Source organism: Meleagris gallopavo, chromosome 7, assembly GCF_905368555.1.
Source record: "Meleagris gallopavo chromosome 7, MGAL_WU_HG_1.1, whole genome shotgun sequence".
NCBI lineage: Eukaryota > Metazoa > Chordata > Aves > Galliformes > Phasianidae > Meleagris > Meleagris gallopavo.
In genome coordinates, this window is record NC_139410.1 from 32,268,407 (window position 1) to 32,412,585 (window position 144,179).

The window sequence follows — 144,179 nt, forward strand, 5'->3', positions numbered from 1 at the left end:
GAGGAGCTGCGAGGCATAGTTTGGTAGCTTGTGGTAGCAGTGGTAATGAGAAGACGGTTGGACTAGATGATCTTATAAGTCGTTTCCAACCTTGTGATTCCATGATTCTATGATTCTACGTCCAACAGATGTGTTAAAGTGCATACAAAGCTCTGACTACATTATGAGTTTCTTCAGTCCCATTCTAAAGAAAAATCACTATCAACTTCATTTATTGGGAAGAGATGCCTCAAAAATGATATCTGGATCTCTTGGAAGAGTTGAATCTAAGCGTGCATCACGCAGTCCAGAAAAGTTAGTGCAGGGTCTGGGTTGGATTTTGATGACAATGCACTCATTTCACCATAAGAGGTGAGAGAAAAAGACTAAATTTACAAACTGAGTTTGTTGGGAGAACTGGCAGTCTCCAGACTGATGGTACTGTTGTTTCAGCAGGAATTTTGTTAACAAGGGCTGGAGCCAAATAAGAGCAAATCTGAGAAACAGACTCCTTTAGCTACTGTGATTGATCTTCAGCATTGCCAGAGGAAGTTGCTTGAGTTCCTTCCATCGGAAGTAAAGACCACATTTCTGTCACACCATCACACCTGTGCTACAGCATTTACTTTGCTTTTTAAGTCCAGAGAAAGAGAGGGCAACAGGAAAGAGGAGGTGTGAGACAGATTCTTAGTTGAATCCTTTTCATCTCTATTGAGAGAAAGGTAAAGCAATTTGTCAGAAGGATTCAAAGACACTGAGAGGAGTGTGGCTATCAGATGTGTTCAATAGCTGCTTTAAAACTCTTGGAAAAGTTTCCAGTAAGGAGAGGAGTCTGACAGGTTCACCACTCAAATGGACAAGGAACGGAACTGGGAGGAGAGGGGCATGAATACCGTGTGGATTTTAGCCCTTCCTTTTCCAGTTTTCTGTGGCTGCATCATAATATGTGCATCTCTTTGGGTACAAAGTAAAGCACTTTAAGGGAGTGATCCAACAGCGTCTTTTGAGTATTACTTTGCTGATGGCGTTCCAACGTTCAGAGGAAAAGCAAGTTTCCACTGTTTTCAATCTCAGGAGAATCCAATTAGCAAATTCTTTTAAAGTCAAATTAAAATCTACTTCTGTGGGATGATCATAGTATGTCTGCATGAAGATACAAGATGTAAAATGTACACATATGCTTCAGAACCTTGAAGCAAAATATACATCATGTCAGCAAAAGGGGATTGTTTGAATAAAGGATAGTGATTATTTACAGCCTTGGAGCTTTACTTAATGATTATTTAAGAATGACACATAAAATGCTTGAATACATTTAGAGCCTATTCGAACATTTTTTGTTGTGTAGATGAAGAAGTCTCTTTTTTCCTGAGATGGCATGGTAGCTGTTACTAGTGGTTCCTTTGCTTAATGCCAATCCAGTGTGCTCTCTTGTGCCAGTAAGTTAGAGGGTAGGGAAATGTGGCTGGTGACAACATCCAACAAGCTGTGTCATCCTCTGCCCAGCTGTCTGGCACTTTTGAGCCCTTTCTGCCTGTTTTGAGTGATTAAATGCAGATTTTTCAGCGCCAGTCCACATGCACTTATTTCACAGGCAGATAGCAATGCAAAACACAGAAAACAATGGATGAAACAGCAGTGGGCTTACAGACACAAATAGAATTAAATATTTTGAATATTTAAACTTTGGTGCCTGCCAGTTTGGCAGGCTAGACTTCTTGATGTGGCTTGGGAGAAACTCACCCATGAGCCTGTTAATTTAGACAGCTTAGGGGTTTGTTAGAGGGACTGTGAGCCAATGTGAATCCTAGCAGGGAGCTGCTGCCATGGGTTTGTGCACTGTGGTTTTGCATCTTTTTCTCTTCCTTCTGCCCACAGCTGGTGATATTTCTTGGAGGCTGGACTCAACCTGGGCTTTGCTTCTCCTTTTTCTCTTTTAATGTCAGGATTCCTGAGCCTCCTTACTGGGGGCCATTTACTATCAAATAGCTCCTTCGTGTTTCTCTGATGTTGTACTCTCAGAGCCTTCTCCTCTCAAAGCCTTTGGTAACTTTGCTTTGTGTCTTTGCGAAGCCAGCAGCACACAGGTGAACCATGGATAACCATGGTGAATGTGTATTGAGGTGGCAGGACTGATCTGGCCCTGGAATTTTGTAGAAAAATGCATGAATAGAGTAGTGGCGACACATAAGGCAGAAATAGAAGTGATTGGTGTCATCATTTCAAAGGGAAAGGATGTGGTTGCTGTGGTCTTTTATTTCATTATCATTTGCAAGGCTCATTTTTGGATACACATCTTTTTATTTGGCTGAAAGAGCGCATCAGATGGTAGCAAATGCAGTGATACATTTTGTAAATCATTTACTGTTTACTTTTTTTTCCCCTGTATTACTTTCTGTCCATACACACTACAATTTTGTTGATGGTTTTGGGGTCAGGGAAAGCATAACAGCACTTCTGCAGATTCTAAAACTTTGGCACAGGTAGGGATTATGTTATAAAGCAAAATGTGACATGAGTGGCCCATACACACTCAGTGAAACTCCCAGAGAGCACTATATGTCACTTTTCTCTTACCTATTTTGATCTTTCCTGTTGTGCACTGGTAATGTCAGAATAGTTTGTGCAGCCACCACTTCATACCTTTGTAATCAAGGTCTTTTATCGAATAAGAGCACTTCGGTAGAACATGTTACTTCTGAGAAAAATTAAATAATAGTTTTGATGCACCTCTAAGAAATCTCAGTGTGTGTCCTGGTTAGGTGTATTTCATACATCTCTTCCATAGGAAAAGAACCATGCGAGTAAGCCGTGTCGCAGATATATTGCCATTGTTCCTGCAGGGTAGGGGATTGTAATCTTTTATAGTAAATTTTAAAAAAATGAACTGCACCGATAAATTTCGTGTTTTACAATGAACACACTCAACATGTTAATCTTTTATATCGTCATTGTCCAGAAGAAATATACATGGTGGACAGTTAAGACATCCCTGTAAGGCACCAGGGCAATATGCCTTCTATTTTAAATTAAGGTAGCCAAGCAGTTTTATTCTTTAAGGCTGCTGTAAAAGCTTATCTAAATGAAAGATATTAAAAGGTGAAGTTACATACAAGAGTGTTTCATTAAAGTCTTCCTGGAAGGTGATTCTGTTTTTTTAATTCTTGGTGTATCTTTAAGGGTATAGAATAAAGCTAAGGAATTTGTACTGGCCGAACAAGCTTTGCACATTTATTGCTTAATTGAAGGTAATTGGCCTGGCCATAGAAGTGTAGACCTTGCCATTCCAAGATCATGACATATAAAGGTTAAGTATCACTTCCAGTAAAACCTTCTCAGGGAATTTAAAAGTTGCAATACAAAGTTTGGTAAGACATCTAATTTTCTTGCTGACTGTGATTTTGCTATTTTTAATTTAAAGTTACTCTGGCATCTGGTTATAACAAGTATAACCTGATCAAAAATTATTATTAAAGCATCTAATGTTACTTTAATAATAGCCTAGATTTTTTTGTTGTTTTCTTTTTCTTCTCTAAATGGCTGCTAACTTGTTAAAACTTATCTCCGTGTAGCATTATTGTGGTGAAATTGAATAGGAGAAAAAAGATAATCTTCTATGAGGAAAAAAAACAATGAGAGAAATTTAATATTTTCATCTGCAAATAGGACAAACCTTCTTCTTGGACAAAACAAATTGTGAAATAGCCACTCATCAACATCACTACACTGAAAAGTTCATAGATATTTTACATTGCTACCTCAGAACAATCTACCATAATTTGGTGGCAATACTTGTGTAACACAATTTATTTGTGTTTGCCTCAATAAACTGAGTTAGTGACTGACTTAATTCTCAGCAAAGGCTCATTTGAACTTGGATGCTGCAGGAAAACTCTACTGAAGTGCTGCACATGCCAGCCAGAAGTGCTATACATTAACTTATATGGCATTTCTATTAGAAAACAAGACTTTTAGGTATTTATGACTAAGCTGTAAGACTTGTTTCAAATGAAATGCAAAGACTTTCATCTTATCTAACAAGTTTGCCTCTCCTATTTTCAGATAGAACTAATTTATTATATTGTGTGTTGTTTGTGCTGCAGTTAATGGTTACAAACATAACATGAAAGATGATGATTTTTTGCAAGTTATAATTGCACTGCCCATATGTCCCTGTAATATGGACATCAGATGCAGATGGATCAGGCTGCGATTTTGTAGCTAGTTTGAACAGGTCTAAGTCTATATTAGCATAGAATATATCTTCCCTTCATCCCCAGTTCTGTCTGTGTCTAACCTCTATCCTTCTTGTACATTAAAAAAAAGAGAGAGAAAAGGGGAAAAAAACATCACCCCAGTGAATATCAGTGCTGGCATAGGAGAGGGTCTAGGTGCATGCAGCCAAGATGAGAGAGGAAACCTGTTATAAAACTGTGTGCTCTATTTAATTTCTCTATAATAACAAAGTGAAAAAATTCATATCACGGAAAATGGAGAAGGATTTGCATTATTTTCCCAGTGGCATATACTGATCACCTTCAGTTTTCACCATGTTATGAGCTGCCAGAGGTCATTTATGGCCATGTGAATAATTAGAAAATGTTCTTATGCAGGTGGATGTGTTCTCTGCTAATCACATTTGTCCTTCTAAAGACAGAGGAAAAAGTGTACGTAATTTTTCACAATACATTGTTAATTAATCTAACATCCGAACATCTTACCTTCTTACTGAGGTTTGGCGTTAAAGCACTGATTTGGAAATTAAACTTTAGTTTTCTGAACACACATGGCTGTTCTCATCATGGTCATTCTCCTTAATTATCAATCGCTCCTTAATTAGCACTAGCATTTTTATTCAAGTCTAATATATGGACCCTATGTTGCAATTACCTTGTGCATGGAACCACTGCAGGTTCCTGATGGAGGACCCTCTAGAGGCCGATGTGTGCATGAGAATTATAGAAGCATAAAATGGCCTGGGTTGGAAAGGACCACGGTGATCACCCAGTTCCAACCCCCTGCTAAGTACAGGATCACCAACCACCAGACCAGATTGCCCAGAGCCACATCCAGCCTGGCCTTGAATGCTCCAGGGATGGGGCATCCACAGCCTCCTTGGGCAACCTGTTCCAGTGCATCACTACCCCCTGGGTGAAAAACTTCCTCCTAATATCCAAGCTAAACCTCCCCTGTCTCAGTTTAAAACCATTTCCCCTGATCCTATCACTATCCCCTCTCATAAAGACAAAGGAGAGGACAACATGGCTTCCTATCTCTGTGATGCTCCGTGTTCAGCAGCTGCTTCACCCCAACTCAGCCACCAATGGTGTTGCTGTAGCTCTCAGCAGTTTCAACTCTTTCATGAGCAGTACTTGCCATGGCACTGAAGACATTTATTTATGCATCTTTTTTAAAAATTATTTTTATTGTCCACAAGGATAACATTCTGAGGCAGGAAGGTCATAAGTACAGTAGTAGGTCATAACTAAGACTTTTTGCCCTGTAGTGGGAAGACTTTTGAGAGGTTTTATTGGTGACATTTATTACTCTTTTGTACTGCAGGAGCTGTAGAAGAAGCTTGCAGTGAAGCTGAGAGCTAGGCTGCCCCTAAGCTGCAGACACTGCATCTCAGCACTGCTCTGAGAGTCTTGAAAAGAGTAATAATATTTTAAGTGCGATAAAGAGCGAAGTTAGATATTGACTAACAAAAATTTGCAATGACCTGTGGTGATGTGCGTTTCCAGTCTACCTCAGAAACATCAAAATTATGGTGTTGTCTTTTGTAAAGCTATGATCAAGCATTTCTTTGATAAGCCCTGGTTTCAGGCTTTTGAAACAAAGCGCAGAGGAAGAGTGGGAGACATGTTCACTTATTTCTAACGCAGTGAAGAAATACCTCACCATGTGTGCAACAAGTTTTCAAATAACTAAACTAGGATTTATTTATATATATTTTTTTCAAAATGGGAAGAGTTGAGAATTTCCTTCAGGTGAATATTTTCATTTTAAAGGTGGGTTGATATTATCTAACAGATTGGACCTACTGGAAATGCTGACCAGAGCTCCAGCACCTGTGTTGATGCAATTATTTATCATTATTATATTTGTAAAAGCTCATAGTAGTCTCAGGAAAGTATTGGGATCCTTTCCTATCAGACTCTGCACATCCATAATGAAAAAATGGACCTAACTCAAAAGATTTATCTCTAATTTAACTGATCGAATTCGTGGCCTCATTTTTTTCCACTTTATGGGAGAAGGAAGGCGAAGAACTATCTGGCATGTAAAGCACATGGAGATGTATATGGTGATGAGCCCTTAGATTAAAAGTTGTTGGGAATGTTTTTCTCCAAAGTCAAGTGAAACTTGCTTTCTGTCAGAAAAGTGCTGCTGGTGCCACTGTCAGGTAACGTAATTTTTATGGGCTCTGTCATTCAGTTCTCAAATTCTCTGCCTGGTGCAAGTTTATTCAGCTTATGGTGGTAGAAAGCACATTATGCTTTTTGCTTCATTAAAATAAGATTAGGAAATCATATTTCTGAGATAAAAAACAAGATAGGAGGAGGGATTTTTATAGTTCCTCTTTTGTGTGTTTGTGCAGGGGACTCTCCAAGCCCAGTTCATCTCCCTTGTGCAAAAGAGGATTTAACTGCATGCAGAGCTGTGTCTTTGTCTTAAACTGAGTAGAAACATGGCAACTAAGACAATAATTCTGTTTGACAGTGTTTATTCTCTAGATTCCCTTTTACAGAAAAGGTCAATCCCAGGTAATCCTACCCATTAGATGTGCAGGGTGAGAAACCACAAGCACCTGAGCCAGCGGGGAGACACAAGCTGGCCTCTGGAGCCCAAACATCTCCAGATTCCTATCTCTGCTCTGTGTCGGACGTACTTTTGGTAATGATGGATCATGTGTGATAAACCAGGATTAACAAAGAGGCAAGAAGCTCCCTTGGAGGCCTTATGGCAGCCTACAGATCCTCTTAAGAATCAGCCAGGCAGTGCTGAGAGCTGCTCTCTGGTGACAGCGATAGGGCCTGAGGGAACTGCATGGAGCTGTGTGAGGCAGGGTCAGGTGAGGCTAGGGAACATTTCTGCATCAGGGAGAGGTGGGCATGGAACAGATGCCCAGGGCAGTGAGCACTGCTCCAAGCTGCCGGTGCTCAGAGAGCATTTGGACAGTGCTCTCAGTATCATGGTCTGATTTTTAGGTGGTGCTGTGTGGGGTTAGGGTTTGGACTCAATGATCCTTATCGGGTCCCTTCCAACTTGGGTTATTCGATGGTTCTACAATTGAAGTGATTGAACAGGCTTGGAGCTACCTCTGATACACAGCAGCACAGACACAGTTCTCCCATTTATACTTGAATTGTTTCTTAGAGTAATTTTGTTTGACACATTGCATTCCTACAAATGATTTTGCTTTCTGCAAAAAAAAAATCTGCATTTTTATACAGATAACATGAATTTAAAACAAATTAAAATGAACTAGAAGAAACAATATATATACATTTGTATTTCTTAAGAAGGAATAAATTTATTTAAAAAATAAACTTCTGCATTTAATTTTTTGTGAAATGTTTTAAAAGCCTATTTTATCCTTTTGTATCATAAAACTCATTTCCTTCCTTTAATGACTCCTCACAAAAGTCTTCAGCGCTCTAAACTCTAGTTTTATCACAGTAGATTTATGTAAAATATTGCTAGTATTTTCTTCAAATCAATAAGCAATTTTCATGCCAATAGACGGTAGAATTGGTGTACTTTTTTGTAATTCAAAAGTAAATCGTATACTTTCTTAAAACCTGAGACAAATCATTTTTCCACACAGATAAATAGCAGAAAGTTCCTGCTCATCCTTTGGCTGAAGTCAATGGGCAGCTCTAAGAGGTGGCTCTTCTGCCACAAAAGATAAGTCTGTATCAGGGAGCTGAGTGGTACCTACTGTCAAGCTGTCTTTCAGATTTCAGAGTGACCATCACGTAATTCATCTCTACGTTTGTTTGTTTTCATCTGTAAGCATTTAGTCTATACGATATTATTGAGATCCCACTATGTTATATGTGAAATTTTATTTGCCACTAGAAAATACCTAGAATGGTGTGTGCCTTAAATTTGTCTCATCGCTTGTGGCTCCTTTCACTGAGCTGTGACCCATGAAACATTCTGGGCTTTTGCTTTTCTAGTTTAGAAATATATGAATTTATTACTTGAAAAAATGACCTTGCTTGTTTAACTGCTTTCAAATATGTGGACATCTTACCATGATTAACTTGCTCTTTGCTGGTCCAGATATTTATGTATGCCTTAGTGGCACGTTGTTAAACTGCACCTTCAGGAAATGGAGATACATAACACAGTTAACCACTTCCCTCGTTGGTGCAGTGGTTGATTTAGGCTACAATGCCACTGAGAACCGAAGTCTGGACGACCCTACTTTGGACCAGCTATTTATTCTTACTATTTTGCCCACATGAGTTCTAGCACCTGTGCAGATATATGGCGGAAAATTAATCCAGCTATTCAGTATATATGGCTCCAGCTCATGATTTGGTTATAGAAGTGCTAGTGTTAGCAAAAAAAGTAGGGAACATTAATGCACACTTTATATAGTGATCAGACCTGTCAGCAGCAGCCAAGCCTTGCACCAACTTAAAATGAGTGGGGAACGGCAACCTTTTAGCTCCTTTCTTCAACCTGAGAGATGTATCTCACCTATAAAGCAGTATGGAATGGCGAGTGAAGTGCAGGGCATCATGGTGTGTGTGACTTGTGCTGTGAGGAGGCATAAATAATTAACAAACAGAGCAGAGTTTGGCATGGTTGGTTGAGCGACACTGACCTTGAGCGTCCAGATATCTGCTCTCACCAAAGCAATTAGTGACTGATTCAAAGGGCAGCCAAGGCAGCCAGGAATCGATAAGGTGTGAGATATTCCATGGACACTGTCCTCCTTCCTCAGACCTGGTAATGACTTTGAATGTTCATGTATGTTTGCATGACATTGCCCTAGACATGTCTTCTGATTATGGTCTCTGGTAATGTCTGTTTAATTATTATGTCAGATACTTTTATTAGTGGAATATTCAAATAAATGTAAACAGCACCTCATATTGCTACAGACTCATGCTCCCAGAATATAGGAAAAAATAGACCAAGGTTTTTTTTTTGTTTTTTTTTTTTTCCAGAACTGAAGTTAATTGCAGCAAACAGTGCACAGCATAAGTAGCCATCCATCATCATACCTTACATTTGGTAGAACGTCAGAATTCAAAGCATAGAAAAAACGTGACACAATTAAATAAAAGGGTGAAGGTACACATGGCATCCTTCTCACATCACGATTTGGTGCAGAAAGGGTAAAATCCTCTGCTTTGTGCTGCTAACATTGCCAGCAGAGTTTTGGAACTCTAAACTCCTGTCTCTATTATCAGTGGAAATCACCCCAGCATCCCCTATAGAAAATATAGAAAAGCCATTTCCAACTCCAAAGCCACTGCCACCTCCCTTTCTGTGCTTGTTCCTGATGCCTTCTCCTGGTTCTGGGATATTTTCTCAGATGCTACAAGTTTGACCTAAACCTTGCATTATATCCTAGCATTCTGCCACAAATCATGACATTGTGTAGGATATTTACACATTTTCCTTCCTTGCCACTGATACTAAAACATTTTTTTCAGTGTAACCACACACCCAAATAGTTAACAATCCCCACCAGGCTTGGTATAATAAAACCCAGCAGCTGCAACATCTTCAATGTCATTTTCTGAGTTCTGCTACTTTGGCTGTGCTACACATTCTTTAAAATATTTTGTATTTTATCTTTAAAACTACATTCAGATGAAATGATCCAGAAGTAAGCAATTTGCCAAAAGTCTCTGTCTTTTTTTATTTTATTTTTCTTTTTGTGCACAAAAGAATGTACAAAGCACCTTGGCAAATAATTAAACATTCTAATTTGAGGTAATCTTTGATTAATGAAGAAGTTGCTTTCGAATGCTCTTCTCTAGCTCTAATAATTGATCTCTAATTGTCCCCTCTAAAGGTTATATATCGCCTTTCCTCATGATTGTGTCCTACTAATGCCTTATAACTCAGATCCAGCTATTAGCCACGTTCATTAATTCCTCTTGAAAATGCTGTGAACTTTCCAAATTGAAATAATGCTTTATAAAACCAAGTTTAGTTTTGTACAAGTTGTGGGTCTCCTGAGAAAGCTACACTGAGAGATGTCACAACCATGGTGCATAATTGATTCAATTCTAAATTATTTTAGAATTATATAAAAACTATTGGATGATGTTGGGCAGAGGAAGTGTAGGAGGATAACTTAATTAAAAATAATAGCACAGGTGCTTTTTGTTCTCTTCCTGTAAGTAAACAAGTGATAGATTTAGAATGAAGTATGTTATGTCTAAGTGGTAAAGGCATTTATGCAAAAATTGGAAAACTATAGAATTTAGGACCTGGTGAAATAGCTGGGATAATAGAAAATAACTGTGTTGTTTCACACAGATTTTACTTGGATCTTTAGCAAGCGGAGAGAGCTGAGCACATTTACTTAATTGTTTTACTAATTGAGAGATGAGGCTCCTTCTAAGAATAAGTTGTTACCTCATTTCTGCAAGCAGTTTTTTAAACTCTTTCCACTTTAGCAAGAAAAAAACCTTTTTAACCTGTTTTTGACAGGTTGCATGTTACATAGTTTAAGAAAATGGGCTAAATTTCCTCTTTTTTCTTCTAGATATTAAGCTGTGTACCCAAACGTCAGTGTGTGCCTGGTGTCTGACCACATCATTACAATGGTAGTCTTGCAATTACCCTGCCTGTTTTCTGCGTAGCCTGATATGGAAAAATGGATAAGGTACTTGCATAAGCACAGATTTTTACAAATATGTCTAATTAATACAATTTGAAAATGCTTTTACTTCCTTTGCTCCTGAATTTTTCAGTCCAATTTCATTAAAGCAAAATACTTTATTCATGTGCTGCTTTCCCCAATTTTGGTTTAATTGTTTCCAGTCTGTACAGTCCGGCTGTCTGGAGATGTTTATTACTGAGTAAATGTATTCTGGAAGGAGAAAGTCTGGCTAAATTGCTGGAAAGAAAAATTCTACAATCTGACCTTATCAAGACACGATCCAGAAGGTTCTTATTTTTCATTTTGACTGGGGACTGTTGGCAAGGAAAAAACAATCCAAAGAAGTTAACTAAAGTCTATCACAACGGTCGTCGGAGGTGGGGTAGGAAAAAAGACAACACAACACAGCACTGTCAAGTTTATAATCCATTCTGCAGAATTGCAGAAGAAGCATTACACATCCTGTAACGATCAAAGTTATTTTCTTCTGGATTTGGAAAGAATAAATTCTATTCCACACAAATGCAGTTGGTATTTAGGGAACCTTTTAATATACTTAAAGTATATGATAACGCAGAATGAATGCGAGACATCAAAGTGTTCAATAATATAGTTTGAGTGATCTTTAGCAATTCTCCTGAGCATTTATGACTTGCTAGAGGGAAATGCACTTTTCAAAGATCATGAGCGGTCCCTATGGAGACCTGTAACATTCCTCAGAGCAATTCACCACAGACTGATAGGTCTGATCACTGCACAGGGGAGGCAGCCGGTTTAAAATGCTCTGGATATGCCCTGAGAATACTAATATGAGCCCTGTGTCTGCTGAGTCATTGCCTGCACCCCGAGGTTCAAGCAAGGGGTGAGCTGGGGATTATAAATATCGGTAGGAAGTCAGCTATTGACACAGCTTCGTCCAGACCTTGGCCAGTTTGTGGTCTGATTTGCTATATAAGCATTTTATTAGGGAATCAAAGGAGGATTAAATCTGCAGCAGTCAGGGAGGGCTGAGAGGCTCAATAATGGGGACAGGGAGAGAAAGAGGGAGCATGAGATGCAGAAAGGACACTGAGACATGAAAAAGGAGGTTCTGAAAGGAGGTTGTAGAAAGGTGGGGGCAAGCCTCTGCTCCCAGGTAACAGTGATAGGACAAGAGGTAACAACCTTAAGTTGCATCAGGGGAGGTTCGGGTTGAGTATTAGGGAAAAATTAGTCTCAGAAAGAGCAATGATGCATTGGAACAGGCTGCCCAGGGGAGTGTTCCAGAGCTGTTGAGATGTGACACTGAGGGACATGGTCAGTGAGAATGGCGGGGGAGGGTTGGGGTTGGACATGAGGATCTTCATGGTCTTTGCCCAAGTGTAATTACTCTGTATTTCTATTCTATGATTCTATAAGCACGTATCTTTGCTCTTTTAGCCTGAGTTTGGTTCTTACCTGTGATACCCATTGTACCTGCTGGGCTCGCTAATACATTTGATCAGAAGTCGAAGAAAGAGATTCTGACTGAAGAATATGCAGGCGTGCATACCCTTCCCAAGCCACTACCTGCTGTTGTGGTATCCCCAGGTGTAACACCTCACCTTGCTGTCTGCTACTACTCTTTACATACATACTATTTGCTTTCCCTGCTGCTCTGAGGCTGTTCTGAAAAGCAGCCCATTGATACAATCAGGCACAGCCAGCTTTGCAGCTCCAGCTGTTGAAATGCTCAGGTCTGCTGGGTGTTTCTGGCTCACCAGCAACACACCACGTGGCACTCAGGTTTTTTTGCACATTTCAGCTTGTTATTTTCCAACTTGTCTTCTCTTCCCCACCCCAAATCTTACTCCAGGTAATTGCTGCAAGAGCTTAAAAATAAAATCGAAAGTGTGAAGTACATTCACTTTTATGGAGCTCCAGACGGGGCAGAGGAGAAGGGAACTGCAGGAGTGTCGTTTGTCTAGCTGAGTTAAATTAATGTCCTCGGTGATTAGTCAACCTGTAGTGTTACAAAGAGCATCATAAAGACATGGTACACAAACATTTAAAAAAATAAAAGCTCTGGTATTATGGAATGCCTCACGGTCGAGTCTCGTTGTTGTTATCCTGTTGTATCTGGCCTGTAGCTGAACTCTGGTTTCCTTCTTCTCAGAAGCTCTTTGACTGCAGGCAGGAAATGTGCTGTGAGTTGATGAAGAAGTTGGCAGTTGTCCTGTTGTGTCCAGACACACAGCTGGTCATTTGGTGGACAGAGAGCTGCAGATCTACCCATGCCTGGAGGCTCTGTCTGATACAGACACCTCTATCTGCCTTGGAGAGGATCCTGGAGAAAGGGTGGCTGGGAACACTGTAAATCCCCCTCCCCAAAGCAGCAACATTTATTTTTGAGAGTGTTATGCGAAACATACCAAGCAGCTGCCATAAGAAAAATGGGTGCCAGGTGCCTGTTCTCCTTTCAGTCTCTCAAATGCCTCTTTTTTTGTCATAGTGATGTCCCTTAGGAAAGACCAATTGCAGTCCCGTCCTGCCCCTGCCTTTGGTAGAAATGACTTTGAAAATCCATGCTGCCCAAAGCAAACATTATCAACAAATATTTGACCTGGGAGGGGAGGGGGGAAGGGGAAACAGAGTGCCTATCTCTTGCAAAACTTCTTTAAGATAGACAGTGATAAACACTTCCTTATAGCAAAAGGGTTTTAAAACATCTGTGTATGTGCATCCTGCCTGGAAATTTGATGAAGACATCAGCAGTACAGAAGTCTTTTATTAGTAGCAGCTGACTTGGAGAGATCCATGGAAGATTCATCTATTCAAAATATATTTTCTTGCTGTTGCAGCTACCATGGAATTATCTAAGCCAGGGGGAGTTACTGCTTTTGTTTTTCTTTGTGTGGAAATCACTTGACCCCAATTCCCTTATTGTCCTCCTCTAACTATTACCATTATTAGTGTAGTGATGGTATATTGTTCTCTAAATGTTACTGCAGGAAAGTAAATAATTTTTTGTTTATATTCATCTATTTTTCACTGAGACTCCACTTTAAAAATAGACATTAAAAGATAAATTCTTAGAAAGAATAAAGACTCAGAAAGAAATGAAAATGATAATTGATATTCAGTGCAGAGAAAAACAATGTTGGGAGAAAGTAAGGAAAAAATCTGCATGCATTTTTGGAGATGTGCCTAACAGTCCAATTGAAAAGGAAATATATGAAATAAAGATTTCAGAAGCTCACTTTAGCTACCCAAAACGCAGCCAATAATTAAGAATTTCATCACTAACTCTTCTATGAGAAAAAAGAAAATAAAAATCCACTGTTTTGGGTCAATTCTCTGTAAGGAAAACTAACTTAGACAGGGAGAGCCCCACATCAACATCACTCAAGCAGGCCAAATACACGTGCTTGCTTAAAGAAACAAAACACAGCTGTTATGGCCTGGGAGAGGATAGGGTGAGTGACGGCAGCTGTAGGATATTTTAATCAAGCAGGGTATAAATGTGACCTCAGCTGCAGTAGGAGCTTTTTGGACAGAGCAGGTGTGTAGGTGGAAGGATAGCAACAGGGGTAAGAATGCTGGTACATCAAGCTGGACAGATAGAAAACCAAAGGTATTTTTTGTTTTCTTTTTGTTGTTTTTTTTTTGGCTGTTTGTGCAGTTGTTGCTGTTAAGTCTGAAATGAATTGTATCATGCAGTTATAAAGGTATGATGGGTACATGTTATGCTTTTAAAAATAGCTGTAGGACTTGTCTTACGCTGATAATCTTAGTTTTCCTCAATAACTTTGTGCTGAGCAATGTGGTGTGGGCTGCTGTCCTTGCCTTACTGCTACTTTTTTGACTGTAGAAACTGAGGTGTGTTTCTGCTCAAGGGCCTTCCAGGTTATTTTATCCTGGGTAAGACAAGAGTTTTTCTGTTAAAGAGAGCCCTTTTCTAGTTTATTTTATCCTACTGATAGCAAGAGTGCTGTGGGCTTGCTGACCTTATGTGCCAGGTGTCCTAGTAGGCCATCCATCACAAAGTGGGTGAGCTTGAGAACACCTTCACTTATTTGCTGCTGTGTGCCTTAAGAATAACACATAAGATTCCTCAGGGTAACAAATGAATTTTATGTAAATATTTACATAGAAAAAAAAAAAAAAAAGATTGTTTCTTCAATCCAGGACCAAGGCTTCCGTTGTAAGACCTGGGGTGTATTCGAGTGATGCTGTGGGTGAATAACAGGTGGATGCAGCAAAAGAATAGTGTAAAAGATGAGATGAAGCTGTATCAGCATATTCATGGACTTGTCTGGCATTGTGCATCTTGAGCACAGTGCAGTTGAGCACATCAGAACGAGCCTTCTTGTTTATCCCCTAATAGCTCCTTTGAGAGATGAGTTGAGGCTGCCCCCCTCCTGTCATGATATTCCTTCCTTCTCTCCTAGCACACTGAAATTCTATCTCATGCAATCTCACTCTGCAGATAAGGCTGTTCTCCTCTCCTGTTTGAACTCACCTGTTAGAGAATTGACTCTCTGTAACAATGACAGGCATCTGCACATTGCTCTTACTACAGTTCACAGTGGTTTCATCTCTTGTCCACTAGTTACTTAACAGCATCATGGGAGTGGGGGGGGAGAAGACAGGTCGTTGGGTTAGTTCTCAAACATTTTTTATATTTTTTTTAAGTTGACAGATTTACTGATTTCTTTAGCCTTGAATTTTATGGCAAAGGTTTTTGTCATTGTTTTTCTTTCATCTCATCTAAAGAGTAGAGAAGAATAGCCAGGAAAAGGGGGTCAATATTCCTACTATCATGAAAATCTACAAAACCATAGTTGGTCTCTGCCAGCATAGCTGTTTTTGTGCTGTCACTGACAATCATGGATAAAACTCAAAATACCATTTTCAAAGGAAAATGCAGTAAGAAAGCTTGCAGTCTGTTGTTGTTGTCTCTTTATTTCCAAGGACATGCTGAAAAATTGCATTGTACTTTAGCTTGTTGTGATTTAAATGGCCAACCAAAAGAAACATAAATGCTACTCTGGGCAGAATGATGTTTATTCTATTACTTCAGCACCTGGAGTGTCCCTGCATCCTGCTTTTCTTTTGGCCCAAATTCCTGGTGGTACAAATTGTCTTGCTTAGTCCCTTATCAAGACACTTGGACTCTTGCTCAAGACAAGTAGTGGCAGGTCTAAAAATTCATTTGACAATATGAAGCGAGTACAAGAACTGATGGCTTGAAGTTAGCTTTATTTTGTGTCTCTACTGAGTGCCTCAATTTTTTTTCTGAGATGAGAGGAAGTGTTTCAGTTCAGCAGTGTCAAAAACAGTAACGTTTACTGAAAATGGAAATATAGATAACAAATCAGCATTAGCACAGGCTTATGTGCACATAAGTCCATGCTGGAGTTGCAGACTAAATGTAAATTTGAGATAAAACTCTGACTCCTTTATCTCTCCTCAATGTTGATTTTTAAAAAAAAACTTTTTGGTGCTGAATGAGGCAAAAGTAAAAATTCTTGGCTGAGGTGACTATGCTCTAGCTGTGTGTAGAAATGAATGTAACTCTAGTGCAGACAGTGGAGAATGAGCTGAAATAGGAATACATAGGTAGCTTGAGGTGATCTTTACAGGAGAGCAAGTAGGGGTATAAACTCTATTTGTCTCTAATTTCACCTCTGATTCTTCTGTTTCCCACATTGCCAAATCCATGCTCCATGTAAATTTCCCTTGCTCGCCCTGCCACGTTCTTGTACACTTTACTGACTCCTGGCTGCTACTTATCGATCTGCTCCTTCCTTAAAGTGAAACAGCTTAGTTTAAAACCTCCTTCACTATGGTTGGTTGTGATCCCGTTCTTGCACCTCTATGGGAGAAAGATCTTAATCAGAGATTTTAATTTTGCAACGGTGATAAAGAAGAGCTATATATAAACTTATATATCCACATATACATGCAAGCCCTTGCTTTCGGTTAACTCTGGAGGGGGGGGGGGGTGGGTCACGTGCTCAGCTTCTGCTCAGGTCAGAGTCTGACAGAGCAGATACATGACTACAGCTCTTTCCTCATGCATTTGCACAAGGGTTTCCTCATCCTCTCCCAGGAACGGCTGCCAATCTCAGGGTAATGTCACTTCTCTGTGGAGGGGGAAAGATGAGCTTTACACGTGAAATTACTTGTAACACTGAGTCACTGCTCGATGTTAAGGTCAATGTATGTCTAAATTGCTCTAAGTAACTGAGTTTATTCTAATCCCTTTGTCGCATTCCCTTGTTACAGCTGTGACACTGTTCTGTAACTTATTTAATTACACGTTGTGTTTGCTGCTGACTGTTGCTGGGTACGCTGCGAACATTTAGATTTCTTTTCCCCCCTCTGCATTCCTGTAACGTAAACAGATTAATTGAAGTGTATTTAACCTGAAATAATCTAGAACGCGTTGCTTTGGGCTGTGTATTTTAGGATTGCCTTCTGCATTTCTGTATTCGCGAAGGCATCTTTCTTTGTGTAAAGATGGGAGGAAGGATCGACCCTTACGCACTGCACATAGCTGCAGGTTTTCTTTGTTTCAAACAGCTGCAATCCATGATGCCATTGGTGCTCTCACTGGGTGTGTTTTGAAAGCACGGATCGGTTTTGTTAACTTGTATGCTTACGTGGGTGCATAATCCCAATACTCAGAGTTCACTCGCAGGGTCACCTGAAAAACTCAAAGGTCTGTGGGCTGAGCCATGTTTAGCAACCTGTTGGACAGCCATTGGAGGGCAGAAAGTGCAGGATCTGCTGTTTTTTCTTGGTAAACTCTCCCCTGAGGCTACTGACACAGCTTTTAATTAGGGATTCGTTGTATGCCCGTGTCAGCACTGTCTTGGGTAGAAAGACTGTGAGTAAAAACTTGGAATGCTTGAAGAGAATGTTTAAAGGGGCTGAGGGACTGCACAGTTCTTTTATTGAAGGCATCAAAATACAAACATAGGCAGAGTAGAACTGTAAAAATACAGTAAGCAATCTAAAAATAGGAGATTTTTCTTATAATTAAGCCTAATGGACCTTTGTGTGTGAGTTTGATAGGATAGCTTGTTAATATTCATACTTATTTCTGTTTAGTCAGTAAGTTATGCATAAAGGACTAAAGAGAAATAATCACGTCCATGTCATTTGCCTGACTTCCTCATCCATTGTCTTTTATGGTCTTTCCACTGTTTTCTATGGGTTGAAAATTGTGAACAAAATGAGTTGGTACTTGTGCTGATCAAACACGTAATGACTTTTCTTAATTTTGATTGCATGTGCTCTTTTTGAAAGCTGCCACTGCCAGCACTTGCTGGTGAGTTCTTTACAGTGAATTCCTGCATATACCAAGAGGGTGGGAGAAGTAAGGGCAGAAGTGGAGAGTACCTCGGGGAGGAGAAACTAGTGAACATCAGGAAGAGATGGAGAACAAAAAGAAAAGCTGCAGAAGAATTAAATCTTACGGTAGGGGAAGTAGTGAAGACGTCAAAAAAAAAAAAAAAGCTGACTTCATGTCCTCTTTCTATTAAGCCAAGAGCGCCAGGAAATTTGAAGGAAATGAGGAAAATGCTTGACGTTTTTATTATACTTCAGAGAGAGTCGTAGAGGTTTTTCATAGTATTGTTTGTTTATACTTCAAGTCATATTAAAAAAAAAAACAACCTGATAAGGAGATGTGGGGAAGTGGGAAGAATACTTTGCATTGATTTTGATTTGAAGAGGATGCAGAGTATAGTTCTCAGTTAAGTGAAGATGATTGGGTGGAATAAAGCTGTACTGTTTTTGATTTAAAAAAAAAAAAATCTGCATGTAGAAAATAATTCATAATTTACTGTGAAATAACTAGATGGCACTCTGTTCTACTGCAATTAGGAAATGCTATAAAGTATATATTTTTTTTAAAAAGGACTTTTCTCTGAAGTCTAATTTTCAACTGGAAGAACAAAAGTGCTTTTTTATTCTGGTCTCAGAGTTCGATTCTGGGATTTCATTCCTCAGTGGGATTTTGATTGATTGATTTTTATTTTAGTAGTTTTGTCTTATTTCATAATGCTTGTATTAAATCAGATACCTCAGAGCACTTAATCATTTTTAGCTTCTAGACCTTTGCATTGGATATTATATTTGCTGTCAAAATTTAATATAAGAATTATAATAAACAAAACTCATTGATCAGATGCAGTAAACTAACTACAGCAATGACAGGGAGCCAGAATCCTCATCCAGAAATTTGTCTCTAATAAAGAGATGCCTACTGACTTCATTGGGTTTTGGGTCAGGCCACAATTGGATACAAAACCCATTTAGGCTTTCCGCACAGGTCAGTGGATGACCTGGATTATGATAGCTATTAATCTACTGTAATAACTCTATGTGCTTACAATGAAATAAGAAAGAGACAGATGGAAGGATGCTGTCATGTCTTTGTGTTGGGAAAACAAAGAATCAGAGCCTAGATGAGAGGGCTCTGGTGTGTAAAACAGAAACAAACAAACAACCCCACCAAACTATCCTTCGAACATCCTTACACGCCTGCTGGTCATGAATTGCAATGGAATTAGCTGGCATTACCTGTATGAGCTAACTAGTGGAAGCTACATTTGTTGTAGTTTCTTATCCAGGAGAGAAGGTGGGGATGGCAATACTAATGGTCTACATTACCCCTCCTGTGGACCTGTTCTGTGATACTCAACTCCCTGTCAAGTACACTTGCTCTGCTACGTAAAGAGCCTCAGCTCTTTACAGACATTGAGGTCTTAATTCAGGAACTATGCTCATGAGCAGCAAACAAATCTAGGCATTAATGAGAGGAAAGGGAAGCCTGGATGTAGGAAAGGCTGCTGGGTGGCTCTTTTATCTGGAATGAGGCAGTAAGGAAGGAGATATTTCCATCTTCAAGGATTTTCCTTCCTCAGTGTGCACTAAATCTCAATTTAAAAAACAAAACAAAACAAAAAAACAACCAATTATATCTTGCTTTTGTGTGTACTGGACATTCTTTCCATGATAGCGTTGCAAATAAAAAAATCTTTGGAACTTTCCAAGTGCTGACTCCTATATTGCTTGAAAATAGTGCTGGTTAAGCCCATGCCTTCTTAAAATTTATAAGTGGGAGAAGTGTAAACTTTTGCCTCAGTATCTTTATACAATAACAAGGTGCTTGTGCAGGTGGTATCTGTACCATGCCTGTGATCCTAGCTTGCTTTCCTAGATATTTTGCATCTACTGGAGGAAATAAAGATCTCTGAACAATATTCTCTGATGAATGCCAAGAGGGTCCAGAGTACACTTCTGACCTATAGAAGATGGCAGATGTTACCAATACCGCAGCAGAGGAACTGGGAAATGCAAGGTCCAGAAGCTGCTGCACAGCTGTGGAGGTGCTGGGAAACGGATCCTACTGTATCTTCCGGGGGTGATCGGTTGGTGTGAACTGTTTTCACCCATGTCAGCTGCTCTTTTAGCGCTGCACCCATCAACTCGTCACATTGTAGCTGCTCACCTCCTAGAAGCCATAGAAAACACTGACAAAAGGGATGCTTGAATATCTTTCTATCACTTTTCCAGCATTCCTTTCCTTTTTAGTAGCTAAGAAGCAATTAGGATGACTGGGTAAGGATGATAAGTTTGGTGATGATGAGGAAGCGTGAACGACCCATGTTCAACAATTGGTTATCTCCAAAGGTCCCTAAGAGAAAGTGATTATCAGTTAAATGACAGCTTTTTGTTTTCCCCCTCTGCGTTGCTGAGATGGGGGAAAAAATAATAGTATGAAATGTATCTACTCTGGAGAGGAACATTCTGATCATAAATCAAATGATTAAACCAGATAACTGGCATCATGCTGGCCATTTACCTAGAGTATAAAGAGCTTTGAATTAATTGGCACTAATGGAGTTGCTCTATTCAGAGGGTTATATTGAGATACCCACAATTGTCTTTCCTGTATGTGGTGATGAAGCTCTTTTGGATGATGTTCAGGGGCTGGCATTAAAACTTGATTTAAAGAAAAAAGCAACAACAAAAACTCACTAATTTACACTCTTGTGCTTATTGCTTGGCTTGGGCTTTGTCCATTTTTTGGAACAAGGGAGGTAAGACCACAGGATATCTGATGTAGCTGGACTTAAAATATTTTAAGGTCTTGCTTTTGAAAGCATCTTATAATGTCTTTTTTACCTGTATGGTTTCTGTCTACCCCTGTACATTAGCACAATGGGCCCCTCCTATTTGGCAAGGAAAAAAAGCTAAGAGAGTCTGAGCATTGTACCTGGAAACAACTTTCAGTGTAGCTATGCACCTGCTATCTTTAGGAGCACAGACTGTAATAACAACAATGCTGCCTCTGGTTTTCAGATCCAGCAACTGTGAATGATGCTTCAGTGTTTGTAACTGCTGTTGGTCTGGTGGGAGAACTGGGAGGCTGCTGATATAGCTTAAAAAGGCAACAGCAGTGTATCTGTGGAGCTGGGGGGAAAAAAAGCCTTAAAAACAGAAATACGCTGCTATGTATTTAGTTGAATTGATCAATTTTGCCATTATTCATTCACATTTCGCTGCTTAAAAGCTTTAAATCAAGAAAATGTGGGGCCTTGAATACTGCAGCTTTAGTGGCTGCTTATCAACGACTCGTGAATATACATTCTGTAGAAGTTAAACTGTGGCACTTCTCATTTTAAGGTGAAATTGAATGATCTGAAAATGGATCCATCTCCTACTGCGCTACCAGCAACCATTATAGAGCAAGCTGCCTCGCGGCTAGGATGCAGCCCAGCAGACAAGAAACTTGCTTTTTGCTTAGATGAAGAAGATGAGTTAAAGCATCTTCGTGAATGTTTCTATATCCCGAAAGTCAAGGATCTGCCTCCAAGTGAGAATTATAATTACAGTGGAAGAGTCGGGGGAGGATGGGGGATTCTTATCTTCTGCATATGTTTACCACAAATCACTGGAAATCATTGTCACTTATGAGATAATTGAGCAATTGCAGTTATATCTGAGCACAGTGTGTCCCTGGTGTTGCTAAATCAATCCATCAACTTACTCTAGCACCAAAAGCTTTATGCTCTCGTTCCCTTCCTGAATAAAAAGTGAGGATACAGTGCTTGCATGGTGCTTATGCTGTCAGTCAGCTGCTTTGAACAATATAGTGACTGATTGAAAATTATAGGCAGAAGCCTTTCTAGCTAATGGTTTGAAACAGCAATGTCGCTTACAACTTCTAGTTCAGCACAGTTACTTCCTCAGTATAATACAGCTTGGTGTTATCTGTCTAGTTGCAATTATTTTAGTTAATGAATGGGACAGTATGTATGTTATCTTCACATTTCTCCCTTATTGCTAGTAGTGGAGATGATTTTCTTCCTGAGACTAGATGAAGACTGTGCCTTAAAGCAAATAATTGATCTCAGCGAATAATTCATGACAAAGCCTTTATTTGAGGATTGCTTTCCTCATGAATTGCCTACAAACAGATCACTGCATGTTTCAGTGTAGCCATGCAAAAGAGTCTCTACCTTTTTCTGACTTGCTCCTGATATGTAGGTTGTTCTGAGGAGACTGGATGTGCGCACAGAGGAAATTCTGGTCAGGTTGTTAAGAGAGGACCTGGTGTGTAAGCAGCCAGCCAAGAGGGCTAATCCAGGAGGGATGCTTTTGCTTCTTTTGTTATCAGCACTCCTGACAGAAAGTGCAAAGCATTTCCATGTTTGGATACTCTGGTGCTGTGCTTGGCACTGCAGCCAGTGTGTTCTGTAGCTGCTACTGCTGTTGTGTGTTGTGTTGTGCCACAAGCGAGCAGGGAAACTTGGTGTGAGCATCTACTTTCAAAGGCAATGTGCTCTTAGGCTCTGCTCTACTTCCCAAGTCCCATCTGGGTTTATTTTCATCTAGTGTCAAATGCATGGGGGACAAAACTTGAAGTCTTTTCAACTGGTATTACCTTGGATGGCGAGAATGGCTATGACTATGCATGGTCCTCCTCTCCAACACGCTCCTTTATGGCAGAAAGCTTTTATTAAAAATTAAAGAAAAAAAATCACAGGTTTCTTGCAAAATATTTTTGCTAATAAAAGCAGGTACAATTTCTGCAGATTTTTCTGAAAAGGATAGTACTGATGGAACCTGAAAAATTATAGTTCCACTCATGAGATTACTCTTGGAAAAGGTCCATAATGGAAAACTGTCAATTTCTTGAATTTCTGAACATTTTTTGAATGTGTGTTACTTCAATATCTCCTTACCTAGTAATCTGGAATGCTGGGAATGCAGTGTAGTGGTTTCACTCTCAGGTGCAGTTGAACTCCAGTGCAATGCCTTAGCAGCTTCAAATTAACAGAAGTATCAAAATCTACGTACAACTCACGAGATACTTCTGTGACAATATTTGTTTCTTCCTTTCTAACATCCTCTATAATATGTTTGTCAATTAGCATATTTGGACTAAATTTGAATTTTTTTCTTTTTTACCCAAGTTACTATAATTCGTATACCTGAGATTGTGAATGTTTTTGTGAAGTTAAGCAGCCTACTGATAGTATCAGTTGAACAGCCTAGAGAACCCATCATTTTTATATTCGCAAATTGAAGGTTCTCTCCCCCCCCCCCTTTTTCCCTGTCTCTGTTAGAAGCAGCTTCCCTGCTGAACAGTAGAGGTAGGGAAAAATATATATATTTACACTGCCAGCATAGAGATCTCTCATGACATTTATCTTGGCACAGGAGCAGATCCTAGATAGCATGCTTAAGATAAATGTCATTACAAGAATTAGCCATCAAATACATTTTTATATATTTACATAAAGCGTACGATGAGGTTTTAAAATGAAGCCTTAGAAGAAGCAGATGAGAACATCCGTAAGAGACAACTGTAAGGTCCCATACGTGAAAATATTTAGAAAGTCAGTATAGTAGCTTAATTTTGTTTTCAGCTTACAAAGTGTCTCAGCTGTCTATAATGTTTATTTGTTATATTGATCAGGTAGAAACAACTAGCAGTCTTAACTCCCTGGCAAATCTGAGGTTTTATGGGCAAACCTGAGGGACATTGCACAGGTGAGCAAATAAGAAGAGATAATAGGAGAAGATTTAGGGAAATATTCACATATCATATCTCTCTGAGATGACAGCATAGTCTCTTTAATGTTTTTTCTTGCATGTTGAGAGAGGTAGGAATGACTGTATTGTGTTCAGGTACCAAATCGTCAGTATGATTAAGGCTGTGGCATGTTTTGTCATCTCAAAAAGGAATTGAGCATCATTTGCTTTTCTTGTGAATAAGAAGTTGTCCTGGAGTGAAAGTGGTAAGCTGTATTTCCCTGAAGAGATGGTTAAAGGTACTGTTAGTCTTATAAATGTGGCTCTTTGTTTGGAGGGCTTGTTGGGGATGTGTGCGTGGGGAAATAGGAAGATATGGAAGAGCTGATCTTTCATCCTTCAACAAGGGGTAGAATTCAAGTAACTTGTAAGCAGATTTAATCCATTTCTGGCTTATGAAAATATTATTTCTCTTTGTTTGGGTTGAATATTTCTGAAAACATACTTGCTTTTGAAGTTTAGAAGGTATAGAAATACATCTCTAATGCAGAAAAATTATGTAGGTCTGACCAATCCACGTGAGTTTGAATAGATGTAGGAGTCATTGGTAATGTATCCAATAAATCTTTAGGTAAATCATTGTCCATGTACCTTATCCTGCTCTAAGGACACGGTTCTGTAATTATCTATCTTTTTGTACCAGTCTTTATCTCATCAGTAGATCTTGCTGCTTATCAGAATATTTCATAGATCTATTTATGTCAACCACAGCTCCACTAGGAATAAAATGGGCTAGTACTGCAAGAAATAAGGGTAATTTGGTGAAAGATAACTTGTCTTAAACTTGATTGTAGATGATATCACAATGACAGTGGAAATCTTGGAATATAGCGATATGCTGATCGAAACCAGACAAACTAAACAATGAAGCAAACAAAACCCTAGAATAGTTTGAGAAGCAGCAGTGGTCCAAAATGAGTACTTTAATGATGCCAGGGAGGAGGAAATAAACAGCCTTTTGTGAAAAGGAAGAGTGTAGCCTCATATAAAGGCAATAGCATGCCAGAAAATAAATATCAAAAGTGACAGATGTAAAAGTAGAAAAATACATTTTGTCAAAGAAGTAATGCTACTGCTTTCCAACAGCAACCCAAGAGGTGTTTTATCTAGAGAGATCTGTGGTGCAAGAAAAGCTGCCTTGTTTATAATTCCTTACCTGTTTTAATGCTTGATTGAAAAATAAAGACTAACAGTGAGATTTAGAGCTTGAATTCTTGAGCGAAGACCCTTCTTGCTGTTCCCAATGAGACCATATTGTTGTGCTTCTTGATAGGAAGAGAACTGTTAATAGAACCAATTTAGGACCATGGATAATATTTATACCTCTCTGCTTTCATTCCTATTAAAATATGGATGAAAAACAGACATAGTATCTGTAAAACAGATTAGGCTGAAATTGCTCTCTGACTTATGCTTTTTAAAAGCTTCTAAAGCTTTAAGGAATAAATTACTTAAGTTGCCTATACTTCTGAAATATGTGTTTCTGGTGAAGTTCAATGAAGTTGGTAATTGTTAGTGTGAAAGGTAGTAAGAGACCTCTTCCAGACGTCTAATCTATTTTTCTGCAGCTCTAAAATAATATTTTCAGACTGAAATGCAGACTTATTTAATTCTAGCATGCATCTTAACATATTCCCTCATTTACTAAAAATACAGGTAATGTTAACTTAGGGTTTTGTAAGTACCTGTATACATGCATGCAGATTGCTTACAAGAAAATCATCTGTCCCTCCAAGGATGTCTAGTGTGAGAAATAACAGAAAAAGACCATGTTTGGATTGATAGATGATGGCATGGGGTAATTAGATTGTTCAGAACATCGCTAGAGCTATTATTTATAAATTTCCAGGCCTTGCTTTCTCCTAATCATTGAAAGAATTTGTCAACATACATTTCCTCCTCCTCACCAGAGGATGACGTGAAGTGCAGCCCACTATATATGCTGACAAGACAAGAACTTTTGTGATTGCCTTACAATATTCCTAAAATGAATATTTCTCTAGATAGCAATTTATTTCATGCAGAGAGATCTTAATGAAAGACACAAACTTACCTAGTCTTAACTTCTATTAAGCGTACAATTGAAGTAGTTTCACAGCTCAAAATAGTGATATATTGATGATGGAATAAGTGAATGGTCTGGCCAGGGAAATGCTCCATTTTGACTCACTGTTGATTACGAACCTGACAAAATCTGTACTGGTGGCTGCTTTCCATACAGCTGAGAGACCTGGGGATTTAATTCTGCCTGAACTCACATTGGTTCCAAAGTGGATGTGCGTGCACTTGGCCCCAAATTGCAGGAGTGTGAGGGAATAACCACTTGCATGTTGCTCCGCTGTCCTCCACCTTGGAAGAGGACACTTTTATGATGAGGTCACTTGTACGGCAGGAGGAAGGCTGGGATGTTGCATGCGGAGAGCTCTGATGGAGGCAGTTCTGGGTGGTGGCACGTGGATATATTCCTTCCTTGTGCCCACTTGTGTTATTTGTGGTTTCCCACTGCAGCTGACCTGACCCTGGTGAATGGAGAGGAGAGCTGCATATACTTTGTTGGGAATTCTCTTGGACTCCAGCCAAAGAAAGTTAAAACTTACTTGGACGAAGAACTGGACAAGTGGGCTCGAACGTAAGTAGACCCTGTGAAACACCACCCTGTGCTTTAGATGAGCACACTGCTTTATTCTAGGATTTGCCTTAGAAATGCTTGAGTAAAAGAACAGTGTGCTAAACCCTCCCCAGCACAGGAATAAAATGTTCAGTGTTTTCCTAGAACTGTTTAAATCTCCTTTAAAAGGTGTGAGCAGCAAAGGAGGCAGAGAGAAATTTTCAGCTATGATGACCTGTGCTGCTCATGATGGCTCTGCTTTGACCCCTCTGAAGGGCTGTGCAGTTTAACCATCCCCATCCAATTGCTGCGTAAGTTTATACACAAGGTGCACGAACTTTACTGCACCTTGTGGTTACTGCAGTTTGCTAAGGAACATGATTCAGTTTCAGGACTTGTGATGTTTTTAATTCATATTTTAACTGCTTGTGATTCACTTGAAGGAATCTACAGTTGGGTCAGTTCCCCTTGAAATGGCACAGAGTACAAATGCTGATATCTCCCCAGTAGCACTTCTTCTTGACCCAAGTTGATGTTGCAGATGGAGGCTGCATGATGTAAATGTGAAAAGTTTGTGGCTGCTGTTTGCCTTGTTAATAGATGGATGCTGTGAACTAATAAAAATGGTTTACTGTTTCTTATTTATTACTTCTTTTCTTAGAAGTGAAAAGAAGGTTGAGAATGAATGGGAATGGGATTGAACTTTGGGAAGCCCTCTTTCCTGCTGGTTATTCATTCAGTGCAGCACTGCAGTTTCTACAGTCATTTGAAAAAAATTGCAACCTTGTCCATTTCTGTATGATTATCGTACTTTATCAGAGAAACAGCTGAGTTCTTTCGAAAGCTAAAAAGCAGATTTTATCTGTTAGTGATGCACCGCGAGTGCAAATGTATTTCAGCTCCCTCAGTGCACCTTTTTATTGGTTCACTTCCATCCCTAGGTTTGTCTTTGCTACAGTGAAGCATATATTTTTTTCTTCCCCCTCAACGATTATAAAATTTTGAAAGAAAAGTGTAGGCAGCATGTTTCTCCAGAAGATCAAAAGCCCCTTAAGTAGCTGTATCCAAGGGGGAAATATGGCTGGATGTGATTTCTAGCCACCAGAAGAGAGGCAGCAAACCTAAAAAGGCTATTTGGATCTGAGTTGTATTTTTGGCAAACAGATTACCCGGAATACATCAAAGATTTCAAGAAAATAAATTTACAAAAAAAATTTCCAAAATGGTGCTGGCTGCAGATGTACTTAAGGCAACTGAGACAGTCAAGGTGAGATCGAGCAAAATTTGAACTAAGGAATTTGTGTGAAGGAAATGATGGTGGCAGGGAGGGAGGATCAATTGATGGGGGCTGCAAAGGGATAGGGAGCTGGAACACAAATTGTTCTTCTGGTCACCAAGGTCAGCTTAGCAAAATCCGGTGTAAGAGAGCAGCTGAAGCTTGCTCAATGCCTTCTCTGTTGGCAGTGTTGAATTTAGTGGCTGTGGCTGGGATAAAAATAAGTAGCAAGACTCTAAGAAATGGTGTATGAATTAGAAACATCCTTCAAGTCAATAGTGATACAGATTCTGTCTCTCTTAGAAAACGTGATAAACCAATTTGGTTGCTATGTCATGGGACTCATCTTAAATAGCTGCTGCACTGTCTATTTAAAATGTTTTCACTGCTTCTAGCTGGTGGCAAGAGTGAAAGGGACAATTACCTGGGAGCCACCACTGGGGATGAGAAGCTTGTGACTCTGAGTGCTGATGGCCATAACTCATTAGCACAAGGCCTGGAAAGGAAAAGGCTTTCACGTGTTTTCTTCTTTCTTGTGTTCCCTCTCACACTGGCACTGCGTTCCCCCCACACACAGTTCAAGTGGGGGATTATTGCTTGCTTTCCTTGCTGGCTTTTCTGACTCCAACATAATTTCTGGTTTGGGATTTTCTTCTTTCCATGTTCCTCCTTCTTCTCTTTTGTATTAATATATAGAGACTTCAGAGATAGATAGATAATAGAGATTTAAGCCACTGATGCTCTTAGTGTAGATTAAAATAAGAGCATTGGAGACTTCATCTTTTTTGTTTGCTTGTTTTGATTTCTACTGAATCTTAGGTTTCCTGAATGGAGGCAAAGAGATGAAGGGTTGTCTCCTCCATGCTTAGCCTAGAATCTCCAAGAATCTCCAAGATTCTACTTGTCCACTGTTTGAAATCTAAAAGATCAAGGTTCCAGTGACTTGCCTGGTTGGATGAAGGCCAGAAGATACTTTACAGTATCTTTTTTTCCTCTTCATCTGCCAAAGCTGTTTATGCAATTAATGCATTTTATAGAATAATTGCATGCAAACATACTCAAAGGTTAAAAACAAATAAATAATAATTTAAAAAAATTGCCTTTTGCAATAACTCATTGAAGTGGAGTTGTTAAATCAGGATGAAGTCTGCTGTAGGTCAGTTGTGCTTTGCAAGGAGATGGCAAGGGAGGGGAGAGCCTGTGATATGGAAGTCTGAGGACTGAGCTTGTTTAGTTGGGCAAAATGAAGACTGAAAGGAAAAGGATTACTGAATGTGTCATGATATAATCATTAGGGGGGAAGGAACAGCATGTGAAATAACATACTGGTATGGAAAATATAAACTGAGAATTAATACACTCATGGTAGAAACTAATTAACTATATATACTAGGAAGCATTTAAGCAATCTAGTAACAACCTTCTGGTATAATAGAAAAAAATATCCAAGTCTGATGAGGGCTTTACCATATGGCACCTGCAGTACCAAAAGGCTGGTTTTAGTGCATCAAAAGGTGTCTTTCATGCTGAACTCACCCTGCAGTACATAACAGCCCTGTAAACAGGAGGGCAGCTTGGGCAAAGCCACTTCTCTGCCATACTGTAAGAGTCATCTCTGTATTGTACGCTTTAGCACACTGTATGTTAGGACTGTAAATGTCTCCCTTATTGCACTGTTTTTGTTTGTGTGTGTGTGTGTGTGTGTGTGTGTGTGTGTGTGTGCGTGTTTCAGTTTTATCTTTAATCTATTACTCCGTACAGTTAATTTTTCCTTGGGTATGTCCTTTCCTTTGACTACTTCTTTGCTTGAAGCCAACAAGAAAGTTAAGAGTCTGAATTGGCTCCTTAAGCAGCTTGCATCATTTTTGGCAAAGAAGCAAGAAGGAAATGTCCATTTGAACAAGATTTGGATGAGTGCAGAAGATTCCTGAAGCTGACAGTTAATGTAAATCCCTATTGTTACCTCCTTTGGAGCCGTGGGATCATATCAGAAAAAGTGTTTTTAGTTTTCATAGTGACTTTTAAATCAGCCAGGCCTCAGCAAACAAAATGTGGCATTGAGATTTCTTCCCAAATTGACAACAAAATGGTAACTGACAAAAAATTAATTTGCAGAATGAGAAGTTCTGTCAGTAGCTTAAGGAATGGATCTATTTATATGACGCCTTACTATTTGATGAGATGTGTTTTGTATCCATTAATTTGGGTACTCCAATTTAAATCTCTCTTGCTATCCAGAGTGCAGTGGAAGAAAAATAAGTTAGGTTACCTGTGTCTGAGGGGAACACCAGAAGCACTGCCGTTGTCCTTAAAGATTATTACCCCCAGTGTCTACCAGAGCTCAGAGAGGGTGGCATAATATACAGAGAGATAAATTCTCTGAGGCAGAGCATAGAATTTTACAACCTAAGTGGAATAGGATGTATTGTGCCATCAGCAAAGGCTACAGACTTTCATGTGATTAAAATTAAAAAAAAAAAGTCCAAGAATATGCCTTTAACTACCATTTTAGCTGCAATAATTTTTGTCTCTTGGCATTTATATTGGCCATCAAGAGGAAGGCAAGCTGTAAGATGTGCCATAATAATATGAATAATAATTAATGCTGGTTCTCCCCTTTTTCACTGTACTCAATTTTTTTTGTGTGTTTTCTTTTCAAAATAAAATAATCTCATGGCTAATATCTTGTATCTGTCTTCATGATAACTTGGAAATTTATTCTGATTTTTTTGTTACTCTTGTATGTTGGGAGAGTGAGCTTTTGTCAGTAAATTCTCATTAGAAGGACACTAATGGCTATAAAATCAGAGAAAGCTAATGAACGAGAATCCCATAGCTAGTTAGGGCTTCTTTTTCCTATCTGATTATGTTCAGTATTCTCTTTCAGAAATGCAGATTCCTTCAGGCCAGGAGCCACTGAAAATCCGTTTGTGTTTTTCTTTTTCTTTTAAAAAATAAAAAAGTAAAAATCTGTATTATGCCAAATTTTCTTGATCACTGTATTACACTTAAGGATAGGAAGGAAAACTGGCTATAAGTGTCTTGCTGTTTGTGGAACACATACCTCTGTCTTTAGGGAAAGCAACTGCATTATGTCCTGATTGGAGAAGCTAGGAACTGTGTTTCTCCATTTACCCAGCTACTGCTCTTATTCTTCATCTATGAAATATTCTTGTAAATGAACACTATTTCACCTGCCCGCTTCCTCATCTCAAGATCTCATCAGAGAGTAATTCCAAAACTGAGAAAAGCAGTCAGCTGGTGAACTGTGACCTTATCCAAATTAAGGAGCGAGGTCCTCCTCTTAATCTCTGTGGAGTAAGACTGGTTGAATGTAGGGAGACTGTATTTTGTCTGTAAGAGATGTTCAGTATTGCCTGTGTTAAGCGGTAACTAGCCCAAAATCAATTGGTATTTCACAAAGAATAGGCAAAAAATGTTGGAAACAAATTGTATACTTTGTGCCAGTTTGTATTTTCTTTGCTTGGGGTTGTGGTTCTTCTGGAAATACCCCTAAGAGGTGTGAGTTAGAGACAAGGCAATCAGAAAATCTGACTGTAAAAGCATTCAGGTTATCTATGTAGATGGAACAAAATTCTGCCTGAGGCAGGAAATTTGGAGGTGGATGGGTTAAAAACAATCCACACAAATAGTGTGAAGGCATGGGGGGCTGGCTGGGATTCTCTCATACGCACTCCTTTGTCACATCTTAATCTGCCAGAAGTCTTCTCTTGATTTTAAGTGAATATTGTAGGCTCATTCCTCTTTAAAAGGTTTCTTACGTGCTGTTTTTCCTTTTTCTCATTGCAACTTTTCAGGCTTATTTTTTCTACTCTGTTTCCTACTGTCTCAGTTTCTTTTTGAAGCTGCTTTATACTTGGTTCCCATGCAGCCTGGCATTTCTGACTCCACAGGTACCCTGTGGTGCTCTGCAAATGTGAAAATCATCCAGTGTGAGATAGAATGAGATGGAAGCCCAGAGCAATGTTCCCCTGGATTAGCACCATTATTGCTTTTCTCAATCTGCTTTCATTTGCATTTAAATCTGAACGCCACCTCCTGTATGTTTAAGGAACTTTACAATTTTTTATTTTTGTATGCATTGGTGACTTCTTTAAAAATTAAATTCTGTCATGTTCAAAGCAAAAATAAATAAATAAATAAAGGCACTTAATCCAGAACTGAACAGATAAGTCTCTTTGGAATAGTGATGCATTCAGATCTATAGTGCTTGCGTTATCCACTGTAGGCAGGAACAGTTTTCAAAATAAAGTTTAAAAATACCCTCTGTTAAAGCAAAGACATCTAATTGCATATCTAGAATAATCTGACAGGGAGAAAAGAAGCAATTTACACATAGCTGTTTGGGCAGCTTTATGCAGATGGGTGAGTTCAGAGAGTAGACTTGTGTAACAGAAATTGATTGACAAGAAAAGTTGAATAGACTGCCCATGGAGATGCTGGATTCACCATCCCTGGAACTGTTTAAGAGAAGGGGTAGATATGGCACTGAGGAACATGGTTAGTGAGCGTGGTGGCGATAGGTTGATGGTTGGACTAGATGATCCCAATTGTCCTAACCAGGTATATTTCTTAGGACCCACCCAAACGGAGCAGTATGTTTTCATGCCTTACCTCTCTTTCCTTGCAGAGGGGTTCATGGCCACTTCAATGGGCAGCGCCCGTGGGCACTGGCGGATGAATGCCTCGTGGACCTGATGGCTGAGCTGGTTGGTAGGTGTGAACTGCAGGGAAAACTTTCTCTAGAAATGGAAACAAACTTCTTTTAAGATGGAAAGCCCTTAAGCTCTTAATTCCTTGTATTTTTTTCATGTAGAAGTAGTTTTTTTCTTATTGCCTAGTACATGGAGTAACACTTTGTTTTAAGACTGCAAGTGATTTAAGAGATGAATGTAGGCAATAATATACGAGCATACGCATATCACAGATCTAATTGCAGCAAAGGGTTTCTTGGAGCCTCATAAACCAATTGGTCTAACATGTGAAGTCCTTTTAAAGAGCACTTGGCATTACAGACTCTGATCCTCCCTCCTAAAAATGTAATAGTGAACTTTCCCTTTTGAGAAATGATTTCTACCTAGACATTTTCTGCTTTTCCTTTTTTCCTCATCACTAAATCCAGCCTCATATTTGAGAACTGCTTATGTCAATGAAGCAAGTAATTGGGGCAGGACCTGCTATTTGTAAGTTCCCATTACCCTACTGTACTCCTTGAGGAGTCCAAGTGCTGCAGGATGTGGGCAGTAAATGCAGCTGGTTATTTTGGAGATTGAAAAGTAGCCCTGGAGACTTCTCCTGGTGATTTTGCCAGCCACAAAAGCAGTCATCTGAGTCTGAATGCAAATTTCCTCTATTGCCTCTTATTCTGGCCTGTTTGCTGTTGCTGAAATAACTTTCACTGGGATTTTGTTAAGATTTGTTGCTATCAGAAGGGGGGAGGAGAGATGTTACTGACATAGTTTGTCTCAGACCCATTTTCTCCCCAGTCCTTACAGCTGCTGTCAAGGTTAGGTTAGGAGATTCTATTAAGATTTGTCCAGTATTTCAATTTATTTGTTGAGCTTAATTGTCAATATTGATCACTTAAACCAAATTATCATGTGTTCATTTATGCATTCTGTAAGGATAAAATATTACTATTGTTGACCATTCGTATGCTAGATATTGTCTTGTGTAATTTCTTCTCCAAGTCTAGACAAGAGCTCAATGAGAAAGGTGTGTTTTTCTCCTTCAGGCGAAGCTAATGGATTCTGAACAGCAGGAAAGGGAGACATTAAAGAATGTTTAATGACAAGTGTACTTATAAATTTATTTTATTCCCAAAGCAAATAAAGAGAACATGTGCCAACTTTGACTTCTTTGTGAAGTTTCCAAATCAGTAGAACGTTGGACTATTATTGGAGAGGAACAAGTACTGGAACACATTTTTATACTGGGCCTATCTGTTATGTAAGTGACAAGATTATATAAATATTGGTGAGGCTATGATGAGCATCAGTGTGCTTTGTGGAGCAATCCCATTTGCAGAACGAAATGAAAACCAAAATGCAGATCTGTTCTTCTGTCCTCCTGTATTTTGATTTTGGCATTTGTTACTGTAGTACCTAGTATTCCCAAGAAAGTGAAGAAATTGCTTTTTTTTTTTTTTTGCTTTCACAATGTACAAGGGCAAGCTCAGCGTACATGTATCTGATAACTATCACAGAATACAAAAATGTTAGATTATAAAGGGGAAGTGTGTTGAAATGCTGGACATAGATGACCTAGGGATTTCCGTAGTTTGACCAGTCTTTCCTGGCAAGTTGATGCTTTTTGTTCTTTTGGTGTTGAAATGGGGAGCTGTGGGTAGGTGGAGAAATGCAATCAGTTACATAACTACTTTGATGCATAAGAAGGGCTTTTCAGTTGTAAACCTTGAACTTCATTAACTGGAGGGCACTATGGACGCCTCATTACTCATCAGATCTGAATGATATCATGAATGTCTGCTATGGATCTGTTCCCAAAATAGGGTTCCTGATCACCTTGTGGGGTGCAGGATTGAGCTGGGCACTGATCTCCCATACGTGCCAGCTTCAATTTGGCACAGTTTTAGGTTAATGTCACTGCAAAGAGCTAGGAGTCATTTGGGGGTCTTCTCCCCTTTGCCATCTGTTGAGGCTGCCAGCTCAGTCCATTTTATTTGTTTAATTAAAAAAATATTTTGGGTGCAGGAGTAGGGAAATGAGTTTTTCTTAAATTTTCTCTAATTTCTTGTCAGCCTCCTTATTTTTCTTTCCTTTTCCAAACTCCGAGTGACACGGATGCTTTTCATACCAAATGGACCAAAGTACCCTGAACTTATTACAACAGCTTGTTTCATTTTAGAGTGTATAACTCTCTCTCTCTATATATATATATGTTTTCTATGAAAGTTATGGTGACTGAGGTCACCCTACTGTTGACCTATTTTAGTTTTAAAACACTTCAGTGGGAAGCTTTTTGTTCTCTTGTTGTTTTCCTCAGCAGTATAGTCAAGATTATCATACTGGATTTTGTCCTCCAGAATTTTCTCAGATGTGTTTAATTAAAAAATGGAATAAGTTTTGGGCTGAAATTTGATCTGCACATTCACACATCAGCAGGTTTTTATTTATATAATATCTTTACAGCATTTTTCAGAACCTATGGAAGTAATCCTTAGAAGGTAAACAAATTAATATTTTGCAAATAATAGATGCATTATAAAAATGGCATTAACCTGTCTATATCAGTAAAAAGACAAAGAGAATAAATGCAGGAAATGTGTTATGCTAAAATGTTGTTTATTATTATGTACTGTCTTCCAGCAAGATGCAGTGTATGAGTTGAGTGAATTCTGGATTTCTCTTTATAGTGACTTTGATGTAAGAATGTAAACATAATTTTATGCCGCTTTTATTCCATATTTAATATGTTAAGGGAAAAGAGGAATTGTCAATTCTCACTCTAAGTGGTAGTGAGTGAAAAATATTTATTCAGGAATGGGCTAAAGACTGTAAAATATTTCTGCCCATCTAATGGTTTATGGTGCTATAACATTCTTGCTTATTAAATGCGGTCCCATTTTCTTGTTCAATGAAAGTTACAGTAGTAAATATGTTGTGAAATGCAGAGTCAAGGTTAGTGGAGGCCAGAGCTTTTTTCCACCCTCACACCAAGCGGCATAACGCGATGCTGGTAATCTCAGCTGCTCCTACCAGACTTTATTAAAACATTACAACCTTGGCAGGATCACCTTCCGATGGAACAAGATTAACTGTGTGGCTGCTGCTCCACGATGTGCTCAGACAGGTCTCTGTTGAGGGAAGACTGAACACCGAGCAGATTTGTAGTGACTTTGAGTGATAAGGAGTATTTGAAATAAGCAAACTGCTTATAAAATGGGAGCCTTTAGTCTTTGTTTTCAATCATTTCACAGAATGCTTTTTACTTACTCTGTTGTGGATCAATCTCCTGCTGCAGACAGAGAGGAGAAAGATGGCAGTGCCTGCCTAACACAATCATAATTGTCTCTGAAGTTGTCTTTTGCAAATGCTGCTTCCTTTTATTAAAGAGGAGATTTATCAAGCAGAACATACAGGTTTTAGCCTGTCTTGGAGATATGGTATAAAGTTAGGAAAGAAAGCAAGCAAACGTAATTTTGTCTCCTGTGTGCTGGGTCTTTGAATATTGTAATAGGTTAATTGGATCACAGAAAGGTTGTTTTCTGAAAACAGAGCAGGTTATAAGGGGTAACAGTTTTCCAATGACACGGATGAGGTTTGTTTTGTGGGCATGAAATTCAATAATGGAAAGCTTTTAATAAATATATAATTTACGGAAGACCAAGACTTACATGACAAATGTAGTGTCATATTTAATTTGGGATGCTAGCATGCAGCTAAAAGTGATCTACAGATTAACCATTAGTTTGATATGGGAGTGGTGCAGTGAGCAAAAGATTGCTCATGCAGAATTTGCTGTGAAAACCACAGGTTTCTTGGAACGAGCAGAAATAGAAAGGAAAGCACCATTTTTGATTTTATTTTTTTTTCCCAGCCTCAAAAGATCCATAGAAACATTAAGGCTGCAAATAACACTGTTTTGAGCTGCAATCACTGGCTAGCTGTCTTTGTATCTGCAGTAGAACGGGCACAAGGTGACCTCTTCCAGCAGCATGGAGCTTGTGGATGCAGTGCTATGAGAGGGAACAAAAACCAGAGGAGAACAGTTTAAGTGACGAAAAAACTTATTTTTTTCTGCTCAAGAACTAGGTTCATTTGTATTTCTTCTCACAAACTCCAAGTTCCTCATGTTCTGATTTTCCTCCTCCAAACATCTTTTATTCCTTCAGGATCATCCTCTGAACAGATTCTTCAGGCTCACTGACAGCTATCAGCAGGTCTTGCTGTTCAATAATGACAGATTTCAGCAACATGAAGAAGGTCATTGAACCTCTCAATCAAGGTGGTTCATGGCTTTTCCTGTGGTGGCAGAAGCTGAGACCTGCCTGGCAAGGAATGAATAAACTCTTCTTTTTCACAGATTTCCATGTTCTTTGATTAAGTTTCCTTGTATTGAGCTCAGCCCATGACTATGTCTCTTTCCAAGGCTGGTGAAGTTGTAGCTCAGGGAAGCCATACTATTTGGGATATAGTGGGAGTGTCTCTCCTGTGTTGATTGGGGGCCAGGACAGGAGAAACGCAGGTTTCGCTTCTCCTTTCCTTGCAGCTCCTCTTCTTTTTGCCCCAACATATTTTCCTTTCCTCTTTCTCCATCAGAGTGGCTGCTGCCTTCCCTGCCTGCTTGCTTTGCCTTCATCTCTCCCTGTCTTCAGCCTCTTTTCACCTTCAGCAAACTCCACTGATGGGTGATGACTACAGCAACATGCACAAGCCTATCTTCCTTCCAGCTGAAGAAAACTCTCAAAGCACTGATTTGTCAAGGGTGAATTACTACTTTTCAACAACAGACATCAGGCAAAACAGAAAGAAATAGGAATTGATTTTCTCCATATCTCAACACAGTACTTTGCCTAAGAGTCCCTCATCCTGCCTGAAACCTTTCACCAATGGTTGATAAAGGTTTGAGAATTCGTTGCTTAATACTCTGTAATAACAATTAGTTGTTACTCCATTAGCTCTGTCTGTGATTAACTGTGGCCAAAAGGCATCTGTTATTCCCCTCCCTAGAGCTATGTAGCTATGGCTGCTTCCTGTTAAGTTGCCACATTAATAATGGCCTGTTATATTCATTAGGCCATTTTGGCTTGTTTTTTTAATTAGAGATGAGGTTTATGTTGACAACACAGCTGCCACCTACGACAGATGATTGTCTCAATATGTTTTCTTACTTGTTTTACAGATAAACTTACGACAAAAATAAGTCTGAAATCTTGCTTTACGTATAGGCTTATGACCTGATTTTTGTCTGAGGTATTAATGGTAATAAATCTGCTAGTGTTTTGCCAAGAAATGGAAATACTTCATTGCTTTTTGTTTTTCTGTGGCTGACCTGAAAAAGAAATATTTTCCTGCTAGTGTGGTGTAGTGAGTCAGACAAGAAATCTTTTTCCTTCTCTGTGATGACACCTCAAACATTTGTTTACTTTCCTGTTTTTAGAGAAACATTGACTGAAGACATTTTTCTTATTTTATTTTCTCAACACTTCACAAGGTTTCTCTGAAATTGTGAATCAAATCCAAAACAGTATATATATATATTTTTATTTCAGGTGCCCAAAGACATGAAGTAGCCTTAATGAACGGACTAACTGTTAACTTGCACCTCCTTATGGTATGTCTTCATGATGTTTATCTGATGTGTTGACAAATGTTTTTTCCTTTATTTGTGAATGGCTGTGACAAATACGCTCTTTTTTATGTAAGTAAACTGTTTTGTAGGGATCTCATGAAGGCAACACCAGGCAAAAACTTAACTTTCCTTAAGCCCTTGAAATAGTATCTTGAGAAACATCATTTCTGTACAAGACTTGGCTCCACTAGAACAGAAAAGCTGGACAGAAAGATGATTTCAAGGAACAAGCTGCCCAGGGAAGTGGTAGTGTCACCATCTCTGAAGGTGTTTAAGGGAAGGGTAGATGTAGTACTCCAGGACATGATTTACTGGACAGTACTGGTGGTAAATGGAGGTTCTTTCCAACCTTAATAATTCTATTCTATGACTTCATAAAGTTTGAGCTTTTCTTGCATATGCTGTATGTCAGTCCTCACAGAGGATATGAGAATATTAATTGATGGTAATTAAACATCCTAAATAGCTGCTCAACTCTGGATTCTGTGCCAAATTTGAGAGCTAAAGAAAGACAAGACCAATGAGTAAAGATGGAGTAGTAATGTCTATTACATGTCAAATCATTATTTAAGTCCTGCATTTTATATAACTACAAAATGCAAAACATCTGTTTGTTGGTTTTATGACACCGTGGCCTTAAACGTGGTTTCCTTTTAAGTAGCTCCTTCAACAGTTATATCCATGGTTCTTCATTGATTCCAAAGTTTGGATCAAATGAACGATCACATGAGGTTTTGCATGGTCAACATGTAGAATAAACATATTAGCATTTAGATCTTGTCTGTAATGTGTCTCTGAATTTCTCAAATTAAGGCACCTGAAGCAGGGCAGGGTGGGGCTATGTATAAGCTAATTAACCTAATTGCTTTGCTGAGAATTAGGTGCAATGCAGCTAGAACTCAAGTAAACAGGCTACACTGAGCCCTGTGGAACCATCTCTACATCATTGTCATGAACAAGAGGGCTCCTAAGTCTGCTCCTACTCCTCCTCTTGGTGATGATGATGAGTAGGAAAGGCCATTCCCCTGAAGGTGCTGAGATGGTCAGAATGAGGTCTTTACAGAAAGCTTGATCCTTTCATCCAGCTTGTTTCAGAGGCAATGATTTGATAGCTAATGTTTTAGAGCTGAGATGGAAATGCAGTTCTTTGTGCTGTTTGTTATTCCCTGTCTGCAGTCAAATCTTTGCCGTTGATTCTTGTAAGAGCAAGTTTTCACTATTGGATTTTTTGCGACCTTCATTATGAATCTATAAAATACAGTATTATAATGTTCTCCTACTTTGATAAATGTTATACGGACAGAGAAATATTTGTGATTTCTGGGGGATTCTCTGTAGTCTGCATGAAAGTAAAACAGTCTTTATTAAGTTACATGCTGGGAGCATCTCTGCTGAGGTACATTTCAACATATCTTTTTTTTGTTGTTGTTGTTCCTAACAGCTATCTTTCTTTAAGCCTACTCCGACACGCTATAAAATTCTTCTAGAAGCCAAAGCCTTTCCCTCTGACCATGTAAGAAATTAATATTTTACTATATTTGTATTATTAATCATATTTTTCCTAAGAATATCAGTAGCCTGATTTGAATATTTATTAGCTCATCTTGTCCAAGAAACGTTACAATAAAAAAATCTGTCAGAAGCTTTTGAGCTAAGCATATTTTACAGATCGTAACTTTATTCCTTTTGTTCAAATAAAAAATGTTACAAGAGGAAAAGATTGAATGGGCACATTGATTTATTAGTCTTTTTAAAGACATCGAGCAAACTACTGGCCTAAATCAACTCGAGTTGTAAATGTTTTATTAATTCTTGTTGCTGTTTTACTTTATGAAACCAAATCAATACAAATTCACAGCATTAACACTTATGTATCCCCAGACAGAGATGGAAATGTTTGTTCTTAGCACTTTGGATTACTAGTTCAAACATAATTTGTCTGCTATAAAATGAGGCACAATTGTCCATGCATCATAGCTTACAGAAAATTAATCTTTGCATTTGTGACCCACTGCTACTTTATCATCAGCTCTGTAAACTCATGGAAATTGGTAACAAATTTGATTTCTAAGGTGTGATAGACACACTCAAACTACTTACAAGTTTATTTGTGTTGAAGAAGGCAGCACAATTGTATAAACCTCAAATTGCCTTTATTCCAAACAAAGGCAATTTCATGCTAATCTTGCATTTCTTCCAGGTGCACTTGTACGCTGGGACTCCATCTTTTTAAATTTGTATGGTGCTTCAGTAATAGTCAGTGCAACTCCTGCCACTTTGGTTCTCGTCATGTAATTTTAATCTATTTCATGGTATTATTTGATAATTTTTATGCTATCTCCAGCACCATGATTTAAAAAGTCAGTGTGTAAGAATTTAGAACTCTCATTTCCTCCTGGCTGTGCAGCACGTGAGGGTAACATGGGTAAGAATATGTGCCAGTCAGACCTGTTTGCATGGAAAGCAGTGCATATGTGACAACTTGGGAGTTGGTGTGTGCCAAGCGACGTGCATACCCACGGCCCAGGTTTAGCAGAATGAGCTATAGATTGTGCTGCTGTGATTTCATTGTACCATTATCTGTGCAGGTTTTGTTTGCTGACATGTGGCAAAGTGCATCTTTTGCCTTGTTTCCAACCTCATTCTGCTCCATGAGCCTATCCTACAGAATTTAGGCTTTGGCTTCATCCTTGCCATCTGATGTGAATTAAATTCTGATCTTTTCAAACCAAAGGAAATCTAGAGTGTTTTCAGAGAAGTTAGATTAGGCTTCAAGCATTAATTTTAGTGAAAGGCAAGCATCTGAATTGCTTTTCTGAAGTTCTGCTGTGCTTGGCTTTTTTTTCTTTTAGTTGCTTTATCATGTACTTAGGCTAATGTGCTCTGCATAAAAATCTCTTGCAGTATGCTGTTGAGTCCCAGCTTCGATTTCATGGACTCGATGTGGAGAAAAGCATGCTCAAGCTGCGGCCACGGGAGGTTGGTGACATGCACGTCAGCTCTCCTTGCTAGTCCTAAGGCAGAAGTGGATCTCATATAAGAGAAGGCATATGTTTGCAAATATTCTAGCAGCTGCCTGCAGAAGTTATAGTCCCGCGTTCCCTATAATGCTTTTATAGTATTTGGACAAATTTACACAAGTTTAATGTATATTTAGGTAGAATTTCAGCTTTGTAATCAGAATTACAATTGTCTGATTCAACTGGTGCATTTGCCTTAAAAATGTGACCTCCCATCCCTCCCCCCCACAACCCCATTTTTTCCTATTTGCAGAAAGCTAACAGCATCCTGAGAGAACTGCAAAAATGGAACAGTTCATTGAGAAACCCTAATGTCCTTTTAGTGTCCTGAGGTAAAAGATTGCCATAACATGAACAGCATTGTGCCTTTATCAGCACAGGCTAAGGAAAAGGTCTGCTTTGAATAATATGCAGCACAGAGTAATTTGAAAGATTGCCTTGCTTCAGTGTTGCAGTATTAAGAACTCTGCCACCTAACTATAAACCAGTGGTGACCTTTTGCTTCTGAAATCTGAATCATCTTGTAAGTAAAGAGCCCACTACTGAATGCTGATAGTTTTGTGAGAATGGTTGAGATAACAGCAGTTTGCAATACTTGCAATTCAACAATCTTGCCCTAGCTCTTTTCAGTAACAAGTCTAATTTAATTCTAGCTTTTCACTGCCTAATTGATCCCTAGGTGCTGGTATGTTTTATACAATCCCTTGCTAGGAAGACAGAAGGAGGACAGGGCAGTTGCTTTTCCATAAAGAATCAAGAATGAGAGACTTTTTGTTAAAATTCTTTTACATGTAATGACCCCATGTTTGGGGATTGTTGCGCTTTGATGATGCGAGACTTATTGTTTTTGAAACAGAAATATAGCAAACTTATAATGGTTTCCTCTGGGATATGAAGTTTATCAACAAAGTATAGGATGAAACTGTTGGACAACTTTTAATCCTTGTGAATGTCACAAATTTCAGATGATATTTAAAAATAATCATATATGCTGGCTTGTAAATTAAAGCTGTCTGAAATATTAGAGTATGAAACATGCTAAAATATGAAGTGAACAGACATTTAAAAACTGGCACTTTCGAGATAAGTTTGCTAATTTTCTTTTTTGAAGTAACTCTACTCAGAGGCTACTTCATGGCTCTACCTTTGTATATCATTACTGCGCTAAGGATTTGCTTTTGATCTCCTTATGCAAGCAGCGTGGCTTGTGTTAAAATATAGATTATGAAATCAGAAATGACAGTTTCATTACTGCCAAAGTTGATGTAAAATGTGCGCTTTAACTTTGTTTTAGGGGGAGGAGACCTTGAGGATTGAAGATATTCTTGCTGTGATTGAAGAGGAAGGGGACTCCATTGCTGTTGTTCTGTTCAGTGGGGTGCAGTACTACACAGGCCAGCTGTTTGACATCCCTAGAATAACAAAAGCTGGCCAAAAAAAGGTAGGTAGGATTGCTCCAAGCCCAGCCTAAATGTATATATAGTGAAATATTTTTGATTTCCTCTTTTTGTGGAACAAACTGGAGCGTATGTGGAAAGCTGTGGGACTCTGATAAAAGGTAAAAGCATGCTGTGCACAGATCATTTGGGAACTGAGTGCTGCGGGAAGAAAGAGGGCTGAGAGAGCCGATTTTATAGGTAGGTCTTAAGGTATGTGAGGAGATTATGGAGATTATGCGTGACTTGATTTCTACCAAGCTTTCCCTTAAGGATAGAATTCCAAGAGGTTCAATGTAGTAGAGGAGGAGGAGGAAATTATAGCTTCTGTCTCTTTTTAAAGATTAATTTGTGCTAGATTTCTCCTCATTTGGCAGACTTCCATAGTTTTCCCTCTTTCCCTGTGGCCTCACTTTGACGGTGTTCACCCCTAAGGCAGGTGAGCTCCCACACAGCCAGCACTGCTCCAACCCTGCTGCTCACTTTTCCAGAGACGAACACATCAGCATCACAAGATGACTGTGTTTTAGTGATGACTCAGCCTTAGGAACTTGCAGACAGTGTTCTCCATGGGCATAGCTGCAAAAGTTCTTTAACCATCTCAATTGCCTCAGGAATCCAAGAGAAAACAGTTTTTAATCAAGTCTACTCTCCAGGAAGTTTCCAGGCTTTGCATAGGGGCATTCTTTTAGTAGATGTACCTTTTATCTCAGTGAAGATTAAACCACTTGCAAATGAATTTATTTAGTATCACTGGGCTTTTGCAAAGCAGCTAACTATTTCCAATTAGATGTTTTAACTCTGGAGATGTTCCTGACTCATATCAGAGCGTGTCTTCCACAGCTGTAGGTTTGGCTGTGGGCGTTTCTCTGAAGGTCAAGGGAGTAAGGAGCTGGGCTCTGAAAAATGATAGTAAAGAGCAGAGCAGATGTGAGAAGAGCAGGTGCAGGGGCTGTGGATTATTAAAAAGAGGGGGGTTCTGACTAAGCAACACTTGATGACAGAACTGGTCCTGAACATAATTTAAAACAGCACCAACCGGTGACACAGATGTAGAGGTCCGAGGAAGAAAGAAATGAAGGCAATCAGCTGCAGGGGCAAGCAGGTCTGTGCATCAGCTCCAAGTAGCTCTAAAATCAGCACCTTTGTGGTGCCTTCCTCTCCCAGTGTTTTTCTAAAGGTAAGCAGTTAGAAGGGTGGACTGCAACATCTGAAGGGCAGACAGGTGATTGATGGGGTGATGCCAGCCAGTGCATTGCTCACTCATGCTCTCTGTCGCAGCAGAACTTTTTGCTCAGCTACCAACACCCACATACAAACCATGCCTCCAAATTCATTCTGTGAAGGGTCTGAAAAATCTGAGATCTCTCTTCACTGTATATATGAATGATTTGGAAAACTCTCTTCACATTCTCTCTTACAGATGCTCAGTGGACTATGGGCATACATTTCAAGGAGCAGAAGCTCTGCGGCTTCAGTGAAAGCTATGAACTAACTCAGTGACATGCTGAGACATGTTCCAGGGGAAAAATAGTCACTGATAGTTTGTTCATACAGAGCAAAAATGGGCTTGATGGTTATATTATTTGAGAGGATAACCAGGATGTGTTATAGAGAGCTTAATGTTTCCATAAGGCTGTGCAAGTCAAAATATTAATTCAAGCAGGAGGGTGCGTGGGCTGCTGTGTCCCTGTGAATGTTTCTGAATGAATGTAGACATAAACTGTGCACACAAGTAATTAACCTGTTCATGGATAGTGTGTGTTGGACTGGGAAGTGAGTACGTTCATGACCTGGAATGTTACTGTGTTTAAAGTATAGTAATAAAGTCTGTAGAAGTGCTTGAGTGACTAGATAGCCTTAAAAGCAAAGCATAAGGCAGCTCTTGTTTTTCCCCCACTGTCAGATACATTCAGCTCCATATCCTTATGGATTCTGCCTCTGGGCTAAGTGATGTTTATATGTTTATACAAAACTATTTTTTAACATACAGTTTCACCACACTTAAACAATCAGCATACTGCAAATATTTACTTGAGTAGCTATTAAATCAGCAATTCATGGAGAGTTTGCTGTGTTAATAGCAGTAAGTTGTTTTCCTGTAAGCTGCTGCTTCTTGATTTTGGAGATTCTGGTTACTGAAAGCAAAATGCTGGGTCCTCAAACACAATTGGCTCCTCTCCTCAGTTCCCAGGTCAGAACTGATGTTAGGAGCTGATCTTGAGCCAGAGGAGAGCAAGGAACAACTGCTGACCCAGCCTTAGAGAGAGGAGGAGATGTGATGAAAAGGAAACAGCCTTTGCTGCTTAAGAAATTTGAGTTCAGATTACTAACCTGGATTGGATTTAATCCGGTGCTTTTGGTCCTCAGTTTTGAAACAAGTTGAACTTGACATGCAGTGTCAACTAGAACAAATCTTGACTACACTGGACAGTGAGGCTACTGAGATTTCAACCATCTAGGGCAGATTCCAGGTAGTTATGATAAGCAGCTATTTTTATTTTTATTTTTTTCACAAGGGCTTTTCCATATGCTGTTTGAAGAAGTACTTTGCTTTTATTTTATTGTCTTTTCCTCTTTTATGGACCAGTTAGGGAATGTTATGAGAACTTAGGATCCAGAATTCTCCCCGAGTGTTTTTTGTCATGCAGATGTTTCAGTGTCTTAAAAGGTCAACTTGGTGACTCAAAGGGAAATTCCAATGCCATGGAACAGATCAAGCAGAGCTAGATACATGTGATAATACTGCCTGATGGGATTAGTCATTAGCATCCATATAATGTCTATAGGTTTCTTTTCTGTATAGTACTTATGAAAGTGTGTCAGCCCAGGAATAACTTGAAGACCATTTCTTCTTCAAGAGCTTCTGGACCTGATGAAACCAGCAGTGGTTAGAATGACTGTCTCATACATGACATTAACATAGAACAGCTGAAGTCCTTTAAAATGTACATAAAAAAAGACTGTGCCTGAGAAGTCATGTTGACAACAGAAATACAAGGCTCTCCTTACTGGTATTGAAGAGTAGTGAATGGTCACATGCTCCTGAGCACAAGTAATGAAGCTGTGGAGAGCTGACAACAAGAAATTGAGAAGACAATAGGAGACAGTGTCATTTGAGAAGAGGGGGAAGAATATCACTAGTCAACTGGTGTGGCTGAGGGGAAAAAAAAAAAAAAAGTCCAACAGATGGTCTTAATTATTGTAATGGACAATTGAAATAAAGTCCTGTAGTGCTTTACCCCATCAGGGCTTAGCTAGAGGTCTGAGCTACAAGCTCTGGAGGTCTGGAAAATGTCCTAGGATCCTTGAGGTCAATCATTTATGAATTAAGTTACCAATTTCCTTTTACATTTTTTAAGCCAATTTCGTAAGTTCTCTACGTACGTTAAGATTCTTCCCAGAGTGAAAGCTCTGCACATAGACAGCTTCATTAAGTCATTAAATATTAAATGAACTAAATTAAGCTTGAAAAATTACCTCAGGCTATTTTTCCATCTTAGGTCTCTCAGATAAATCAAAATTACAGCGTATTGTGCTAGAGACCCATCAGCAGGCTGAAAGAGGATGTAACAGTTTTTCTTGTTCCACATTTCTGTGCTTGCTGTAGAGGTTGCAGGAGATTTAGTTGTTTTATTCCTCTGCAAGCAAAGAAATGGCTGACTTCTAGGAGACTGCCTTTCAAATATGATTTTCATTTTATAAGTTATATTGTACTTTTCACTGTCTCTGTACAGTATGTAAAGTATTTTAATCTCTTGAGTCCCAGTAGGAGGAGATTTAAGATCCTTCATCTTCATTTCTTTTCCCGTCTCACTCTAAATGTCCCAGCTTTGCTTGTGTGAGGCTGTCATTTCTCTCCGTCGCTGCAAATGTCATTGTCCATGCTGAGTTGTTACCTGCTGGTTATCAGCAGCTACCCAGACACGTTGTAGGAATGACTTTTAGATGTTAAAATAAAACGGAAGAGGCAGGGGAGTGCTTGCGTCCTTTGCTTTGCCCATAACAGATGGAGAGCTCTGCTTTCCCTGTGCTTGGGGAAGTGACGTTCCCACGCAGTCCCTGCTCTGTGTGGTGTGTGTGGGGAGAGCTGTTTCAGTTTGTTTTATTTCTTCCATGAAATCTGTGTGGCAAAACATTTGCTGTTCATGCGACTCGTGCCAGATGCCTTCCTAGGAAAGCCAAGCAGCATCATCGTTTTTGGGGATGACAACTTGAGCAAAACATGAGTGGGATTTCCCGAGGTGGTGCAGGAAACCAGCACAGAACCCAGGTTCTCAGGCTCATGAAGTTTAATGGCGCACTGTGGGATTTGCCAAACCATTTCAAAACAGTGGGGATTGGTTGAAATGGCTGAGGATATGTCCCATGGGTGGCATGCTGGTGGCTGTCTGCTTGGTGGGCTGCAGGTGCATGGCATTGATGCAAGGCAACACCTACAAGCTGGCATCAGTGCTCAGAAACACTGGGACATACTGAGGTTACAGGCGTAGCTCTGGCTATGGAGCATCTATTTACCGTGACTGCAAGGGCATCCAACCTCCAGGTGTCACAGAATCATATCACAGAATCACAGAATGGCTTGGGTAGAAATGGACCTCAAAGCCCATCCAGTTCCAACCCCCTGCTGTGTGTTTGTTGCCCCCCACCAGATCAGGCTGCCCAGGGCCACATCCAATCTGGTGTTAGGCACCTCCAGGTATGGGGTATCCACAGCTTCTCTGGGTGCTTCACCATCTTCTCTTATTTTCACTCTACTATCTTTTCTCAATTATTCATCTTGCACTTAAATATATTGTAGAAATTATCGTTTACATGTAAGGAAGGAACACATGAATTCAAGACAGCATTTACCATAGGGTTGCATTTTTTATTGACTTTTTTCATGAGCAGCAAATACTTCTGTATTAATATTGTTAATGTGCTGCCACACTAATTCTCCAAGACTCCTAACATATTGTAGTATGTCTGTCTTTCACTGTAACCAATGAATTTCTTATAGCAGTTTTAAAAAATTGGTGTAGTTCATATGCATGTAAATGTTTAAATCCAGACAACGGATGTTTTGAAGCCGGGTTAATGTCTTAAGCTTTTTCATTCACTAACAGATTGGCTTTAGTATCTTATTTTCTGAACCTAAACCATTTTATCTCTGAATGAGAGTGTTCCCATGGGCATCCACTGTACTTCAGCCTCTCTGCATTAACCTCACCATTTACGTTGATTTGTCCTAACTTACTCCTGAGCGTCTCTATGAAGGCAAGTTGCAGTGTGTGTGAAGGCTGGAATATTTATTGGAATTCTGGTTCTGTTTAATAGCAGATGCTTATATTAAGCAAATACTATGGCAGTGGATTTTCTTCTTCCCATCGTTTTGGGTTGGTTTTTCCAGCTGATAACTTCACTAGTTCCTCCACTGGAATTACCGTTGGATCTTCTTAAAATGCTGCTTCATTCAAATTGTTATCTATCTTATACAGAGGATTAAATATACCAAAGTATTGTTTAAATAATTCAGTTCAGACTCCCTTCGTGCAAGAAACAGCAAGAGATTCTTGGAAAAAAAAGAAAAATCCTTTGTTTTATTATTGGATGCTGATTTTTTTTGGAAGCCTGGGCTCTCACTCTTATGCCTACCATGCTGTTTTCAAGCTGGCTGTTTGTGGTTTTTAAAGCAAAATGCAAAATAGCATTTTATTTGTAGTCTAGGCACAAAAGGCAGTTTTATTTCTCTGTGCTTAAATAAATAGCAAAGTTAAGAAGACTTTCTTAGTTTAAAGAATGCTGCCATCCAGTGGCTGTTTTGTGTGTAAAACTGCTATTTGTGACCTATACATCTGCATTCTATGTCTTTTTTTCTCCTTCCTTACATAGTGCCCCACACAAGTTTTGGTTGTAAAAATACATTACTTTTAACAGAGAATTGTAGTGTGTTAAGAAATACAAAAATCCCTAAAAATCAACATGTCTCATAGGATGCTATCTCACTAATTTGGATTCCCAAAGAGCAACACCAGGGTTTGAAAATTGAGGGGATTTTAAACATAAGAAAACAGTAAAATCTAACTGCTCATCTCTGAATAATGTCATTATGTACATTCCTATTTTTCCTCTGCCTACAGCTTCTCTGAGTGCTTATTTCAAGTGATTCCACTTTACTGTATGAGGGGAAAAAAAAAATAGAAATCTAAACTATCTCCAAGTGTCCTTGAAGACAAGCCCATAAAACAATTCACAGTTTTGGTAGATACCTACAGCATAGAGCTTTTATTCATAGTAAAAAATATGTAGATGATGGAACTTGTTATCAAGCCTGTATAGAGAGCAATACATACAACTCTAAAGATACTTTTTCAAAGTAACTTTAAGGTGTTGGTTATCTTGATAAGCAATACATTAAATATCTTTCCTGCAGGGTTGCTTTGTTGGATTTGACCTGGCTCATGCTGTTGGGAACATAGAGCTCCATTTGCATGACTGGGGAGTGGATTTTGCATGCTGGTGCACCTACAAGGTAAAAGAGATTCCTTGTATGAGGTCCTCTATAATCTCATTTATAGAGGTAAGATGAGTCTGAGCTATACCTCAGATGTTATTATTCAAAGCTTGGGTTGAATCTTTGAACCAGCTGCAACATCTCTTGAAGGATACTGACTTTAGTGGTGCTTTTGTTATGAGAAGTTCCAAAAAGTAAGCAGCAATTTTTGTTGTTAGTGTTAGTGGATGTTGGTGGATAGATGCTAGCAGTGGCTAGACATCTGCCCTGATGCACATTCACATTTGTGGCCATGGAACCAAAGGCTCTCCTCTTATTTCCCACACGGAGGAAGTCTTGCCACTATGGGATTTTTGTAAATTGTCCCTCAATTAGAGCAATTTCCCCTAAACTCAAAGAATTTCAGGTCATGCAGCAGGGTATCTATTAGCTTTCTTCACTTTCTGTTGAGATTGAGAATCAATAGACACAGATTAATGAATTATTTCTCTGTATATTATAATGTGGGTCTGCTTCAGCCTTTTGTCTGTTAGATTTCAGATACGATATGTAAGCCAAGAATATTTTTAGAACTAATTTGAAAAAATACATCTACTTCTACCTACGTTAGCACTTTGAGACAAGTGCTAAGATCTCCATTTTAAAAACCATGAGAAATATTGAAATTAGTCTCTTTTATAGAGCAGGGTGAGGTAAGAAAAGCTATACATTACAGATAACGAGCACAAAAGATGCTTATATTTTGATTTATTCTTTCCAGTATTTAAATTCTGGAGCAGGAGGCCTCGCTGCTGCCTACATTCATGAGAAGCATTCCCAGAGTATTCAACCAGCGTAAGTGTATTTCTGTACTTAAATAAAGGGAGCTGCAAAGGTATACAGGATTCCTGATCATAGACTTGTAATATGTTTGCATGGATGGATGCAGAAAAAAAATTCCCTGCTTCAAAGAAGATTATTAGACTAATATTTGTTGCTGACTTATTGCCTTAATGAAGAGGGTAGTGCAAGTTTAGGTAATCTGGTTATCTGACTTTGTTGTCTCAGAAGGGTTATTTTATGCTAATTTGGGTATATTTTGAAATTGTTAGTGTATGAACTCACATCTTCAATATTTTTTCCTTGAAGTCTGCTATTCTAAACTAAGTGTAATCATAAAAGAGAATGCTTATAATATTAAAAATAAGAAACCCAAATCATGCCTGTGAGATTGCTTAATGTAAAGAGAATACTTAATATCTTCTTTTTAAAAATGGATTTTTTTAATCATTGAAGTATTTTATTGGTGAACAAAATCAAAGGCAATTTCAACTTTGTGTCTTAATAGCTCTTTAATACTGGCATGTTTTCATTAAAATTATATCCACTGGTAAAGCTGGGAAGCATTACATGGAGATCTGTGCTCTCAAAGACTTTATAATCCAGGAAAAGCTGTGCTATCAGAACTGAAGTTAGCTGCATTAAAAAAAAATACCTGTAATTTAAAACATGATGTCTGCCCTTTATGTATATTAAGAACAGTAGGATTAATACTTTTAATGCATTGACAAATGTAAACACAGTCTGGCTTTAATGCTTGGAGAATTTGCTGGCACTTGCTTTCATTTTAGCTTGAGGAAGGCAAACTAAATCAGGTTTCAGAGAAATAATATTATAATAAACAGCTTTGCTGTGCTATGTGTTGGTTTCAGACTGTCTAGACTCTCAGGAGATAACAAAATAACGCAGATAAGTTCTTCTCAGTCACCCATAACAGAAAACTCATTAGGATGACATATGACCTGCTGTGAGCTGATTTGATCTTCATGTGTGAATGCTGGCAAAATATTCCAGATATTGGGATAGCGCTGCTGGAAAGGTGTCTGTTAGTCCACCCTTAGTCAGCAGGTGCAGGCTTGGTCTCCTGGCCTCCTGCTTTGGCTGTGGGATGTAGGGAAGATGCTATGCAGCGGTGGAAAAAGTGGACCAACTGGAAATCACAGAATAGCAATAGAATGAATGAGAAAAGTCTCAAGAACTTCAAGTCTTTCTTCCTCCTTGATGAAACATTGGAACTTCAGGGAGGGTACTGGCTTGGTAGTGTAGGGAAGGGCTTAAAAGCAGGTTTTTCCTGAACTTATTCTTCATACATAATTGTTAACTTGTGTATTGGATCTGGATGCTGAATGCCTTAAATACAAATGCTTGTATGAAAGTTTTTTCAACCTGAGACTCAATTAAGAATATGATTCCAAGCTTCCTGTGTAGACCTTCTGCATTATTTAATCACAGTTACTTCATATTTCTTAAGATTTGATAATCACTCTCAAAACTGTTTGTAGCTAATACACCCTGTTTTTTTTTTTTTTTTTTTTTTCCTCTTCCCTACCAAACCAGCCTTTTCAGGTTTCCAAATAAGACAGTGAGACAAAGGAGAATTTGTCTTTGTCAAAGTATTCAATTTTATAGCTGATTTAAATGCAGAGCAATTTGCTGTATGTTGTACAATCAAATAGAGTGGAATTTAACTGCTCTGGAAGTTGCAGTTTTTATGTTGAATCTAAAAAAAGTCTTTGGCTGTCGTCTGAATCAAGGATGACACCCAGTGGCCAGACAACTTCATTCAAAACCGAAGCACTAAACACTTTCTTCACTTCCACCACATCTACACATAAAGGCTAATTAAATTCCATTCCAGCTGATAGCCCTTTGTCATTTAAAGCACCTGAGATATTGGTTTTTTGCTCATGATCAGCATTATGGATGTCACTTTACCCACTTCTATGGATTTGTTTCAACCTTTATATTTTTTAGAAGTTATTGACTAGGTAGTTATTTATCTATTGGAATTATATATCATATTTTAATATTAAAAAAAATATAAATATGTTCTGGCCATAATTCAGAGAGACAAAACCCAGAATGTTTGCCAAGTGCTTTTTTCTATTACTTTGGGGCAAAAAGGACTTAGGTACTTAGTGGAAATTAAACAACTTAATCCATATTTCTTTACTAAGACACTCGTAAGCACAGCTACTGCCTTTCATCAAAGGCACTTAAAGGTGTTTTGTTGTTGTTTTAATTTCCTTTATTTCCATATGTGTGCTTTTTTCCTTGTGCCCAGAGTCTTGCTAATATGAACATTGCAAGCAAATGGACATTGGTGTTGTAGGTATGGCTGCTATATTCCCCACAGAGGTTGTTCCATCCAGAGTTGCTCCCTGGACTAGAAAACAGTGAAAACTCTGCTGCTTTCTGTATTCTATCTTTATGCATATGTGTATGTAAAGAGAGATTTATTAATTTTTTTAGTAGCCTTCTCACAGCAGATAGGGCCATCTCAGGACTGATCTCTGCAAACGGAGGCGTTATGGCAGCCTAACTGCAAATCTAACACCTCCAAACCTGCATTGTGCAGTAATACCATGTCCCAAGAGACTGAAATAATCACCAGTCTCACTTCTATTTACGCACAAGCTTCCCACTAGCTTCTCTGAAATTAGTAATTCACCAGTTCAAGAGTTGGGTTTGATCCCTGGGCCTGGTGATCAGAAGGTGGAAGGTATGGGCAGCACAAGCTTATCTGTCCCCTTCTTCTGTGTCACCAAACACTATCCTGCGCTTCAGCTTAGCTAGGTATGGTCCTCTAACTCATAGCAGGGCCATGACTTTAAAAGTTACATTTTGTAACTATCCTAATTAATATCTGTACCTGAGTATTTTGGGCAGTCCTTCACTAGTCCACTATCTTTCTTCCCACAGTAGTAAAATTTAATCAATCTGACATATATGGGCCCCATATATCCCTATTCTCTCATGATCTCAGCTCCTTTGAAGTCCATTTTATTACTTGAATGGCTCTTTTTAATACCTGTTCTATCTATATCACATATATCACAGAGCAATATATTCTTGGCTAATTGTGCTAGAGCCATTTCTCTGTGGCAGTAGACCTGGGCAGAGTACGGAACACTGCTGATGCATTGACCACTGGCTGCATGCTGATCCCAGGCTACTAAATTTCCATTTGAATTCTGTTGTGTAGATTTCCAAGACAAAGGCAACACTAAGGTGACAGACTAATACTGAAAATCAGCTTGACTTGCATTTTGAGCTCACAGAAACCTTTTTTTTTTTTTTTTTTTTCCCCAGTTCTCAATTTCTCCATTTATGAAAAGAAGGATAATGATAATTTGCCATGCAGGTTAGCTGCATTATGGACATGGTTAGTGGGCATGGTGGGGGGTGGTGGTTGGATTTGATGATCTTAGCGGTCTTTTCCAACTTTAATGATTCTATGATTCTTTACAGAAATGTGAAAGTTTGCAAGCACCTAGGATATATGGTACAGCAGCAGCCAGGTATTCATAGCAGCTGTGAATGCATGATGAGCTTAATCCTGCTGTCAGCTGACATAAGGGATGGGTAGGGGACAAACTCTCGGAGTCTTGAGATAGGAACGGAACAAAAGTCTTCTCTGAATCCTTGTAAGAAAAAGTAAGGCACAATTTAAAAAGATGAAAGGGAAATAAATGTATGTAAAGTAGTCGGGAGAATAATAGATAAGACTTGGCAGAGGATTAAATGAAAACTGTACACAGCCTAGCGTTTAAAGCAAAAGGATTTATCAAGACTTCAGCACAGACTAGCAGCAGGTAGAGGTTAAAAATGAAAAGTTTGAGTGATGTGAAGAAGTGTTGTATGTGCAGGAAGCTGCTGATGTCCAAATCACGTCTGCTTTTGCTATAGGGTAAAAAAAAAAAAAAAAAAAAAAAAAAAAAAAAAAAAAATTAAAAAAAAATTAAAAAAAAAAAGCAACCATTTCATAGTACCTTTGAGAAGGACAAGATACCCTCAGACAAGTTCTTCGTACATTGAGGTGAAAAATCAACCGTTTCTCTTAGATCTCTTTTCTTTTGAATTTCTTGAAAATTGAAAATATCAGAGGACAAAAGGTTTCTCTCTACCTTTTTATGTAGACCTGCATGTCTTTGGTAGGTGAACTATTTCAGTGATATGTGATAAATGTAAGCTGTGTCAGTGCCTGATGTCTCCCCTTCCCTCCTCTCCCTGGTCCCCACCCTGCTCCCATGCCAAATTCTCTCTTCCCAATTGCTCTACTTTGGAAGTAGTTGCTCAGTTCCTTCCAGGGTTGATAGATCTGGTTGTTTTCCTTCAGTTATTCTATCGATTTCTGGGGAGATACCGTATTATCCCTTTTAGAATTAGAGCTGCTTAATCCCCAAATGAAGTAGCTGAAGCTTCTTTGACGTTGAGAGCAATATGGCTTTGGAGTGAGGTGATTATTGTCAAGCGTGAGGGAGAATAACAGAAATGTTGGGAAGGTTGCTTTACAACTACAGTACCAGAAAGAAATAAAGTTGGTTAAAATGTTTCTGAGAGCAGGGGACTGATGTTCCAATTGTTGCCCTTGTAGTCTGTCAGATCTGAATATCTTGACACTGCTGAAAACTTGTTAGAGCACCCTGGCCTGGCCAAGTCGGTCTGAACAAGCAATGCTGAGACTTCCAGCACACTGCACTGAACACGGTGTGTTGGAAAGTCAGGGGTCACAGATGATAGCTTGTGCTGCTGTGTGCAGAAGGGCCTGTCGTGGTGCACTCAAATTGTGGAGTGATGTATAGGCAATGTCTTTGTGGAGTGCAACACATGTCCCCGGAGTGCATGAAGTGTTCTGTATTGAGGTAGAAAGGAACTGTTTCTTTGCCAAGGAGATGAGAGCAATTTAGATCCTTGAGCTAATTTAGAAACCAAAAGTTAATACCTCCCTTGGGAAAAGACTGTTTAGGAATAAAGGCATCGGCTAATTAGGCTTAATTGCATTGTCTTGGGACAAGTGATTTATTAGGCCAATCTAGAGCCATGATGAGCCTGCAAGGGTGTGTTCTCATATTCAGCAGCTGAATGGCAAATATCCAGTAGTACTTTTTAACTTTGGAATAAGTCTTTGGGACAAAAAAGAGAGGTTAATGTGCATTCCCACTTTCATCTTTTCAGTTCTGTGCATCCTTTTATGTCACTGCCATGATTTTTAGCTTGTTCTTTGTCAAACTTTTTCTATCTTCCTTCAAATCTTCCCTTGTAATTAAGCTTCATCTTCAAGCAGTCTTGCTTCTTTTCTCATTATAAATAATCCTTCCATTTTCTCCTCCCTGAAGGTGTTTCCTTATGTGTTGTCATCACTGCCTTGTTTAGGTTTTAAGGTCTGCAAGAGAGGGCGTGTGTGTCTCCTTGTAAATTCAAGGGATTATGTACAAGCAAAGTTGCTGGATATCAAGTATGCATCCCCTATAGTGCAGCTGGAGTGTGTAGGAAAGTAATGCACTGTTATCATTCCCTTTGTGTCCTCCCACGATATACAGACCTTTACTGTAAGTTTTGAATTCTTAATCTTAGCAATAGAGCGTGTGGAAAATCAGAGACGTGTTTCCATTTATATTTCTCAAGTACAGGAGCTTTAAAAGGCATGGTGCTGAACTGATATCTGCTTTTGACTGTAGGCATCAAAATGCTGAAATAAGCAGAGATAAACAGGCAAACAAAAGCACTTAGCCTCTCTGAGTCATGTATTCTCGCAAGCAGCATTTATAGCATTGGTTGTTTTGGCTGCAGACATCTACAGATATCTTACAGGCAGATTTGGGGATTTTATGTGTATTTAAACCTTGGCCTGATCACTTGCTTTTTCATTTGTCCAAAACTCCAGCAATATGAAGAGATGTCTTTTCAAGCATTCTTCTCACAGTGTTTTTTTTCCTGATACTGGTCAAATTCTTTTAGTTCTTTATGGTATTCATTACCTAATACCAGAGTACATGATAGATCAGAGCCAGTTCCAATTTATTTTCAATCTCTCCTTCTGGACCATGCTGGCAGGACACAAACCACTTGTTCTGCTCTGTCACGGCCCCTTCCCACCTCTACCCTTGAAAGTGAGAGGAGAGGCACTACATTTCTCACAGGGGCAATTTCCCATCTGAAGCGTGAAGTTTTTCTCATAAGCTGGTGTAAGTCACAACTGCTTGAACACATGAAAGGAACCCAACAGGCTTAGGCTGGTGGAAAAGTGAGTGTAGCCTAAGGGCAACTCTTGCATCCCCATTAACTAGCGAGGAAGAAATCCTGGGGCTCTCCTCGGAGTCTATGGCTGCTGTGATCTCTTTTTCCCACTTCAAAAGATATGTGTTGCTGGCTGCTTGCTCTTTGCACCTCCAATCTCATCCTTGAGACAGTTAGTTCTGAACGCTCTTTTCTGCTGTGCCTTAATTCTACTAGTAAGGGAATGCAGTGAGCTGGCTTCCTTCCTGCTGAATGAGCTTCTTGAGACATAGCACTCACATTGGTGTCATACAACAAAATGGAAGGCAAGCTACCTTTGCATACCTTAGGTCACTGAGATATTATCTCCTCTCTTATGCTTCTCTTACTCTTTACTTTTCAGTATGCACTCTTGCTCAGGGAGGAAAAAACTGATGGAGAAGGACCAAAGACAGGGCCTCAAAGATGGTCAGAGGGCTGCAGCACTTGCCCTGCAAAGACAGGCTGAGGGAGCTGGGCTTGTTCAGCTGGAGAAGAGAAGGCTGCTGGGTGATCTCATTGCAGCCTTTTTATATCTAAAGGGAGCCTTTAGATAAAGGAAAGGAGTCAACTCTTTGAAAGAGTAAATAATAGCAGAACAAGGGGAAATGGTTTTAAGCTGAAGGAGGGAAGATATCAGATATTTATGTTGGATATCACGGGAAGTTCTTTACTATAAGCATGGTGAGATGGTGCAACAGGCTGCCCAGAGAGGCTGTGGATGCCCCGTCCATCCCTGGGAGTGTTCAAGGCCAGGTTGGATGGAGTCCTGGGCATCCTAGTCTAGTATTAAATGTGGAGGTTGATGGCCCTGCTTGTGGGTAGAGGGGTAAGGGGGGAGGGGGATGGGGAAATTGGAGCTTCACGATCCTCGATGTCCCTTCCAACCCAAATCATGATTCTACGATGATTCTATGAGGTTCAGGGTTGGCTGTGACTCCATGCAGATACCTGTGCTCACTCTGGTGCCTGAAGGGAAGTGCGATATTGTAAGGGACGCTATATATTCCTCTCTTGTCTCCTTCTTTCTCCAAGTTTGAATCCAATCTGGGAGCTCCCTTAATTTCTCGTCTTAGACTTCAGCTCAATAACATCAGTTTGAATCTTTCAGTGGCATTTAGTGACTAAATGTTTGATAATACAACTACAACATTCCATTGCAACTATTCTGATGCTTAAAACTTTGAATTTAATTAGTTCCAATCTCCGACATACATTTAGAACAAAACCGCTCATCTAATGTAGATTGCTTTTTGTTTCAGGCAAAGAGCAGAGGTGATAACTCTTGCATTTTAGCTAATAAGGATTCCAGTATGATAAAGGTCTTGCATTAATATTGTGATTGCTATATTCAAAAACAACAAAGACTCAAGGAAGCACATCTTCCCAGATCTTTAAATTTTCATATAATAGTTCAGTCAGGTACATTTATTATTTAGAAATCTATCTAGATATTATCCCCTCAAAGATCCATTCAAGGGATTGAGGAGACCGTATAGTAAATGCATCAAAATAATCAAAACCATCCAATTCTCCTTTAAGTCAGAATTAACAGTTAGAAGTATTTCTTGGAGGGAATGTTGCTTCTGTTTCTTGTTTAATTTAATCTGTTTGAAACAGCCTAGAAAAATTTACTGAAATCTGAAAGAATGCAATATGCTGTTTCTACTACCGTAATATAATTGGGAACTATTCAATACTTTATAAAAATAGCTGAGAACTTTATTAATATATCTATACGCTAGTTGGCTCCCTGCTTGATTTTTAATTTCTGATACAAGGGAGAATATTTGATTTTTACCTCTGCTAAGTGTGTTAGCATACTGTTGGCTGTATTTCCCCTTTTCGCAGATCTGATATTTCTCTAGCGCAAGTGATATATGAGCACTTTGTGCTAATAGTTGTTCATAAGCTGATTTAAGTTTTTAATTCATTAGCCTTAGAGGGATTGTTTTTTGTTGTTTTTGTAAGAACTTTTCCCAGAATTTAGTTTAGCCCACAATTTTGAGTGCTGCTTGATCGTGCTTTCCTTTTGCCTGATGATGGCAAATGAAGTTATCATCCCTCATCACAAGGTTTGGTGCAGAGCTGTCAGTCCTCCTGGCCCTGATCGCACTCAGGACAGTGGCAGCCATTCCTCTTCCTCTGCACTTTGTCTCTTGCTGCAGAAGTGAGCTCAATCTCCTTTCCTTCTAACCTGGAGGGGTAATATGGAGGGACATGTTGAAATTGGTGTATTCCCACTTGTGTCAAGCCTAAAAGACTAACAAGGAAAAAAATCGATGCAAGAGGAGCATGTGCAACCTCTGTCTTCAAATACCTACCAGCCGTAAATCAACTTGTGCTTGATTGACTGAACGGCCTCAGTTTTTCACCCAAGAGTCTCTCTAATTGTGGCAACAGCTGCATTGAATTCCCCACCCTTGAGAGCACAGGAGCTGAGAGCTGCCTGGTTACCTTTGGAGGAAGAAAAAAAAAAAAAAAAAAGATGGAGGAAGAGCTTGGAGGATTTTGTCATTTCGGCTATTGCAGCTATATTCTCAATAAATGTCATTATGTCCATTATGAAACTGGCTTTTCATGATAAGTCAAAAAATTTTGATGGTAGGCAGAAAATGAATTTCTGTTTTTAAACCAAAGACAGTCCTCAAAGTATTTTTTTTTTTTTTTTTTTTTTTTTTGCTGATACCAAAAATGCAAGCTACTGAATAGAAATATCACACTATTAGCCCCTAATGCAGTCATGTTACTTTGGTCATTTGCCAAAGTGAAGCCTCACTGATATTAAACATGAAAAGTTACTACTTCCACAGTAACAACTTTTCATAAGGATTTGATTGTTTTTCCACTAAGCTCTAAGAAACTGGTCTGTTTATAATGCATGGCATTGCTCACAAGTTGCATGTGCTTAATAATTAGGTAATAAATTGAAAAGCATCACAGCGTCTGGAAGTCTGAAAATTCATAAGTCTGAGGCTAGTAATTACCTGAGCCTTACAAATTCTTTAACAACAGATTCTGCTTAAAATTAACTATAGCCACTGGATGGAAGAGAATAATGGGGAAAAAAAAAAAAGTCCATTCTTATCATTTGGGAAAAAGGATGACTAAATAGATATAAGTCGGGTTTGGGCAGGAAGGTTCCGTAATATAGCTTTGGCAATCCTAGCAAGGTTTTCTGAAGGAGATAGTGAGAGTTAAGTTTGCAAACATTACCAGAGCCCAATGGGGACTCGTTGCTAACTCCTCATGCGGATCCTCACCTCAGTATGTTCCTTATGAAGAATGCTCATAACCGACAGCTTCACAGCATCTGAAGAATTTCACTTGTTTGTGAGGGTTAAAATCTTTGAATTCTGCATCTCCATGATGAAACTGGGTGTTAATTCACAATTATTTTCTAATTTCATTAAACAGACCCCTCAAGCCTACGTGAAATGTAAGTATTTTACTCCCTTCCAGCAAACTGTCAGCAGTGAAGACCTGGGTTGAAGCATGACCTTGCTTTGGAGTGCAGGAAGACTGGGACAGGCTTGGTTAATGGGAGTTTGTTTAGCAAGCTCTCTTTTCAAACGTGACTGTTGAATAATGTTGTCTTACTATGCAAATTTGTTTTATTTCAGAACAGCTCTAAAACGTGTAGCAATAAGCAAAGGAAAAAAATATATATATTTTTTTCTTTCTTGCCATAAAAGCCTGTTAAATGACATGGATAAAAAAAAATATTAAATTCTGAGCTGAACAGAAACCTGAGATTGGCAACAACTTTTGAGCCTGAGAGAGTAATTTGGGAAAAGGCCGAGAGGAGGAGAAAGAGTAGCATCAGCCATTGCCTACAGCTTCCCTCTTCCCATCTGTATTTAAAAAAAATCAGTATAAAATACTCTAAGGAAATCTGTTTCTCCATCCTTACACGAACCTCATTACTAAGTATATGAAACCATGTTAACGTGTATATTCTTACCACTCACCAGAGAGTTAGGGCAATACTGAGCGGTATTTCTGGATCTGAAGGCTTGAGGCATAGAACGATGAAATTACTCATTTGCGATCAGAGAAGTCTGTGATAAGAAAATTGAAACTCCTCAAACTCAGTCAGCGAGCCAAAAATATGCTATGTAAAGTAATGAGCATCTTCTCTATTTGCTTTCTTTAGGAGAGCTGATTCCCAACACTATTTATTCTAAATTTTGGCATTGAATCCAAACAAATGCAATCATACTCCTGCACTTGCAATGCAATTAATACAATATGATATTGAAATTTAAAGTAATTGCTGTTAAAGACTGCAGTAAAATTAATGCAGACTAGAATGCAAAGACTGTGTCTCAGCTATTGAGCCTGGGGATCATGTCTGTGCTTAGAGGTTGTGGGAAGCAAGCTTACTTCCAGGCTGGTGAAATCTATGTTCTTATGGTCCAGTTCCATGTGCTTCAACATCACCCCTGTGGTAGGTGGTCCCCTGGCAGCAGAGACGGTGTTGTACATTGTTAGTGTGTGATTTGGGAGGGTGGGAGCATGCATGCTGCCTTACTCCTTTTCTTTTCTCGCTTGCTCCCAGTTTTCCAATAGTGGTTGCATAGTAGTATGTATTATGGCTTTGTGAGGTGGTACAATAGAGCCTGGTTTGCTGGTATATGCTCCTAACATAGACACTGTGGAAGCAATGCATGTAAAATTTCTAGATAGCATTATGACCTGACTATGGAGTGAAGAAATGCATGCGTGGTGAAGCCAGCAAATGTGATGTAGCTTACTACTAATTTCACACTGCATTCCCATTGCAGCTCTTTAATGTGCTTTCTCATGGACTTAAAATGATCTCTCACACAATGTAATGAAAGGATGCTTCCAGTGCATTGCCCTGGACTGCGCAAGTCAAAATGCATTAATAATTTTTCCTTGTTTTCTGTATCACTACTCAAGAGTTTATTTTTCTTCTTGTGAAGAAGGGAAATGAGAGCTGTGCTGCTTCAGGCTGTAAATTATAATGGGTAGAACGATCGTTTGTAACTTCGACACAAAGGTCAGAGGAATTTTTTTTTTATATATTTTCTGTTTTTTAACTGGATGATCTTTGATGTCTGCGCTGCACATGCATCATGATCATTATAGCCCACGCTTTTGCATCATTCATGTAACTACAAACGAGGTGGCTTAAGTTATGAACAACTAGTGCTTTAGTCTAATGGATGCAGATATGAAGGAGGGAAATGAGCTAAATAAAAATGCTTATTGAGGAGATTGTTCCCTGGTGTAAATACTCTTAAAGGGAGTAGAGTTAAATGAGAGGGTACCGTTCCTTTCTGGAGTCATTTCCAAACCCAGCAAATCTTTGTTCATTGATTTGAAAAATAAGAGAACATTCTGGGGTAAAGTGAATAATATGAAAAATCTTTCAGGAGTATTCATGATACGGTGACTTCTTGCATAATGTTACACAAAGTAACTGTTTGCTTTAAATTACATGTTGCTTGTTTAAAAATGACTTCTGTGCACAGATTGGAGAATGGCAGAATTTACCGGGAAAGTCCCTGTGCTTTTGAAGCACAAAGATATGGGTTTATTTTGTGGGATAAAACAGAACATGTGTTATTTTAAATATTGTTTCCTATGAAAGTTAACTTTATATAAATGTACACACCCCACAGAAAACACACAGCTCTTCCTGCTCTAACTTACTCTCCTTTTTAACATGCCAGCAGTGGGTTTCATGTTTATTTTTAGTGCTGAAGAAAAAGTTAGCTGCAGGAGTGCTCCAGGAGCACCTGGATACCTGGTATAGGTTCCTGGATGTCCAGATGGATTTGAATATCTCCAGAGAAGGAGATTCCACAACCTCTCAGGACAGCGTGTTCCAGTGCTCCATCACTCTGACAGTAACAAGGTTCCTCCTCGCACTAGTATGGAACTTCCCGTGTTCCAGTTTCTGCCTATTGCCCCTTGTCCTATCTCTAGACAAAACCAGGAAAATCCTAATCCCGTGCTCTTAGCTCCCACCATTTAAATATTTATAAGCACCAATAAGAATCCTCAGTCATGTTCTCCAGGCTGCACGGGTCTCTGAGACCTTTCTTCACGCAGGAGATGCTCCAGGTTTCCATCAGCTTTGTGGCCCTCTGCTGGACTTTCTCTAGAAGTTCCCTGTCTTTCTTGGACCGTAGAACCCAAAACTGGACACAGTTTTAACTCTCAAGTCCAGTTACATCAAATTCTAAGGTGTTTTTAAATACAAGAGTATATTAGACAGGTTCAAGAGCCTTCTATATTAAATATTTTGTAAAGATCATGATTGGGAATTCAAAATTAGTTTAGATTTTGGTGTCTGTTTTTGAAATTAGAATAATCAAAATGGTGATTGCATTTCAAAATACTCATTTTACATTCAGAGTAATGACTCTTTAGCAAGAGATTTTACTGAAGCATCTTAACGTGCTGTTTTATTGCCTATTATTTTTAGAGAGCATTTACAAAGCCTTATGTTTGGGGTTTAACACCTTAGCTATTTCCCATCATAACAGGTTGAAATTTGGCATAGCAGCAGCAACCCTCATTTCAATTTTTTTTTTTTTTTTTCTCACAGGAAGTGGTAAACAGCAAATTGCCAATTTATGAAGATTTTGTTGGGAGTCCACACTTTGAAGCCTGTCAGATTAAATGTCAAATAAAATGACATCCATATGGGCTATTAGATCAATGATAGTGTAAGAACAGAGCTGCTTCAAAGTGCACATCCTGTAGTGACACCTTTAAAGATCTAGAACAGCCAATTTTTACACAGACACACACACACACATATAATAAAAATTGTCAATGTTATGGTAGAAAAGGGCAAGAAAGCTAAAACTGTCTTCAAAAAATCATGTACTCTGTCATTTTGGAAAAGTTCTGAAATTTCAGTTTCCAAGATGCAAACGCGGTGCTGCAGCAGAGGTCTGATTTTAAGCCAGCTTCAGAGTTAGCGAGTTCTGAGCTTTCCAAATACAACCAGAGTGCTTTCCATTGAGTTTTACTGGGGCAGAAGTCTGGTTGATGTTTTTCTTTAACTGTATGATGTGGTCCACATGGGACACTGTATTTTATTTTTCCTTGCTAGAGAGTAACAGTCCAAATGTATTTCACATTTTCTTCTGCTATTTAAAACTTTAGAAATTCATGTAGTGTGTGTTACTGACATTACTAGTACGTTGTAGTAACATCCAGTATTTGGGATCTGCAGTGAAATGTCCTATAGATATACAGTGCATATTAAATAGTTGAAATATCTTTTATGATTCAAAGCATCACTAACTAAGGCACTTGGGCAGAAGCAGCAGTATATTTTATATTGGGTATATTCATTTTGGCAATAGAGTATCTCATTTGAAATGAATGTATATTGCACTATTGATTTTCATGGGCCTTAGAATAGTAAAAACATCACACAACAATAAAAAAAAATAATCCATGCTTTTTCTGTATACATCATGTTTAGATGCAGCTCAGAGCCTTTCATAGAAGTAAACATAAAACCTATGTTGTTATACAGAAGTACAAAGTACTTTATTTTACACTATGCAGTATTCAGATCAGAAGTCTTCTACTCAAATGTGGTCTTCATTCTGTAGAGCTAAACACTTCTTAACGTGCTGCAAAGAAGTGTTCCTGCTTCAGAGAGAGATAGTCAATGCTCTTCTTTTTCTTTGTTTACTTCTGAAAATGCTGACCTCCCATGTGGTTTCTCTTATAGATTTTTCCTATTAGGATTTTAGAACAGGTTTTATTTCTAACAGCCCTGCTACCTGACATAGAAGAAACCGAGCAAAGCCAAAGCTTTGAAGGAAATGGTGTCTGTTTGTCTCTCTTTGGAGAGCTCAGGAGGTCAGGAAGAAATTTCTAATATTGTAATAGCACTGATGTTTGGGAAGTTTCAATTAATATTGACATAATTAGTCATTGATGTTTCCAGTCAAGAAGGACACAACCCAGGGGACGTGGGGCCGACAGTCCTTTGTTTTGAAGTGTTGATTTTGTCTGCAGTATAGGTTGACGTGTCCTGGACACCAGGTGGTCCAGTCCCTCCATCTGCTTCAGTGAGTTGTTTATAGCAATGTCCTTGAGGGTATTTCTCAACAAATATAGAAATATTAATAATCTAATGTCAACTTAATTTAAAAGCTTGGCTAATTTTTTTTCAAACTAATATCTTTTCATTTTATTTTTTCCTGGATGTTATCTAAATAACTGATTTCTGGATTAAATTGATTTGTTTTTCTTTTTGAAGCATCTTTTCTCAGTAATAAGAACGGTTCAGTCGAAAAACTTAGTACAGGACTCATGTGGCTATCTCATAGTATGGAGAAGGCAATGCCAACACAGTCTTTATTTAGTTGGCGGTATGCTGCCCATCACTAGTTCCTTCAGTTGGATCTTATACCACCTTTTAGCTTTCCGTGTTCAATAAAGTAAATTTGGGGGCTTATGTTAAATGCTTTGGAACAAAACTGAGGAAATATTTCTGTTCTATTTCTCATTTTGCAAAATGAATTCCTACAAAATGGTTATTCTTAGAAATCAATAGTTAATTTGAAAGATGTGGTACATTTTATCATTAGTTGTCAAAGGGAAACTTCTAAACAGTAAAATTAAGTATTTAGAGCTATCTATTTATAGAATTTATTGCTTTTTTATGTCATTGTTAGAATTGCAATCCGTTAAAAGTGTATATATTTCTTATTCCTGAAACGTAAGTTAAAAGATATTATAGTAAGATTGCTACTCATCTACTTTATAAAATTCTAGGTTAATCGGCTGGTGGGGTCATGAGTTCAAAACACGATTCCTCATGGAAAACAGTATGTACTTTTACACCTTCAATTTTACCTGTATGTTTATCACAAACAACATAGTTTTTACCTAAGTTTGAACAGAAAGGATGAACCTCTGTGTTTTCTTGCTTACATTAAAGGTATTCAGCTAGACTTATCCCAGATATATAGTACTGTACAGTCAATAAAATAAATTTGGACATGTGTGTCTGACTATCCATTTCCAGACACTTTGCTGATAAGATACAGGCATAGATTATGGATGAAAGACTTGAATCACCTTGATGCATTAAACTCATAAGGTTCTGAGTGAGGATCTGTTACTATTCACATGGATAATATATTTAGGATTAATTCCACTGGAATTAATGGGAAACAGTAAAGCAGCCGGACATAAATTTTGCAATTGCTTTAATTTTTTTAACATCTCTGGATCTTTTGCACTAACAATTGAGGGAATATAAGACAGAAAAAAACCTGCTGTGAAATAGGCTCAATATTTATTGTCCTAGAGCACAATGAAATGAGGAGGTTTTTTTTCTAAATCTGACGGCTAGACTCTTTGGCTCCATTTAAAATCATGGCAGAGAGACTATCCTGGGAGATCAGGATGAGGAAGGAGCTGCTTTTTTTTTTTTTTTTTTTTAATATAACGTGTTTTGTTTTTAATATACTTTTAATTTTCTATGGCCCCTGTTGATGTGACTTTGGCTGGTGAACACCTCACTAATAGTCTCAGTCTGATTCTTTTCTGACCAAACTTAGGAGTGGCACTATACAAAGCCAGCAGAAGATACAAATTACCTTGAAATAATGTTAGAAGAAGAATGTTGCTTATCCATTTGCATGGACAGTTCAGAGGCAGAAGTTGGGCAATAATCATTATAAAATTAGCCAGTCTGCTGTGCATGAAGAGCATTTCCTCCGCAGCATCCTCTGGTGCTGGAGCATGAAATATAAATGATGACACAGAACTTACAGCGAAGCTTTATGGCTTTATTAAATAGATTTCGTGAAATTTCACAGCCTAAAGTCTATGCAACTTCTGTACGTGGCCTGAAGCTACACTTAGCTGCAAATGCATGCTCCCACGTGTCTCGTCAGTTTAATAAAGTCAAGGGATGTGATTCCCTGACCGTGCACCGCAGCTTCGCACGAGCGTGCCTCTGCTGACTTGGAATTTCTCTGGTTTATGCCAGTGGTAAAAGAGATTCAAGTGTAAAGGTGGTTTTAACACACACCATTTAAACAAATTAATTGCAGTTTTTTAGCTCCCATGAAGCTACTAATGAGGTCTTCTGCCAGATAAAATTGGGCTTCTCTCAAAGTTAAAAGTATTAGCTGTGAATAGATTACTATTTCCTTTTAATGAGCGATTCCTACAGGCCACGTTAGTGAAATGTGTTATTGCATGAGGATGGACTTCAAGATAAGGTCCAATTCATTAAAAGGAGGAAATCAAAAACACTAACATAAATTATTCATTTTCCAGAATTACAACTAAGTAAAGGAGTTAATGGATTTCGGTTATCAAATCCTCCAATTTTACTAGTCTGTTCTCTCCAAGCTGGTTTAGAGGTAAGTAACTGCTTTATTTTGAGCCTGAATTTGCAAATATAAAATGTTAAATGAATGTTATGGACTTTATTGCTGTCTCCCTTTTAAAAGTCCAGAAAAGCTAAAAAGCCAAGTAGGGTGAAAACAAATAACCAAAAGTTATCCAACCCTGGGAAACCAAGGTCTTTACAAATCTTACTTGTTTCTTCACTATTCCCATAAACTTTGCTGTCAGATTTGGGATACACATGGTTTGCTTGTTCAGTTTTTGTACAGGTCTGACTGCTGGGGCTTTTAGGGGGTCAATTCAAAGGGTAGCTTATCCAATGCAGGCAGTTAGGATTTGTCTCTATGCAATTCATGTGAAGGACACCAGAAGAAACTTCTGTAGGAGGAAATCATGTAAACCCAAAGGACTGTATCAGGAATTGTTTCTATACATATTTCCCTGTGCAAAACAGGCTTAGCTTCTTAGGAAAAATTAGATGGGGCAGCTGGGTGTTCCACTAACCAATGGCTCTATGATTTTGTCATCCTCTGTAATCCCTTCTATCACAAACAGAAAAGACAGAAACTGTCTGTTAATGCTTCCTAAAAGGACAATTCATCAATGTGTTCTGGATCTGGACTTTTGCCTTTCACCATCGTACAGTTCCATTTGTGGAACTATTCACTGTTCACCCCTGACATGCGAGACTTTAGATATTTGGAGATGAACAGGATGGTTTTACACTGATTTCCCTATATTAAATTTTGTGTAAGCTGCTTTTCAAGCCAGCCTTGGTTAGCAAGGTTTTGCCACAAGCATAATGACAGAAATTTATTTCTGCCAGCATTCCATTAGCATTAGCGTAACAGCAAAGCTGTTGCTGATACAAAGAGCAATGTCTGTACACTGTACATCCTTCTTCCTTATTGACTGAAAAAACAGTATTTTAAACAAACAAAATCAGAAAATTGCCAATTGTGCTCTTTCCTGCTTAGATGCAATGCTGAAGGACTGCAAAGGGCACAGCAATGCTTCTTGTTCTCCCCGACAATTTATTTTGTTAGTCCTTAAACATCCAATATATTTTAAACTTTATGTGACCTTCGAGATAAGCTGAAAGCTATTCTGCTATGACCCAGATTGTCAGTGCTCCAGTTTGTGTGGGTTGATGTCATTTAGCCCACTGCGGGGAGCCTGAAACAATGAGGGCTGAGCAGTTTCCATCACCTCCCCTTTCTGTGCCTGTATTACCTTTTGGCACAGCCAGGATTTCCCAGTGCTAATTGCTCTAATACAGTGGGAAACAAAATAGTTTTCATGTCTGGCAAGAGATGGCTAGTGAAATTGCATGCCACCTTCACTGGGACACATTAAGCAGAAGGCAGTGTTTCCAATGGAAACAATGAAAACTGCAAGTGTTAGCGCCTGTTATTCCTCAATAATGCTTAAAGTGACTGTTATGGCAGTTGCTGCTCCCTTTTATGGAAAAAAGGAGAGTGCTCTACAGCCCCATTTAAAAGATCTTTTTTTTTTTTTTTTTTTTTTGAAAATTTTACCCAGGAGACCAGATATTCCTTGCACAAAGCCTGAGCAGACAGATTTTTGCATTCATCCCTCATCCTGCTGCAACGCACAGAGAAATAGGAGACAGGTCTTCGTTTTACCTCCAGTGATGTGCTAAATGGCCATGGGTATACTCTGCCCACTGTGTGGTGAGGAAAGTACCTCTGGATTTCTGTTGACATGTGTCTAGGAGCTGCTGGTGGCTCTGCCACATTCATTTCTATGCCTGCAAAGCCTGTCTTATGGCAACCATATTTTAACAGTTGGGATCACAGAAGGAAAATGTAGTTTTGTGCAGCCTTTAGAGGCAGGGTGGAATATTCTTGGAATATTCTACAAAATTTCCAGATGCTGCTGGAAACCAAACTTTGTTGTATTTCTGGTGGGACTTCTCGTCTACCTCTTTATATGCTTTTGAGGTATGTGTAAGGTAATACTATACATATTGATCTTGAAAGGGTGACTCCTTCAGTCTGAAACAATGATTTTATGAGAAAGAAGATGGTGGATTTTTTGTGCAGGACCTCACCTTGCCTCTGATTTTACAGCTGCAGTCTGTGGAGACATGATTGTCTGAGCACCTATATTGAAGCTATGAGCCACAATGCAGCCTAGATAGAATATTGTGTACGTTGGTGCTACTATTTTGCCACTTCTCCCAGCAACTGCTTGTATAGAAAGAAAAATAAGGAAGATCTGCTCAAGGCAGGAGTTGCATTTTCTGTTGTTCCCTGTAGCTGAGTGTTTCCATGTGCACCAGCAGGAGAGGAGGAGAGGAACAGGAGCTGCATGGCCTTCCATACTGCTGTGCCGCACTGTGCTTTTGTATGTGACAAAGCAGGAATGTCATTTTTAAGCATTACTTTTGTTTCATGATGTTCTGATACAGATTTTTGTTTGCTGAAGCTCACTAGTTCTTATAACTGCATTAGGGCACAGAGCTATTAAACCAGTCAAACAAATACTGTTTCTTTATATGGGCTATCAGATGCAGAGCTTCTGAAAAGCTTTCTGTTCGGGGCATAATAAAGCATATTTTGTATTTTTGAAAATAATGGTAGATTAGTCATAATGTTTGCCTTGGGCCTTAACTTTTGTTTCTTGAGGCATGATACCATGTTCTATATGACTTTTCCTTGTGCATCCTTGTTGCATATCTTCAGATTTACAAATGGATGCTTAGAAAACAGTTTTTGTGTATGTATGTAAATTAATTTATGTAGATGTGTAGAAATCTTTAATAACAGACAGACATCTTTAATTACCTCAAAGTAGTAATGTTATGCTATGTTTCCAAGAACCCAATCTTAAAATGTGTACCAACAATATCTACCTGATATCAACGCTTCAGTCCAAAGATTGTATGTGTGGTAACAACAGCAGACTTGAGTCATAAAATTAAAAGAAAAAAATAATTATGTAAGTCATTATTAAGTTCAGAAATGGCCTTAATCATCTTCACTTTTTCTATTTTCTGTTGCAATGCATTACCATTCTAATGATTTAAAATCATTACAGGTTTTTGGTCAAACTACAATGAAAGCATTGAGAAGAAAATCTATTCTGCTTACTGGTTACTTGGAATACCTGATAAATCATCACTACAGTGAGGATAAAGCAAATCCTGAGAAGCCCTTTGTAAAAATCATCACACCACCTCGGATTGAAGAGAGAGGATGCCAACTCACATTAACTTTTTCTCTCCCAATAAAATCTGTGTTTGAGGAGCTGGAAAAGAGAGGAGTAGCTGTGAGTAAATCAAACTTCAACTTCTTGTTCATTGCATTTTGAGCATATGCCCTATGAAAATAATCATTTGTCTTTTATTCTTCTTCTGTAAGGCCAAGAAAGTCTTGAAATAATGAAAAGTGCTTACATAACTTCAATCTTTAATTGTGCAAATGATCAAGAAAGCAGTATTATTTTATAAATTATTTGATAGTCTGCAGGCTGTCCTTTCTCTGTTGGTTTATTCTCACACTTCTGTGAGTGGCTTCACTGGTGCACAATGGTGTAGGTGACTTAAAGATGGTCCAAGTAGAATGCCATTTAACCAGTGGTGCCATTTAACAGCATGGTTATCAGTCAGTGCTGCTCACAAAGAAGCAAAACTAAATTTAAGGCTACACATTTCATGACTTAGAAGCACTGGGAGGTGAGGCTGATAGCCTAATGCCATATAAATAATATATGAGTTTTATTTCTGCTGGTAACTCGTGCTCCCAAAGGGCAGCTCTACAGGTGAAATATGCTGCTGTTTTGGTGCTGCCAGGGAATTCCAGGAACTGCAGCTTTTAAGAGGGCCTTATGCTGTTGGCTTGTCTTCGCGATGCAATTATATGCTTCAAATATAAGAGATTATTCTATTCAGCAAAATGTTCAAATTCACAGAGAGGGGAAGAAAATTACTGTATGCCCTGTGACATTACTTATGTCTTTAGTTCAAGACAGTCTATCTTACTGTGGCAGCTTTTTAGTCACCTGTATGCTTCCTCAACCATGGGTTACTATAAGGTTCTAAGGTAGACCTCAGCATAAATTACAGGGCTGCGTAGCCAATTAGAGCGCCTATTGGCACTGCTGTCCTAAGCCTTGAATCCTTTCCTTTTTGGCCACACACCATTCTTCTTGCTCTGCACCTCAGAGTAACGCTCCTCCAAACAGTTTCTTGGATGTTCCTAAATTTTCACTTATGTCTGCACAAATACCCTTCTTCCTTGGTGTAACTCTTAAAAATACAGTCTGATAAAATAAATTAAAAGTGACCTGAATTTATTAAGTGTTCCCTTTCTATTTTGCAGTGTGACATGCGAGAACCAAATGCTCTTCGTGTTGCCCCAGTTCCTCTCTACAATTCTTTCCAGGATGTGCACAGATTTATTGAAATCTTGGGATCTGCAATTACTTCTTCAAAACAAACAGCAAACAATACTGCACTATCTGGTTCTTATTGATGGCTCTGCCATATCTTTTAATCTACTTCTGAATAAGATGCATTTATCCCACTAAGCGATTCCTTGCTTTGAGTAAGCGAAGCTATATCCCATGCAATTTGCAAAAAAAAAATGACTGTGCTTGAATAGTTATTTACAACAGACCTAATATTATTAAAGCTCATATTTCCACTTTGCTTTGACTTTGACTTCATGAATTAGTATGCTTTGTATATTTTAATGGGGCTTTTCATAAACATTTTATGTAGTTTTATTACACTGGCTTTGAGAAGCAGGGAGGAATCGCTATCAACTAGAACAGGAATGAAAAAAACCTCACCTTCTTTATTATAAAAATGATGGATAATAAAAAGTGGAAAATAATAGACCAATCGCTAACAGTTAAAAGATACAGTCCAATTTACATTTTTAATTTATCAATCCCATTTAAAATATGTGGTTTACTAGGAGAGTAAAAGTTAAACAATCAGTTGTTTAATAATTCTTAGCTGCTACATACTTTTTCAAAGGACCCAAAAATTTGTTTAATTAATGATTTAATTGAGGAATTAAATTGCATTGTGGATACCTTCTTTTCTGTGATACAGTTGCCTAAAACAATGCATCTTTTATCTTTCTAGGTAGTTGTTTTGGAGTTGATAGGCTTGAGAAAGCTGAGAAGGATTTTACATTCATGTAACCTACTGTGAAGGGCTACAGGAGAACATACTGAGGTTTTAATAAGGCTTATTTTGGATTAAAATAAATGAAATCTGGATTGTTTCAGCAAAAGCAGAGAGAAACTTCATTGTTTACTCACAGTGTGGCCCAAATATTTACAGAGATTTGCACTTGGCAGCTAAGAGCAATGAAGAAAAACTTCTTATATTTCACCAATGCTATAGGCAGAACTGTTTTGAGAAATAAATAACACCTTGACCTGAATGGCAACTGAGTTCCTAAGTCTGTAGCTATTCTATACGCATCTTTTTCTTCAAGTATTTGTTAATCTAGAAACCTTTCTCTCTGACGGTTATTGCTTGGAAACGCTTGGAGAATTACTGTTGGTAGTACTACTTATTCCACTTCAAGAGCAAGAAAGGATTTGGGAGGGCGAAGTGAGGACTACTCCAAACCACTTTGGCTCAAGAGCATTTCTTCTTTTCAAACTTTTTGCATAATTGAGCATCTCTCAGTGCATGCTGGGACTTCTGCAAATGGGAAACCTTTATAGTGGATGCCTACACTGTAAAAGTACCCAAAAAAGGATAGTTTTAAAAAATCTGCCTCAATAATACCTTTTTCATCATCTGCTATGTGAAAAGGAAAGCTGAAAGAACAGCAAATAAAGAATTTGCTGGTATTGTTAGCACCTGTGAGAAATAAGAACTCCTTTTGTATGAATATTGTTATAAAGAGTACACTTGGGCAGCTCTGGCTCACTCAAAAGGTTCTGATTGCATTGACGTCATCTCTTCTGAAGTCAGCCAGGGCTGTGCCATTGTATTGCAGACCAAGTATCTGAGTTTCAATGCCTGGGGTTTTACTTTTATATGTACATCTGCAGCACAGCTACTTTTATCTGTCAGTGAGACGATCTTAGAAAAGAACTGTTTTCCATAAAGTTGATGAGGGAAAGCACCAAGTATAAAAGTGTGATGGGCCACAATAGCAAAAGGTGGTTTATTTCATTGCCAGTAAGTTCCAAGCACTTGTGCCACTGGATTATTCTCTCTTAAGTCTTCACTGTAAAGTTAAGCAAGCTTAATAGAAATCCACACTGAGTCATACTATGTCGTACCTTATTTTGATTTCAACTGGACATATCCTGTGAGGAAGCAAAGCACTTCCAAATAGCACCTAGAAATCAAATTAGTAGAATCGTTATTGGAATTTATGAAGAGAACAATGGTGAATTGTGAGGTTTTGGCCTTGCAGAGCAGTTTGGCATCTGTGTTAAATTTGCTGTCTGTGAAAGAAACTTCTTGTATTGAGGATTGTGGAAAATGAATCTTGTAAGGTTGGTAAAGTACTTCCTGAATTTGTACAGTTAAATTAATGGTTAATTAGTATTTTGTTTTTTTAGCGTCACTTCAGGGTACAGGTACAGGTATTAACTTCATTTACAAGCATTTATGTTTCATCTGAGGGATGACTTTCAGAAAGTCAAGTTTTTTGAGTTACTTTCTCTTTTATGTATGAATAGTGAAGATAAATATAAAGCAATGAAGATAAGCATCAGATTCCTTGCTTTTATAGACATCATCAATACATTTTTAAAATTTGCATGAGTTGAGGAGTCTGAAACAAAATTAACACATGAGTTTACATTTATACATTCTTTCCCGAGTTCTTGTAAAAGTTTACAAAATGAATAATACTGAAAGTTAACATTAGGTGTCAGTATTTTACATATTATTTAGTGAGAGACTATCAAGTGAAAGAGCTTCTGTACAAAAAAAAAAAAAAAGAAAAAAAAAAAGGAATATTACAGTCTGCTTTTTGAAATGCTTTAAGTTATCATAGTTAGAGTAATATCGGGAATAATTATGTGTGAAATAATTGTATATGCCCCAAATGCTTTCTGGTAGTTACTTCTCTAATTTAAAATTCAGCATTAAGTACTACTGTTTTCTAATTGTGGTAATATTGAGTTCTTGGGTTGTTTGAAGAAATCACATTTACATTTTTCAGATGACCCTACAACACGTAAGTGTATGTAGGCACAGAAAACTGATACTCAGGTAGGAAATGCCTATAAAATGAAGATAATTGTGAATAAGTAGATCCCTGTTTGTATGTGATCTTTCTCAGCGCACCACAATTCAATACTGTCCGGATCACTTAAGTCAATTGTAAATGCTGAAAAAAATAGGGAGAAATACGATAGGGTCAATTGGCGTCTTCTTTTCCCCTTGTTACTTTACCAAAGCAAGATTAAAGAGAAGACAAGGTAGAAAAGAATGGTTTTGTTTCCCAAAAGAACAATGCACTCTGAGTGAAGGAAAATGTATGCTGTGCATTTTTTTTTTTTTTTTCAACTGAGGTTTGTTCCATGGTTGAGAATGAGACCATATGAAGAGAATGAAGATGTAAAATACGGGGAATCCTTGTTCTAATCACTGCAAAGTCCACTTTGCTTTCACTTTATCAGCAATGTATTAAGGAAGAAAGTGAATTAAACAGTGAAGCAAGGAGAAGGAAAGCAAGAAAAAGAAATCAAGCCACCAGTTTGGCTTTGTAATATCTTAAGTTCCTGGGGGGAAAAAAAACAAGTGAGACAAGATTTTTAAGCTATGCTACTGCTGTTTTCCCGTTGGTTTCAAAAGGAACCCCAGAAAAGATTCCTCCTGTGCTAAATGGCAAGAAGGGCTTACAGAATGTGCAGACACCAAAGCAGTGGCGGCAGTTGGATGAAGATATGGCCAAGGTAGGGATGCTATTTCATATATTCACTTGTAAAGCCCACTTTTATTTCCAGATCCAATCAACATGTCTCAACCTGATTTATTTCAGACCGAGCTGACCTATGCAGAGTCCCTTAAATTCTCAGTAGGTTCCCATATGAACCTCTGGGCATACCAAGTGATGAAAACACATTTCTGAAAATCTAGTCAGTCTTTATGACCATCTGAGAGACAGTTTTGCATCATAAGCTTAAACTTTTGTCAATATTTGTGAAATATGTTTAGAAAGCTTATTCAGAAATGAATAAGTTATAGATCAGCAATTTATACTTCTTTATATTCCAAGTTTTTTTACCTAAACTTACTCTGCTAAGCATCATTTTATGCTTCTAGTTAAATATAAGTGAGAATTGATTGGAGCATTTCTCAATGGAGTTCTATCTTTATTTCATCATAATTGCTTCATATTTGAATAATGACAGATGAACTACTTCATTCAATTGCAGTTTTAAGGCTTTGAAGTCACAATAGCAGCAAAGGATTTAAATCCTGAAGCCGTTATTATGGCAGAGAAGACATCAGGGAAAAAAGAAAACTTACGGTGGTATAATTTTCTAGACAGAAAAATACTTCTGCAGTTGCACTACTTTTTTTTAGTTTTACTTTTTTCCCGTGGACACTTTGTTAACATAAAGAGGATTCACAAAACTTCAGTGATATGAAGTGGCTGCAACTTCTAGAAAAACAAATGGCATCTATCCACCCTGGAAGAAGACGTTAGAAATGCTAAATGAGAGCTCACACTGTAAGTAAACTTCTGTAGTTATTTTGCTTTGGAGCCTGATACAAAAATCATTTAAAATTCCAGACAGTTGCAGTACTGTATCTCACCAATAAAGAGTTCATTAGATCTTTTTTCTCTCTGACATTTACATCTAGTCCTGAGTACGTGCTAATACTCTAAGGTATGAATTTCAAAGTTCCCTTTATCTTTGTGTACAGTTTTAAGCAATTAATCAAATGATAAAAAAAAGCTTTATGAAACGAAATGCAAATTTTTAAGTAAATGTTCAGAAAGTTGCTATGTTATAATTTGTCAGGGGGTGTGGGGCCCCTTTTCAACTGCAGAAGTTTTTTCTTAAAAAACAAAACACAAAAACAAAAAAAAAAACCTTTTATATTTTATTGAAAGATTTTAAAGAGATTGTCAAATTGTTAAAACATGACCAAGTTTTATATCCATGATAGTTCTTTCTCCTAAGAGGCTCAATCAAAGTGGAAGAGGAACAGATTTTTTTATTTTTATTTTTTTTTTTAACTTTTATTTAGTACATTTGAAATAATTCCCACACGGGACAAGACTTATACAGGGTTCTGAAATAATCATGGAGCCACACAGCTCTGAAAATGTGCTATCTGAAATGAAAACAAGTGGCAGTCTTATCACCATGCCAGGTATAGAAACAAAGATCTGTATGAAAACTTTTCCAATTCCTGCATATAACAGAGAGCATTCTGAATGAAAGAAAGCATCTGAGAACCGGAGGTACTGCACATGGAAAAGTATTGTGTCTTCTGGGATGCCACCCACCTGGAAGAGCATAGCATGTGTAGATACCCATATAGGCTGTAGCCTGGCTCATGGGCTCCCCTACTGTAATGCAAAGCAAGATCCCTGACACTAGAGAGACTGTCCTGAGTGGTGTAGGCGTTTGTGGTTGTAGAGTATGAATCAAACTTCCTGGGTACAGCTTGCAACTTTGCCACCGAGGAGGGAGTACAAAGCGGTGAGGTTCTTGCAAGGAGGGCTGATGTCCGCAAAGCTTGCAACGACGTTGAGCACAGGATGCCAAGAATATGCAGCTGTGAAAAGGTCATTAATGAATCTCAGCAGAAATGTGCTGCCATATTCTTATTTTTGCAGTGAATTAGGTCCAGCATACTGACACTGTGTTTCTTCTTAATGAGTGCTTTATTTGAAGCTGCACTTGGGAGGTGAAAGGAAGTTGGAAGAAATACCAATCTTTCAGGTAGGGCCTAGAAGCATTTTTAGTGTCTTAGTTGAAAGTTTATGTAAAATGTTCTGATGCTCTTCTGTGCAGTATCTAATTTAAATCAGTTTTGGAAAAGTGGTCATTAATTCTGCTTATTTTTCCCTTTTTAGAGTAATCCTTTGCAACTATGAAGCTTTAAAGGAAATGAGTGTACATTTGCAAAGATGCTTCTATCCTTTCCTGAACTGATACTTCCTATGGAAAGAAATGAGGTGAAGATTTCCTTAAAGAAAATGTGTATACATGGAAGTCCGTATTCTGAGTTAACTGCCTCTGAAGGGTTATTTCCACATCTGAGTTTGCATATCACTGAGGCTGAAAAAATGACTTTGATGCAGCAGCAATAAAATATACAAGCTATAGGAGCAGGGCTCTTTGGTTCTGTGCAGATTAAGACAAAGGAAAACTTCAGCTTTAAAGGCCTCTGTAAGATGGCTCATCAGGTACAATAACAGCACCAGCAGTGGTATTCCAACCTCTGCCCACAGGAGGTGCCATTCATGTTAAACTGCCTAATTTTAAAAACACAGCTTTTAATACTTTTCATGATGCTTCTGTTCTTCTACGAGGTCCAAATGTGTCAGTAAGCTTTTCTCTGTTTCTTGACTTTGGGTTTGAGTTTCAGATGGATTAAAGTCCTTATAAATACAACCATTAATAACATATGGCTTTTTATAAGAGGCTTCTCTAAAAGTTTGTTGGTACATCAACTTGGAAGGAGGCTTCACCCACTAGAACTGGGAAGAAATTGAAGGAATAGCTCACCATGATCAGAACCAAAACACTGCTTAGATCTCTAGAACAGCCCAGTCAAAGCAAGTATTGAGAAAACATCCCGAGCACACCTTGACAAGATAAAACCCAGTGTCTACCAGAGCAAGAACAGGTAGTAGAGAATGAGTATTGGAGACACCTCTTGCTAGGAAGAGCTCGCAGGTGGGGAGCCCAATATGTTCCACTTACATTTGCCTGAAGGAAGTAAGTTCATATTTTTGTCCAATTTTAAAAATAGATGATAATGTGTGACTGTAATTGTGTAGAGTGATGGTGGGTGAGGACAGGCAGATAAACCATGAGCTGCAGCTTGGAGGGGTGCCCGAGTGTAAAAGAGACATAGAAACCAGGCAGAACTGACAAAGGAAAGAAGCTGCTCTTTTTGAGCTGTGAGGCACCACCAGAACAACCGATTTATTAACAAAAATGTGTCCTGTTTGCATAGTTAAGCACGAGACAAGTCTACTATGATCAGGGTGATCAGAGGAATCTATGGGAGCTTCTGATTCAGCCATACTCATTAGAGCAGGACAAGAACGTAGACAGAATCTTCACTGCTAAATTTCAGGTAACTGCTAGTAACTTGGTTTCCTGTGCTGGTGATGCAGCCCTTCAGGGTGCCTCATTTCTTTTCCACCTGGAAGGGAACCCCATGACACAGCCTGGTTTCTGCATTTCACTATCCTGCTATCAAGAGATGTGTTAAGGAGCATTTTTAGATATCAGTCTTTGTTGTTTGGGCTTCCTCTTTTCCTATGTCACATAATGCTTAACATACAGTTGTGCAGAAGTGGTTTATTATGATATATGTATTTGTTGTGTACAGTGACATGCTCAAAATACTGATATTTGACTCAGATTGATCTGAAAATCCCATTCATTATCATCATTTATGACTTCCTTCTTGAACATGATACACTGGTAAATTAATGAACCTATTTGTCATCTAAGCTCCATGTGTTGTTGAATGAACACGAGCTTGACAAGGTAAATTCCTTCTGGATCAGTGCAGGAGTGAAAACTAAATTTTGGAAGAAATGACTCAATTTCACAAATTTAACTAATAAGGTGTAGACTATTTTTCTGTTTCAGGTATGGATAAAGAATAAGGTAATGGTTAATTTTTAGAAGATCTGAAATACTGTACAAGTATGGAAGAAGCATAAGACTGCTTCATTTTCATTAGTATTTTTATTTTATTCAAACTTTCTTCCTTTAAATGAATATTAAAACTGAAGTGATAAAACAAGGGGGAAAAAAAAACTGTGAATCACCAAAATTATATGCTGAAGTCTGTTATCTTGACATTTTTCTGAATGAATATTGAAATGCCTAGCAAAACTGGTCTTTAAGTTCCTCCATCAGTAATCAGACCCAGACTTACTTGAAAAAAAAAAAATCTTTTTTATTTAGTTATGAAAATCATGCCCTTAATTATAATGATGTTCGTTAAGTCTAATGCTTTGCAAGACTTCTGTTTTGAATTCAAAGGCTCTTCAAAATCATCTGGAAAAAAAAAGCCACAGAAAACCTCATAATCTACAGTAAATCTATCCTAAAAATATTATAAAATGACTGAAATATGTACTAATTGAATGCATTTAATATATATATCCTTCTACATGTGTTTATGTATGTGTGTTCTTTTTCAAAAAAGATTTGTTTCTGTCTTCCATTTTTTTTAATGTTTATAGACTATATAAGAAGAATTTTAATTTGATGAAATCAAACTTTCAATGAAAGCAGGGTCGTTAACTCTGAAATAAAACATCAGTTTTTCAGGGCTGTACATTCTTTGAACATAGATGACATTGTCTCTGAGGAGAAGATACTTGATGAGTTTTAGGCTTTAAAGTTTTTGGCTGGAAAAATTAGTCCAGAATCTCATCCTGTAGGATGGGAAAAAAAAAAAAAACAAACAACAAAACAATCACTGCTCAAAAGATCAGGAAAAAATTGATGTATTTTTCTATTCCTCTTGTGTACCTTTCTTTCAGCTGCTTACATTGGAAGAGGTTCAACAGCCATGAACTTAGGGGCTTATACTTCTAGTCCTCTAGACACTTATCTGTTTATTGTCCAGAAAATTGAGGAGAAAAAGAACACCTTAGAATATAATGATAAGGAAATGTATGCATAAGATGATACATAAGAGACATTGCTGAGTAATTCTAATCTATTTAATTTAATATACTGAACATAGTGATATGTGCGAAATTACGTTACCCCTGTTATATGTCAAATCCGTTCAGAACAGCTGCTTTGCATTTCATATATCATAATAGCATAGACTGTAGAGTTCCAATGTTTAATTTTTTTTGCATTACGATCATACTTCAGCTATGCAAGCTTGTTCATGATTGAAATAGGGCTGGTGCCTCCATCACCCACTTGCTGCTGAAGGCCATCTAAGGGTTCTGAGCTGAGGATACATGAGTAATGAGTAGCCCTAGATAAAAAGGAAGAATGAATCAGGATTAAGAAGTCTTACAGGGAATATTTTTCCTAACAGGTCTAACAGTCAGTTACTCGGAAGAACTGGGAAAGCTCAAGGTGATCGAAGCTTGATATGAAGGTGAATTGGTATCATGGTGGCTGGCTAAAGGGATTGTAATTAACTGAGACTTCACCAACACAGGGGTTACAGCAGAGATGTGGTTCTGTCCATGTTGGTTGGCAAAGTACTGGGGACTGCCGACTGCAGTGTCACATCTAATGTCTTAATGTCTCTAACTCTCACTTTCTTAAATTCAGAATGCCTGAAAAATTACTCCCTAGACCTAAAAACCCCATTTTTTTCTGGACAGTTATTGGCATGGATAATTGGCCATATTGGACACCAGTGCTAGCGTCAGTTTGTACCTCTGACTTGATCACAGGTCCAAGGATTAATATATTGCCATACAAAGTGCATGACTCATTTGTCCTTTTAGGGTCTGCAATGGTGTAATGTAAAAGTACCATTTTGGCAGTTGGGTCTTGTAGCACTTTTAGCATTTGGAAGCCAAACGCTCCAGAAAATGCATTTACACTGCATTTAAAGCTTGCATGTAACTAAATCTTGTCAGAGAAAGTCTTTACATAATGCATCAACATATGCTTGTGTTTCTTTTTTAGTACAGTCTAGCTATGTAATGGGTTGGAGTGGCTTTTCTAAGTTATTTGAAATACTCTTAGGCTAAGCTGGCCTTTAAATAGTGTCCAGATTCCTAAAATACCTGGGAAAGAGAGAAATGGACCAGCTTGGATTTCTGTAGAACTTTCTTACCTAGTAGTTCTCTTTCTTTCAGTGGTGAAAAACTTATCTGTTATGAGAATAAAATGTTCATAATTTTGAATATTCCTAAATCCAAGGCTTGCTATAAGGCAAAATCTTTATCTGGAAGTAAAGGTTCAGAGAATTCTACCCTAAATTTCTCTGCTGCTTTGTAAAGTATACGTGTTTTCATTGCCTTAGCAGCTGAGTTATTAAGAGATGACTTAACTTAAGATTGTTTTTCTCTAAAATTTGAATGATTTGGGTTTTAGACCTTGAGTCACAGTGCATATGTTCTCTTTATATAGCCAGCATTAAGCATGTGGAGAAGCTCATAGGTTCTATTTTCTACCACTTGTGATAATTAAAAAAAAAAAAAAAAAATCTTTTGCACTTAGGCTACTAGTTTTCTAGTGAGTTTTGCTCATTTATTTGTTTTTCCAATGGACTGTAAAGTTTTGGAACTTCATTCATTTTCATTTACAACAATTATTTTCATCAGGAAGAAGTGATTGCATGCAATGCATAGTTCTTCCAGGATTGTCCTTGATTACTGCCCACATACATAGCGTCTCTTATAGCTTGACTTACCCTCTGAATTAGATTTTCTGCTAAAGGAGGTTGTCTGCTCTACAAGCCATACTATCGACCTCCTGTCAGTCACTCCAAAAGAGAAAGACTGAACAAAACGAGACGAAAAATAAGTCAAATTTTCTCTCTCGGGTGGCTATTGGTCCAGATCAAGTCTTGAGTGCCTGCTCAAGAACTTGATGAAATTTCTAATACTCATTGGATTTATGACATGCTGGGCGTTCAGGACACTCTCAGTCAGCAATGAATTTTAGAACAAAATGTTGTTTTAGCCTCAGTCTCTGTGCTCTCAGTTATGAGATATGGAAATCTGGACGTTCACCAGCTTGATGACATATCTCATAAGCAATGATGCCATGAGTTGCTGAAATAAGGATGAGAAATCAGAGTTCCAGTAGTGATTCTCTGTCTCTGTCTTGCACAGTTAACACACAAAGACCAACCTACGGACCAGAAATATGCTCCAGGTAATATCTCTCTAATTTCCATTTCCTGATTAATTTTACTTTAGTGAGCTCTTCAATTTCTCTAAATGGATTTTTGCACATTCAACTTTGTCATGGTTTCATGATTTTTCATTATCGGTATTCCACATCATAACATCATGCAATGTACTGGGGGTTTGACTGCTGATGCTCAAGTTCCGGGTGCCTGTCCAGCGGAGAAGAGCAGCTACGTTTCCCCAGGGGGCTTTGCGGTCAGCGAGGAGATATAACTCCCGGCAAGGTCACCTGATGCTCTCTTCTCTGCCTGCGCTGCTTCGCTTGCGCTTCTCTGCCTGCGCTGCTTCGCTTGCGCTTCTCTGCCTGCGCTTCTCGCCTGCGCTTCTCTGCCTGCGCTTCTCATCTCAGCGTTGTGGTAAGGCCGATCCACCATCAATTTCACATTCTCTCTCCTTATAAAATTCTGTTGATACCATATTTAGTAAATTACTTTGTTTTACCTCAGATTGTTGCCACTGTTTTTAATTATTTCGGGGTCCCTTATTTTTTTTTTTTTTTCCGGGGGCGCGGATCCGCGGATCCCTCCGCCCTTCTAGTCACGGAACCGGGCCGAACCAGCCCGTAAACCGTTGACATTCTTGGTGGAGAATGCGGGCAACAGTTGCTTTTTAGCTTTTTGAACAAATCTCTCTCTCCGCTCTCAGACAGCTTCATTGGGAAAGTTTATCTGTTTCACCAGTACTGTCTGAAAGCGTGACCTTGAAAAGTCCAGGCGGACGGCCAATACTCTAGGATATTTGTAAACTTTGAGCCTTGCTATCTTGTTTCTGTAAAAGAAAAAAAAAAAAGAGAAAAAATGCTTTCTCTACTGAAACTGCCTTTTAAGGGGCTGCATGCCACTGTCTCTTCTTTCTTAATGCTAAAAACATACTGGGCCTTAATTAAGTTCACCACTTTGCTCTATGGAGCAATAGGTATATATAGCCAATTGAAAACATGGATGGAAATAACTATGTGGCATCTGCATATTATGTGGCATACCATTCCAGAGGGAGCTGCTAATTTTACAGGGTTGGGGATTTTTAAGCAGGTTTCCAGCCTCTCCTTTGAATTCTTTATGCGGATTTTCAATGCTCACCTGATCACGTTATTAATCTCCGTGAATGTACTGCTCACCATTTCACTTATTATTAGTATTTATTATATTTTGAGGAAGTCTGCCCCAAAACCAGTAAATACTGAGTGGCAGGGAATGTGGAGAGGCCTGGGTGAGACTTTAGAGAGATGGAAATCTTCGGTGTCATGGAACTTTACTCCAGAACACCTGAAAGACCCTGAAAATTTAAACAGATATTTGAGACAGGAATGTCGCGGCTCAGGAAGATCTGAGGAGGCCCAAATTATTTGGGGCCTGGCTAATGCTTACCGGGCCTTATTCAATACTATCCTGGAGAGGGAGAGAGTTTGTGAAATTGAAAAGGAGAGTCTCAGGGAAACAGTGCAAAATGAGCGAGAGAGTCTTCTGGTCGAGAGAAACAGCCTCCAATCTGAGAGAGATGCCCTCCGAATTGAGAGAGACTCCCTGCAATCCAAACTCAACAGTCTTCAATCTCAACAAGACAAATCAACCACCAAGGTGAACTTCTCTAAGAAGGTGATTGCTCCAGTTGCTGCAGACAATGAAGGTAACAAATAGAGGGGCCCTGCCCCCAGCCAGGGGGGGGAAAGGGATAATAGAGTTTATTGGACTGTGTGGATTAGATGGCCTGGCACATCAGAATCACGAAAATATAAGGCCCTGGTGGATACTGGTGCACAGTGCACTCTAATGCCCTCGAGTCACCAAGGGACAAAATCAATTTATATTCATGGGGTGACTGGAGGTTCCCAAGAGCTAACTATGTTGGAGGCCGAAATCAGCCTCACTGGTAAAGACTGGCAAAAGCACCCTATTGTGACTGGCCCAGGGGCTCCATGCATACTTGGTATTGATTACCTCAGAAGGGGATATTTTAAGGATCCCAAAGGGTATCGATGGGCCTTTGGAATAGCTGCTGTAGACACAGAAGGTGTTAAGCAGTTGTCTATTTTGCCTGGCCTGTCAGAAGATCCATCTGCCGTGGGGTTGCTACGAGTGAAAGAGCAACAAGTACCGATTGCTACAAAAACGGTGCACAGACGGCAGTACCGCACCAACAGGGATTCCTTGCTCCCCATTCAGAAGCTGATTCACCAACTAGAGAATCAGGGAGTGATTAGCAAGACTCACTCACCTTTTAACAGCCCCATATGGCCAGTGCGTAAAGCCAGTGGAGAATGGAGGCTGACGGTGGACTACCGTGGCCTGAATGAAGTCACACCCCCATTGAGTGCTGCTGTGCCAGATATGTTAGAACTCCAATATGAATTGGAGTCAAAGGCAGCCAAATGGTACGCCACCATTGATATTGCTAACGCCTTTTTCTCCATTCCTTTGACCAAAGAATCTAGGCCACAGTTTGCTTTCACCTGGAGGGGCATTCAGTATACCTGGAATCGTTTGCCCCAGGGGTGGAAACATAGCCCAACCATTTGCCATGGGTTGATCCAAGCTGCACTGGAACAGGGAGGTGCTCCTGAGCACTTACAGTATATTGATGACATCATCGTGTGGGGCAACACAGCAAAGGAAGTTTTTGAGAAAGGAGAGCAAATAATCCAGATCCTTCTGCGTGCTGGTTTCGCTATTAAGCGAAGCAAAGTGAAAGGGCCTGCCCAGGAAATTCAGTTCCTAGGTATAAAGTGGCAAGATGGCCGTCGTCACATCCCAACAGATGTGATCAACAAAATCAGTGCCATGTCTCCACCCACTAATAAGAAAGAGACACAATCGTTCCTGGGTGTAGTGGGTTTTTGGAGAATGCATGTTCCAAACTACAGCCTCATTGTAAGCCCCCTTTATCAGGTGACACGGAAGAAGAATGATTTTATGTGGGGTCCTGAGCAGCAGCAGGCTTTTGAGCAGATTAAACAAGAGATAGCCCGTGCCGTGGCCCTGGGGCCAGTACGGATGGAACAGGATGCGAAGAACATCCTCTACACTGCTGCTGGAGAGAAAGGTCCCACTTGGAGTTTGTGGCAAAGAGCCTCAGGAGAGACCCGAGGCCGACCCCTGGGATTCTGGAGTCGGGCGTACAGAGGGTCTGAAGAGTGCTACACTCCAACTGAGAAGGAGATCTTAGCCGCGTATGAGGGGGTTCGGGCTGCTTCCGAAGTAATCGGTACAGAAACACAGCTCCTTCTGGCACCTCGACTGCCAGTGCTGAACTGGATGTTCAAGGGAAAGGGTCCCTCCACCCATCATGCTACTGATGCCACTTGGAGTAAGTGGATTGCGCTGATTACGCAGCGAGCGCGGATGGGGAATCTCAACCGTCCAGGAATCCTAGAGGTGATCATGGACTGGCCTGAAGGCAAAAAGTTTGGAACACCGCCAGCAGAAGAGATATCACGTGCTAAAGAGGCCCCACCATATAATGAACTACCCGAAAATGAGAAGACATATGCCCTATTCACAGATGGATCGTGCTGTATTGTGGGGAAACACCGCAGATGGAAAGCCGCTGTGTGGAGCCCCACACGACAAGTTGCAGAGGCCACTGAAGGAAAAGGAGAATCGAGCCAATTTGCAGAGGTAAAGGCTGTCCAACTGGCCTTGGATGTTGCTGAACGGGAGAGGTGGCCAATGCTTTATGTTTACACTGACTCGTGGATGGTGGCAAATGCTCTATGGGGATGGTTACAGCAGTGGGAGCAAAACAACTGGCAAAGAAAGGGTAAACCTATTTGGGCTGCTGACCTGTGGAAAGATATTGCTGCCCGAATAAAGAATATGGTTATAAAGGTGCGTCACGTAGATGCCCATGTGCCCAAGAATAGGGCTACTGAAGAGCAGCAAAATAACCATCAGGTAGACAGAGCTGCCAGAATTGAGGTGGCCCAAATAGATCTGGACTGGCAGAACAAGGGTGAATTATTTCTAGCCCGATGGGCCCATGAGACCTCAGGCCATCAAGGGAGAGATGCGACATATAAGTGGGCTAGAGACCGAGGGGTGGATTTAACTATGGATGCTATTGCGCAAATCATTCACGACTGTGACACGTGTGCCACAATTAAACAAGCCAAGAGAATGAAACCTCTCTGGGAGGAAGGGCGATGGCAAAAGTACAAATATGGGGAGGCATGGCAGGTTGATTATATCACCTTGCCACGATCTCGTAATGGTAAGCGTTATGTGCTCACCATGGTGGAGGCAACAACTGGGTGGCTTGAAACCTATGCAGTACCCCACGCTACCGCCCGAAATACCATACTAGGTCTTGAGACACAAGTCCTGTGGCGACATGGTACCCCAGAAAGAATTGAGTCAGATAATGGGACTCATTTTAAAAATTCTCTTGTAGGTACCTGGGCTAAAGGTCATGGTATTGAGTGGATTTACCATATTCCCTACCATGCACCGGCCTCAGGTAAGATTGAACGATACAATGGGTTGTTAAAAACTATGCTGAAAGCAATGGGAGGCGGTACATTTAAGCACTGGGAGAAGCATTTGGCAGAAGCCACCTGGTTAGTCAATACCAGAGGATCTATCAATCGTGGTGGTCCAACCCAGTCCAGCTCCCTACATACCGTAGAGGGAGATAAAGTCCCTGTTGTACATATAAAGAATATGTTGGGAAAGGCAGTTTGGGTTATTCCAGCCTCTGAGAAGGACAAACCTCTTCGTGGAACTGTTTTTGCCCAGGGACCTGGGTCCACTTGGTGGGTGATGCAGGAAAACGGGGATGTTCAATGTGTACCGCAAGGGAACTTGATGTTGAGGGAGTGCAGTCAGTAATTCCTAGTGCGTGTGTTTATATTTTGTTTGTCTATATTAAGCATGATGTAGTGATGTGGAATAAGGGGTGGAATGTCATGGTTTCATGATTTTTCATTATCGGTATTCCACATCATAACATCATGCAATGTACTGGGGGTTTGACTGCTGATGCTCAAGTTCCGGGTGCCTGTCCAGCGGAGAAGAGCAGCTACGTTTCCCCAGGGGGCTTTGCGGTCAGCGAGGAGATATAACTCCCGGCAAGGTCACCTGATGCTCTCTTCTCTGCCTGCGCTGCTTCGCTTGCGCTTCTCTGCCTGCGCTGCTTCGCTTGCGCTTCTCTGCCTGCGCTTCTCGCCTGCGCTTCTCTGCCTGCGCTTCTCATCTCAGCGTTGTGGTAAGGCCGATCCACCATCAATTTCACATTCTCTCTCCTTATAAAATTCTGTTGATACCATATTTAGTAAATTACTTTGTTTTACCTCAGATTGTTGCCACTGTTTTTAATTATTTCGGGGTCCCTTATTTTTTTTTTTTTTTCCGGGGGCGCGGATCCGCGGATCCCTCCGCCCTTCTAGTCACGGAACCGGGCCGAACCAGCCCGTAAACCGTTGACAAACTTATTTTCAGTTTTCCAGAGATCACACAGGAAGCTTGTGCTGCATAAGTTTCAGCAGTATGCAAAGCTGCCATCTTTTTATAGAATTTTGTCACTGCTGACATACTGTCAAATGGATGTGAAGGAAATCAGAGTATGCAACTTGACTTAAAATGTTAGGTGTACAGTGAAAGACATTTTCATGAAAAATGTCATGTCCTTAGTAATCTAGGTTTTCGACAAGGTAACTTAGCCAAGTTCTGCTGTGGTATTTTACACATTTACTGATGGTCGCTTCACATCTAAGTGATGAAGTTGTGTTGTCCACCCTGTCCACTAATATTTACTAACGGTAAAAATGTCTTTGGTTTCATCTGAAGAAAGTGTTTAGAGATGTACAACTAAAGTAGATTTTTAAATTAGTGATTCCCAGAAATTTGTTGAACCATATAGCTTTTATAATAATAGAATCAATAAATTAATTCCAACAGCTTAATTCCTTAAACCTTAACTTTTGTTAGTTTGCGGAGAAAACAGTGAACTGCTTTCTATCCTCACATCTGGAAGGAACAACCCATCATTACTCACACAAATTGTCTAATTTGATAGTCCACAAGTCCATCTTCAAAACACATCCTTAGACTGCAATGCCTACCAGAAACTGGTGGTTTAGAACTGTGAAGACCAGCTGCCATGCTATCACCTTCCTCTCCTGCCCACATGTGTGCATTGCCTCCTGGAGTAGGAAGCAAGCAGCTAAGAACAAGAACAGCGTTTGGCTCCATACATTTAGCATAACTGGATCTTTAACTGTAAGATAGATGTTTTAGAAGTTAGCACAGGATCAGTAATAACGTAAAGGTCGCTCTGGAGCCTGAGAGCTCTGTTATTTCTTCAGCAGTGCAATGCTCCACCTGATTCCTTCTGATTTTTTGGGGTTCCTTGAAGCTTTTGTTTTCCATGTGCTTCAGAAAATGCATGTTGCACTAAAGCAGTTCTTTATAGAAATTCTTCTTTTCTTGTTGCAATGGGAAATGGTCTGCCTGCAAATCAGGTTTTTCTTTGCTGCCTTGTAAAATCAGTCATTTTCCCTTTCTAAGCTGTTCTTAGCTCTACTCCAGCCTCAGTCCTAGCCTGATTCCCATCTCTGCCCTTTCTCTTAATTCTATTGTGATCATTCATCTTTGTATCAAAACAAAACTTCGACTTTCAGAAGCATTTAGCACTTTGCTTTTCTTTCAATATAAGAAAAATAATCTCACATGGGATGTTTGCCAGTATGCTGATAGGAGCTGGACAGCTGAGGATAACTTGCACTTGTCTCTGGTTACCTGGGCACTCAGCATCTGTCTTTTGATTTTCGTATAAGAGAAATATTGTCCCAATTTTTCTGAAGGTGGCAAAATCAACCCTAGAAATCAGGGGAGAAAGTAGGAACAGTTGGGTGTGAAAGGTTGCTGAATGAGGCCTCCGAGAGGAGGAGGAAAGTTAAAATTCCAATGAAAATAATTGTGGGCTACATCCTGAAGCCTGCCCTGCTGATTTATCCTTCACTCTGGCCTTCTCACTCTCTTCCCACTGCTGTTGACCTGGCAATACAACATTCTGCCCAAATCTCACTGAGAGATAACTCACCCCAAATACTGGGGTGTTTTTCAGGCTCTTCCACTGGGGTGCCTAGGGGTTTCATTGTTGGATATCTGCACTGATGGAACACATCTTCTTAAGGAGCTCCACTGGCACTACCTGTCAATGCTACAAAGCCATAATCATGGACTTGATTTTCTCAAGTTGTATGGCAGATCTTTGCTTTATCAACCAAACAACCCAAAAAAAACCAAAAAACCCAACCTCTAATTCTTGCAAAGCATCAACAGAGGGCTCTGCAGCCTGACTAGTCCTCATGTGTGCACCACAGCTTCCGTGCCCTAACAAGGAACCCTGCTCCTGCAGGGAGAGATGGGTGCTGGCTTTGTAAGTTGAGCTAGAAGTACTGGGAAGATATTATTGTTCCTTTCTGAGCAAAAGGAAAGAAAAAGGGCTGTGTGGTGTCCCTCTCTCAGGGTCCCCCTGCCCAATGGGGACAACATCGGTGTGAGCACTGCAGGAAGTGGAGCAAGGCAGCAGCTGTGTGTTCCTGTGCTTCTTTATGAAGAAGTGCTAAAATAGAAAATTAAAGAAACAGAAGTGTTTATCTGAGAGAACTTCAGCGGGGAACAGTTAAAGCTTGTTGTTCTTTACTAGCAGACTCTGATTGTCCAGAATTTGCTATTTTATAAATAGTAAGTAACTGTGTGGTAAGCGTCACACTTAGCAAAGCCACATATCAAAGCACCAAAGCGGATTTGTTGCCAGCTATTTGTTTCAGTACTCAAAGGGTTTCATTGAAAGTCTGAAAAGGGAAGTTGTCTTGAGACTTAGATCTGTAATTCCTTTCAGCATTTCCTTTTAAACTTCATGTTTACCTTCTGCAAAAATCTAATACCACCTGTTTGGTGCAAATTTAACAGATATTTTCATACTTTAAAATTTGGCTTTTTCTCCAATCCAGAAAAGTTTTGCCCTAGACTTGGGTGAGATGGTTAGCTTCTGCTGTTGCAGGAAGTGGTTTGACTTAACTTTTTTTTCTAGCTTTCTTTCTATCTTTATGAGCTGAGAGAGATTAACCCAAATGCTGGCTATGACACGTGACCAAGAAGTTTTCCGTTTTTTGAAACAGTTAAACTGTTGCTGGTTGATGACAGTTTGAGATGAGACGACAACGTCTGTGAGGCTGTAGGTAAGGAGTCTTAAATTCATCATCATCTAATTCAGGAAATCTGATAATGGTTTTAATAATATCTGTAACTGTGTTCTGTATGCTTCAATACAAGTTGTATTAGCATGACTATTTTATTGTGATTTTTTTTTTTTTTTTCATTTGAAAACAACGTGGAGGGTGCTAATTTTTAAATGTAAAATTGATATTCAGAATCTAAAAAAAACCCTGTATATCCTCAGATATCCACAATATCTAATCATCTGTAACATCCTGAACAAATGATCATTTCTCCTGTCTGTATCACTTCTAAGTAGTCATCCTCAAAAGTAGAAAAGATCCGCAATACTGTTTGGGAAAACCACTTGAGTCGTGTTTCCCTCTCCTTACCTTGTCTGGCTGCAGCTAACACTGTGTGTTTAACTGGCTTCCTTGCTGGTGACCGTGAGGGTTGTGATCAATAATGGTGGATTCTGCAAGAGTCGGTGAGTGGTGGAGGTTCGTCTCTAGTTGATTGTAGGTATTGCTGGAGACTAAAGAGTCTCTTCCCTGCTCCATGTAACTAGCTTGGTACTACTTTATTACTCATCAGTCGTTGCAGTAAAAATAGGACATGGGGAAGTGTAAGGGTCATTGTACAAAAAATACTCCTGGTTTACCCATGGGGACTCTCAACACTTCTCTTTATGGAGTATTTCCACCACTGCTTGGTGGAAATGCAACAGTAGCATGTTTCTGCATAAAGCTATTTAGATTCAGCTTGTTTTGTCGTCTGCTTTGGAGCCAGCCACAAACAAAATGGAAAATGCAAAATTAGCTTTAGATTTCTCTCCATAAGTAAGCACTACTTTCTGGCTTTTAGAAAATCACAAGGTTGGAAGATGTTCAAATAACACAATAGAGTGTTCTAATTACAGACCAAACAAAGGAGGGACAAGATTTGTTTTCCTGCTAATACATAGTTTTTGCAAACTTGGTGACATGCTCATATTTGTAACTGATAACCTTACCATTAGAAGCAACTTGTTTCCATTTGGAAATATGGGTCAGAGCTGAAAGAAATCACACATGGCTTTAAGTTCATTTTGAAATCACGTATAGTAATCGGAGACAGATTTTGGAGCAGCGTTGTAAGACTACATTTCAGATTTTCTATACTATATTTGGAGGAAAAAAAGTTGTCCTGCCTGCATACACAGCACAGACAGGGAAATTGTATAAAAAGAACACATTGTCCTCCTGGGCTGTCTGTAGTGGTTTTTATGTGACTGCCTCAATGTTATAGAATGATTTGAAATGCATTTTTTTTCACAGAGCTGTGAGATTTGGTAAACTAAGTTTGGATTCTCAGATTCATTTTTTTAATTCTCTTCTTTGCCGTTTAGCTCTTTGTGTCCAAAGGAAATTCATTTAAAAGCAGCATTTCTGGTTTTCTTTACCTCTCAATCCAATTACATCAATTGCACGTATTTGTTCATTTTCTTTTTCAAATGGAACAAATAGCCCCAAAACTCTGTGTTTTAAAATTTATGCTGTATACTACAATGAAATTACAAAAGATGGCTTTTGTTGTGCTGTCCAGAGTCTCCAGCTCATCTCTGTGCTATCAAGTCCCACAGACTTTTAGCAGCAGGAGAAGGTACCTCTTCGTGGCCTGTTTCTACCAGGTCACATGGTGCTTAGGTGGTGCAACGTCTACCAAATTCTCTGAGGCCCACAGTGTGCAATTTCTGGAAATGTATCTCTGCTGCATCAGCTCAATTGCTTTGAGTTGCTAATCATTGTTGAAGCCCACATACTTGTAAAATCTTTCCCTTGATGCTGGAGAAGTCTCTCTGTTACGTGTACTGTTAATCAGAGACCTGAAACATGATGTTTGTACTGATCCTTCCTAACCTGGCGTATCTAAGTGTAGCTTGGATTGATCTTTTAAAAACAAAACAGAGCATCACTGGAACTCCAGTCAGTTTCTGTGCATCCCATCTCTCAGTTAAGACTTCTACATGGATTTACCTAATCCATTTCCGAGGTGGTGATGGATGCCATCTGAATGAAGCTGCTTTGATAACTTTCATGGTTTTCTTTGTTGATAGCTTTAGTCCTGTACCACTGAGATGAGTTGAAATGTTGGCCTTTGACAATGTATCTGCCATGATAATTTAAGTGCCATTCAGAGCACAATAACAGTTTTCTTTGCCTGATAGCCTGATAGCACACCCTGCACAAAACCACCTCCTTTTTCCTTCCTGTGGAGACTTCCAGCATCTTTTGTCACCGTGAAACTGTTTGCTGCAATGCCATCTTTGCCTAAGAGCAGGCTGAATGCTTGCTTCAGCTCATTTACAACAGCACAATCTCCTGCTGAGGTTGTATTTGGAAACCTGCAAACTTGTTCTAGGTGTGGGTTCTTTAAAGTTATCTGTTTCAGAAACCTTCTCACAAAATTGATCTGCATCTATCAGTGGTCTCAGTCTTAATTGTACTGGTAGCTCTTTTATCAGCATCCAAAAGAGGTGATCATTCACTCACATAGGAGTGAGACCTTGTATTGTGGAGTCTACGGACTCCCATCATTTTTATTGCAACCTGAAGGACAGTGAGGTGACAACTTCCTGCCTGGATTAGGAGGAAATGTTTTGGTTTTTTTTTGGTTTTTTGTTTTTTAAGAAGGTTATATAAATGGGAAAAGCACATGTGAGTTTTCTGAGCTTGCTTTTGCAACCTGAATGAGGCAAATGCAGCTCCTACTAGCACTCAGTCTGTGTATGCGGTTAGCTGTTGCTGGATGCTTAGGCTGATAATTGTTTAAGGCACATACATCATGACGTTCCAGATATTGAATCATTCTCTTGTAGTTGAGCTGAGTACTGTGGGTCTGTAGTGTGTTTTTTCCAAAGTTTGTTCCTATGAACTAAACCAGCACAAACAAATGAAGTGACCTCTGACTCCTCCAAGACACGCACCAGTTTTTCAGCACAAGTGCAACATGAAAAGGGGAGGTGGGTGAGAAAAGGAGGAAGAAAAACCCAGAAGTGAATATGACTGAGAGCTGAGGAGATGTGCTTTAAGGATGTGCTTGCCTTTTGTTTCTTCTTTTCCTGCCCCACCCTGAGCAAAACCACCACTGTATTTGCTGCTGAATCAGATACCAAAGTGCCTGAGCCAGATGTTGAAGCTCCTCCTAGACCAGGCATAGTTGTCCTGAACTTATTTGCTGCTCAGGATGTTACTAAACTTTCTTCCTTTGTGGGCAAGGAGCGTAATGACATAGATAATTTGTAAAGATATTGCAGTGTTGGAGTTCAGGCTCTGAGAAAGTAACCTTCATGGTTGGTGGGTCCAGGTCCAGCTTGAAGGATGATCTCAGTATTCATAGAATCATGGAATGGTTTGAGTTGCAAGGGCCTTTAAGCCTACTCAGTTCCAACTCCCTGCCATGAACTGCACGTCATCCATCAGATAAGAAGGAGCCAGGTAATGCACAATGGGAGATGGATTCAACGCTGGCATTCATGTGGGAATCCTCAGCCTGCATGTTAAAGCTGATAGAAGCCAGACCCCAACGCATACTATAGAAGAGACTGATTGTAACACTGTAGGCAACCACAGCAAACGAGAACAGAAGCTTCTCCAGGCTCTATGAGTCAAAATGCATTTCTAGTGAATAATTTTACTACAGACAACTAAACTTTTTCCAGAAGGAAAATATTATGTCAGATTTTCCAAATGGCCAAGTGCTCTCACACGTACTGCTTTTTTTTTTTTTTTTTTTGCTCTGGGTTGAGAGGCTTATACTGGAAAGGTTAATATATCACTGGTATGTTGCACAATGGTTCCGTTATCAGGAGGAACAAAATAACAGCAACAAAAAACAGACAAACTTTATTGCAGATTAATCATCACTAATCAAATTCCCACGATGATTTTTTTTTCTGGAGGAGGCACTTTGAGTGGCAAAGGAAGTGGAGCCAGCCCAAGTAAAAGCATCTCAATTCCTCCTCAATTCTTGCCCTTGGTGTGAATGAAGGCAAGGGTTGCCCTCAGTCTTAACAGCGACTTTGACTTGATCATTTCTTCTATTCATGTTTGAATTTTGTTTGAATTTCCCTTGGAGAATTTTGCAGTGGCTCCAGATTGAGTAGTGCATAGCTTTATAGACTTGAAATATTAAGAGATGCTCTACAGACTTTGTTTGGGAAACTTCTTTTCTAGTTTAATTTTTCATCTAGAGTTTGGAACTTTCTACTGTATCTTTCCAAGAGTGCAAAAGATTGAAGAAAGGGAACCTCTTAAGATGTAGAGCAAAAATTTTATAACATAATAGAATAAAAAATTAAGCACAGAGGGTTATTACCAGAGATCCATCTTTCATCACATACAGATGTTCGAGGATTGAAGCTATTGCACTGCATGGATGTTTTAACTTGGGTAGGTGGGATTCCCAGGGCTCGCTTTGCACCCAGATGGAATCAATGAGGAATATGAGCTCTGTGAGCTCTGTGAGTTGGGACACTATATGCACACAGCAACGGCAAATGTAAGACACAGTGAGCACAGCTGCACAGCCTCAGAGGATGGGGAGGAGAGATGTGTAGGATGTTGACCCCTCACTGTGTCCATTCCTCAGGGCTTGGGAGGAAGGAATAATCAGCCTTCAGACATCACGTTATGCATTTAGGAAGGAAAGAGTCTGAAGGAGATGGTTTTATTAGGGAGTGCAGTGAGAGGATGAAGGGGAATGGATTTAAACTAAAGATTTAGATTAGACATTAGGAAGAAATTCTTCACCATGAGGGTGGTGAGGCACAGGCTGCCCAGAGAAGCTGTGGATGCCCCATTCTTGTGAATGCTTAAGGCCAGTCTGCATGGGACTTTGGACAACCTGATCTGGTAGGATGGAAAGTTAAATAGAAATTACTAGTCGTTCAAAAAGGGCTTGAAAAGGCATCAGATCCTTCTTTTAAAAAGAGTGTTTTGAAAGCCATCAGTTAGAACATGCAAATTAAATGTAAGGACATCAACTCTACTTACACCACAACTCAATTTTACTATTTAAATGCATTTGGCTCTTTCGTTTTTGCTCTTCGCAGCCCCCCTCGGGGGGGGGACAGGTGAATGCCACTCTTCTCATTTATGACTGTTGGGGTTTACTCACCAGACCTGGAATCGCTGCACTTTGGCTGCCATTGCTGCAGGCTCTGACTGCTCCTACCAAGTGCAACACATCTGTGTGGGACTGTGGGTTCAGGTGGCTCTACTCCCCTCATATGAACAGAGCATGCATACAAGGTTTCTGGCATCATCTTGAGTCACGTTTGCGAAATAACATTTTGATGCCTGATCCATCACAAAACAAAGCAAGTTTGCAGTCATAAATTTAGGTGCATTTACTGGAGCTTGTACTCAGACTTCTCAAATAATCAAAGACATTCTATTTTTAGCAGCACTGTACCCTTGGTATTTACCTTCTGCAAGCGGATGCCTTAGCTGCTCATATGAGATAGCATCACATCAAACCAACGTCTTTGTTCTACCCCTTTGTGTGCAGGGGAGCAGCGCAGCAGGGCAGGCACTGCTGGCACCTTCTGCTCCTCTCGGGGCCCATCAGAGGTGGTTGGCAAAAAGAGTAATACGGGTGCCCACCAAAGGCAGAACAGGGGCTCACCCAAGGCAAACCACAAAGAATTTCCCCTTCTAGTTCCTGCTGCAGCTTCAAAGTTTTCTTGTAAATTGTAAGTGCTATCTCTGCTGCCTTTCACAGCACTTCCCTTGCAAGAGCAGCAAGGGAGCTCTGCAAAAGAAAAATGGAGTGTGGGAACAGATCAAATGTATCTGGAGCTGTATTTTCCCCCCTCAGATGGGAAGTGGGAGCAGTGAGAAGAAGGAAGGGAGCAGCTGTAGGATCACAGCTGAGAACTGCTGCAGATATGTATGGAGAGGGAGGGAGGGAGGGTAGGCGACACTTCCATGTGCACAGCACGGTGATCGGATGCTATAGCAGGCAGTGGGCAGAAGGGGATCTGGCTGTCTGAATAAGAAGCAGGCCTCTTGTTGTAAGACAAGTTGTGCTAGAGAGAAGTTATTTTATCATGTTTCCTTTTAATATTGTTTTTAAAGTCTGAGAAGTTTAAAGCCTTTCCTGTTCAGTAAACTGAGTTTGACAGAATGATCTACAGGCTGATGGGTTTATAGAACTACAGAATGGATAACAGTATGGCAAATGTGCAGTGATTTGTGCCCCCCAAATAATTTAGAGGTCAAAATCTGTGTGTACTCTTACCCCCTGGTGAGTACGAGGTGCTTCCTCCACCATAAGTCAACTGTTGTCTGATGTGGAACGTGTGTGGACATGAACATGGTGCAGGTCAGCAATGTGCTGTAAGGTCCTACCCAAGCTATCCTTGTGATGGATTACTTATGTAGTGGCAGTCAAACTGAAACTAAAGTTTCTGTTTCTTCAGCTCATAGGAAATTGTGTTTCTTGGGCTATTCATGGCAAGCTTGCTTGCATTTTTAATTCTTTTTCTAATACCTCAGTTTGTCTTGTGGTGCTAACTCTTCCACTTTTCCAGAGAGTTTGGGATGTTCCAAAATTACCATCACCACATGTCTGCTTCAGGTAAACATGGAAAGTTTGGATGAATATCTGAATCTCTGTGGGGAGAAGTTCTGCAAAATTGAGCTGGAAGTATTTCAAGCAGTCTTACTTTGAGATTTCTGTCACTTCTGCTTCTGCTTGTATCTGTAAATACAGCAGGAATAACCTTTCCTATAGTATCTCATCACTTCAGATCTGGCAACATCAAAAGTAACAACGCTTTTCTGAACACTTAGGCTATAGAAACAGATTTCTTTCAAGCACTGGAGAAAATTTGTGATTCTTATGTGATCTTCCTAGAGAAAACATTGGATTTTTATTTTTTTTTTTAATTCAAAATTAGATGGCTTTAAACTAAAAAGTTGCTGTGTGGCAAGCGTCATATGCAGATGTAAAATGAGTTCAGAGGTGGCCAGTCTTATTCATGGTGGTTCTAAGGCTCTACTCTGCAATACTTTGTAGCATACAAATATTTGGCAGGAAGGATGTAAGTGGGAGGAAATTATCTTTTCCTCACCTGATAGGATGGTGAAGGATGGTCATGAGTAACCAAACAGTACTCCTCTCATCCCCTCTCGTACTTCTGTGATCTTATTTGGTCTTAAATCAGCTCAATTGCCATGAATTTCTGTGATGCTCAGAATATTTTCCTGTCATTGGCTCAGTGGTTGAACCACTCTCATTCTACTGTTCAGTATCTTAGAATGCACAAGAAGTGATACACATCAGACAAAATTTTTCATTTTTAAAAAAATTATTGTAATACTGTGTATACACAATGAGTTTTTGCCATTTGGAACGTTATAGTTCAACTTGCACAGCACGGAAAATGGAGGCAGGTGTCGTGGATCAGATGCTCTCCAGAAAGAGATGCAGTGTGCTGCCAACAGGAAGACCTAGAAGGAGCTATTTTTTTTTTTTTTTTCCCCAGGCATGTTCTTTTACATATTCAACTGAATTTCTACTATGGACAACTGTTCTCAAAACATATGTAGGCCAAACCATACACAAAGAATACTTTTAGCTTCAAGTTCTACTTGAAAATGAGATATTAAATTGACATAGGAATGATGAAAATAGACTCCATTATGCTATCTCATATGATATATTGTGACAGACACACTTTTGAAACAACTGTTACCTTTCCTGGGACCTTCACATGCAATATAATTAAGAAACTAAGTGACGCAAGAGGAGATATGGCCATATGCAGTCTCTTGCTGCCTTAAAAAAGCGTGCATTTTTGTTGATTCGTGTATCATTATAATGATACTTCCTAGCAGAATTTTATTTGCACAGGGAAGCCCTGTAGTTAGCAGATCATAGTGGACTGCAGATGGATTTGTAGTCATTTAATACGGATGTGAAAAGTTGGTCCTTCTAGCTGCAAAACTTTGGAAGAACATCCCCCATTCTCTTTCTTTTCTAGCTCTTAAGAAATTTACTATTGTAGATAGGAAAAAAAAAAAAATCCAGAGATAACATACCTCTGCCCTATAGTGTACAAGTAGTTTATTCAGATTTGTTGTTGTTGTTGTTGTTGTTGTTGTTGTTGACTGATCCTGCTGTTTTTAATGGCCTTCACATAGCAGAGAAGAGACCTAAGGGCTTTAAGCTAGTGTAAGATTTCAGAATGACACAGAGGAAGACTGTTGGTCTCTGCTTAATTTTAGTTTGACTGACAGTCTAGTACGTCTGTTCATATTCTGTCTCTCTTCATCCCATCCTTGTGAGAAACAGAGCAACATCTTATAAAAATTAATATTTTCACCAAAACTGTGTATTTGGTTAAGATATTCTGCTGCCATCTGATAGAAAGTAGGACTCAGTATAAGTCTTCTATCACTTGTATTTTATCCTTTTTTTTTTATGGTGAAAGGAGTTATTGCTAGTAGAAAAATTTAGAACAAACTACAGTCAAGCTTCATAGCACTAAGGTACTCCTTGTATTTTAGTGCTGCTGTCAATAGGCAGAAAATCACCGAAGCATCCAACTGTAACTGTCTCAGGTTAGTAGGTTGCAGTCTGTAGTACAGACTGTGCACTCCTGTGGGTCTGTGGCACATTGCAAGTGATAACTCAGATGCATGGTAATCTATTATAAAGCATATCTCCACACCTGGCTCCGTATTGCAGTAAGTATTTTTTACTTTTCTCGTTGGGCATGCTTGATGCTATTCTTGCATTGCCCTAAGCCTGAGATCTGAATCAGGACTTTAGGACCTGCTTGGAGCTACGTGTACTTATGCTCAAACTAGGGTGATGTTATTTTAGGTGATAACACAGTTTCTTCCTATTAGGTATTAAGTTGGTACAGGAGAATTATGTTGTTATTAACTAAGTTTTATTTATTAGGAAGAGAGTAGATAAAGTTGACATGATCATCGTATCAAGGATCAAATTAAAACCTCACTGGATGAAAGCTTCTTTGTCCTAAGAGTTGTTTAACAACAATGCTTGGAAATACTGTCTAAGAAGGCTACTATGATTTTGGCCAAGCTAGGCCAAACTTTTTCTTTAGGTACATCCTTCATAGAGACTGGATTATGTGTATCAGCCCATAAATGAATACGGGAATATTAAGCTGAAATCCTTATTCTCCACATGGAAGTGGAAGAATGCTGGGTGGTGAAATATTGCTACAAACAGAACAGATAAGATTTTCTACTCTTCCCTTTGACATGAGAGATACAGGACAACTGTCCACGTAAATTAGAGCTGTCTGTAGAACTCTGTGGGATAAAAAAAGTGACTACAAGGACAGCCATTAGAAACAGGAGGTGAGATGACTTCTGTGGTCCTTGCTCAGGAAGCAGTTTGTTGTGAGAGGCATCCCTGAAAGTCTAACATGGCTTTATCAGGTAAAAAATTAAAAGGAAGTGTAATAATTAGCCCTATAAAAGGAGGAATGATTGTAAATGAGCATGGCTGTATAGGAAGTGGGAACTCTCTGCTATTTACTGATGAAATTGCAAGTTTAATTGATAAGTGAAACGATGCTGTTAAGTTTAGGACATTTAACATTTTTCAGCAGACCAAACTGCGTAAAGTTCTGCTCCATCTGATACAAAGGGCTAAAACAGAACTACAGACCCAGGCGGTGCTGAAATAGCATTATTCCTGATCTCCCTCACTGATCAGAGATGTGACTGATGGCTGAAATAAAATCTACTTCCTAAGTACAAATTATTCCACTCTGAATGATATTTTTCTACAATGGAAAAGGCATAGGAATGCTACTACTGCTTTGCATTTTCACTACGATGAATTTTCTGTTGTTTCCTAAGCTGGCATTGGGACTCTCTCTGCTGTTTGTGCCCTAGGTGCAAATGTGTGACATGTTAGCTGTGAGAGTGGCATGCTGCAGATGGCTGGAAGAAAAAAATAAAGGTGGAATACAGCAGGCAAAAGAGTAAAAAAAAAATAATAAATAGTATGATAGGTTACTTGTTGTCCTCTCTCTTTACCTATAGGTGTTTCATCTGTCCCCCTTCATTTCCATCAGCTGTGCGTTAAGCATTTCCTGCCCCTGAGCTGTACTTCAGCAGAGATAATGTACAGCGTGGAGAAGGCTGAGAGCAAAATCCAATGGCAGAAATATTTATCTAGGTGTGTTGATTTTAAACACTTCTCTCAGAGACACAGCAATATGTTTTCTACTTCGCAAGAATGCTCTGACTCACCGCGTGTGGCGTGAGCTTGTTTTTGCATTTGTTAACCTACTTCCTCTTCTGTTTTTATAGCCTTTCAGGCCTGTGGGTTTAGTATAATGGTGACCCTAGTGCTGAATTTTATTTTTCTTTGATATTATTTTGGTAGGCTTTGATGGGTGTTCTTCATGTACAGTGTTGCTCTTCAGCTGAAAGAATGCAATTAGTGACTGTAACCAGGTGCACTTTGATTTAAAATGTTTTCATGTTGCACTGAATCCCTTCGTATTCATTGTGCTTCTGACTTTGGTGCTGTAAAACGTCCCCAGGAACAAAGCTGGGAGAAATTAAAAGCTGGTTTTGATAAATACTGAAAATTATATGCAATGGTTTTAATTTCTTCATGTTGAAAAACAATGCAACAAATTATATTAATCGCACACATATTTTTCCTTTCTTGGATTATGGTACTTGTTATAAATACCTGGTTTGAGATGAATTGACATTGAAACATAGGAATAATTCGAGTCAAAACATAGAAATACTGCTATCATTTTGTTTCTTGATGAATTGCCTTTGCATTTCTTTCTGTTTCATTGCATAGTGTTGCTTCACAGAAAACCCACATACAAATATTACTGATACTGTACCAAAAACTCAGGAAAGTTATTGGGTAATACCAGTCACCCTGCTCATTATATACTCTCCATTTCTGGACATAGCAACATGTCAAAATGAATTCAAAACCTGATAACTGCAGGATGAAACTTGCTCTAGTTCCATGAGCTGCTGCAGGAGAGGAACGCTTGCTGGCTGTCACTGTGAGATAGAAGCCATAATCAAGCTACCAAAGACGAACAAATAGAAGTGAGATGAATTGTTTACTTCTGTAATTCCTGCAGAAAGCTATAAACTGAAAACATTACGGGTTTTTCTTTAGTTGGAAAGTTAACAATGTTACTTTGCTTCCTTTATCATCTCAGAAACAGTGATTACAAAGGTAATAGAGACAGAAAATAAGTTTTCTCCATCAAAGGAACATTTGAAATAATTGAAGTATTTTGACTGCTATCAAGCAAGATTTTGTGAAAACAGTGCTTTTGAAAGGAATATTATGGAAAATGTTTTTTTTTTTTTTTTTTAATTGTTTTATCAAGACTTAGCATTAAGTGAGGAAGCCAGAGATCTGTTCTCTGCAAGTCTTCAGTATTTCTCTTCCAGTCTGAGCCTGATTCTCAGAAATGGGATGGCTTTACATTGTGTACAGATTTGCATGCACTGTAACCTTTCAATTGCTCACCTCTGCAGTGCTCATTGCTTCCACACCATGTGCACAGAAGTGAAACCAGGGTTATAGTATATTATCCATTGACTTGCCAGATGGGTAAAATGTCCCTTGACCATTTGACAGCCACATGACACCTTTAGTTGATGTCTGAGCTCTGGCTTCATATCAGCCAAATTCACCATGCAGGTGCTGTGGTATGTACTTCCTAGCATCCCAAACAAGAGGACTAATTCCCAGGAGAAGTAACCCCAGATGCTGACCCCCTGAGACTACTGTTCACATGGTCAGTAAAACCCCTTCCTTCTTCCACTGAAAGATTTGAATTCCCAAGGCAATCTCCAAAAGAGATTGTGTACGACTGACTTGATTTTGCTCTTCCAGTTAGAAACGTGATTTGTCCCTTCATCTATGTGATTCTCCTTGCTACATAAGTAATCTGATCTCCTCATTTTCTAGAAATTAAAGCTGTCCTTTCTCACTTTTCCCCTCCCGTGTTATCTATCCAACCTCATGTTAGGTCCTTTTTTTTTTTTGTGCACCTGTACTTCCTCCTGACTTTTTTTCCCACCCTTATCTGTGCTGCTACTTCTGTTTGAAACTGCCTCTGAAGATTAACTTCTAAGAGGGTTTTCAGCATTTTCCCCTGTTCCTTTTCTCTGAGGTGAATCCCATAAAATTCTGCTGCCCCTTTGCTCTAGAAACCCACATAAACAAAAAGAGGGAAAAAAAAAGTCTGCCTTGGTTCAATGCCTGTATCCAGCAAATCAACGGTAGGAGGTTTCAAAACTAAAATTTATATCCAGATGCTAACTGTTTGCCAAAAGGCAAATTAGCTAATTATATAATGAACATGAAGTGCCTCATAAGCAGTTGCGCAGGGCTTGGCAGCTCTGTCTTCCAAAGTAAGGGAAACAAATTCCCCTGCAAAACCAGCCTGAGCTTGGCCCCAGCCATGCTAATAACTGTTTGGAAGCATCAGATTGTAAAAGCATCAGATAGGATTCTTCCTCTCCTTTCTGTTAATGTTTTGTCTGTTTGCTGACTGTCTCCCTCTCTGTAATTTTCTGGAAATAATAAAAAAAAAAGAGGACAGATTTTGATTACTACCAAATTCTTTCTGCAAGAGCATTTGCAGAGCTCATATTGAGGGTGCCATCTACTGGCTCACAGAGCTGGTAACACTGGGCAGCAAAGGGTTTCTACCTGGAAATCCCAAGGCAGCAGCTTCTGTACCTTATGCCTTTCAGATTCTGCACAATCTCACTGTGCTCTACAGGCAGACAAAGAAAATCTGAGAGAGGAAATGCTGAGAGTTTGTTTTTCTTTTGTGTTGTTTCTTGTAACTTTGGTGTTTCACATTATAATAAAATGTGTATGAAATAGCTTCAGTTTCAGAAAAAATGAGCTGGGGCTCAGTGAGATTAAAATCAAGAAGTCTTTGCAGACTTGGAGTTTACTGATGGTGCTCCTACTTAAGATCCAGGGCACAAGCTTCTACTTGTTTTTATTTTTATTTTTTAATAGAATATCATGTACTGTAAACATCAGGCAGAGAATACTTAATTACAACCCCATAAACTCCCAAGAGGAGATATGTCAGAGTTTTACAGGTGGAGGATTTCAGAAGCAAGTCTGAAGGATGTGTTTGAGCCAAGCGTTGGAGCGGGGACACAGCCAGCTCTGCTCTAGTCTCTCAAGTCTGATCAGCTCTCCAGCCTGGAGGCTTCTGAAAAGCTGTTGGGAAGTGATTTTGCTTTGACACCAACATGAAATACAAAATGGTTTGACTCTCCAAGTTTCAAAGGAAGGAAAAATGTTTTTCTGCATATAGCTGCTGCAGATCAGACTGCCAGAATGGTAGAGCATCTCTGCACCATGGCTTTGAGTGGTGGATGCTCTGATGGATCTGGAGAAGCACTTCAGGGAGGAAGAGCGCTCAGTGCCATTTCCAAAAGGTCCACATCAGTAGGTTGTCCTAATATCAGTACTGCAGCAAAAATTGATCTGAATACAACTGAGTAGCAGGTAAAAGCTTTAGCAGTATTTTCTCCTCTCCTTTCACAGCTCAACTTCTGTAGGGGTTCTTGCATAACTAATTAAGTGCAGGAAACAAAGAGCACGAGCTTTGCTATTTGCCTGGAAGTTAGTGTTTCTATCATGGCGCATAACATTAGGTGAGTGATGTTGAAGCACTACCTTCTCGTTACTTTATTCAAGAGAGTTGTGTTTCTTCATACTTCTGTATCTTCAGCTTGTATGAGTTTAAATCCCTTTGGAAATATTCAAAAGGTATCTGGACTCAGTTCTGGGCATTGTGGTGATCCAGCTTGAGCAGGAGGTTGGACCAAGTGACCTCCAGAAGTCCCTCTCAGCCATTCTGCTGTACTTCGACCTGTCATTATTTTCTTCCACATCTGTAGCTGAAGGGCATTTTCTGGAAGAAAATGATTTTCTGGGACCAGGAGAGGATAAAGGTATGAGATCTGTGTCCTCCCACCACAACGATGTCCCGTAGTCTTGTCCATACTATAGTAGGACATGCTGTAGCACTCCTCGTGTATATTAGTACCTCGTCACCTTATCTTCTTTTGCTCTGAAGCCTTCTTTGAAATAGACTTCTGTGAAATCAGGGAGTTTCATTTTCAGGGGTTGGGAAGACCTTGCTTCCCAATTGTTGCTCTTGAGCTAATGTGCCCAACCATCTTCTCATTTCAAAATTTTAAAACCAAGAGCAGAATCAAAAATCTCATCCATGCTGCTGCTAAAATAGTTTAAAAAAAGTGTCTGTTTTTGTTTGTTTGTTTGTTTGTTTTGTTTTGTTTTAGATCTAGATTTAGAGTTTGAGTTTCGGATTGTAATGTGATTCTTTAGTGCACTTGTAATGTGTATGTATCAAACTGTGGAGGTAAGATATGTTAATTGGTTCCAAAACATGTCATTTTTCCATGAAAGGTTTAAAATGTGTGGTACAAGCAGGGCCAAAGACAAAGCGTAGTGGCTGCCAGCTGGACATGAGAGAGGCTTGCAGGGAGATTATACACGCAGGAGAATGGCTTTCGAGATAAGGATAATCTTTTACATAAACCAAGTCTTCCAAGGCAGTTGAATGGGTGAGTGATAAGGACAATAATAGAACTGCAGAATGACACAGCTGATATTATCCTGGTATTCAAAGATGATCAAGAAGTTGCCAGCAAAATAACTTCTCTTGATTACAATGGCAACACAGATACTTTTTTTGCATGAAAGATCTCTTGATTAATGCTCTCATTTTGTGTTCTTCAGGTCAACCCAGTAGCCATGGAAAGGTCTGCAACTTCTGACATGGCCTCTGAAAAGCCGAATCCTTCCCACAGTACTGGAGCTGTTCAGATGAGGATCAAAAATGCTAACAGTCACCATGACAGACTAAGCCAAAGCAAATCTATGATTCTGTCTGAGAATGTGAAAGTCCTTGAGCCTGTAAGTAAAATACTCCTCATATTTCATGTCTTCCAAGTTTTTAGAAGTCACAAAGTTATCTTGGGTGTGGTTAAGACACCAGCTTCATGACAGTCCTTTGCACAAAGGGATTTAATGGCACTATTACATTCTTAAGTGTATGGCTGGGCACTGGAAGAACAATTTTCCTTTGCTGAAACACAGAATTTGGTGGCCAGAATAACCACATTTGAACTCTCAAGTGTTACGGTACTTAAATACAGCTGCTGTAGGGGGATAATACAGTATCAGAGATATGTCAATTTCTAAACAGGTGAAAACCAGACGAAAGAAAGAAAGAAAGAAAAAAGAAAAAAAAAAGGAAATTACAGTTCTGTACATAAAGGATAACTTTGCCAGTAAGAAGAATGAGGCTTGCTGTAAGAATGAATTAATTGCAAAATCAAGCACAGAAGAAACCTTAATATTTTAATAGTCGACAGAGTTGAAAGAGCTGACTCATTTTTTTATCTATTACCTTTTTTTTCCCCTTGAAATTAGGTAGTTAGCAATGAACTGTTCCGCCAGTTGTGTCCCTGCCCCTGTACTCCTCCTGAGCTGCTAAACAAACTGATTGGTATGAGTCTCCCCTGGTTAATTTCCTTCCATAATAGTGGCAAGTTGCAGCTGAGGCCATATAATGTTACAAAATTATTTATGCAGTGCTAGCCACTTTTTGGACTCCAGATCCATTTTGTTTTCAGAGAATGCAAATGAGGGAGAAAACTCTGCTGGCTGGGGACAGAGTCCCAAGTCTCGGTCATTTTTCACAACCATGTAAGCTATTAATTTTTGTTTTCTTCATATATTGCATTCCAATGAAATAATCAGCTTTCTCAAAAAGTTACTAAGTGGAGAAAGTCAATAATAGCAGCTGAATTCTCTACCCTAAAATTCAAACTTTGTTAGAAATACGTTTGTTACTCCCGAGTTTCTCTGCTATACCTGAACCTATTTCAGGGACATGTATTTCTGCAAAGAACAAAAATCTCTTTATATGTATCATTTCTGATCAGTTTGAACAATTCTTACAATTTCCCACAACACGTTGCACATATTTCTTCCTTTTTATCCAAAGCAAAATGTTCCACCAGTACGGACCTGAGATGATGTTTATAGTAATTTACTGGGAATACTATAATGTATTATCGGGAAGAACTGTACCTTTGAAGAAGTTTAAAAGTTAAGTATATTTAATGATGCCTAACATATTTTATTGGCTGTGTTTAACAAAAGGCACTAGGCTGCAGTTGTTTTTGACAAGCATGAAAACATCACAGCATGAGACTGCAAAAGGAATTATGTAGAGAAATTACAAGTGATCCATCTCTCAATGAATTATCCACCTCAATAGCCTGCAGAACTCAGCTACCAATTAACACCTACTTTATTACATGTTGGGATGTACTTAATAACTTTCATGTGTTTATGCACTATTACCTTGACTGATGCCTCTTGTACAATTAGGCATAATTGGCATATCAATATGCAAAAGTTAAAAGGATTAACCCTCTTAAAACTAATGAGCATTTCTGTATCCAGCTGCTAAATGAGACAAAATTAGCATTTTTCACTTTTGGGCAGGATTTTATCATGCAGTTTCTCATTGTTGATATTACCTTGTTACATAACTTTAGTTTTGGGGATAGTATGCAGGACTGTTACAGAGCAAGGGCTCTAAAAAGTTAAATGAGACATAAATATTTCCCACCGCATCCCAAAAACCATTGCAGGTACGATATCTGTTCATTGGCCGAGAGCTGAAAAGTTGCTTTGTGCCACGTTTGTTTAGTAGCTAATTATCTAAAAGCACAGTTTTACTATGTATATGTCATTTTTCCCAGCAATCTTGGCTCCAGTATAGTAGAATGAATGCTTGCCGTGCTACTAATTCCCTTCCTATTTCGATTCTTTTCATCTCTTTTTGCCACGCTGAATTTTCTGACTAGATATTGACAGACTGAAAGTGGGCGTATTTGCTTCCATAAGCCCCTTAAAGTTGTTTGGTGACACCCCAGCCGAAAGCAACATTCCTATGGATCCCAATGTTTTCAAATACTTGCATAATACGCCGTTCAATTTGAGTTAAAAGACCACTGAAATTTCAATTGCATGTGTCAACTGCATGCCAGCAGATCTGTGCATGCGACTTGGGAAGGATTTAGGGAGAAGCAATGGGGGGGAGCAGTCCCTGGCATCCAGGAGTCTGGAAAGAGCAGGGCTCAGCTTATACGCACATACATACACAGGTACATTCAAATTCAGTAATCCTCTTTAAAAATTCATGACATACTTTCTTGGTACACTCACAAACCTCACTTTTACATTTGGAAGCATGCAGACCCCTGCTGAAAGATGTGTATTACTCGTGTGCCAGGCTAAGCCAATTATTTTGTGCTAGAAGGGAAAAAAAAAGGATCTATCTTGATTTTCTGTTTGGAAATCTTCAATTTTTTGAAGAGCTTGCCTCTGTTCAGATCATTACAAAGTATCCACTGATCATTGCTTATTTTCAGTTTTACGTCGACTGTGTATTTTTGTCCTATCGTCGGGGAGATTTTTATTTCTGCACCTATAAAGAGCTGAATAAAAGACTCCATGTTACTCTGTCTCTGCCCATATTAGGAATATGCCTACTATAATTCTATTAATAAATGGGTCAAATCCTCTTTACCTAACTTATGCAAAACACACTGACTCCAGTGGATTAAGGCAATCAGCATTTGGCACATTTTGAACAATCAGCAGAACTATATATTTATCAAACACGATTGAAAGAAAAATAAAATTAACACTCTGGGCATAAAGGGCAAAAAAAAAACCAGACGCAAATCTAGAAAGATCGCCGGTGATTTATGGAGAAGAAAATACATAGTTTTCTCAAAGGGATTTGTTGTATTCTACACTGTTGGCTGTGATGTTCCTAAGCACACCTGGGGCTATACTTCTGAAGGTGGACAGATTATTTTCGGCAGTGTGACAAAGAAGGATATGCATCATACATCAGCGGGGCCATATGCACTTATGCGTTTTGTGGTTGTAAAGATGCAAATGGGGGAGGCAGGAGCTAACTCATGCAAAAGTGAAATGTGGATTCTTGGGGATTTTTGTTATTTATTTGCTACGGAAATGCTTGAGCATTGTGCAAAGGTTGAAATGGATATTAACATAGAGTTTAAAGAGCATAAATCATGAAGCTGGACACACACTGTGGTAAGCAAGGGCTCTCTCTGTGCTTAATTTAGTGTCTGAACCAGGAACGTAAATGAATATTTGCTATTTTCATCTCTTAAACCCCAGGGAAGTGCATTTTGCTTCATTCAGAACAACTTCAAACAATGAAACGTCTTTTTTTATTGGTGCCTGTATTAAGAATTAGAGCCTATTTAGACATTCCAAAATGGTAATGTATTAGAGCTTTTTCTGATGAGGTTAAACAAACTGGTAAGTTGATTTCTCCCTCTAATACGTTATCATGGAGTGGGAAGCAATCTTCCTTTGTTTCTTACTCCTGTGATTGTAGCACACTTGCCAAAGTTATGGCTAGCCAAAAAGACAGAAATAAAATTGCTAAAAATATAAGCCTTCTGTTTAGCAGAGTTTTTGAGCCATATTTCACAATCTCGGGGCTTGTACATGTTTACTTCAAATCAAGCTTATAGTCAAGTTTGAGGCTTTGTTTGTATAGATTGTCCTGAAGTAGATCCTGATATTTAATTAAAATGACACTAAATCACATTGAATTGATAAGACTTGGCATCTCAAACAAAGGTAATTGCCCGTATTGGTTTTGTACAAAAATAGAGCTGCTTGGAAAATGTGCAGCCAACACAGACTGTCAACTCCATTTATAGATCAATATGTGAAAACCATTGATCAGGCAGGCATGTGTAACAGTAACACTTTGCATTTATTTGTTGTTTTTATACCATGTTAAGGCTTACAGGATTATCGGCTTCCAAAATATTTTGACTTCCTCATAAATATGTTATCTGTTTAATGTTAATTACAAGACAGGCTCCAGCCCTCTTTTCGGTTTCATTGCTATGGGTAGTGTCAGCTGAAAATGGATTATTTCAATCTCTGAGAGATCATCACAGCTTCTTTTATCATATAGTTTATTTAGGGAAAGTTTCTGAGGATTTGTTTTTACCCAGTTTATTCTTTTTCCTGGAGGAAAAAAAAAAAAAGACAAATCTTGACAAAATATTTCTAGGAGCAGAAAACCTCCTGCTTTCATTGCTGGAGTGGAAGGTGACTTATTATGTTCTAACAGTGAATGTCCAGGCCTTATTCTCCCCAGATAATCATGTACTAGTCCATAAGCCTAGGTCCAGTGTTAATTCTGAGACATAAATATTGTCACAAAACACAGAAATATCAATTGGAAAAACAAATATATCTGTTGGGCAGCATTATCTTTATCCTTCCTGGAGCAGGAGAATGAGAATGAAACACGCCATATGTCCTTTTGCTGTGTTCAGCCTGGTTCTGTACCTTCAGAATTGAGATCTGCTGTGTGTCATCCCCACTTACCCCTCTCATGTCTCTGTTTCCCCATCCATCCTGCTGATGATGAACCTGAGTGCACGAGGATATTTCAGGGTTCCGTTTACTTCAATGAGCAAGTTTCCCCATTGGAGCAATGGGATTTGGCTCTCAACCCTTTTTCAGGGTCTTTTTCTTAACCTGCAGGCATTATTTCAGCCCCATATCAGGACAAGTCTCAGAACAAAGCCTTTTGTTTTTCTGGTGGATTTTTTCCTCTTTTTTTTTTTTTTTTTTTCATTGTGTATACCCTGTGAGAAAGTATTCTCTGTTGCGTGTTGTATATTTTTTAAGACTTCAGCCAAGATAATCTTTGCTAAAAAGGAAGAAGTTAATTTTATTGTTAAACTGCCCATTTTGTTTACCATCCATGCATTTTCCCTGTACTATTTCAGCTGTGTTGCTTGATAGACAGCACCATAATGAGATCACAGAAAAATGAAATGACCACTACCTATTTCTTCTTGAAAGCAAGCATAAACTCATTTCAGCTCTATTAAGGGAGTGGTGAATGTAGCTGGTTTGGCTTCCTCGTTAAACCAAACTGAAGTTCAGACGAGTCGGAAATGCTGATTTTGACTTTCGCTCAGTGACAGAGGGATAGAAAAAAAGGGTTCAAAAAACCTCCAGGTTTTTCCTTTCTTTCTTTCTCTTTTTCTTTCTTTCTTTTTTTTTTTTTTTCAATCTTACATTATCTCACGCTGTGAAAATCTTTACTCTATTTACCAAGCACAAATTAGCCTTGCCAAAGGTTCTGAAAGTTTGCTACTTCAGCTTAGATCCTAAAACTTCAAAGAGAGATGCAACTCTACAAATTAGTGTATGCGCTCTGCCATGGCTATTTTAACTTGAACTTGACTGAATTCGTTTATAATTTAGTACTGATTGAACGGTGCCATGAATGTGCATGGGATACATTTTTTAAAGTTAGCCCTCTGATTACTAATTTGAATAAAAAACTCTAACCTTGTTAGCATCTGGACTTATTTCCATAATAACAACCCCTTCAGAACCTACAAAGTAATGAATAATTGACAACAAATGAAATGTTTTGATAGTTGTCGGCACAAAGCATGTTTAATGTTTTGTGTTGCTTCCTAGCTAATTATGTAGATGACACATTTGTCAGACCTTGACTGCCATTAGAAACGTGTTTCCAGAGGGGAGAAAAACAGGCTATTCATAGAGTAATTAACTAGAATGCTCAATGACCTGTGAGAGATTCAAATGGCTGCCAGTTCAGACATTGTTTTGTTACAGAAGCAGAGGGGTAATTAAAATTCCAAATTACAGTGCTATGATGAAGCATTTGTTTGTTGACAGTATACTCTTACTCTAGTTTGTTAATTCTTTTTTAAATTGCTTCTAATCCATTTTATAGCTTCAGGAGTTCCGTCTTTGAATTTACTGACAACTAATATTATGGTAAATGGTTCTTCGGCGGAGCACTGCGGGCTTGGCAGTTCCATGGGAGCACAAGGTGGGTGGGATGGAATAGCTGTGCTTTCCCTAAACTGACATACCATGTGCTGTCACCGCGACGCGGCGGACGCGGCACATCTTGTGACATGATATGTTCATAATCCTGCGGTAGGGAAGATGTCTAGTTACGGGAGGAGACGGCTCAGAGAAAGTAATGGTAATCAGACAAATTGAGGAAGGTGCCCTAAGACGTTAGAGGAGAAACCCTGATGTGGCTGGGTTAGGTAAGAACTTCGAGAGCTGAGCTCCGGAATGGAGAACTGGAGGACAGTCGTCTGCAGGAAGAGATCAGGCACAAGCCATGAAGAAGGGGGGACGGCATCAGGCTCTTTGCCAACACCCTCTGTAAGCAGTGATGGACGTGACAGGGTACGACGTCCATTCCTGCAGAAATGGGGACTCTGCGAGTCCAGAGTGCTAAAGTTCTCTAAACAATGAGCTAAATGCAAGCCCGAGTGGAATATTTATTTACTTTGCCAAAAGTGAGAAAGAGGTTTTGTTAAAGAGATCTGACAGAAGTAACATGGTGTTTGATGCAGGAGAGCTGACAGCGGCATGGAGTGAGCGCTGATTATCCTGAAGACACTGTCAGCTAGGATTGATTTCCACTTTCTCCGTTTATGTAACGGTTCCTGTAATACAGCTGACCCCAAATCACGTTACCTTGTCATTTCTCTGCATGGATCAAGAAGAGATGAGCTGAAAATAGCTAGGCACTGACCTTGAACTTGCCGGAAAAGTGAGAAGTGACAGCGGGGTGTGCAGCCCGAGAGCGGCTGCTCTGCAGCTGCAGCAGCACCAGGGGGCAGAGCAGCACCGGAGATCGCGGCTGGAGAGGCCGCTGCGCTGCCGCTGTGGAGCACAAGTCTGGCCCAAATGGCTTTCTTTTTCTCCTTCTTTTTTCCTTTTTTCTTTTCTTTATCGTTTTTATATTATTTTTTTCTTTTTTCTTTTTTTTGATTTTTCTTTTTTCCTTTCTTTTCTCTTTTCTCTTTTCTCTTTTCTCTTTTCTCTTTTCTCTTTTCTCTTTTCTCTTTTCTCTTTTCTCTTTTTTCTCTTTTCCCTTCCTTCCTTCCTTCCTTCCTTCCTTCCTTCCTTCCTTCCTTCCTTCCTTCCTTCCTTCCTTCCTTCCTTCCTTCCTTCCTTCCTTCCTTCCTTCCTTCCTTCCTTCCTTCCTTCCTTCCTTCCTTCCTTCCTTCTTTTTTCCTTTTTTCCCCCTGTTTATTTATTTATTTATAGCTGAGGTGATGCCAGATGGGAAAATCACCACTGACTCCAAAATCTGGAGCTTCCCATTATTTGTTACTTGAAAACAGGAGTACCTGAAATGGTAATGAAATATCTTCCTAACTGAATGCATTGCTAGTAAGTTTTGCATCCTCTTTGCTAACACTTCTCCGTTATTTTCCCAAGATCTGGAGAAAGGATGAAATGCTTCTATTGCCATTAATATAGTTGTCTGCAGTTTCAAGAATGTTTGACAGGATCTTCAAAGCCTACAAACCTCTTTGAGTTTCAGAAAGATAATGATGTAAATATATATATATAGTTTAAAACTGATAGGATAAACTAAAAAAAGACTAAAACAGCAGAGGCTTTTTTTTTTTTTTTTTTTTTTTTTTTTTTTGACAGCTTTGACATTTCTTTTCTAATTCATATCCTGAGGGGGGGGAAATGTCAGTAGCTAAATATTTCATTTACCATATAAAAAAGTATTTATTTCTCTTGTTTTGTATTTTCCTTGTATCTGTGCTTGCCTCTTTCCATCCCTTTGTGTCTTAAGCAGCTCTTGGGGTGTGCCCATAGATGCAAGTGCTCAGGGCGGCACCCAATATGCACCCTGCAAGATTGCTTGCAGCAGTTCACACCCTCATTTGGCATCCCCAGGGCATATGTGCCTGCTAGAAATGCAATGGCAGACTGTCCTTGCTCCTCTGCCTATCCATCTGCTGATTCCCCAAAACGTGGACCTTTTATCCAATGTGATGGTTCCAGTGCTCTTGGATTCAGTCCACTGCTACACTGCTACAAAGTTTAATTGCCTTATTGAGTTTCTTTGGAAAAGGAAAACAATGCATTATTTTCTCCATCAGTAAATCTTTTTTTTTTTTTTTTCTTTTTTTTTTTTTTCCCCCAAGACACTCAGAGAGTAAACTCTGGTTTTCCAAACTGATATAAAATGGAAAAGTTACCCCTACACCTTCATTCTTTCCTGTTCAGAGCCAAAAGACGATTATGAGTTTGTATTAAATACTTGTATCTGAAAACTTTTGCACCATCTTATTATTTCACAGTCCATTCCATACATCTTTGTGTTTTTGTTTTTAGAAGGAAAACTAAAGGTGAGGATCAGTCCCTTTTCTCAAGAGATAGAAACAACTTCAGGTTGTTCCATGGTATTTTTTGGTTGGATATCAGGAAGGATTTCTTCCAACAGAAGCTGGTCAAGCATTGGAAGTGATTGCTTGTGGAAGTAGTCAAGACCACAATTTGAAGGGATTTATGAGATGAGTGGACATGGCTGAGGGTATGATTTCATGATGAGACTCTGTAGGTCAAATCGATGGTTGGATTTAAAGATCTCAAGGTAGATGGTTCTATTAAATCTATACTCTTTGCTACAGGTGTGAGGTAACAACATGCCACAGTGTTAGAGAACAAACACTGTATGCTTAACATTTTGCTTGGCTTCCATGACAATCTGCTCCTGTATTTATTCATTACAAACAAGTGGAGAAAGAACTTGGTGAGGTTTCTCCTAATCCCAACGTAGATGTTGGCCTGGTCAAATGTTTTAGTCATTTCTTCTATTTCTCTATCTGAATTGAGGATTGATTCTCTACAGGATTGAGGATGATGCTTATCTGCTTTGTACGCATTCCAAAGTCTGCCTCAGAGCTGGGTTGACTGTTACATTTCAATCAAGCTTGTTACTTAGATAATTCTATTCTCATCATATTAACTCTATTAATTGAAACAAAATTATTCCACAATTATTGCTAGTGTAACTGAGAGGGGAACTTGGCCCCAGGCCCTGTACATTTTCCTTATCTATACTTACTGAGCTTAACTATTTCACTATTTTTTCATCAAAAAAAAATCTTGTTTTGGCTCCCTCATTAATCAGCTCTTTTCCCTTGATTCTATACTCATGTGCTTTTTAGCTGTGCTAGATTTCTCTCAGGCTTTTCTCGTTTAATAATATGTATTTCAAAAAATGCGGTTAAAATATAGTTTAAGAGAGTCTCTTTGGTAATATGTATCAATGGACACTGTGACAAGGAACATAAGCTGTGGAATTATGTTTCTCTTATTTTATCTTTATTAAGTACTGTATTACAGCTCCATTGTGGCATCTAACATGCTTCCTTTCAAAATGCCATAAGATTTGAAATATGTAGGTACTGAAACTGAGATGATATCAAACTTCCCATAGCTAGTCTTGGGCACCTGACCTGCATAGTTTCCCACAGGGGAAAAGTAAGCTCCATTTCTTTAAATTTCCAATGAGAAGGGACATGTGTCTCCTTGCATTGAGTTACATTACATCACATCATGTGACACAAAGTGACCCAATACAACATGACAGGAGAGGTAAAGAAGCAGTTTTTTGCGTTTTTATTATTATTGCACTGAAATTATTGCACTACTGATGCGATGAAATGGGGATCAAGTTATTCTGTGCATGCCCTAAATACACGCATTAGTGCACAATATAGGCACACAAACACTAAATGTTGTTTAATACATGGAAAAGAGGTTTTTAAACAGACAGCGGAGTGTCCTTGTTAGGCAGTGTGCCTATTCTTAGACAGTTGACAGCAGCATTCTCCTGCCCTAAATAAGATCAAATCCCCTTTGAAGCCAGCGGTTCTTTTGCAGGAAAAATAACTGCAGGACCTGATCCAGCCATGTTAACATAGCAACATTTTATTTTCTTTTCGATTTCTTGTTTGGTGAGGTTTGCATCATTAATGGAAGCAGGTGTTGATCATTTGTGATTTTTTGTTCATGGATGCCTGTGCATACCTGCACAGCAATTTCACATCCATGGTAGAAGTGGAATCCAAGCCTTGTCTCTCAAAGAACCTAAAACTCTGCCCCACAAAAGAAAAAGAGTATTTGCCTTTTTTTTTTTTTTCTTCTTAATATTTCAGAGACTAATAATAGAGTACTGAGTGTGGCTACATTTCAGAACACAGTAATATCTTCTTTTTTCCCCCCAGTTATTGTCTATCTAAGCTGCCACAGTCTGAAAGTTACAGTAAAAACTTGCATTTAGAAGTACAGCCGACAAACAAAACCAGCAAAAACGTTCTATCCTTTCTAATGTCTGCATCTTCCTCCAGTTTTGGAATCAAATTTGAAGGGCTGTGAAATATTCTATCACATTTTCCTTTCCTTTTGCCTCCCAGAGCTCTGCAAGAAAGATTGTTTTCCTGGATATTTCAGCCATGGCCAGAAATGGAAGCAGTGCAGCTGTGATGAGCGAATCTGTTCTCATGACATTCGTAGCCCCAAGGCAGGTAGAAAACCCAGACAAGCATCCAAACTTTTGTTTGTTTATTTGGACCAGACCTGGGGTTTGTACCAACTGAGCTTTACATCAGCAGTTCTGTTATCCTTAAGAGCTCATTCTTCTTGAATGTGAATTTGAAGTCAGACTCTTATTTTATAATCTCATTACACACACAAAAAAAACCCCAAACAATGTTTAAAAATTAAAGTGCCAGGTGCCAACTCTTTTTCGGTAGTTGGCTACTTCAACTTTGAGCTTTCCATTTTTTATCAGCAAATGATAAACTGAAAATTCAGTGCTCCCAGTCTAGATCTTTCACAAAATTAAAGTGTAAATCTGAAGTGGCCACCTGTAAGCACTAAAACCTGAAGACATTTGGACACAAGTTAAACAAATTGTTTAAAGAACTGCCAATCGCTTCCATCAGGTTTCAAGAATAACTTTGCAGAGAAGATCCAAAATGTGTGTTTTAGCATTTTTAGTACTGATTTTCTTTTTTGGGGAGGTGGGAGGTATGATTTTTATTTTTTTAATTATATTTCATCAAGGAATTGAAAAGCTGGAAAAGAACTAAAGTGACCACCAACAAACTGTTACAGGACAGTAAAAATGGCAGCAACATGAACATCTCAAAAGTATGGGAAACGTTGGGGCAATGAGTCAGTGGCTATGAAAACCATGGAGCGACTGGGGAACTGGAAGCAGTTGGGCTGGGAGATGCAGAGTGGGGGGCTGAATTTGCTGCAGCTGTGAGAATTGGCTTGAGGAAGAGCTGTCCTCCTCACCTGCAGAGCTGGTGTTGTGTTGGCTTGTTGGGAAGAGCCTGGTCCTTGTCTCAGAGGTGCGAGGTAGGAAGGAGCTCCTTATGTCTCTTGAGTCTTAGCTGAAAACTGCAAAGTGTATTCAGGTAGTTGAGGATATCTGCGTATGGAGGTTAGCAGAATATATTTAATTACGATTAATTTGGCTAAAGCTCCTATCCCTTCCATCTCATGTGCCATGTGAGCCTTGTGATGATCTAAACAAGAGAGACAGCCCAGTATATCCTGAGCACATTACACGCCTGAGCACTGCAAGTTACTGAAAACCTGCCATTCTATTCCTAGCATCTTATTTGTTTTTATTTTTTCTTCATGTCATTTTTTTCAAAGTTTTACAGCAGATGAGCCAAATTACATGAAAATTTACCTTTAAAATATTTCCCATTTATCACAGTTTCCTTACCTAGAAAATCCCAGCGCGGTTGCTGCTAATGCTTGATAAGATTTGTACCTGGTAGATTCTAAATTACATTAATGCATAAAGCCAGCAATGCCAGGCTCCCTATTGTTACAGTTATTAAAGCTGTAACTGAAATGATATCTCTCATATTGATCTTCAGCGAGCAGCTCTTATCCAGAAGCTTTGTTTCACATTAAAGACACTAATGATTGTCTCCACAAAATGAGCAGCTTAATAGTTAGGAAAAGTTAAATGGAAAAAAAGAAAAAAACTTTGATAGCCACCTTTGATAGCTCTTCGTTCCAACATCTCTCATAGCCACAAAGTGCAAGGCAAGCATTAATAGACCTTTTAATAAAATGACTTAAGAGAAATCAATGGGATTTCTCACAAAGCCTAATTTCTAGCAGGACATATTATTTAAATGTTTGTATTCCTTTTGAACAGCTCATGTCCTCCTATGGCTGCCAGATTTCTTCCTGGAATTTCTCTGAGTATCTTTTTTAGGGTGTTGGCTTATTATTTTTTGATTTATTACCTTACTGAGAATTTTTTAAATGATGAATATATATGCCCTATGCTCTGCCAAGGCTGAAAAAAAAAATTCCTGTAGAGGTGGAGACAACCACCAATAGTTATTTGTCGGGAAGGGGCAGTCGAGTTAGATGTGAACTAATGAGGAGCCTACTTTGGGCAGTCACATGTACTTTGGTTCCTTCATAGACTGTAAGAAATTTCTCTCCCCTACCTTCAGGGGAAAATGGTGTACCCTATCAGCTCTCTAGCTGCCGTTGTGACACAGGCCTGAGGTAATAAATAAGGTTGGAATTTGTGGGTGAAGAGAATATTTTTGCCTTTGATTTTAATTTTTTTCTTCCCTCTGGAACTTCTGGGCTAGATTGAGTTAGATTTTAGTTTGTTTGTTTTGGCTAAGAGTGAAGAGCAGCTGCTGGATTTCTTTTTGGGTTTAACTAGATTATTTTTCTCCTCATTTTTGGCAACAGCTACAATGCAAGATAGGTAATTTATATGAATTGGTGTAGTATAAGCAGAAAAATACATGTGATGTTTTTCTATTCTTCAATGATATTGAATGATGATATTTAAAGATTGATATCAAAGGGAATGTGGGTTTTGTTTGTTTTTTTTCCTTGGGAAAATCATTTCATGTTTATCATTCTACATAAATAGAGGTATATAATGCTTTTGTGGTAGAACATGATGCATCAGTTTGCACTGTGGTTAAGTAGAGGTGATACCCTAAGTGAGATGGCTTTTGCCTGCTAAGCTCCAGTTAATTCACAGTAACAAGTCAAATGCTTCCTGCATTGCATGTTCATATAAGAAATCAAAGAAAAGAAGAAAGAAAAAGGAAAAGGAAAGAGGAGAAAAGAAAAAAAGGAGAAAAAAGTGCAGAAAACTGTGGGCTATGCTGAGGTCTACAGCCACAAAACAGCATTTGCTTTGTCCCACAGTACCACTTGCACCCCGGGTATTCAGCCCCTACTTCTGCTTTTTCCCAGGCTCCGTGGAAAGCCTGGATTAAGCTAATGCAGGGACATGTTTTCCCCGCTTATTATTTATTACAATTTTAGTTCCAGGTTTCAAAAACAATTAGGGAAACTGCTTAATAGGAAAATGACTCTAATTACTTGTTAATTGAGGTTATCTGCTTCATATTATTCAAAACATAAATTGTGTTGACACTTGTATCCAGATATGATTATTTAATAAACAGACTGAATGCACATCATGAATGCATTCAACCCTCCCCCCCCAAAAAAAAACATTTTACTTTATAACTGCTATTTGCTTCCTCAAAAGATAAAAAAAAAAAACAATAATTTTTATTTGCATTTAGATCAGTTTTTTAAAATGTTAGTTCCAAAATATAAACAATACACTTCAAATAATGAAAAAGATGGGATATTGAAATTTCAATTGTTTATTAATCTTACAAGTTCAAGTAGGGCACGCAAGATGAAACAAGGCCCTGTCAAACATGGCGTTCCTCCTAAATAAATAATTTAGCTGATCAAGTAATTCATTTATAAATCAAAAATCTGGGTTCAAATAAAATGCCAATGTTAATATTTCTCATACTACACAGTATTGTGTGTGATTTTGGGGATCTGCAAAAAGAGAAGTACTGTTTTTTTGAAGGGTAAATTTGTTTTAGGAGAGAGGGGATTCTGAACAAAATTATATTTTCTGCAGTGCAAGAATAAAAACAAAATATCCACTTTTCCTTACATTTTAGTGTGCTCTGGAAACTCTGCGTCATAAAGTAGATATCATAATTGAATGGCTAATGATGCCGAAGACTGCTCTCACAAAATTGAAGTCTGAGTATTTGCCATCTACGTGCGGTTAGGTCAACCCATTTCAAAGTGATTTGTTTTATTTTTGTACAAAAACAGATCGTGATCATCTTAAGTTCCTCAGGAAAACCAAAATGGCGACTAGAGAATTGGTGACTAAAGAGATTTTTGCATGTTTTTCACCTTTAGGATTCCCTTTTAGAAATGAAAGCAAGGTCTCTGTCCATGCAGAGAAGCTGTGTTTTCACCTGAGACTCCATTCCCAAGTGTGTGATTTGGGACATTGCTGAGACATTTTTGAAGACATGCTCTTCCACCAGCCATGGGGGTCCAACAAGATGTTGTGGCTGAAAGGGGATAGTTTGCATGCTTCTTAGAGTTATTTGTTCTTTCATATGCGAGAAGAATTCTATCAACGTATAAGTTTTTCTGTCTTGAACTTTCTTTAGCTAATTACCTTTATTAGGCACTTTCTACTCAATAGTAATTATTTTCTTAGGGATTTACCAGGGAATGAGGGAAAGATACAAAGTCCATTAGGGTGGAAGTTTTACAGCTGTGTTTGTGCCCATTAATTTTCTCTTCTATGATATTTTCCCATTTTCCCTGTGTTTGACATTGAGCCTGAGCCTTGTTCCTGACTCATAGCCTATGGCAGTGGAATGGGCAGATGAGACATCACAGAGATGTGGAGCACACATAAAAAGGGAAGACGTGTAAAAACTGAAATGACATGGCAGCTGAAGCAGCTTGTTGCTCAGCTTGGTTGCATGTTTGAGTGGAGAAAGCGAGGTAAATTGTGATGTGTAAGAGAATAGCACTCGACAGGGTGTATGGTTGTAAGGTATATGGATGCTCAATCATGTGGTGAGGCAGAAGGCTAAAGGACAAGCGCTTTCAGTAGCCACACAGTCTGGATATATCCTACAAAACAGAGGATGTTAGGCTCAGAAAAATATTGCTTACAAAGCATATAAGAGCAGTTTTAAGAGAAGTCTATCTAAACCATTTGACTACCTATTAATCCTTCAGTAGCTATTGTAGAAGAATTAAGTTCAACAGAAAAAAAAAGCACAATTGTACAGTTCTGTGTGTAACTGCACCATAAATACATCAGTTTGCACAGTAGTATATACATGAGCAACAATTTCCAATCCCAACTGGTTATGCTTAAGCACCTATTAGACATACGCATGCTCTTATGCTATTTTTTTCTGAACATTTGTATCAACCTCTACATCTGTGCATAAATATGCTGCTGTAGTAAAGCTGGCAATCTTCAAACCCAGAGTAGGGTTTTCTAGGTCAATCTCCATTTACCAGATTTGGAATATTTGAGCTGTGAAGAGAATGGGCTTTTGCGTGCTGATGTTAGAGTGTTTTAAGATGTTTACTCAGAGCATTGTTTAAATTTTGATACTTCCAGAGCCACACAGAAAATAGTTTGCAAATTAGTTTCTATGGCAATGCGTAATAAATTATGGAAGAATTATAATTTAGAGGGATTTGTCTTCCATGGTGTTCCACTTTAGTGCCCAAATACTTAATATTGCAAGATGATATGAGTAGATGTTTTTAAAGTTGGCATGAGACAGAGTGCTAGCTTACTTCTGCCTTTCTGAAGATACGTGCACCCGTGTCAATGAGACAAAAAATATTTCATTTTTGATTTGGCAACTTTCCTTACAGACAAAGAGAGAGTTGCTTGAAATACAATGCAAAATAAACTTCATTACTTTAGCATGTGAAAGCTGTAGATTGCAGATATTTCTGTTCTTTCTGTAAAACACTGCTGTGTATTCACTGTTTAATATATTTGTAGTTGTGGAGTCTAGGTGTACACAGAGATATATTAATGAAGCATTTTTTGTTCTCTTAGAGAAAGAGAGGGATTACACAGAGAAAAGCAGCCAAATACCAAACAGTACAGAAAATCTTCACCTCAGATATTATGTTAGTGAAGGGAATCCTGCAAGTGGTGGACCAAGCTGATGCCTTTATTATGCCCTGAAGTTTTCCAAATTCTCCATGTTCTGAGCTCTGGAAAGTAGAAAAACTTCTAAAAGTTTGTTTTTACCTCTATTTGTAAGAACTTAATGCTAGAACTGCCCAGCACACTATCAAAGTGAGGCAAATACATTATTTCTTTGGGAACAGGGTGGTGAATCAGGAACAATTTGCTAATGTGATGATGAATTTTCCAAGGTATTATTGACTTGAAATATCTGGAATGGCATCTAGCCATGATACCAATAATAGAAAAATTAGCAGAATCTAACAAAACTTAAATAAAAGTCAAGCTAGAGCCTTAAGGATTTTTCTGAGGTAATCCCTGCCCGTTCATTTCAAACATAAATAATTTTGGATTGCCATAGAAATTACAAGAGATTTAAAAACATCTTCAATTAAAAAAAAAAAAAAAAGAAAAAGAAAAAGAAAAAATGGCATGATTAAAAAAAAATGTAGGTTAATCTTAGAAACTATTGGATTAACTAATGGAAAAGTTGTTATAGGGTTTAAATAGAAAGAAATGAAGTCAATCACTGTACTTGAATGATAAAACCACTTTCTAACAAAATCAAATAAAGTGACATTATTTTCTGATAAAAGTTTCACTGAAAAACAAGCATCTTTATGAAGTACAGTGAAAGTTTGTAAGTGACTCGACTTAATAGTACGTGACATTCTGATTAAATATTAGCAATGTGCTGTATCAGTGAAGCACACGTTAAATGGATTAAGAACTGATTAATTTACACGTTTCAGGAAGTAGTCCCTGGAGAATCATCATCAACTGGGTGGATTTTTAGAGTTGATCTCCAGGGAGCAGTACTAAGCTTGACACTAATCACTCTTTTTATGTATGGTATGGAAGTAAATAGAACGGTTCTAATAACATTTTTTTTACAAAGCAAAGATTGATGGTCTGGTAAATAAGGCTGGGTAAAGACACTTGTGGAGAGTCATCTGGATTACTTAATGGCTGAAAGTGTATTTAATTTATCCAAACATAAGTGTATATGGGAAAACAGGACATTTTTCTGGAACAAGGAACAGTACTATGAGGTTTTACTGCAAAACATAGCTTTTCTAGGTGATTCAGTGTGAAACAGAGTTGCATTCTGACTGTGATAAACATAGGAGTTGTGACAAATGTCTTGTTGATGAAGAACCTACAGCCAATTTGATTTACCCAAAAGAAATTAAAAGGCAATGATTTCCTGCTTACCTATGTGCAGCAGCAACACTGGGCACCAATGGGTTCTTTAATGTAGCAGAATAAGGCAGCACAGAATGATTTGGTAAATTCATCAGTTTATTCAAACTGAAATAGGCAGTCGACTTTCTGTTTTCACACATCAAGATGGTTCTAATAACACTTGTCTAATGCCTTTCTTGAGGTACTTTTTTCTTTATCTTTTGCAATAAGGCTGATGACTTCTCTGGCAGCACATCCAGATCACAGCTTGCACATTGCCCATGTGTTGGATGGTAGTGGGTGATTCTTGTTTGGTTCTGTTGACGGTATTTTATTTTACACAAGGTAGATGAGTTCTCTATCAAAACAAAGAAACTCAAATCAAAGGCCATCTCCATTCTATCTAGATATTTCAAACTGGATAATTCCATTTTCTTTATCTTCTGTATAAGTGTTATATGATTTGCTGTCAGATCAATGCCACAAGAATAAAACCAAGAGATTCAGTGTACTTAGATCAGAACTACACACTTCCCTCTTGCACATTGCCTTCATAATATGGACCAAATTGTGGAATGAGCATAAAAGAGCATTGTATTACTTAAAATGTTTCTTGGCTTACAAAGGGAACAATATAAAATAGTATTTAGACAATGTGGACAACAGTGTTTAGCAACAAATTTTGCCAAAACACATATGGTTGGTTGTTTTTGTTGTTGTGGTTATATATATAAATAATCTGCGTAACAAAGAATCAAAAAAAGAGCCCTGGAGACCAATGCAAATGAGAGGAGATAATTTTGTTATTTAACAATACTAAAAAAAAAAACACAACAACACAGCAACAACCACCTGAGTATTAATGTATTTTACTCTGTCAGCACTTTTTGGTAGGTGTTAAAATATTAAGAAAGGTAAATTGCACGTAGAGAATCCCAGAGCTGAGTAAACATTAGTAATCACTGCTGTTCTACCTACTTTGCAGCAAAGTTGTGATTAAGCTGAGAAATCTCAAAGGCAAAGATAATAAAATTTAAGACTTTAAATATTTACATTATTTTTCTAACATATCATGATATCACATAGAATACGAAGGAGTCATCCTGCTAATTGACCTTTGCAAAATTACCTTTTTACTTGAAAAGCTACTTGAAGCAGATCAATTATTATTTTGATTACTCTATTTCTTTCATCTTAGTGATTATAATGGCACCTGGGAAAATCTGCTTGAAAACTTTACATCATTCTTTGTTCTGCGGCATACGTTAGTCCTCTGAACAACGTTAATAAGCAATACTGACTTCTTTGGAGAGAGATTACAGTTTTTGATTATATGAGAGACTAATGTGAGCCAGCAGAGGAGGGAAAAGCATTCACAAGCTTATTCAAGTTATTAGTGCAAAGGGAAAGGGGAGCAGGTGGCAAGTGAGATGGCCATCTAGATATTAGCAAGCTGACAGGTATCCAAGTGATTCTGTGCTACAGCCTCTCATTTTGATCTCCGAATAGTTTTTATTAACATTTAATTATGAGGTTTTCACTTGTGACTTGTGTTCGAATATGTTCCTTCCAATCTCATTAAAAATATACTTTGCAAAAAATGCTTCTTTTTTTTGTTCTGGTTCCTTGATTTTGCCACTGGATGTTCATAGTGACTTCTTTGGCTTGCATTCCATATAAATCTAATTTTATTTGGGAGCCAGGACTTTTTCGGCACTGCTCCTGTGAAACTTAGATACAACGATTTGAAAATAGGTCCAGACCAAAACAGATCAAGGAGACTCACATGACTGATTCGGCGGAGCATACTCACAGACAAGACGGATGTCTCTGCACAGCAAACAATTCTCTAGGGTAGGGAGAGCACTCTCAAATCCAGTCACCCCAGAATAAACTCTAAGTTAGACACAGTCTAAATGTGCCTTCCAGCACAGGCTTCCACTGCTGAATAGATGAGAGCCCCAAGCCAGGCTGTGGATCCAGCCATGCCGCTGCTTTTATATCTCTTTTCAGCCTTCTAGCAAGCGTTTTAAATCATTAAAGCAGTGTTGGGGTGCACTCTGCAAGGGGAAGGGAGAGCAAGGGGGTAGGGGAAGCCTTGTTAGAATAATTTTGTGTTTCATTGAGATTTGCAACTCATTTTATTAATTTTCCACGAGTGTTAGTAAGTGATATTTCACTTGCCAGAGCGTTGGAAGAAACTGGGAGTCCTGGAAGACTCTGTTGGATGTTTGCTGTTGGAATCCTGGTGTTTTTTTTTTCTTTCTTTTAAAAATTTCAGTCATCTAATCAAAGACCAGAAACTCTGATGACCCTCTTATCATGTATAAAGGACAAAAAACGTTTTGAATGATCTGTGAAAATTATATGGGTTTTATAAGTACTTAAAGCTTGTTGAAATATCTTCAGTTGGAATGATAATAAAGCATATTCTTTTATTATAATTAACAACATTATTATTTTTAAAGCAGTTTACTAATTAAAGTAATAAAATTAAGTTTTAATTTTTCTCTTAAAATATCTTTGGGAATAAAATATTCTGAATTTAATATTATTACTTTATTCTAAAATATCTTCAGGAAGGTTGGCTATTGGACACTAAAAACCCACAAAGAAGGAAACTTTTCAACTCTACTAACTTTTATTTTAAAAAATAAGAGTTCCTTGTAAGTAAGATTTCCTGTGTTATTATTTGTCAGGGCAATAATATGAATTAAAATTGTTATTTATTAGAAAGCCTTTTTTTATTTTATTTTATTTTTTTTTTCCTATGCACCTTTACTGGCGCTGTTGTTTTCCAGGGAATATTTTATTAAGTAAAGGTGAAATGTGCATTGATGGTAAGAAATCTTAGGTCTGGATTTGGTTCTCAGTGCTTTCATTGTGATCTACCTCAGATTTTTTTTATACACTACTGTTACTGGGGGGCATGCAGTACCTAAGGCAGATTTCAGTGACAGTGTGTACTGGAAGTAGGCAGCCAAGGGATGCAGTGTCAACTGCCTGGATATCCCTTCATTGCCATTTGCAACATAGAGCGATTCTTACACAGGAATCCATGCAATTTCCTTGTATCATTTCTTTCCCCTCCCCTCCCCCCGCCTTTGTGTTTCTGGCACATATACGTCCACAGGTGTTATTAAGTGTAGGGTAGCATGTGGTGTCCATGCTTCAGTACTATCACAGAGGAAGGACTTCCTACAGGAAAAAAATGATCACTTTCAGTATTTTGCAGGCTGCCCATCTAAGCCCATCATTGCCTGGCATCTACACACTAAGGGCAAGGATCCAGCGAACTTGTGAGTGGGCACCATGCCATTTGAACAGATGGGCATGGAAGTAGGCAGCCAGTAGACCATGTATGTGCATCAACTGTGGGTGTTGAGGGCAAGATTCCCAGTGGAGAATGTCCAAACAGCTGTCTGGCCTGAGCCAACATGCCTACGACCAAGCAAAAGTGCCATCCCTAAATCCTGCTGAGTTGGATTAACCTTCAAAAATAAAAATTGCTTCTGCAGTAGCATAAGGTGAGTTTTTGACTTGTTTTAATCCGAGAGAAATATTTAGGCAAACAAAATAAAGATGTGCACTAGAGTCTAGTAGAAAGATCTGTGCATTTGTTTAGGAATATTAACAATATTTTATACAATGGCATTTATAGGGAATATAGTAGCTAATGACTTACAGGAATGTGACATCAATGCTAATTATGCTTTTTCTATTAAGGCAGTCCTTTCAGGAGAGGCTGAGCTTTTTAGTGCATTTTGATTGTAGTGTACATGCCGAGTGTGATTTTCTAAAGGCAATTCTTCCGGATGTTTTTGCACAGTTAAATCAGTAAGTTTTAATGATATTTTTTTTTTCTTGCCCCTCTGTCCTGGGAATACTATTCTGGGGTGCAGTTTCAAGCCTGAGCAATTGATACAGTTGCTGTTTTAGCTGAGTTTCCACATTTGCTGTCTTTATTTCCCTAGGATCTAGAGGGGTTGTGAAAAGATTATCTACCGTTTTTCTCTGACTGTATTAATGCTGATATTTACCTTTTATAGACATCCTCAAAGAACATATTTTTGAAGATGTGAATGTCAAAGGCAAAGAAACTGAAATACTGATGTCAATTTGCATTTCTGTTCCTGCTGTTTTTACTCCTTATTTCTTCTATCATTGGTGCACACTGCTCATCCGTAATTTTATCAAAGCATGTGCAGTAGTAAAGGTTAATATATTCTGATAATATGGTAAACCAAAAGAAAGAACTATACTATCTATAGGAAACTTATCAACATATTTTATAGTATACGTTTTAGTGTATAACTAGATGAATGGTGTCACAATGTGAATGGTCCTGTATTTGTTACATACTGCAGGCTGTAACATAGAAAAGGGTTGTGTAAAAAAGCTTTGCTTTAACTGTTCTTTTCTTGAATCAGTAAATATTGCATTTAATACAATTAGAATGTATTGAAAATTTGATACCAGGTTCCAGTCTGATTTCCAGTTGGAAAATCTTAGGATTAGATGCTCTGCAGCTGTTGGTCCCTTTGCAATGCTTTGATCCCTAGGTACATGAATCTGAGCAATCCACAGTCAAGTTTAGAGCAGCCTTAGAATTTCTTTGACTTATACGGATGGTAAGAACCTTTTGTGGCTGTATCCTCTTCCAGATACGATTTTGGCAGATCTCCTACTCCTGAAAAAGCTATAAATGAAGCCAGCGACATCAGCTGGGACTCCCTTAAAGCACAGATCAATTGGACAAAATTCAAAGTTCATTTGAGTAGCTAAAGAGGAACAAAAGGGCTCCCACTTAGGGAAAATCTGCTCCTGGGATTCACCAAGACATAATGGAGAAAATTACCTACTGCCTCATGTAAGCTTATCCTTAGGGTTTAAATATTAACCCAAATTGGATAACCCAAATTTGGATTATCTTCCAAAAAATTTTGGGAAAGAAGGTGACATAGTTTTGTAATCAAAATCATGATTATTTATTCTCTGACCACACAGTTCATCCCAACACCACCTGACATTAAAACTGCGAACTGAATAATGAATTTTCTCTTATGTCATGAATGAAGCATCTGAATAAACTGAGGTGTTTCCATGGGAAAAGCACCATGACACTTATCTACAGCAACTTTGGAAGCCAGAGAGCACGCCCAAGTGATTAAATTGCCTTAATATAAAATACCAACCATCACAGGCTACAATACGAAGGAGGGCCTTCTCACTGTGGGAAAGGTCTGTAGGGTTCTGATTTATAAGAGAGCAAGAGGTCAAGGGAAGCAAAGCCATTATCATTATTTTCATGGACTCTGGAGATCTGAACTGAATATAGAGGGCAGTGTGCTCAAAGGGAGCCATGCAGAGGGAATGCAACACAATCCTGTGTTTTTTTTTCCCCCACTGGTTTCATTCTGCAGATTCTACTAAGAGCATATTGTATGTAGCAAACTCAAGCCTATAAGGGCTGTGGTTTTCTTATTAAACGATGCATAGAGAGATTATCTATTCTGTAGCTGGTGCACAAAGGCTCTATCCATGCAAGTTCCAGTCACATGTATTGTATTGAATTTTCGGAGGCCTGGGGCTGGGGAGGGAGAGCAAAGAGTGAAGGAGGGCTGGTGGGGACAGGTCTGAAATTGCACATCTCTCCCTGAAAGCTTCAGAAAAAACAAACAAACAAACAAAAAATTGTGTGCTAGCATTGAGTTATATTGCTTTATAGTCACTGTTACTTTTTTTCCTCTGAACAAATCTCTTTGGACAAGCAAGGAGAAAATCTCCTATTATCACTATAATGTCAGCCTTTGGAAGACAGTGGTAGGAGGGCTCCAAAGCAAGCCAGGAGGAATACAGCCATGGGCAAGGAGCAGCAGGAACATGGGAAGATTTCCCCAAGGCTGAACAGGCTCCAATGCACTGAGAACATCTGTATCAGAGGTCAGGTGTGAAGGGGATTGCTCTTACTTCTTGAGGATGGATAGAAAACCCTTGCCTACTGAGATGACAATGGAGCGTTTCCAAGTAGGAAGTCCCATGGGATTTTCTTACTGCCTTTCACAGCAGAAGAGAAACCTTATCGTACCAGAGCTGTTTACGAATAATTTCTGTAGATAAATGGTAGACTTGCTATAATGGTTGAGAGTGGTTCTTCAAAACAAATTGCTTGAAGCCCTGCAGTGAATGAAATGTTACAGGATTTTCCTTTCCTTTGCCCATAGCCAAGGTGTCTTTCAAGAGATGTCTTTTAAGAAATACTACAATAGGTTTTTGTTAAGTTCCTCTATCTAAGCAATTATGAGCTGTCACTGCCATATCGGAGTGACAGGGAATGAAATGACCACAGACATCACTAAATCAGGTATCACCCCTCCTTCTCTGTTGAGGGAATGGTTTTCACAAAAGTTTATGTGACTAGTTTGTACTTTTATTGCAAACTTTAATGCTGCCACCAGTAAGTTCGATCCCATAAAGAATTGAGTGTTCTGGCCTTCATCCAGAAAACCACTTAAGTGGATTGCAGAGTGCTTTGCTGGATCAAGTCCAGAGCTGAGCAACATGCAGGAGCAAGTTCTCAACAGCAGGGGTTTCTCTCTTTTTGGGTATTTATGAAGGAGTCTCCATGTTAGTTGACTGCAGTGTGGGTAGAATGAAAATAAACAATAGTTAGACTCCTAAGAAGAAAGGTCAAAGTGTAAACAAAGAGGTAATTTTTGAGTAGAATGCTAAGAAAAACCTCCATGAGAACGTTCTCCTTGGTGGAGCAGTACAATGGCTGGTGGAGAAAATAGCAGGTTGATGTCACCATAGGGTTTTTTATCCGAAGCAGAGCTCTTCTGCACTAGTTGTATTTTGTTTGAGCAAGCTATGGTTTTCTCAGTCTGCTGACAGGAGGATTTGTGTGTAAATAATCTATGGTTGTTAATTTATTCAATAATGTTGGAAACCACCTATAAAGGCCTTAGAATTTTCTTAATTACTTAAGGATAAGAGTGAATTCAGGTTGATGTTTCAGGAAATAATTCACCGTCTGTAGATTGCATTAAAGCATTCTGTCTGGACCTTTTGAGAGATGCCGGTCAATTTTATTATGTTTGGGTGAAATCAGACATAAATATGCTGCTTCTCACTGACCTGGATGAATTAGGTCAGAAATATGGTTATAATAAGGAAAAAAAAAAAAAAAATCCAAATCAGTCCTTCAAGATTTTTTTTAAGCCAACACCACACTATATGAAGAGACCTGCAATGAGATAGTGGTGATGAATTCCCACAGAAAGAGGGAGAAATTAAAGAACAAATAGGTACATGAAAAGAAATGGAATTAGACATCAGGTTATGGTATGTTATTCCATTAATGTTAAAGTAGCAGTTGTCAGATGGTTGTCCCTTCACACCGGGATACCAGGCATATGTAATGGAGGCTTTGCCATTCTAGAAAGCATAATGATGGATTAATGTTTAGATGCTGGAATAACTCTGGTAAGAGATGGATACCCTTTAGCTAAGGGGAAGGGAGGGCTGCTGAGGCTGAATTTAACAAAATCAGACTTGCCCACAGACTTGCAAACGCTCGCAGAGCGGATTTTTAATGCTGCAGGTGACATTGTTGCTGACTGAAGAATGTTCATCAAATCAGAAAACTGCTGATAAGCTGACTTTCCCAAAAAGGGATCTCACGAACTTCTGCTGTGTATCTCTGCCTTTCATCATATCCTGGGAGGTGAGGTAGAGGACTTGTGACAGACGTTATTTAGATTTTGCTTCAGTTTCTTAGGGTAATTGAATGGAGCTATAGAGAGAAAAATATCTGAAAACATCTAATTTATAGTCTATCTATTAAAAAACTGCAGGAAAGACTGAAATCAAGCCAGTGCTTTCCTTAGAGTATTTGGGTAACTCAAAAACATATAATTGAGAATTGTTACTTCTCATTTAGACTTTTGGTTTTGCTAAAGGGAAAACTGATGAATTTTGAAGAAATTTGAGTGTACTGACCTAATTGTCAATCAGATGCTTTTACTGAGAGTGTTTGAACAGTGGATTGAATATTATCATAAAGGAAGTGATGCAGTTAACTCATTTGGTAGGGTTTGTGATATGTAATTGAGTGAATTGATAGAAGTCCTTCTGGAATTTAATGAAATCTAACTTATTAAAGAATGTTATTGTTGAGTTTTGACTCAAGATGCTTTGATTCAGTTTTTCAGAAGGTCCATTCCTAAACTAAAATGCTGGTAGAAAATTCACATTTCCATTAATTCCACTTTTTAGCCAAATATTTTAGGTAGATTTTGATTACTTCATTTGGGAGATCCAGGACTTGGTTGCGTGAGATTGCATTGCTCACTGCTGGGCAACAATGCAGTTTCATTTTTGTCCTGTAAGAGAAACATTTACAATTCAAGCAAAATTGCAAAAGTATCACTTAGATGATCAAGTCTATTCTTTCTCACTGCACATATGCAGTTTTCCCTATCATTTCTGCTTTGCAGATAGCGAAGAGGTTGATACATAATGCCATCTGCACCCAGAATTAAATCTTTTATTCAATCTTTTTATATTTCCTTGAAATTTTTTATTTCTTTTAAATTTTGCTACCTTGAATAACTTTCTAGCACTACTTAAAGTACATTTTACAATCTCTTTCCATCATTTGATTGAGGATGGATTTGATGCCTCCGGTATTATTTCTAGCATGTACCAAATGTGAGCATTTCTTTTATTGTAATGCTCTGATCACTGAGTCTAAGACCAGACCAAAAGCTCTGATCGGTGCTGTGCACTTCACAAAGTTGCACACAGGGCTCCCAACAGACACATGTGATTCCTGGAGATAACAAGTGAATGTTAAAATAAGTGCTGTGGAGTAGTAGTGTGTCTTGTTACTTAATTTGGATGAGTGAAGCATATATTTTGGAAAGCATCATGGGGCAGTATGCTATGCTGTATGTTAAAGAATAATTAGAGTGGGGATCTGGGTAAAAAATGCTTTCTATGATCTAGACCTGAATACTTTAGTTATATGTCTTGTGCACTATAGGACTTTGAGATGCTGGGTAGTAAGGATAAAGAAAAAGATAAATTGAATTAATTTATTTTGAATTTATAGACATGTCTCTGCTTGCATTAATATTAAGTTCCACCCAAAATCTAAATGGGAAGACTGTAATCTTAGAAGTTCTCTCAATAGCATCAGCAAATCATTCTTGTTTACCCTACATGCTAATAAAACAGGAACATGACACTCCTGAAAACAAGATTGCAAAATACAGAAAATGTGGTCTGACATTTTTTTTCTCCCCAAAGGAGGGACTGCCACTAACTAAAGTATTTCTTATGAAAGCTCGATTGCTTAAGATGCAGAATATTAAGAGAGAAAAACACTTTAGGACACAGCCATGTCACCAGCTGTTACTCACCCTTAATGAAATTGTTAAGTGATATTCTTCATAAATAGGTCAGAGAAACTTTTGAATTGTGAAGAATGTTTTATCTCTTTCTTTGAAATGTTTGTATTAAATTTAGAACTGGTAATTCATTAAGCTCATTAGCTCTGACTAGGAGAGTAGAGCAATATCTAGGATATAGATTTCAAGGCTTAAATATGTTAGCGCTTACAAATAAACATGAAAGCAATATGTGGAGAAAAAATATGGGATCATAATATGTTTAACTGCTTTTTGAGCGTGGCCCTCTGGATTAATTAAGAACATTTTCTATATTCAGACACTTAAATATAAACAGAATATATTATGACTTTCAGCTAACTCCGCTTCAGTAGAGAAAAAGAGAATGCATTATGATGAATACAGTGGAAACTAGTTGAAATTATTTTGTCATTCGTTTTTTGATTTCTGTTAAAAGATGAGAAAGTCACTGGATTTTACAGGATCCAAACTATATTATTTTTGAGTAATACCAAATTTAAGCAGTAAAAGGTTTGAAAAAATGTACACATATCTTTTGGTGACTTATTCTTTGTCATAGATTTGTAAAATTCCTCCTGTTCTTTTCAACAGAAACCCTTGATTTGTGATCCAATTTTTATTTAGTCTTAACAATGTCTGGTATAGTGTAATCTGATTTTGCAGAGTTAAATCACAGTTATCTTCTGGAAAAGAGGGAACTGGAGGAAACAAGGACTCAACCCTCGGGAGCAATTGTAGAATGAGAGTACAATATTGCTGCAGCCTTCTAGACATGGAGAGTTAGAAATAGCCTTTAGAGCAGTTAAAACGTAAGACATATTCCATATGCATTCCCAAATATGTTTTAATTTCTTCAGAGACTTCCTTTGTAGTCTCGAGGTTCCAATTAGCACCTTTCCCTTTCCTGTAAATTGGGCATAAGATCACCTAACCAGAAGATACTTGATGGAAGAGTCTCAGTTTGAAACAATTTTTATCAATTAAATCAAGTTTTAGCTTACTTTTCCAATGTCACATCACAAAAAAGCACATTCACGATAAAGATCTTTAGGATTTAGTAGCTGTGCCTTTCTAATATCCAGGAAGGTTACCAAATACTGAGGTGAAATCAGTTTTCACAGAAAAGCTGTACTAAAAGAAGCCAGGTTTCCAAAACTTCGTCCAATACCTGGATGCACATGCCTGGTAGCTGTATTTGTTGGTCCATCTTCATCTTTATGTATTTGAATTTTCTTTGGAATTAAATTCTTACTTTTTTTTTTTTCCATTTTTAGATAAATCGTCACAGAAGAAATCATTCCCAACATAACTTAACACTTGCAGACATCATTAGTACACCAGACCACACGGTGAGAGATTGCTTTACAGAACTGATAAATCATTCTTGCTCTTTAAAAGCTTACAATGTAAATATTGCACGTTTTACTAAAGAATAAATACACGAGGTTTTGGATGCCTCAAGATGTTAAGGGATTTGAAGGACTTTGATTAATCAATAAAAAGAATAATATTCAAAGATACAAAGCAATTTGTATGGCTTGACTTTGCTGTTAACTCTGTCCTACTAGGCTATTTCATCAGTGGTAATATTCTAGATAAAGGAATGTAACCATGTCTTTGTCCACACAAAGTTGTTTTTCATTCTAATATTAGTTTTTCTAAATAAAAGGGAGCACTACATTTACCACAATTTTCATGAAACTAGAATAATCTAGGGGGAATGAAAACAGTAGAGAATTATTATTATTATTATTTTTTAGACTGAAAATATAATGAATATTCAAATACAGATTAATTAAACATGGTACTTTTTTGTATATGGACTTTTAAGTACTAGGTAGGTTCAGAAACTTGTCATTCGTATAAATAAGAAAATTATGGAACCTGTATGTGACCTAGAGGTAACTACTGTTTCTTACACTATTCCTAATGTTTGTTCATTAGATAGAAACTCAAATATTTATACGTACAAATTTTCATTGTTTTTTTTCCCTAAATAACAAATTAAAAGGAAACAACAGCAGGAACAACAAAGAACAGAAGTAGCCAATGTTTTTCTATGTTAATTCTTTCAGGGCATTTTGGGTTACATTCTCAACCTTCCATATGTCAAAAAGGTGCAGAAGGGGCAACATCTTGACAAGAAATGATGATATTTATTAAGACAGGAAAAAAACAGAGCATATCATTAAGATATATTTGGTATTCTTTTTAATCTAATGTCATCCATTTACAATAGAATCCTGAGCCATCATGGAAGTATTTCCTTCTAAATCTGTACATGGAAAAAGGGATATTAACAGATGTTAGACAAGGAAAATACAGCTCCCTGAACAGGGATTATATAAATATTGGGGTCATCCTTGAAATCATTTATTTGTCTTGGTTATAAAGTCGTTTTGTAATTCTGTAAATACACTGTATGCTAATTACAAAGAACACTTTACACATTATTGAATAATGAAGACTGTGCTTATTTTCTTACAGACAGCACCTGTACTAATTTAGTTAAACCAATATATATATGACTTCTTTTACACATAGGTGTCTCATGTATAGCTTGTATTTCTGAACTGTTTAGTTTTGAGCTGTTTGATTTTTGACAAAGGATGGATCTGAACTACAGGACTTAAATTGGTATATCTTATCTGCCCCACATTTGCTAGTGGATTTGATATTCTAGCTCAAGACTGCTACATGGAAAATATGATTGAGCACCAATATTTTCATCTGGAAACATATCCAATTTTTAACTTTCCAAAATGTAGGAACAGAGGTGATTCGAATCCAGTGTTGAAAATCACATTTGCCTTTAGTTTTGGATTGGTTAAAATAACTGTCTGGAAAGAGTATTGGTAAACTTTGAAAGGATGAAATTTTGGGTCTGATTCAGAGAAGCAATCAACAGCTTGAGTGGTTAGCCAATGCTCCTCCCTATTTCTGTTTCCAGATGGATAGAAATATTAAAAGAATAACCTTTCTCATATGTTATTTGGCATCTCTGGATCTCTGGCCCTGGCCAAGCACCAGAAGATTTATGCTGCAAAAATGAACAGTTAGGAGGGGAAGACATTTTTTCCAAAGATGTAAAATAAGTGTATTTAAAAAAAAAAAAAAAAAAAAAAAGTTAAAAAAAAAAAAAGTATATGGACCTTGGGATTAAGTCTTATTTTAGTTCTAATAATTCACCCATCCATCACTAGATAAATAGTGACATGACTCTGCACAATAATCCTCATAACTTTCTCTCTGGATTTTCTATGGCAATGATATGCATGACAGGAATTTGCATGAGATAAGTACAAATTAGAGAAAATTCACACACTAATACCCATGTACACATTTGAGAATATCACCTAGATCATTGTCCACAGACCTTTTCATTGGTACTAACAGATATGTACATAGTATATATTTCATTATATTCTATATTACAAGCAACAGACAAAATCTATGGTGATAATCAAATGTATGTTAATAGCATGATTGATATTTTGAGTAATTAAAATAAAAGGTATGCTTTATTTAAAAACTCTCATGTTGCAGGTCAAAGCATATTTTATTGCCACTTACCAGCTTTGCAGATGGAAAAAAATCTATTGAAATTGGTACAAAATCATCTCTTGATGAAATTTCCTATAGGACCACAAGGAGTTACTAATACTCCAGATAGGCGCTGACTCAGCAGTGTTTGAAAGTGAAAGCAGGCTCACTCTGAATCAGTTTTACTTCTGGAAATGCTGAGGTGTCCCTGTGTTCTCTTTTTCCATTACTGACATAGTCAGGGCATCCTAAACTAATCAGATAGCAGTTCAGTGGGTTTAGTTGAATAATTTTCTTTTTTCTTTTATTTTTTCTTAACACAAACTTACATAGTCGTCTGAAACATCCCAAAGCCTATATACACGGCTTCATAAGGATTGTTTCAGCTGATTGTACAGAAAGGATGACCAAGTGCTTCTTATTTTTGCTGTTTTAGAGTGTGTGTAGAGCTATGGAGGACAACAAATTGAAAGGGAGAAATAAAACTGAAGAACAAGCGTAGGATTCACTTCTAGTATCCCAAAACTCAAATGTAACAAAGATCCTGTGCAATCTAGTGCTGCAACCTCACGTCTATCCAACATTTTGTAGCCTGTTCAGACACACACACACAAAAAAAAAAGGAGTCAAATTTCAGAAACTGTGTAGTAGAAATTCTGAGTCACAGTTTGAACCAGTGATTGAACACCTGGTGGGAAGGCGGGGCCAACCCAGTGGAGCTCAGGTGCAAGCAATATACTAGAGTGATTGGAAGGGGTGGAGCAAGGATCTACCCCAGACCTCATGTAAGGGTTGGCAGTGAGGGTAGGGGGATCTTGTTGGAGATCTTTGTGTACCTTAAGCCTTCTGAAGGTAAGCAGCTTTTTTCCTTTATTTCTCTACCTACTGTTGTTGCATTTGGGTGAATCCTTGTTTGTTGTAGACTGGGATCTTGCTGCTCTGCTGTCACCATTATGCTTTTCATCATGTTACAAACTACAATAGCAAAGCAGGGGATTTACACAGGTGATATCAGATTGCTAGTATCACATATTGTTTTGTATGTGCCTTCTTTGGATGTGTTTTGGAAAATGCACAGTGTGATTTCCTCTGTTTATAATTCCAGTTTCAGATTTTATGTTGAAAATTGACCAACCCCTCAATTTGGTTTTCTGCTGTAGCATGAGATCGTTTAGTTCAGCTGGGAACTTGAAGACAGTTTTCCCTGCACACAGTCACCCACATTCCAGTGAAGTGTGACCTTTTAAAGGCTGTGAGGGTGAGATCCTCAATGCTATAGTTCATCCAGAAGGCAGCACCGCTTAAAAACACAATGTCTTCCAGCATCTTCAGTGAGCTCTGTTTTTGTACTAACTCAAAGCAAAATGTGGCACATATGGAGGCAATGGGATTTTTCCTGTTGTACCCATATTTGGCATTGCTATGACATTGGTTGGCCCTAAACAGAAATCTCCTTAGACTGTAAGAATCAAGAATTATTTACAGAATAGTTTCATAATAATAGCTTCATGATAGCTATTAAGGAAACATAAATTTCTACAACTCAATATATTAAATGACATAATTTACTTACAATATATTTTAATTTTTTTTAACTTATAACCAGAAACTTCACATGCATTAATATAAGTTTCTGCTAACTCAACCAATAAAATTTTCTTCCAGATTAATTCTGTGTGCTAATTGACTTTTCAAGTTGTTTGTGTATTTTTGAAAGAACTGACTGTAACAGAAAAATAAGTGGCTAAAGTGAGAATTAATGATAAAATGTACCCCTGCTAGATCAGTTAGATGTGGACTTTTATGTGTGTACTAACTAAATGGATACATTAACCTGAGTAAATGATATGGTTTTGATCTATTTTTCTTTTCCTTTCTTGTAGGTGGTGGAGAAAGAAGGATATCTTCTAAAAGCTAAAATAGCAGACGGTGGCAAGAAATTAAGGTATTATATGTAAATGTTACAGAACTTATCAGTTGTAAACACATATCCACTCTGAATTTTAAGTATATAATAGCTATTATTGTGGCTTACAGCCAAAATGACTTTATTTCAGCATTAACCCAGTATGTGATCAGCTTTTGGAGTGTTACAGTCTCAGAGTGCAAGCAACAACATTTAGCAGGCTGATTACATGTGATGAGCATGTGTTATATGCCATATGCATATTAAAGACAACTTTAAGACACCACACAAACTAATATTTCTTCAAGTAGGAAAACTTTAGGTGCTCTGTGTGTGCTTCAGGAGTCAAGGATGGGATGTAGGATGTGAGGATGCCTAGGCAAGACTATCAACAGCAGTCAGCATTTATTTGCTTAACGTTACTTCTGCTAAAAATAATATGAATATTAGCTATTCATAGAAGTATAGCCACATAGAAGTGGTAGTGGTATGTGATCAGTGTCTTATACATTACCAATGATCATTAGAGATTAATATGAAGTACTATATTTTCTGCCTGGAGAAATAAGTTAATGTACACACAGTGATAATCTGTAAAGATCTTGAGATTTTATTTAAGTCTGGATGTCACCATGTCCATCCGCCTTTTTACTTCAAACTAGAATGCTGTCTACCCATGGCCAAACCTTCTACTAATGGGTACCCTGCAGATGGTAACACATCAGAGACTGGTGGCACTTGCACTTTGGGAAAAGGCACCAAAGCCAGTAATACTTCACACCACACCTGGGCCAAAGCTTCTGCAGGGTGCGTGTAGGGTGGCACGATCTGCCAATAAGGCCAGACCAGAAAGGAGCGTTAACTTCCCAGTAAGAACTGATGCCTATAGGAACCCTTAGCACAGTACATCCCCACGGCTTGGCATTGCACATCAGTTTGCCACTGGCACAGGGAAGAGGCAACCTAGCATGACCGCTGCTGTTTTAAACAGTCCTGAATGATCTCATATCTTGCAAAAAGAAAAAAAAAAAAAAAAAAAAAGCCTTAGAAATTGAAAGCAGCACTGAAGCTATAATGTGCTGCCATCAGGTGTTCGTTTGACAGAATGCAAATGCTGCAGCAGCTCTCAAATAGGACTCACTTCAGTGCAGGAGTGGTTCGCTTTCAGGAGCTGTCTGTGTTTTAAACTATAAGTTTAATGTCGTGGATATAGGTGAATTCAAGCAATGTGCTTGTTAAATCTAGCTGGATTTTCTCTGTGTACTGACGTTATGGGTCTTTATGCAGACAAAGAGCATGGGTACTAATGATTTATCTACTTTGTGTACACTTTATCAGATTCCTCCTTTCACTTCCCTAAACTTGTTCATTGACTAGAGGTGACTTATTGAATAACCTTAGTGTGATGTGGAAAAAAACCAAAACTACATTATTGTGATTTGGGGGAAAAAAAAAAAAAACCTACAATATTGTGAATGAAATTTTCTAAAGAAATTGAAAGTTTTAGGTCACTGCTTATATGGGAACAAATACAGCATCCCCATCTGTAAAAAGACTAATGCACCTGCAGGAATTTCATTTCTTTTAAAATCTGAGTAATAAATGCTTGAAATAGAAAAGATATTTATCAGATTGTCCATATATTTCTTAATTTTAGGTCACAAAAACAGTGGAGTCTTGATTTTAAAATGTAACTTTTAAAATGAAACGACTGTAATATAAAAGGACTAGGGAATTTGAATATAGAGGAAAAAATATCATATCGATACCATGGTGGATTTCATATGCATTCTCATCACTAATACATTTCACAGAATCACAGAATTGTAGAGGTTGGAAGGGATTTCCTATAGTCTCCTGCCAAAACACTAAATATTCTTTTCTCTCATGGAATTAAAGCATTCTCCCCTTAAATTTCAGAATGAAGTTTAGGTAAAACCTCTTATCCAACATTTTTTAAGAGATACTTTGTAAAGTTAAGTAGAAGAAGAGCATTTTGCTCCCATTGAGGGTATCTGGTGAAGACCTTTTCCAATGTGGCAATGGGAAAAGGTAGGCAATGATGGGAACCAAGTCTGGTCAGTGACAGTATTTGATGAGGGCGTATTTATTTCAGCAGGCTTATCTGGTTGAGGACTTCCAAATAAAAGACAACAGCCAGAAAAAATCTTGCTTAGTTGCACTAATTACTAACAAAGGAGACAGCATGTGGGGGTGTTGATTCAAGCACATTATCGGAGTGAGATCTCTCAGTTGGGAAAATAGAAAGAAAAGGGAAAACAGTAAGTAAAATGCTAAGAAACAGTCTTGACAAAGCAAAAATTGAGACAATGACAAGATAGGAACTTTGATGGGCTATCAAACTACAGGTGTCATCTCTGTGAAGATCAGCCTGGATTTTGCAGAAGATAAGATGTGAACTGAGGGACCCCAGCCTGGGAAGATGTAGAAACTGCAGAGAGCTGCGAACTTATAGGGATGTGCATGGGAGAGAAGTGAAGGAGGGCAAACGATACAAAGTGCCTGTCCTTTTGTAAAAGGAAGCCAGGCAGTACAGGCTGGCTGAGGCCTGAAACTGATCACCACAGTCTGTCCTATTAACTCTTTATTTATGCATTCCTACTTCCTTCTGTGTGAAGGGCTACATGCTAGCTCCTGCTGGGACCTGTGGGTGTGTGTGGACGTGAACTGGTCGCAGCTACTGGAATAAGGAGAAGGGCACAGGCCTGCAGGTTCTGGTGCCGGCTCCTGGGGTCCTGGCACCAGCAGCTGGTGGGACCGTAGCTCTCTGCATCTGAAAGAATCCTACAGATTTTGTGTTCAGGCTGCTAGCTACTGGCAAACTGGTATGTCAGCTCCTGCTACTGGGGCCAGTGGGAATCCCAGTGTGAGGTGCTGGAGTGAGCTCTGCTACTTCCAGCTGTTGGAGCAGAATGGCGTGTGTCCTGACTGTGTCTGCTTTATGTTAGTCCTGCATGTAAGTGCTGCTGGGGCAGATTTTTTTCGTCTGTTTTAGTTGGTATCCTGTGTGTATCCGTATATTTCTGAGTACGTGTACAGCTTTGATATTGGTTGAGCCTGATGTCAAGCGTTTGATGTAAGTTGTGCTGAATCTAGGCTGTGTACTAAGGATTTCAATCCCTTAGTAATCCATAATTAGCCAGTATATCCAACCCATAGGAAAGTCTGTTTAAATCAGTACACAGCAGGCTTGACTGCTTACTTGCAAGACCTTTTATGAGTAGGGGGGAAAAAAAAAAAGAAGAAATTAAGAACTGAAGCTGTGCTTACCACTAGACAACTTGTACTCCTTGCTTTGATGGTGATTGTTAGCTACAGTACTTGTTTCACAAGGACACTGTAAAAACTAATTAGTTGAGGTTGAAGTGTTCTTAATGCCAATATGTACAGTCCTCAGCTGTGAACAGAACATAGTTCACGTTAGCTATGGATACAACTTCATAGTTGTAATAAACTTAGCTGGAGATTTCAAAGTGACTTACAAACACTGGGGAATAATATATCCTCCCAGTCAGGTATTTTTCTTAGTCTATTTTTTTTTTTTCCTCCATTAGCATAACATAAAAAATGCAGTCTTATTTTATTCAAATCTGTTCTTCTAATTTATTGAGAGTGTTGTTTGTTTTCCACGTTGTTTCCACCTGTAGGATATATTTTGGGGATGAACTTTATTGTGCTGGGTGAAATCTTGCTCACACAGAAATGAGCAGAAGTTCTGCTAATGTCAGCGGAATGAGGGCTTCATCTGTAAGACTGGTTATACTCCTTTGTATTACATAGGGAGATAATTAAAAGAGAAACAACCTGTTATTGTGCTTGATGCTCAGTTTGATGCCATATTGAATGCAACTGAGCTTTGAGATGGATCTAAAAATGAACATTCCAAAAAAAAAAACAAAAAAACAAACAAAACAAAACAAAAAAAAAACACTAAGACCAATATAGCTAGAATGAAAAAATGAATGTGTTTGATTTAGTTAAGGATACTTAAATTTTGGGAGCTGGAAGAGATTAGGGAAGAAATAATAAGGACGAAAAATATTTTAATACTCCTGATGATAACAGTCAACTTCCTCCTTTTAAGACTCTACAGAATATTGGTGAAACAACCTGCTTGCCACATACATGTTCAAGTCTGTTCTAAAATATTAAGATTTGCAGTTTGTATTCACATAAACCAAATAGACAAGTTATGAGCATTTTTGTAAATAAGAAATGTTATGACCCCAAAACCAGAGAGACAAACTTGACTTTCACCTAAAAATAGACTTCTGTCAGACAAGATGCATTTGTTTATGATTATATGGTGGTTTGAAATATCACATTATATGTAATATATATAATATAATTTCTCTATGAGTTGATTATTGTGCTCTTCTGTGTAGAGATACCGTTTCCATTATCCATGTGTATTTTGGTTTCTTCTCCCAGGCTCCAGCATACTAAGCTGTACTATAACCTCCCAGCGTTTTACAGAAACTGAAATCTCTCTGAAATATCATTCTTTTCTTTCTTTCTTTTTTTTTTTTTTCCCCCTGTGGATTTTTTTGTTTTGAACCAAGAGAAAGTATTTTGAACCTTTCAGAACAGACCCTTTACTGAGCCCATGCAATTGGACCAAATTATTTTTTCCTTCTTGATTCTATTTTAAGTAGTAGTTATCAGAAGGGCATAAGCTATTGGAACACTCTTAGCATGTGTGAACTTCAAGCACACGTGAATAATCCGTCTGCTTTCCTGTGGTTAAGGCACCTTGGCGCTAAAAGAAGCAGAGGGGCTTTAAAATGGGAACGAGGGAAACAAAGCCTTCATGCTTTCCTGTTAGGCCACACTTGTATCGTAATTATGATGGTACAATTTCATCAAGGCTAGTGGCAGATTGAGTTCAGATCACTTTTTCTTTCTGAAATGAAATGTTTAAAAACCACGTCTACAGATGGAACAATTCTTACATCCTGCTTGCGTGTCTTGCTAATAATTTTTATTATTTTATTTTTAAGGAAAAACTGGTCCACCTCTTGGATTGTTCTTACTTCACGGAAAATGGAATTCTACAAAGAATCCAAACAGCCAGCGCTGGCCAATCTGGTAGGCAATCAGCTACTGAATATACTCAGCTTCTCTGCAACTGTTACTTCATTGTTAAAAACTTTGCTACTTATATTAGGCAAGTTCAGAATGAACTGGCAACCTTCAAAGACCTGAGAGCAGCTGAAGGAAAATGCCTTGATAAACTTTTAATCAGATGTAGAGTACGAGAAGAAATAGGACTTAGCACGTCCTTTATTAAGAGGTGCATTTTGAGAATAATTGTGAAGTGAGACAAATTGTGAGTGACTATCCAGTAATGTGAAGGTAACACTTTAAATTAAGGTGTCATTTATAAATGCTTTATTCTTATTTATGAAAATGATCACTAAATGCAGCTACTTCCTCAAATAATGTATTATAAAGTATGTTATAAAATGCATTAGTAATAAATGCTTAACAGATGATGCGATGAGAATCTGTTGCAAAGGATACTGTGAGATGTAAATTGTATTAAAACCATGTATGTGCATCTTTAATACATGAATTTAAGTTATCCACCATCCTATAAAGTGGCTTATACATTAATAAATAATAATAAATTATTTATAAATGGCACCTTAATACAGGGTGTTACCAAAGCAGAAAACACTGTAAGTTAGCAAAGTGATTTTTTATCGTAGTATAAATGTGACATCTACCATATCCTGCTAACCTTCCTGAATATTTCTATGACTCCAGCTAATGCAGCTAATGCAATTTCTGTAGCCTGTAGTTACTACAAAGTGAAATTTGCAGTACCTCTTTATTGTGCCCCAAGGAAAGACCACTGATCTTAGTCTTTGGAGATGTGACAGCTACGTTGCGCAAGCAATAATCGCGTGTATCCCTTCAGTGCTAGTTACTGTGGAGTTCGAGCCTACAGACCTGAACATGGGCAACAAAAGGGGATTTTGGTAAATGTGTGACACTGTGAGCAGAAAAAGGACAGGTTTGACAAAGCCCTATTGTGAAAGGCTCTCAAGGCCTGATCAAACCTGTCATATCTTATTGGCATGATGGGTGGCCACAAAGGTGCTGTCTTTGGCAGGAGTCACAAAGAATAAGCTATTTTTTTTTTTTCTGTGGCAGGTGATAAAACCCTTTTTTTTTTTTTTAACTTCTTTTTTTTAGCCTATATGTTCTTGATCTAAATGTTATCTCCTGCTGTGAAATCAGCTTTAAATATTGCCTTTTCATGCTTTCCTTTTTTCAAAAAGTGAGGGTTATAGCAAAAATTATTTAAAATAATTAAAAAAAGGGAAATAATAAAAATAAGTAAAGGATAGAATCTGACACTATCTGCTTGTTTGTGCAGGTAGATCAGTAAAAATAACACTTTTTCTGAAGCCATGAGAACAGTATAGCTTAAATTAATATATTTTTTTCCAAAGTCATGTTTACCTTAATTAGTTGTTTTTTTGTGAGTCTAAAATACGTCCTTTAAGACAAATCTTATAATTTACTAGCTGTCTTTTATTTCTGGATGAGTGTTGCTGTCATAGAATCGATATATTTGGGAAACTAATTCATGTTATTCTCAAATTGCATTAAACTAACAAACTCCAGAATATGTTCTTCCTCAATGCAGTGCAAGTTAGAAGATATCAAAGGGATCATTTCGAAGAAATGTTTCTTTTTTTTCTTTTCCAAAAGCATCTAAAAGCAAAGATAAAGATATCTCTAAGATAAAGACACATTCATGAGAAACATTTATGGCCGAGTTATGCATAGAAGGAAGGAAGCTTTTGCAATGTTTTTGGTACTCATCTGAAGGATCTGATTCAATGTGATTGTGAGCCACTTGGCTCTAATTTGTAGAGTGTGGGCCAAAATGAACACGGGCTGCTTAGCTCAGCTCTGGATGCACCTTGTGCTTTGTACGTTCAGTCTTTCAATGCCAACATGGTAAATGAATTCAGTTCTATGTTAGATCTGAGCAATAGGGTTGTACACTCTAAATGAGTTGAAGATGCATTTTCTGTCTATTGCATTTAACTTCTATGCAGTTGGAAATAAGTAAATTAGACAAAACTTGAAAAAAAATAAACCAAAAAACAAACGAACACTCATCTCTCAACTCAACTTTCTAAGCAGAAATTTCACACTTTTACAAAAACAAAGCTAAGCTAGCAAGGTCATTTCA

General features: G+C 38.5%; 2 protein-coding genes across 7 annotated transcripts in view; both read left to right on the top strand.

Annotated features, from left to right (window-relative positions):
• Window positions 1-17,628: 17,628 nt before the first annotated feature.
• On the top strand, window positions 17,629-71,211 carry KYNU (kynureninase). 3 transcript variants are annotated; one of them, XR_014884435.1, is made up of 14 exons: window positions 17,629-17,693; window positions 21,503-21,692; window positions 26,426-26,546; window positions 32,453-32,535; window positions 38,057-38,118; window positions 39,578-39,649; window positions 41,041-41,115; window positions 42,451-42,597; window positions 49,008-49,106; window positions 49,849-49,922; window positions 64,947-64,999; window positions 66,465-66,550; window positions 68,079-68,230; window positions 69,600-69,738. XR_014884435.1 is itself a non-coding variant. In XM_085228277.1 (14 exons), the coding sequence occupies exons 2-14, from the start codon at window positions 21,524-21,526 to the stop codon at window positions 71,033-71,035; spliced, it is 1,425 nt and encodes a 474-aa protein (XP_085084403.1). In that variant the 5' UTR covers window positions 17,629-17,693; window positions 21,503-21,523; the 3' UTR covers window positions 71,036-71,211. The 3 variants fall into 3 exon arrangements, 2 of the variants coding, with proteins under 2 accessions (XP_085084403.1, XP_085084404.1); XM_085228277.1 differs by lacking the exon at window positions 68,079-68,230 and adding an exon at window positions 70,883-71,211 and having other exon boundaries at window positions 69,600-69,830; XM_085228278.1 differs by lacking the exons at window positions 17,629-17,693; window positions 32,453-32,535; window positions 68,079-68,230 and adding an exon at window positions 70,883-71,211 and having other exon boundaries at window positions 21,553-21,692; window positions 69,600-69,830.
• An 18,415-nt stretch (window positions 71,212-89,626) lies between these two features.
• ARHGAP15 (Rho GTPase activating protein 15) overlaps window positions 89,627-144,179 on the top strand; it is a 315,622-nt gene continuing 261,069 nt past the window's right edge. The window contains exons 1-6 of one of the 4 annotated variants that reach the window (XM_085227840.1): window positions 89,642-89,777; window positions 99,828-99,963; window positions 104,578-104,754; window positions 132,771-132,845; window positions 136,923-136,984; window positions 141,967-142,054. In XM_085227840.1, the coding sequence (XP_085083966.1) occupies window positions 104,593-104,754; window positions 132,771-132,845; window positions 136,923-136,984; window positions 141,967-142,054 (387 nt within the window). In that variant the 5' untranslated portion in view covers window positions 89,642-89,777; window positions 99,828-99,963; window positions 104,578-104,592. Of the gene's footprint in view, window positions 89,778-90,188; window positions 90,242-99,827; window positions 99,964-104,577; window positions 104,755-132,770; window positions 132,846-136,922; window positions 136,985-141,966; window positions 142,055-144,179 lie in introns of those variants that run through there. The other 3 variants (XM_085227838.1, XM_085227841.1, XM_085227842.1) reach the window with 3 other exon arrangements.

What these genes read in the sequence shown, in the direction of transcription:
- KYNU (XM_085228277.1), top strand. Translation starts at nt 21,524, where the DNA reads ATGGATCCATCTCCTACTGCGCTACCAGCAACCATTATAGAGCAAGCT. An exon ending in TTAACTTGCACCTCCTTATG is followed by an intron (nt 38,119 to 39,577) that starts GTATGTCTTCAT and finishes TGTTCCTAACAG; the next exon opens with CTATCTTTCTTTAAGCCTAC. An exon ending in AAGCCTTTCCCTCTGACCAT is followed by an intron (nt 39,650 to 41,040) that starts GTAAGAAATTAA and finishes AATCTCTTGCAG; the next exon opens with TATGCTGTTGAGTCCCAGCT.